Source organism: Neofelis nebulosa, chromosome 4 (genome assembly GCF_028018385.1).
Source record: "Neofelis nebulosa isolate mNeoNeb1 chromosome 4, mNeoNeb1.pri, whole genome shotgun sequence".
NCBI classification, from domain to species: domain Eukaryota; kingdom Metazoa; phylum Chordata; class Mammalia; order Carnivora; family Felidae; genus Neofelis; species Neofelis nebulosa.
The window spans coordinates 43,718,478-43,840,373 of NC_080785.1; the positions used below are offsets into that span (position 1 = coordinate 43,718,478).

At 39.6% G+C, this 121,896-nt stretch overlaps 1 protein-coding gene and 1 long non-coding RNA gene across 2 annotated transcripts; one reads left to right on the forward strand and one right to left on the reverse strand.

Annotated features, from left to right (window-relative positions):
• Positions 1 to 50,659: 50,659 nt before the first annotated feature.
• TBX20 (T-box transcription factor 20) lies at positions 50,660 to 112,257 on the forward strand. Its single transcript, XM_058724609.1, has 8 exons — positions 50,660 to 51,311; positions 54,661 to 54,916; positions 55,956 to 56,120; positions 59,837 to 59,945; positions 63,838 to 63,996; positions 74,281 to 74,357; positions 105,586 to 105,698; positions 107,388 to 112,257. The coding sequence occupies exons 1-8, from the start codon at positions 51,185 to 51,187 to the stop codon at positions 107,726 to 107,728; spliced, it is 1,347 nt and encodes a 448-aa protein (XP_058580592.1). The 5' UTR covers positions 50,660 to 51,184; the 3' UTR covers positions 107,729 to 112,257.
• On the reverse strand, positions 69,240 to 85,299 carry LOC131509146 (uncharacterized). The gene is made up of 2 exons (XR_009260316.1): positions 84,918 to 85,299; positions 69,240 to 69,646 (listed from the first exon to the last, which is right to left on the reverse strand). It is a non-coding gene; the product is annotated as an uncharacterized LOC131509146 (long non-coding RNA).
• Positions 112,258 to 121,896: the final 9,639 nt, after the last annotated feature.

A 121,896-nucleotide genomic window follows, 5' to 3' on the forward strand; every position in this document is an offset into this window, starting at 1 on the left:
TTTTCTGAAAACATCTTGCCTAGGGGCGCCTGGCTGGCTCAGTTGGTTGAGCATTGGACTTCGGTTTAGGTCATGATCTTGCAGTTTGTGAGTTTGAGCCCTGCGTTGGGCTCTGTGCTGACAGCTCAGAGCCTGGAGCCTGCTTCAGATTCTATGTCTCCCTCTCTCTGCCCCTTCCCCACTCATGCTCTGTCTCTCTCTCTCTCTCTCTCTCTCTGTCTCTCAAAAATGAATAAACGTTAAAAAAAATTAAGGAAAAAATCTTGCCTAGTTTTTATCTAGATGTCCTCAGTGAAAAGGTCATTCTAAATCTAGATTGTCATTATTACAAGCAGAGCACCTCCATATTATCTAATTTTTCAACCGTACACTTGCATTATTTTGATTTAAATCAACAACAAACAAAATGGGGAATAGATTTACAAAATCACAATCTCTGTGGACAAAGGCCTAGAAATTTACCTTTTTAAAACAAACATCCTAAGTGACCTTTGTATATAATAAAATTTGAGAAGCACTTTCTTAAACCGTCATTATCCACTGGTAGCTAAACACTGTTTGCTTCTCAGATAAATGAGCTGGGAGTAGAGCTGCAAAAGTGGCTTGGGTCACAAGAGACAGTTAGTTTGGGGGTGTGGTCAGGGGCCCAGACTCCTATCAGGAGAAACGGAGATGGGGTGGGGGTGAAGGGTCAAGATGAAAAGCTCTGGTCAGGAGGAAAGACTGAGTGTCTAGCAAGTGTATGGATGTGTGTACTTCTGTGTAGAGAGAAAAGGCTGCATTTGTGGGGAAACACCTCAAAAGACCCAAGTCTATGGAAAGGAATGAGGTCCTTTCCCTAGGGGAATGAAATCTGCTCCCTGCTGCACTTAGTACACAAGTGTGAAAGGCAGAGTTTGTATAGTAGTATACTCTGAAAAGACAGATTAGTCCCCTGCAGGTAGCCATAATTCCTTATGTGTATATTTATTCAGTGGTTCCAATAAAATTTCCACAACAAGTTAACACAGATTAGGTCCCAGTTAGTGACAGTAACTCAGACCTCACAGATGGGACACTGTAACAATGAGGTTTGGCAGGGAGTGGGAAGCACCCCAAAATAAGACAAAAATAAGCACATATTCATAATAAGTGTTGGATGCCTTAATGAACAGAACAGAGGGTGGCATTTTTTTGCTGACAGCCCCCAGAACAAAGCCCAAGACTGCTGAGGTGGAAATGGCTACTCATTCACTGCTTCTTGGGCTGTGCGCCATATCTGGAGCTAGCCCATCAGTTCTCCTGCCCTTTTTCTTGAAGAAATAAAAACCATAAACAAGGATTCCGGCTCTCTCCTGCATGTTTGTTTTTGATATGACTCTCTGGGAGACTGGCTGAGAAAGACAGGACATTGTTAGACAATCACTCAGAAGCATACCATTGCTCTGACTTGGCTTATTCCTACTGCTTGGGATGGGGGAGAAGAGGGACGAACTGGTTTTGATGTTGTGTCTAGCAGGAATTAGGTGAAATCACCCTTGGCTTTGTTTTTTTCTTTTCTTTTCCTTTTTCACCATTATATATAGGGAAGAGGTATGGAGATAGGATAAATATCTGTCGTAAAAATCCTATTGAAATTTTTACCTTATATTTTTCATGCGTTGACAAATGCATTCTCATGCCCAGAGACTGAGAGAGAAGGAAGTTCCTCAGCCTGTCACACAGCCTCTGGTCTGCCCCCGCAGCTTACTTGCAAACTTGCACAGCCCTCGTGGGACTGAATAAATATACACATAAGGAAGGTAGAAGGTAAGGGACACAAGACCGTACCTGATTTCACTAATACTCTATGGTGCAAAATTCTGGGCTGAGGGTTGGAACACCTGAACCGCTGTGTCTCTTTACCTCCCTTCTTTAATTAGCTAACACGCCTATTTTGTATAACTACAGAGAATTGTGGGGATATCCTAAAGCAGTGTCTTAACCTCTATCCAAAAGGTTGGCTAAGAGAAACATTTTTTTAAGAACGAATCCATGAAGAATCTGCACTGTATTTATTCTTTTGAATATTCTTGATCTTTGAATTAAGTCATCTCATTAAAGAAAGCATTTGAGCATTACTATGTAGCACTCTTGCCCCCCCCCCCCCCAATCCCTATAGAACCACTCTTACTGAAGTATCCTTTGGTGTGCAATGTCATAGGCTCAGCCTATAATGAGGAGAGGGTGTCAAAATCGGCATCAAGTGTGGTGTGGTCTCTCCTTCAAGGGTGGTGTTCATTAAGCAACACCGCATTCATTTCAGAGAAAAAAATTTTTTGGCCGGTCTTAGTTTCAGGAGTAGCATATGCTAAATTGTTTTATTGTCCTGTTACTAATGTTGAACTAACTAATCTAGTTTCCATTTTCATGTTGGTTACCAGAAAGCTGAGGTCTAAATTTGAGGTAGCGCAGCATAGAGGATAAAAGCAGAGACTTCTGGAACTAGACCGCTGAATGAGAACTGTGGCTCCACCAGCGGTGCTCTTCCTCAGCCATAAATGGAAATGATTAGGGGCGCCTGGGTGGCGCAGTCGGTTACGCGTCCGACTTCAGCCAGGTCACGATCTCGCGGTCCGTGAGTTCGAGCCCCGCGTCAGGCTCTGGGCTGATGGCTCGGAGCCTGGAGCCTGTTTCCGATTCTGTGTCTCCCTCTCTCTCTGCCCCTCCCCCGTTCATGCTCTGTCTCTCTCTGTCCCAAAAATAAATAAAAAACGTTGAAAAAAAAATTAAAAAAAATAAATAAATAAATGGAAATGATTATAAAACAAACCTCATAAGATTGTTACCAAGAACAGTGACTGGTATATATTATAGTTTGTTAACAAAATACATTCTTCAATATGCAGCTTTGTGTTAACCTCGTTAATAGTTCCATTGTATGCCCTTATCTTTGTTTTTATCCTTCTTCTTTGTCACCTAATTTCACCGTTCCAATAGCTAATATGCCATTATGAAATGCAGTGATTTTTAAAAAGAATTTCTTTATTTTTGGATCTTTAAGTTGTTAGTAATGTTTCTCTATAATATATTTTATTGCAGTTGGCATCTTCGTACATAATACCTTTATATTTCTGGTAATTTCCTTGGAGTAGAATGCTCAGAATTGGGATCACTGTGTCAAAGCGTATGAATGCATTTTTAAGGCTTTTGATTAGTATTGCCAAAGTGATTTCCAAAAAAGTTGTATTCATTTATTATTGTTCTATCTACAATAAATAAAAGTGTTGATTTCGTCTTATTGCCATCAAAATCAAGAATTATCTTTAAAAAATAATATGAAATCAGAGGCTATTTTAAAATGAGTCTTTCTCGGGGTGCCTGGGTGGCTCAGTCGGTTAAGTGTCCCACTTCGGCTCAGGACATGATCTTGAAGTTCCTTGGTTCTAGCCTCACGTCGGGCTCTGTGCTGACAGCTCAGAGCCTGGAGCCTGCTTCAGATCCTGTGTCTCCCTCTCTCTCTGCCAGCCCCCTCATGCCCTGTCTCTCTCTCTCTCAAAAATCAATGAACTTAAAAAAAAAAAAAGAGCCTTTCTTCTAGTGTGATCAATGTTAGTCCCCAACTTTGGAAATTCCAAAGATCCAAGGGATTCAGAACTTTCTTTTCCTCACCTAAGAAGATATGTATAATTCAAGAATACTAGCAAAGGGCTAAAAACTCAAAGGCAATGTTATCAATTGTTATTTATATGTTATAGTTTATATAACTTTCATGTGCTGCTATTTTCTGATAACATTAGTATATTAGCATTTTCCCAGATTACTACAAGGATTTGGAAAAAAAAATCATTGGTGTTAATGATATAGTATTTTACTAGGTGAATATATCACATTTCCCTTAGTCATTCCCACGTTGCTGGTCATTAAAACTTACCCAAGTTTTCACTTTTATATATAATGCTGCAGCAGATGTCTTTGTGCATAAAGCTCTTCCATAATCTAGATGCTTTTCCTCAGACCAGATTGCCAGAAGTAGAATTATTGGGATAAAACATGAATGCTTTCAGGCTCTTGAGTCATCATCAAATTGTGCAAAGATCGTTTGAAAAACATTCTTAGAAACATAAAATCTGTGGTTTGGGGAAAAGGAAGGCTGTGTTTTCATTTTTTTAAGAAGAAAGCATTCCTACAGAGGTAAATTTACAGTGAAGCTAATGAAACACGTCCCGCAGAGCTCCCCGCTTGCACAGTCTCCTTCCTACGCCTTAGACGATCACCAGTAATGTGCTCATATGGTCATATGTTACTTGATTGTTTTTGAAGTTGCCAAAGTAAGACATTTTAACCCAATTTGCAAGACTGCTGTCTCTTTCCACTCCATCTTCTACTTCATTACACCTCCCATCCGGTTGGTGGTTTTGAAATGTCATGGTCATTTTGGGGATATGCCCAAGAGGAAGTTGAGTACTTAATTTTGTTTTTGTAATATTATATAATTTTTTCCTAAAGACAGCCCTTAAAAATTGTACAAGCTTTCAAGCCTCACAAAACCTGCATTTGGCCTGTATTTCTACTTAAGATAGGCAAGTTGAAAAGTGCCAGTATCCATGTACTAAACCCAATGGAGTTCATATCAAGCAGAGCTGGTTTTGAGAAAAGCCAAGAGCTGTGCTCTGGGCCAACTCTTGGATGCAAGAGCAGGATAAAAGCTCTGAAAACTGTATTTGTTGAAAGCTGGCTTTCCTGGACAGATGGAAAAGAAGTCTGCCAGTGGCTGGGCCTTTGAGAGGAAGAAAAAGGCTCCATCAAGATCCTGGCTCTGGATTCCAGGGACAGATTCTGAATTCCTTTCATCTGGGTGGTTGTGTTTACAGTCCCTGGCACCATTCCAGTGATCAGCCTAAAGGCAGGGCTCGCCATGGCACCATTCTGGGGCTAGGGCTCAGTGGCACCGAGAGTGCCAAACAGAGATTAGAGAATTGCCCTAGAGGTGGCTGGGATGGTCAAGACCCAAGGTATGGTCCACTGACATGCACCAATTACATCCTTCAGGCCTTGATTAGGGAAAGGGAGTGAAGAAGAGACAGAAAACTTAACATTCTCATACATAACTCTATCCCCTATACAAAGTCATTTGTTTTCCCTTTGCTTTCATAGGACAGTAGATATGGGAATGAAGACAGATTGAGGAAGAAAACTGATGATGGGAGGGACATCTAAGGTATCTTAGAGGTGGAAGACAAGGAAGAGGTACGTAAAACAAACCAAAGGGCAAGCATATGCCCTTGACTGGGGGCGGGGGGGGGGCGTCTCAATTCTTAATGTTCCCTCATATTGTCTTGATTTGGGGTTTTGAACTGATGGAACAGACCTCTCTCCTTCTCAAAGCCCCATCTTTGCTATTAAAAGAAGGGCCATTGAAGAGAGAAGGCAGGAACTGAATTTGAGAGGGAAAGGGAGGAAGGGGACTCAGAAAACTGAGGGCCTGAGAAAGAGATCACAGGCTTAGAGAGTGCAAGTACAAAGCCACAACTTCTAGTTCTTGAATTTTGATTCATACATGAAAGCAAAAAGAGACTTCAAGTCTTTTAAGTCAGAACTTTGCATATATAATAATAATCAATCAACACACTAAAGCTTTCTGGAGACTGATTTCAAACCTCCACTGGAGAGCAGTTTCCCTTGTCCCCAGCAGCCTGCTCTGCCCGTGCCTCCAGAAGCTGGACTACAACATTCCACCGCCACGTGGAAGGGAGACTACAACCCAGACTTGAAGGATGCTACATCTTTCCTGGTCCATGGAATGTAATTACCATTAAGGTTGAAAAACGAGGGTGATGAACAGTAGTGGCAGGTTTTTTCAAGTTTACATAAACACTGGCTGCAGGGAGATGGCTGGAACATTGGAATCAAAGCATCCTTGTCACATCAGTGCTTTAAATCTCTAAGCAACTCCTTGAAGATCATCTGGCCTCTGTGAACATGGCAGCTGATAAAAGGCCCCTCTAAGCTCACTTCTTATCTGCTCCCACAAGCACAGACTGCCCTAAAGCAGCATCCTAGGGAACCCAGCCACCCAATGGTGCCTGCAAAGTGCCTTCAAACCACAAGACAGGGGCAGGCTTTGGTGCAGTTCTGGTAGGTGTACTGGGTTCAGGAAGGCTTTCAGTCTATGGAGTTGTCCCAGAGTAAATCACACTTCAGTCCCCTCCTAGGCCACATTTATTACATCTGGTCAAATGAACTCCTACCAAAAAAGCTACCAACAAGAAGCAAGAGGGCTACAGCCTGCTTGAGGAGAGTGAGGAGACAGACGAGGAATCTGTCTGTGTCTTTTATCTTAAAGATCAGGAGATCTTTGACTTGAACAAAAGCAAAAACTGCGCCCAAGAGGTTTTCCCTAGGTCTTGTCCACCAAGGAATTCTCTGAAGTCCTTTCATTTTTGAACGGTAAATATGGTTGTGATCCCAGCATCCTCTGTGGGCCTTGTTTGGCGGCTAAGCTCTCTGACACTACTTTTGAGTATGATGTTAAATCATGAAGATAAACATGAAAGAGGAGGAGGAGTTTCTTCGCCTCAAGTCAGCAAGCAACCAATGACCAGTAGCCATGTGGATAGTTCAAGTGAGTGATTTCAGCCAGCTAATCCAATTTTCCCTCAATTAAAGGCCATTTCAGAAAAAACAACCAATATAAATTGCATAGTATAGTGCCAAGCATGTCATAGTCCATCAATAAATGTTGGTTCCCATTTAACACCTGCCCTGCATTTCTTCACTGTGCACGGTTCATGAATCATCTATGCTGAAAGGAAGGTATGACATATCGAAAAGCTGGGTCAAGATGCAAGGTTTTACTCCAGCTATCAAGATCTCTATTATTAGATCAGTTACTCAAATTAACCTTGGGAAAATTTCTAAAAATGAGAAAAAGTAAAAATCAGATGTAATTTCTTCACCATGGTGTGGTGCCTATTATTCCTAATAAAGGAACCTGAAAAGTTTCTGATGACACTAGCAAGTAGAGTATAGATGGTATGATATTTGTCCTTGAATCTGAGATTACAGCCTGACAGATTCTATCTTTCTGCTCTGATATCCACCCTTGGCTTTGAGATATTATATCTACGATCACGTAAGAAGCCTCACTTTGGCCATGTTCTTATCTTCTTTAAGAACTACACCAAAGCCATACCAATTGTGAAGACTGCAAACACTCTTAAGCAAAACAACCATTCTAATTTAATCTACTAAGTTAATAAAAAAGCAATGATCATAAAAACAACTTTGAACTGTTTTGTCTAGTCAAAGTGGACAAGCATTGGGGTGCCTGGGTGGCTCAGTGGGTTGAGCAACCGACTTTGGCTCGGGTCATGATCTCATATTTGTGAGAAGTTCCAGATTGATTCCTGAGTTCCAGCCCCACATGGGGCTTGCTGCTGTCAGCACAGAGCCCACTTCTTCCCAGAGCCTGCTTTGGATCCTCTGCCCACCCGCCGCCCTGCCCCTGCTCACTCACACGTGAGTACATACTCTCTATCAAAACGAAATAAACATTAAAAAAGCAGACAAGCATTGATTCATTTTTCATTTACTGATTTATTGATTTAATATGTTCTAGGAATTATTTTAGCTCTTGGACACAGAGATAAATAAGACAAAATCTCTAACCCACTGTCTCCCACAAACACACACACATACGTACATAGGATTCTATAGTCAGAAGGGGATACGTTCCTATAGGGAATGACTCACAATACCAATCTGATAAATAGCTTAGCAGAGATCTGCCCAAAGTGCTCCAAGATCACAGGAAAAAGGGTTGTCAAGACATCCAATCAAGGAAGGCTTTACCAAAGAGGTGAGCTTTCTGCTGGTCCTTAAAGCAATCAATCTGGTTTGCATGTCTAAACACACACTCAAGTAGCCAACCAAGCTGACCCAGACCTGCCATCCAGAGGGAAGCTCACCTCTTAGTGTCATGAGAATGTGATGGCAAAATGAGAGAAAGAAAATGAGAGCAAAGGAAATCAAAGAAATGTATTGTCATTTTAAAGGTACCCTCTAAGGTGCACTGCTGACTGTACCTCTCTTGCAAATACATCGAAAAGAAAAGAAAAACTTATTGGTAAATAGAGGAAAGGATAGATATGAGATAAAGCAAACAGAGTTCAATATAACTGTCAAAATTAAGTGAGTAGATGGGTGTTTGCTGTACAATTCTCTCAACCTCTCTCTGTGTTAAAAATGGTCATATTTTAATATGCTAGGGAAAAATCAGCTGGTATAAATTTTCTTGAATGGTATGTGCAGTTTTAGATTTTATTTATATTTCATTAGTTGTCCACTGCCATGTTAAGTAGTCTATGAAAAAAAAAAATTAAGGGCTTTATTCTACCTCGTTCTCTTGGAATCTCGTCAAGAGTGGATTAGCGATTTCATTTAGAAACTAAGAGATAATTTAAATTAGAATCTACATACCAGTGACAGTTTCCATTTAATTAGCCTATAGAACTTTAACTGTGAATTAAAAGCAGGTGAAGACTTCTATTTCAATAGAGCAAGATAAGCGCACTCATTTGTCTCTTCCCTCTGCCAAAATCTGTTTTAAGTGACACAAAGTATATAATTTAAAAATAAGTTTATAACAACCTGGAAAACAAGAAAGGATACTACCAGTAGACTGTACGTTTTGGAAAATTTCTAGAAGTTAAAAAACTGCTCAGATCTGAAGCATCTGGGTGGTTCTGTCGGTTAAGCATCTGACTCTAGATTTTGGCTCAGGTCATGATCTCAAGAACCGTGACACGGAGCCCACATCAGTCTCTGCACTGACAGTGCGAAGGCTGCTTGACATTCCCTTTCTCCCCCTCTCTCTGCCCCTTCCTTGCTGATGCCCTCTCTAGATAAATAAACTTTTAAAAAATATTAAAAAAAAAAAAAACCTAATAAGAATCAAATGATAGTGAAGCCAGAGTAGAACAAACCATAACACAAAACGGGCGGGGGTGGGGGGTGGGGGAGGGGGAAGGCTGCTGCAGAAAAGAAAGCTGTTCTTCCCCAAATAGATCTTCAATCTTCAAACTCAGAGAATATAAATAACTAGAGGAGACCCCGGCCACAGTGCAATTCACAGGTCAATTAAGTAAGGAAGTGCTTGCTGAGCCCCTGGGTCTGTTGTCCCCATCCACCCCTGCAAATGAACACAGAGGCTCCTTATAGTGTTTGCCTCCAGGACAAGGCCTTGAGAACAATTCCTATGGTGGCAAATCCCTCTTTGGGGGCCAGGAGGACAGGGTGTCCTAACATTTTTGAGTTTGAAAAGAGAGAAAAGTGGAACAGAACTCTTAAGTTCTAGTCCTACATAATGACCATGCAGGGAAACATGAGTATGGAATAAAGGCAGCTCTTCTAGAAATGAAAACACTGAAGTATTCTAGTAGCGGGGTAAAGCCTTCCTCACCTTGGCAAGCTTATGGGGCTCCAATGTGCCTTCGTCCTCTACCCTCAAAGAGATACATGCCCATCACCAGGCCCGATCTACAGTTATCCCTTTTAGTTAGGGAGAAACCTATTATGGAAACAGATATGCACAAAAAAGGAAATCTCACCAACTTTAAATACTCATCATCCAACATTTCATTGATAAATATACATGACCAATTAAAGATCACCAAACATTTGAGAAAGGCAGGAGTGACAGAGAGCAAAGACAGACAAGCAGAATGACCGATTTTGAAGAAAATAAAAGATATGGAAAAATGGAAGAGAAATTTTAAAATTCTAACTAGCATCCTCTAAAACTTTCGGGAGGATTCATGAAACAAGAACTAGAACTAGGTGCTATTTTTAAGGTAGAAGTCAAACATATGAAGCAATTACTCAAAAGAAACGCTAAAAATTGAAGCAATTAAAATGGACTACCCAAAGGCCAAATTAGAGATGTGGAATATAAAGCAAAGAAATGTCCCATAAAACAGAACAATAAACAAAGAAATGAAAAATACGACACAAAAGACTTGGGGGATATTTTTAGAAGCTCCAGCATCCACTTAGTAGAAAAGAAAGAGAAAACATACTGGAGAAGAGAGAAACAAGAAAAGAAATAGCAGAGGATAATTTTATTTACATGAACAAAGATTTGGGACTTCACTATTGACCACTGAGCAAAAATAATTAATAAAGATGCTTATCTAGACATCTTAGACAATCTGTTAACTCATTTTAAAATGAAAGGAATGAATTACTTCCAAAGAAACTAGCATTTGAGCAATGTCCCACTTCCGTTTTACAACACAGAATGCTAGAAGACAACAGCATTATCACTAATGTGTAAGGTAAAACAAAATAAATGTACTTTCATTTTTCAAAAAAATTATGCAAGGAAATTTTTTCAGCAAGACAAAAAGTAAAATTACCAAAGAGGAAGCCTTGAAATAAAAAATTTGGTGATAAGTAAAAACAATACAAAATACAAGGCTAAAGGATTGTATTATGGTTATGATCTTGATGCCATTGTTGTAAAATATTGCAGCAAAATATGAAACAAAAGTGAGCAGTCTTGAACCAAAATGAGATATAATTTCAACTAAATAGAAATTTGTGGTGGCAGATAAGGAAAGTAAAATAAGCATATCTGTATAGAAAACCATATGTGTATTTATTTATGCATCAATAAATGTGAAAGTGTAATATTTATTAATAACTTTTCCAAGGGTAAGAATGGACATTCACCTTTACTGTTTAGACTTCCATGCTAATGGAATTTTTACAGCAATTTTGGGTTCCTTTTATAATTTAAGAAAATAATAAATACATTTCTAAAGATGTTCATTAAAAATTTAAGATCACTGGAGTCATAGAATAATGCTCACCAAAGAAGCTATGTAGATGACAAACATATGAAAAGATGTCATATCATATGTCATTAGGAAAATGCAAATTAAAACAAGAATGACCTATCACTACACACCTATTTAAATGGCCACAAGTCAAAATACTGACATAACCAAATGTTGACAAGGATGTGGAACATCAGGAACTCTGCAGGGAATGCAAAATGGTACAGTCACTTTGGAAAACAGTTTGGCAGTCTCTTAAAAACCTGAATATACTTCTATATGATCCAGTAGTCATGCTTCCTGGAATTTACCCAAATGAGGTTAAAACTGTGTTCGCACAAAAACGCACACAGATGTTTATAGCAGTTTTATTCATAATGGCCGAAACTTAGAAGAGACCAATATACCTTTCAGTAGGTGAAAGGATAAATAAACTGTGGTACATCCAGACAATGGAATATTATTCAGTGCTAGAAAGAAATGAGCTATTAAGTCATGAAAAGACATTGAGAAAGCTTAAATGTATATTACTAAGTAAAAGAAGTCAACCTGAAAAGGCTACATACTGTATGATTCCAATTACATAACATTTTGGAAAAAGTGAAATTATGGAGACAGAAAAAAATACCAGTGTTTGCCAGGGAAGAAGGAAGAAGAAAACAAAATTGAAACTATAAACTACTTAAATAAATGGTAATGAAATAAATGAATGGTAATGAAAACAGTACACTTTGATATCTTTAAAATGTGACCAAAGAGTATTCCGAGAAAAATTAACAGCCTGAAAATAAAGAAACCAAGCAGTCAATGAATGAGGCTAAAAAAAACTAAATAAGGAAGAGAGTAATTAAAATTAAGAACATAAATTAATAAATTATAAAACAAACTACCAGAGAGTAGATAATTATAAAATCAAAGGCTGTTATTTTAAAGGTCAATTAGAAAGTTAAAGTTCTCTGAGAAAGACAAGTACTAAATGATTTATCTTATCATTTGGAATCACTTATCTATGGAATCTAAAAAAACCTCAAACTTATAGATACTGAGAACAGATTCGTGGTTGCCAGAGGTGGAGGGTGGGGGCAGTATGTGAAATAGGCGAAAGTAGTTAAAAAGTACAAACTTTCAGTTATAAAATATATAAGTCCTGGGGATGCGATGTATAGCATGGTGATTATTATAATAATACTGTATTCTATATTTAAAAGTTGCTAAGAGAGTAAATCTTAAAAGTCCCCATCACAACAACAACACAAAATTGTGATTATATATGATGAAGGAGGTCAACTGAACTTGTGGTAATCATTTTGCAATAAATTCATATATCAAATCATTATGTTACACATCTAAAACTAACAAAATGTTATATGTCAATTATATCGGACTTTTAAATAATTAATTTACAAAGTTAAAATTCTGGTGTCTGATCGGTAAGGAGAAAGAAAGAGAATATAAATAGGAAGGTAGTTAAATTTATTAGTAAATACTATAAACAAATCTACGAAAATATAAATTACCAAAATTGTAATTTTTGGAGATTGGAGAGCACTAGATAATGCACAAATGTAAGAGCAACTAAAAAGTGTATTAATTTGGGACAGAGAAGAGACCAAAGAGTTTTTTTTAAACAGGAGTTACAATTGCCAACCTAGAATATACAAAGACCAATTAAAAAGTTATTAGAATTAAAACAAAATTTTAAGTAGCTGACTAGATATAAGAAAAAAGTGAAAAAATTAATAGCTTTCCTACACACCAATTCAAAACTGTAATATTAAAAAATGTTTCTTCGATACCAGAATCACACAAAGACATTAAGACCAATATCTCCCATAAACATGTTGCAAAAATTGTCAAGAAAACATTAACAAATCAAATCTAGTAATACAAAAACAGGATATATAGCACGACCAAGTGATGTTCTTCCTGTGAATAGCAAGTCTGGGAAAACCAACTTTTGAAACCAATCAGTGTGATTCATTATATTAACAGATTAAATAAGAAAAACCACATGATCATATCAACAGAGGCCAAAAAAAGCATTGGACAGAATTCAACATTCATTTATAATAAAAACTCTCAGTAAACTAGAAACAGAAAAGAATTTCCTCAACTTGGAAAAGAGAGTCTACAAAAATCCTGCAATTAACAGTATACTTAGTGATGAAAAACTGAATGCTTTCTCCCAAAACTATGAAACAAAGCAGAATATCAACTTTCACCATTCTTATTCAACATAATACTGGAAGGCTCAGCCAGCTTCATAAGGCAAGAAAAGGAAATAAAGACATACAGTTTGGAAAGGAAGAAAGAAAACTTTCCCTATCTCATAACATGATTGCTTATGTTGAAAATCCCAATGATTCTCTGAAAAAAAAAATACTAGAACTAATTGAGTTTATTAGCAAGGTTGCAGAATACAAGATCAACAAACAAAAACCAATCATATTTCTATAGCAGTGAATGTATGAAAACTAAAATTAAAAACACGATGTCATGTACAATCACTCCAAAAATGAAGTACTTACAAATAAATCTTTTAAAAACAATGTACAGGATATACATGCTGAAAATTATAAAAAGTTGATGAAAGAAATTGAAGATCTAAATAGATATACCATTTTCATGGATTAGAAGACTTAATACAGTGAAGATATTTCTCCCCAAATTGATTCATAGGTTTAATGCAATTCCTACCAAAAATCCCAGCAAAATTTCTGTAGTACAGACAAACTTATTCTAAATTTTATATGAAAATACAAAGGAACTAAAACAGCTAAAACAATTTTGGAAAAGAAGAAAAAAGTAGGAGAAATTCCACTTCATACACTTACTACATAGCTACAGTAACCAATAGTGTCCCCTTATTAAAGTTATTTTGAGAATTATAAAAGATTATATATGCTAAGAATTTAGATATCTTGCACATGGTAAGTGCTTAACATATGTGAGCTATTACTCAAACATTTTATGTATCAGGCAGTGCCATTTAAATAAAATAAAATGGCCACAGTCATACAGATAATAAGTATTGGAGCAAGAATCTGGACAGAATCCCACTGATTCTAAGACCCAGGTGACTTACCACTGTACTATAAACATCATCAGAAAGAAATTACCTTTCCACAAGCCACTCCAACCTTCCCACTTGAATCTTATTTGTCTATGGATGATAATGCTCTGAGGTCTCTTCAAATATCCCAATTTACAAATAGAATCGTCTGTGGCCCCAATTGGTCCTGCCTATTCGAGTCACTTTTTTATATTAGTTTTTTTCCCTGCTAGGAAGTCAATCCAATGGTAATCCTTGACTCCTTCAGTAATGGAACTCTGATAGATATTTAAGGATCCAAAAGTCCCATTCTGTAAAACATAAAATGCCTTGTCCCCTTCCTATAAATGATTCATCACAAGTATTATCCCAACAAGCCTATGATCGATAGGAACATCTTCATTTGTGTGTAAATGACACCCGTCTTCTCAGGCCAGTGCTTTCTCTCACTCCTACACCTGCAGAGACTAAAAGAGATTAAGTGGGTCTTCTCGATACATCCCATGAAATATTGATTAAAGGTCTAGTTGAAATAAGTGTATTAATGTAGACTTAAAGCACTCAAGTGAGTAAGAACACCCCAAGGGGAAACATTTCTACAGAGCAAGTGAGACAAAAATTGGATACTTTGGATATGGTGAGAATGTTCCTGGGTATACAGATCCTTTTTGCAATGTCACACAGCAAAGTAGGACTTTTATCAAATGATCCCAGTGATAAAAGCCTGGCCCTTGGAGAAGAGCTAAGATGGGAGAGGGGAGGTGGAGTTAAATATGAAACAAACAAGCAAGCAATGACATTATAAATTATTTCTCATCAAACTCACTTAAAATCATGAAACTTTTTTACTCTCTTTTTATTTAATCTCCTTCCCATTCCCCACCCCCATACAAATAGAAGCAAGCCATAAATGCCTCTAATTCACTGCCTATGTTTAGTTTCTTTGGGGAAAATCATCTCAGACTTAGCTTTTTCCTGTTTGGGGGTACACTTAATTTCTTTTTTAGAATCCAGGGAGACCATTCATATGTCTTTTACTTAGAAATTATAGATTCAGTGGATGTAAGAGCTGAAAGATGTCTTCTAGACCTTCCAATCCTTTACATTTTCAAATGGGGAAACCAAGATCTATACAGTTACAAAAGACTTATCTAGAGACTCACAGTTTGGTAGCACCAGAATCATGCCATCAGATTTTCCAATCTGGGACAGAGTGGGGGAAATGTCATCCTTCAGAAGGACAGTCTTCTGAGATAAACACCCAAAGTAGAAATACTCCGCACCCACATCACAGCTCCAACTCTGCCCAGAAGGTTGAGAATCTGCACATGGCCACTTTGCTTCCAGTCACCAGGGATCAGAGAAGGAACGGAACACCCCTCAGGGCATCCTGGATGTCAGTACAATCAGCCCTGGCATTTGTCGTGTGTAAGGAGCCAGGATGGATGGGGCTGAACTGGCTGGCCAGGCAGCTTGCCCCTGCCTCCCACCCCATGTGCTCCATCAGATAACAGGACTCTGAGAAACGAAAAAGGAAAGCTTCACAGGACCTTTTCTTATGACTTGTTTGGGTACCATCCAGAGACACAGAAAGGAGTTTCTCAGTCTGTAGTTACAAACAAGTCTTACTGTCTACAACTCCAATGCCAAGCTGCTAAATTGGGTCTAATTTTTTTTTAAACAAATTTAGCCATATTGCTCTATTCTAATACCTCTCACTACATAAATAGATGGAGTACTCCAATTAATAGATGAAGATTATCAGACTGGAGTTAAGGAAAAAAAAACTAGATATGGCTTACAAGATGAACACATAATATATAAGGAACAAAGAGGGTAGAAGGTAAAAACCAATTATATATACCATAAATAACATTTTTACATAGTCTATGAAAACAACAACAAAATGAAAGCTGGTATGACCATATTATGATTAAACTAGGTTGACTTCAGGTCAAAAAAGTTACTATAGGTTAAAAAAACCACTATATAATGATAAAGATTTGGTTCACCAACATCGTATTTGGCTTCAAAACATCTAAAGAGAAATTTTGACAGAGCTAAAAGGAGAAATAGACAAATCTACAAGCATCTTCTGTATCCTTAGTGACAGACAAAGATCGGGAAAAACATGGAAGAGAAGACATTAGCAACATGATTTTGTACTTCAACCAACTGACAAATGTAGAACATGGCCAAACCCACATCTTTCAAGCACAAATGGAACGTAACAAGAAGCGGAGGGCAATGTATACCAGGTCATAAAGAATATCACATCAAATTTCAAGTGATTGAAATCATGTGGAGAATTATCTCTAGTAACAATGAAATAAACCAAAAAATTAAAAAATACCCATATGTTTGGAAATGCGAAAATAAACTCCTCAATAATCTGTGGGTCAAAGAAGAAATCATACTGGAATGAGACATTAAGTTTGACTATACTGCTAACAACAACAACAACAGCAACAACAACAACAAAACTACATTTAAAAATGTGTGTGTTACAGGGGCGCCTGGGTGGCTTGGTCGGTTAGGCGTCCGACTCTGGCTCAGGTCATGATCTCACACTCCGTGAATTCGAGCCCTGCGTCGGGCTCTGTGCTGACAGCTCAGAGCCTGGAGCCTGTTTCAGAATCTGTGTCTCCCTCTCTCTCTGCCCCTCCCCTGTTCGTGCTCTGTCTCTCTCTGTCTCAAAAATAAATAAACGTTAAAACAAAATTTTTTTTAATAAAAATAAAAAAAATAAAAATGTGTATGTTACAGCCAAAAGAGTTTCTAAAGAGGAAAATCATAGCCTTAAAATGAATATATTAGAAAATAAGAGAGACTCTCTTGTTTTCTTGGTCAGTTCTGCCAATTGATTTCTTTTTTAAAAAAGTGTATTTATTTAAGTAATCTCTACACCCAATGTAGGGCTTGAAATCACAACCCTGAGATCAAGAGTCACATGTTCTATCGACTGAGCCAGCCAGGAGCCTCCTGATTTCTTGATCAATTTTAATAGTCTTTTTCAAAAAACCAAACTCTTGGTTTTGTTGATCTGCTATATTGTATCTTTGTTTTCTATTTTATTAATTTGTTCTCAACTTTCTTTCTTTCCTCCTACTTTATCTAAGTTTATTTTGCTGTTCTTTTTCTAACTTTTTCAAAGAGATGTTTGTTTAGGTCAAATTGCTTCCTAATCCCTCCTGAAAATTATGCTGTAGTCTTCAAAGGAAGCCAATCTGGGAACTAAACAACATGTCAGTTGGTCAACACAAGTTGAAGGTGTTCATTAAGAATGTTATTCTTTTCAAAAATTTCTATTTTTCTAAGAAAGTTAAAAATAAGTGATACAAAAAGACTAACAGTAAAGTATCCTTCCTCACAGTCTGAAAAAAAATTAAGTCCATCAGAAAGAAATAACATGGACCAAAAAAACCACACAAGAAATATCACTAAAAAGTTGAATATTCCCAAGTAGGAAACAGAATTCACCCTTTCTGGCACAGATGGGTATATCCATGAGTCTACTACAGTGGCTAGAAGTAGCTACCATATTCTGTCCACCTCCACAAAAACATGAAAATAAGATGATCTGGAGCTCATTTGTGGATTTATGGAGACAAGCCATCCATACAGCTTAATATGACTTCAATGTTCAATCAACAGGCCAGAGAATCAAGTGGAAAATTCCCCAACTATAGCCTTCTTAGTCATTTTCTAAGTTAATGATAAGAATAAAAGAAATCACTAAAAGCAGATGAGACCATTTTCCCCAAGCAGACTTAGTCATTTCCCTTGACTCCTGAGAAGTTTCCAGCACAGCTCATTGCACTTTGGACAATTCCTTAACCATCCATCAGCTGTATCTAAAATAATAAAAATGGTAGAGAAACTGAGAACTCTTAAGTGTGACCATACCCACGCCTGTCACTTCAGCTTTGCAAAAGTTAAACTTCTCTTCTCCTGGAAGGTATTCAATAAGAAAAACATTCCTTGTGGTCTGGAGGTGATTTCTGCCTAAACAATGATATATAACTGACAGTACAGACAGGATATTAGAAGTCCTGTTTTCAGCTTTGTCACCACCAAAGTACACCAGCAGCGTATTAGGATAATTTCACCAGCTTCTGTAACAACTTCCAAAATGTTAGTAGTCTGATGCTATCGTTCTCACCCATGTCATGGTCCAATCAGGTGTCCAGTCTTCAATGTAATATTTTAGGGATGCCAGTTCTTTTCATCCTGTTGTGCTTCCATTTTGGGGATTTCCTGAGTCGCTCACCAGACCCTTTGCATTCACCTAATGAGTGAGAGAAGGGGATTGTGCCCGGCTTAGAATGGTACACATCACTTGTGCCCACATCTCATGTGTAGCAACATAACTAATATAATCACAGGTATTGTAAATACAACCAGAGTAATGAGACAGATGAGCACCTAGGCAGTCTGCCCTAGTAAGGAAGCACATCATTCAAGCTCTCTGGCACTCACTTTATAAAGATACATAAAATGAGGTAGTGGAACAATAGAATCTCTAAGTTCACACTTGGTTCTGGCAGTCTGTAGTTCTCAAATAAGAGAATATCTCTAGCTTGGGTTCACAGACATGGTCTGCTCATAAGAGAAGAAGGTGTTTAACCACTCTGCTATTATCTGAGACTTTCCTTCCACTTCTTGATATGACATTTGTCTTTAGCACTTTCAGTAATGTCCAAAAAAGTAAGGGAATGCATGTGATAAAGCTGACTGAGCTATCAACAGCAAATCAGGGACCCTTCTAGCCCTAATGTTCTATAATCCATTGTGTCATGCTCCTTATTTAGCAAAAAAGTTGTCCAAGAATCCATGGGACTGGAAAAACTGTATGGTTTCAGTAGCAGTTCTTTCACACAGGCTGAGCTACATGGTTATTGCTACGGTCCTAAGATAGATTAAGAGGCTAATGATGTTAGTGGCTTTAATATGTGTGTGTTTTTCTCAAGCTCTCCGAAGTCTGATTTTCTCTCTGGTTGAGAAACATTGCTGACATGGGCCTAAATTAATAATCTGTCCTTGATGTGTATCTGACTATTGCTGTCAAGATTTGAATAAGCATTGAAGTCAATAATAAATTTGAAACAACTGGTTAACTACCAAATAAATCAGCCCAATATCATTTCCTTTGGTTTCTTATGTTCTTTATTTTGTTTTACATTATCAAGATTAGATAGAGCATATCAGTCCTGATGATGTTTTCCACTTTACTTTATCATAACAATTAGTCCAGCTCTGTTGTTTAAATATTCTAAAAGTCAATTTGAGAAAAGATTTAGATAAAATACTACATTTTTCAACTAGGATCTTATGACAAGAAACAGGTAAGTGTATTTGTTATTAGAGATCAAATGTGGTATCTTCACAGAGAGAACTATAACTGAGTATCAGAAAAAGAATCTACATGTCAATATTTTGTTAAGTGGGGTTGTTAAAGAATAATTTGCAAAAATAATTGCTAATACATCTTTTTTAAATACTATTTTCATTATCTTATTTTGCAGTTTGCCCTTAAATAAACAACTCTTTCTATAATATTTGTTTTTCCTATAACTAATGCATATAAACTGAGATTTACATGACTGAATTTTCTTTAGGATACCCTCCCTGCAGATTGACCATATTTCTGTCAAATTCTATGCATGCAATACTGAATTTCTAATAGATTAACAATTGCCTGATATTACCTTGAAACAGAGCTGGGCAATTTGATTATGTAAGGGAACTAAAGCATCCTGATATAATTTGGAAAAGTTTTCAATAGCACAAATCTATTTTAAATGTTTTTGTAATATATGCATCTAATTACAGTCAGCTATAAGTCAGTAATTATATTCAGCTGAAATTCTCAAATCAATCAATGCATCATACTATATATATCATGGCCAAGTTACCACCACCATAAGAATGTAAGAGTAATTTTATCAATGAACATAACTTATCAAATTAATAATTCAAAGACTAAAAGATCATGATTCTCTTCATAGAAGCCAAAAAGGATCTTAAGAGTCAATAGCACTTTCTATTAAATAATCTCTGAAAACTATAAATAAACAGAAGATATTTCCTTAACATAGTAAAAGACAACTTGCTTGGATCAATAGCCAACCTGAAATTAAGGGTTAAACATTATAGTGTTTGCATTATAGTCAAAAGCAAGCCAAGGATTCCCATTATCACTACTATTATTCAACATTGTACAGTGACTTTTTGCTAAAGAAATAGGACTAAGAAAAATAAAAGAACTAAGTTTAAATATTAGAAATGAAGAGAAGAATATCAAGCAGGAGAACATCAACCCAGTTAATGCCATCTCCTTTCCATTTCTCCTGGAGTTAGCACTGCCTCCCTGGATCGGTGGTTTGTTTAAGTCATACATCTAACCACTCATCTCTGAAGATTTTATACTTGGGATTTTAATGTTTGTTTGCTTGTTTCTTTTTTTAAGTCACTAGGTATTGGAGTTGGAAAGGAAAGAGATGAGGTAGTTGGGCCTGAGTTGCCCAAAGTGGATCCTTTGGACTACTGGCAGTAATGAGTATGATGTGGAAATGGAGTTTTGTAGCTAAATAAGGTGGGTGAATTCTATATAAAACAGGACTTATTTTTCCTGCAAGACTCCTCAGAATTTCCAAGTGCAGCTCTGTGTTATGAATATACAGAAAGGCATATAGCACATAGTGTTCCCCAAAGTACCTGACCATGGAGACCCTCCTTGCCCTTTTCCTGAGAAGTGTCTCAGGGGAATCAAGGGTCCATAAAACAGATTTTGACAAACAGTCTTCCAGGCTTATCCCCTCATTTCACAGATGAGAAATCTGATGCCCAGAAGAGGAAGTGACTTGTTGAAGGAGATGCAGGGACTCCCTAGCCAGGCAGGAACTAAAAGCCATGTTTCCTCCCTGCCCTCTCCTAATTCCTGCCTCTCTGTTTGAGATGCTCCTGTAACTGCTTTCTCTCCACCCCCTGACCAGTATGGTTAGATGCTACATTAGTTTGCTAGGGCTAATGTAACAAAATACCCCAGGAGGGTGGCTTCAACACCAGAGATGAGGTTCTGAGGCTAGACGTCTGAGATCAAGGCATCAGCAGGTTTGGTCTCTTCTGAGGCCTCTCTCCTTGGCTTGCCCACGGCCATCATCTCACTGTGCCTTTACATGGTTTTACCTCTCTGTGTGCACATGCCTGTGGCCACTCTGCTCTTCTTATAAGAACACCAGTCATATTGGATAAGGACCAAACTATTTGACCTTCTTGTACCTTAACTACCTCTTTAAAGGCTCTACCTGCAGATGCTGTCACATCTGAGTACTGAGTTAGGACCTCAACATATGAACTTGGGGAGGACACAAGCCATAACAGCCATAACAGATGCCATTCTCTATGCAGTGCCCTGTGGTTCTCAGTCATAGCTGCATCTCACTGGGTATGGGAGACAAATTTGGTATGTGTCTCCCCTCTCATCTGTGGACAATTTGAAACAGGAATTGTGTTTGTATTACTATCAAATAGTATAGCTCCTAGAACACTCTAGATGCTTAGTGAATATTGTTGAGTACATGAATTACGAGGTCAGAGGACCCAACTCTAAGCCTGTGCTCTAGGACTTACCAGAAGTACAATTGCTGAGACAAATTGAGATAATAAGCACCTCCCATGGTTTTGGTGAGAATTCAATAAAATATGTCCCTGGCAAAGTGCCTAGCATATGAAGAGAGCTCCGTAAATGTTAATTGAATCTGAGGTTGTATCTTCTTCCCAGATATCTATAAAAAAGTAATTAATGACAGTAATTGCAAATGTTTAGTGATTAAATTGCTTTATAAAAACAATAATAATGAGGCATGCTAATCTAGGCCACACAGATACATAAAGAATTTGCCATCAACAACAATATTCCACAAATTTTGTCTCACAGGTTGAAGCCAATTTCAAATCTAAGTAATTAAAGCCTTAGGCCAAGGACTCTGTTTCCTCCTGGCATGGCATGGAAGACATCATGTGACACCGTCTTGGGCAAATTAATGAACAAAAAAAATGGCTTCTGGGGATGGAACGATGGGTCTGTTGCATTTTTGTCTGGGCATTCTAGGTCTAGGTGGTACAGTTGGCCAAGAACATTTTAAAACTTTGATGTTCCTCAAGGAAAAGATTCTGCTCTAGTTATAGTCAAAGAGACATTTTTTAGATCAAAGTTAGGCCACAACAAAAATCTGCAGAGGCATAGAAATTTATTTCCCCCACGTATGAGTTAGTAATTGTCCCAGTAATGCCGCATAACAAACTGACCAATGCTGCTCAGACTTCCCGCTGTGGGGAGTAGAACCGATTAATGGCCCCAGTTGTTGCCCTTCTGGATCCACCCCCAAGTCAGTGAGGCCACATTTCCAATGAAGAGCACAGTGGGGGCACTAACGCAGATCCACTCCTTCCAGAGTGGACTCAAGGACTCCTCATCAGGCTAGCCAGAACTTCCTGAGCCCTCTGTTGCAGCTTGAGGCCCTACCCACTCACTCTTTCCTTCCTTCTTTGTTATACAGAGGTCAGTCCTGAGTCTCAGTCTGAAGGATCTCCCTGCCTTCTCTGTCTCTTTCCTCTTTATCCTTCAATAGCATTTCACCTAACAAATATCCTGTACGTCTATTTCCGTCTTGGCATCTGCTCCTCAGAGGATAAGAACTAACACACATCCCAAAGTTTAATCACTTAAAACAATGAGCATTTCTTTTTTGCTCAGAAGACCACAGGTTGGTTGGGTGGTATTGCTGGCCTGAGTCTTGCTAGGTTGACCTCGCTGGGCTTGCTCATGCATCACAGTCAGGGGGTGAGTCAGCTGGGCCCGAAACAATCTAAGATGGCTTCAACTGGGATGCTTTAGCCTTGTTTCACGTCATCTCTCACCCTCACTCTTGTGCACGTAGCGGTCTCTCAAGAGATACGGTGTAAGTGCTCAGGCCTCTTAAGATCTGGGGTTGGAACTAACATCAACTTCCTTCTGCTGCATTCAATTGGTCAACACAAGTCAAAAAGCCAGCCCAGATTTAAGATGGAAAAACAGACTCCACCTCTGTAGAAGGAACAGTCTAAAGGGCACGGCTATAGGGAGGGGTAAAGAATTGCAACCATTCTTGCAATCAATCTCTCACACCCCATTTACCAGCATTATCCCCACATTGCCATATATGGGCCAATCACTGTCTTGGCCTTTGGAGAACAATCCAAGCAGACTTGGCTAATAACTATCTGTGGTCCCTTCACCTGGGCTTAGTTTCCCATCACAGAGTCTGGCACTATCCTGGCACTATCCTGGACAAAATTTCCAGCTGGAGTGAGCCATGTTAATTGATAAATGCAGCTTTTGGAAGGAGTTCCTAGTGGTCCAGTCTTCCTAGTGGGGAACTTGAAAAGGTTTACTCTAAGTGAAACAAGGAGTCTCTTTCCCGTCTGTTCCCTGTCACCCCGCATCAGTTTCAGGTCAGGAATGCTAAAAGAAAACAGGGCATGTAAGCATTTGAACTCAACCTTACTTTCCTGAGGAGCAAACTGTCAATTAGGACCAGGACCTGCATCAAAAAAGAGCAACCCAGCATGAAGTCCGTCTAATTAGTCATATGAACAGAGAGCTTCCCCTCCGCTTCCTCTAGAACATACGCTTGTCAGATCTTATAAGGGAGGCTTTACTCCCTGACAGGCTATTGAAAGGGGATTGGGTACAGGTAGCTTCACATTAATACCATGAGTGCCCCTGTCCAGGCCACAAAACATTCTTCTGAAAATTACTTTTAGATTTCTTTTTGGCCTCGTGAGCTGCAAATTAATTTGTGAAGTGAGGCTTTTAATTATGCCTCGGAGATCGACCTATAAGGAAAACCGAACACACTGTCTCTGGTTCAAAACCCCGACCTTTTTTTAATACCTTGTCTCGTGTTAATGGGAAACTGAGCAAGATGAAGAATTCAGGGTGAAAGCTGGACATGGTCTGCTAATCCTGGGAACTGGGCTGTTTAGACTTCTGTACTTTATACTTTTTTTCCCCTTAAAAAGTTTGTGTGCCACCGAAGGTCACCGGGCCTGTCATCAGAAAAGATTAGAGAAGACATCCACACTGCACCTTGATCCAGCCATTGCAGAAACGAGTTTCCTACTTTTGAGGGTTTGGCCAGACCCAGACCTCGAGGAAGACAAGCCTGCCTGGGTATGATATCTTGTTACTGCCTGGATTCGCACAGTGGGTTGGCCTGACTTTCCACTGTGGGTCTGCGTTTTATTTCAAGTGTCAGCTTTTTGGGCAAGTCACATCTCTGCGCGTGGCTCCTGGCCCAATCTCATTGTGACCACATGACTATTAATGTGATTTGAATCACTTATTTTCTGTTTGGAGCTCATGCCCACATGTATAAAATAATTCTTTCTACTGTGGCCACTGGCATACAAGCATGCTTTTATTTTCTCTTCAAGCTGTTGGACACGGATGCACACGGCATGTCTCATAGTATGGAGCATGAGAGGTGGAACATAAGCTCTGCTTCTTCTGACCGTGCCCCCCCGCCCCCCCCCCCCCCCCCCCCGCTTCAGATTCCCAACTCTCTTTCCCCTGAGAAAAAAAGAAAGAAAAAACTCTTGTTTTATCAATTCTAGCTGGCTTTATTACTTAGCTGGGTTGTAAACTCCTACCCACCCTTCGAGACCTTCTCTAGGAAGCCTTCCCAGGCAACCTTCCCACAACACTGGTCCCATGCCTCTGGTAGGGCTTACCTCGCCGTGGCCATTCCCTTTCGTGCCTAACTCACCTCTGTGTCCTTGGAAACAGAGCCTCTGTTGAGCCGGCCGTTGAGCCCAGACACCCGGAGGCTCACTATACCTTTGCCCCAGCAAGGAAGAGAGGGAAACCACTACATACAGATGAGACTTAATCATTACCACGGCAGAACGGAAATCATATACTCTGAAGCTTTTCCACAGAACTGCCCGGCATTTGGTAAAAGGTAGGCCACGTGGGCCTGCCCAAAGAAGATGAGTTACCAAGTCTGAAAGGCTCTCATCAGAAGGTAGCCTGGCTGCTGATACCCCTCAGAGTAGCATTCAAATGGAGCTCCAGGGGTGCCTGGGAGACTCAGTCGGTTGAGTGTCTGACTCTTGATTTCAGCTCAGGTCGTGATCCCAGGGCTGTGGGCTCGAGCCCCACATTGGGCTCTGTGCTGACAGCAGGGAGACTGCTTGGGATTCTCTCTCCCTCCGTCTCTGCCCCTCCCTAGCTCATACTGTCTCTCTCTCTCTCTCTCTCTCTCTCAAAATAAATAAATAAATAAACTTAAAAAAAAGGAACTCCAGGGTACCAGCATGGCTTTCTACTTCCAACCCTGATGCTTCAGCTGCCCCAGAAGAACGATCCACCTTGGGGAGGGAACTTCTCAAGGATACAGTTCACACCTGCTGCTCCCATTTCTTGGACACTCAGCCTCACTCTCAGCCCTGTGATCTGGCCTCAGCCCCACCTACTTGCACAAACCAGTCTCAGAAGTCCACCAATTACCAACCTAAAATCCAGTGACCCTTTTCTTTGACGTAGTTACTGCTACCGGACCCCCTTTACTGTCTTGAAGTGTGTCCTTCCTCTGATAGCGACTCCCTCTGCGGGAGCAGCTCTGTCGTTTCAGTTTTCATCTCTTCAGGAATGCCTGCTGTGCCGCCATTTTCTATAAAATATTTCTGTGTAGGATGTGTATGTGCATGTGAGTTAAGCTTAGTCTACATCCTGGACGCTGGTTCACTAGCAGGTGAAGAGCCCTAATCAGGAATCCATACCACTGTGTGTGCATGTGTGACCAGCACTTTTAACATTGTTATTTAAATCTGCATTACAGGGAGTGTTATTCGGTACAAGGGCTGTTAAAAAACATGTTTAATCAGTGAAAAGAGTGGCAAACGTGATACAAGTCTGGCTAGAGAGATTTTATGGGCTCTGCCCTTACCGAAAGAGGTACAGTTAGCTCTCTGGCTAACCCTCAGCTTACCACTGTGCTCACCCTGTGCCCATCCCCCCACCACACACACCTAATGGGTGACTCTGTTGCCTCATATGACCAATAGATTGTTTTCTCCTGGCGTCAGAATATCATTGCACCTATCACATGAAGAACCTTTCAGGCAGGGCACTTGTCAGAGAGCCGAAGGACAGAGCAGGACTTTTCCAAGCTTGCAGGAACGTGTTGCATCGTTGTTGTTGGATATAAGTGTTCATGAATCTATAAGGTTTCACTTTCATATAGAAGGTTGTGGGGAGGGGAGAAGCGAGCCCTTTACATAACCATTAATGCCTAGAGGTTATTCCAAAACACTAACAACTGTTATCACTACTCCTGTTTACATCACTTTGCTTCATTCCCACTCCGGCTGTGGGTCATTTGCACACAGATGTTCTAATAATCACAAACTCACAAACTCTGAAACCAAACTCACCATCATCTATTCCCTGACTTTCATGTCTCTGTACATGTCATTCTTCAATCCAAGGAGATATAAACACTGTGAATCATCTGGGACTTCTACCTTGCCACCTTCCCTCTCCCTTCCAAACCTCACCCACTCTCCGCAAAGACATCTTTGTAACCAATGACTCTCAAGGCCCGTTGGCCCTTCTTTAGAAATTTCTTTCTCATCTATCCCTTGTGTGACCCCAAGACCTTACATCTAGACCACTAACAGCTACTGTGTGTCCCATCCACTATGCCTGCTCTGTCTCTCCCTCTTTTCACCACCACTGGGTTGTCTTAAAGCTTGCAAGGTCCCCAGCTCGCCTTCCCTATAGAATAAATCTCTATATGAGAGACTCCCCCTCCGCGATTTGTCCTCACCCTGACTCTTTAACCTTGTAGTAGTGATATGACTCTTTTTCTCTGGAATTTCTTTTCACTCATATAAATCCTACTCATCCATGATTTCCAACTGGATCCAAGTAGGACCTCCCAGCCTGCTCTGAACTCCTGCAATTTAATCACATTCCAATCTGATAGTGCTAGATGTTCAATCATACATCCTCCAAGGGCAGGAGCCAAGTCCTAGCCTTCTTTGCATCCTCAGGTGCCCAGCACATTCATAATTTATTGATTATTTACCCAGAAAACACGCTGGTACTTGAGATTTGATTTTATATAATTCATGTAATTCCATATTCATATAATTCATATTCATATAAGTATGATTCTTCAAAAACTGGCACTGTACAACTCTAAATTATCTGGAGGGCATGTCTTAAAGAGTAACAATTTCCATACTCTAAGGCTGCTATTGTTTTCCTCTCTTATTAATAAGTCACTGTGATTCACCTGACAGAAAGAGATGAGATGGAGTCATCTTATAGTGATAGGAGTCTTGTGGCCAACCTGTCACCATGAACTCAAGAGATAAGCATTTGCCAGAGAACTTCTTTAGCACTAATTGGCAGCATTCGTGGCATTGCACTGACTATGCTAAGAGGACATTTTCCCAGGGAATGTTGAATAAAGGGAAGGGAAAAATCATGATGTCAGCAACTCATTCGGAAGCACAGCTAGTGTGCTTCAGAATAAATACTATAGATAGTGTCTATAAAGCCAAATGGACAATAATAAACTATTTTAGATGGGGGAAAATATTACATGTGTAATAAACAAATAGTATAATCCAAAATTATCTGATTGAATGATATTATAATAATTATTGCCATTATTAATGGCTATCACTTATTGAGCATCTATGGGATGTCAAGGTACTTTATATATATTTTATAATTTTACTCATTACCACAGTTCTGTGAGATGTGTTTTATTATCCTCATTGTATAGGTAAGACAGCTGAAGTTCAGAGATGTTAAGTAACTTAGTCACAAAGATTCTACACCTAGCAAGAAATGGAACCCAGCTCAAACTCTATTGTATCTGATATCATATTCTTTTCAATATGTTGAATATGTTGTTCATTGCTAATTAATGCATTTTTTAAATTATAGTATGAAGATATATTGAATATGAGGGTGGTCTAGTGAGAGCATTCATTGCCCTATTGATTAATAAGGTTGATTCATACCAGCAAATTATATCATCACTCAACATGAGCTTGTTTCACAAAATACCTTTCTTGACCACAAGAGTTGATTTAATTACTTATTTGCCATAACCATGGGTATATCATTTATTTATCATGACAACAATATTAAACAAAACCTATCAGTCTGTCTTAGATCATACAAAAATCATAGTTTTTTTTCTTATTTAATTCACTATTTTTTAAATATAATTTATTGTCAAATTGGTTTCCATACAATACTCAGTGCTCATCCCAACAAGTGCCCTCCTCCAAGCCCATCACCTGCTTTCCCCTCTCCCCCAACCCCCATCAACCCTTAGTTTGTTTTCAGTCCTTAAGAGTCTCTTATGGTTTGCCTCCCTCCCTCTCTGTAACTTTTTTCCCCTTACTCTCCCCCATGGCCTTCTGTTAAGTTTCTCAAGATCTATATATGAGTGAAAACATATGGTATCTGTCTTTCTCTGCCTGACTTATTTCACTTAGCATAATACCCTCCAGTTCCATCCACGTTGCTGCAAATGGCCAGATTTCATTCTTTCTCATTGCCAAGTAGTATATATAAGCCACATCTTCTTTATCCATTCATCAGTTGATGGACATTTAGGCTCTTTCTATAATTTGGCTATTGTTGATAGTGCTGCTATAAATATTGGGGTACATGTGCCCCTAGCAATAGCAAGACTTGTCTTTGATATTTTTTAAATGCTTTTTTTGGAAATACAATACACATATGATATAGTACATATACCATATGTGTACAGCTCAGTTAATTTTACATGATTACACCCTCATGTAATTGTTACTCAAATCAACACATAGAACATTTCTAGTAATTCAGAAGCATTTCTCGTGTCCTTTCTCAACCCGTTGGTACAACCCCTCTCCCACCCCAGGAACTCCTAGGTAGACTACTATTGCCACAAGAGCAAGAGGAGACTTTTGCCTAACTTTTAATCAAAAACTACAGATGCCATAAGATAAGGGAATGACATCTTGAAAGTGATCAGTGAAAAAACTAGTGAAAATAACTTCCAAAAATAATGAAACTGTCAGAGCCACAGAGACACTAACGTGAACTGTGGCCACATTGAAAGTGGGATCCCAGATGGGGTACTAAATAGAAAAAGGACATTAGATAAAAAGGAAATCTGGATAAGACTTCAGTTTATAATAATGTATCATTAATAATGGTGATGATGTATCAATGTTTGTTAATTATTTATAACAAATGTACCGTACTAATATAAGATGTTGACAATACGTGAAACTTTGTGCGGTATATTTGGGAACTCTGTGCTATCTATGCAATATTTCTGTAAGTCTAAAAACTTTTCTGACGACTGGAGTTAGGAAAATTAAATAAAGATGAAATAAAGACATTTCAGACACAAACACAAGCTAAGAAAAGTTATTGTTGCCAGAACTGAGCTCCAAAAAAATGCCAAAGCAAGTTCTTTAGACCAAAGGAAAGTAATCTCAGATGAAAGCATAGAATTTCAGGGAAGAAGGAAAAGCACCAGAAAAGGTAAATGTATGGGTAAATTTTCAAAATATTAATTGTTTAAAACAACAATAATGATGTCTTACGGAGTCTATGAAATGTATAAAGTAAAATATATGATAACTGATCATGGTGCTTCTAGGAATGAAATAGTCCGCCTAGCAAAATATTACTTGGTTTATAGTTTCAGAAAAATTGTAGGCTTAGGAGCATAGTTCTGACTTGTGTTGCACAATAAGAGATAAAGAAAACCATTCACCCAGTTCACAAACCTAAGCCATCTGATAGACCCAGAGCCTTTGATCAGAGGGAAAAACAAGTCCCATTCCCATTGCCTTAAGTATATACCATAAATCTTCCTCCACACTTTTCCCAAAGGGACCTACAACCATTTAATTAAGTGACAATACACTAGGAAGAGGAAAAAAGTAACTTTTCAGAAGTTATTATGGCACTGGCTTTCAGTTTACATTTCACTGTGATCCACTAGGCATAATAGGAAGTTTATGTAAGTCTAAGGTGGTAAATAGAGCTTGGGACCTGGTCAGTCTTAGAATAGGCCTAGAAAACCTGCTTCCACATCCATGTGTTTATTTCCCAGTAATTGCATATTTGGAAAAGACATTAATACTAGAGAACTAGGAGAATATCTTCACTGGCTCCCTGACTGAAAGTGAGGGATTATATGGTAGGGAGGGCCATGTTGAAGACCCTGGAACTATTCCTTTCTACCAAAATAGTAAACCAAAAGTAATACCACATATCTGGAGGAACTGCAAAGATTAATGCTATCATATAAGACTTGAAAGAAGCAGGGGTGGTGATTCCTATCCTTCCCCATTTTAACCCAGATATAGAATGGCCAGATACAGAATGACTCCATTTACAGAATGACAGGAATTATTGATAAGTTAATAAAGTGGTATATAAATTGCAATTGACGTCTGGGAAAATGTAAGAGTCCCTAGAAACTAATGATTTGACAAATGTTTTTTCTTCTATATCAATTAGCAAATTCAACCAGAAGCAGTAACTGGTAGGAATAGCAGTGCACCTTCACTATCTTGCCTCAGGGTTATGTCAACTCTCTTGCTCTTTGTCACAGTATTGTCCAGTATATCTCTGATCATTTGGGCATTCCAGAGAACATCATGGTGGCCGACCACATTGAGAACATCATGTTGACTGCACCTGGTGAGTAGTAAGAGCAGGCATCCTGGATGCCTTAGTAAGACACACACATTCTAACAGATAGAAGATAAAACCCATAAAAATTCATGAGCCTGCTGCTTGGTGAAAGACAAGTAGACCACTTTGGTGACAATGAAAGGTAAGTTGATTCATGTTGCTTGCTGATAAAATGCTTAGTGGGCCTCTTTATCATTTTGAAAGCAAGAGCCTCCTCATTGGAATTTGCTACTTCAAGTTTTTTACTGAGTTACCTGGAAGACTACTAGTTTTTAGAGGCCCTTTAATTTCTCCAAGTTGTGATGCAAGCTCCTCTGCAACTCTCAGGACTTCTGACTTTGCAGATATAAAAGTGCCTGAAGTGTCTATTGCAAATCAGGATGCTATATGGGCCCTATGGCAAGACATATTAAAAAGATTCTACACAGCCTTCTAAATTTTGGAACATAGCCATATCTCATTCTGCTGATAATTTTCTCCCCTTTGAGAACAGCCTCCTTCTTATTACTGGGCCCTGAACACCTAACTGCAGGACACCAAGTGACTATGCTACAGAGCCACCCACATTAAAACTCAGGTGTCATTTGAGCCATCAAGTCATAAATTAGTGTGGTCACAAAAATTATCCATCATCATCAAGTGGGAATGGTATATATAAATTTGTGCCTTTGCAGGTCTGGAAAGCTCAAGAAAATGCTTGAATATGTAGTTGACTTAGGCTATCTGGGAATTTCTTCCATGTAATACCACCCTTCCCTCAGTCCGTTCTTATGGTCACATGAGGAGTTCCCTGTGACCAGTTGTTGAAGGAAGGAAATACTTGGAACTATTTCACATATAAATCTACACGATAAGTTGAAAATTACAGCTGCCACACTAAAGTTCCATTCTAAGGTGGCTTTATATTCAATAAAGAAGGGAAGTCTTAGAAGAGGAGTGAAAAAATCTTTAAGCAGTACATCTTGTTGTCCACTTTGCCTGAAAGGAGAGATGTCCTAAGGCATGGTGAACCTACTCTTACTCATAGGCAGTATCTAAGTTTCCCAGCTGATCAAAGGCTTGGGGAAAAAAATGAGGCTGACTGCAAGAAAGTATGTGGAATAGGTAGGTTAACTTCCTAGAATGACAACAGAGTGTGAAGATATTTGAGTCTCCTGTGAATGCTCTTCAAAGGGCCTCCATGACAAAGACTCAATATTCAGGTGAAAAAGGTGGCTTGTTCAGTGAATGAAAGTCGTCCTCTTTCCTCAGCTACCACAGTGCTTGCTTGCTCAGTGGGCCCATATGCAAAATTGTCACAGGCCCATGTACAAAATGGCCATGGTGGTACAGGAGAGACAACTCATGAGACTTACCTTCATCCAATCTGATCTGGATACTCCATGGATTCACCTTCCCTGCCCACATTGCTTCTGCCAAAACCACCACCTGTGGAATTACAAAATGCTTAATTCACCATTACAATTCTAACCAAGGAACTCACTTCATAGTGAGAAAAATCTAGGAATGGAATCACTCTCGTAGAAGTTATTGATCTTACATTATAATCAGCACTCAGAAGCATCTGGCCTGATAGAATGGCAGGATGGCTTACTGCAGATTCAGCTACAGCATTAATTGGGAGATAAACACCCTGCAAGACTAAAGTACTGTATTCATTTTTATTGCTGCTGCAGAAAAATCACCACAAACTTAATGGCTTCAACAATGCAAATTTATCATCTCATAGTTCTGTAAGTAAGAAGTCTGACATAGGTCTCACTGCTGTTATGTCTTTGGTAGGACAGCCTTTCTTTCTGTAGACTCTGGGTAAGATCAGTCCCCTTGCCTTTATCTAGCTTTTGGATGCTGTCTGCATTTCTTGGCTCATGGTTCCCCTCCTCTTTATTCAAAACTATTAAAAGAGTCCTTCTCACATATCATTACTCTGATCTTGCTTTTATCATTACATCTGCTCCTCTGATTCTCTTCCATGCTCTCTTCTACTTTTAAGGATTCTTGGGCCTATTGGGCCCACATGGATAATTCAGGATATTCTCCCTAATTTAAGATCAGCTTAGTAGCGACTTTAATTCCATCCATAATGTTAATTCTACTTTGCTATGTAGGCTAACATATTCATAGATTCCAGGGATTAAGAGATGGGCATCTTTGGGAGGAGGGGTGGCATTATTCTGTCTACCACAGATGTTATCCTGCAGGATGTAATACATACTCTGAAGCACAATCAACTATGGTGCTGTTTCTCCAATCCTCCATAATACAGAGGTCAAGATATGAAGAAATGGAAGTAGGAGTGGCCCCTTTACACTTAATAACCCTCTTGAAGAATATTCACTTCCCGATCCCAAGACCTTGGGCTATGATTATTTAGAAGCCTTGGTTCCCAAGGGATGAAGCTTCCACTAGGAGACACAATGTTTCTACTTAATCTGCTTCTGAATCTGTGCTGCTCAAGGCATTGAGCCAACAGAAAAAGAAGGAAGTAGGATGCTGGTTGAAGAGTCAGATGCTAATTACCAAGGAGAAGTTGGGTTGCTGCTACATAATAGGGGTATGGAGAACTCTTTAGAACTGAAATTCACTGGGACACTTCTTATTTGTTCTATATATGTTTAATGGAAGGCTACAGCAGTTCAATAAGGACAATAACACTAAGACCTCAGGAACTTTGAGTGAAACTTTGGATCTTCCCACCAGAAAGAAAGAAAGAAAGAAAGAAAGAAAGAAAGAAAGAAAGAAAGAAAAAGAAAAGAAAAGAAAAGAAAAGAAAAGAAAAGAGAGAAAAAACAACCCCTGACTAGCTGAGATGCCAGCTGAGGTCAAAGAGAACATGAAACGGTGATAGATGAAGAAAGTGATAAATACTAACATGGCTTCCAGTTACAGAATGAGGTCTGTAGTAACAATGCATGTTTTATTGCTCTATATATTCACAAAATTATAATGTAATTAATATAATACTATATAATATTATATAGCTGTACAGACACGCAGTGATTTCTTTTCCTTCTGCCTTCTGCTTCTATTATTTGAGTAGGGAATTTGGTGGCTCTTTATTTATAGATTACCAGACCGTAAGGAGCCATATCTGATCCTAAAGGGGATAATTGTATTACCTGACAATTCCAGATTTTGAAATGGGTAGATATGGACTTTGACATGACTGATGGAACTTTGTGTCTCCCCATAATAGGAGGGTGAGAGTCTTCATCTATGTGAATGATAGACACATGAAGTTGATATTGTTTGGGAAATAAACATGGGTAGGAATGTGATAACAGATACTGAATAGCAAAAAAAGGTGGACTGTGTTTTTAGACTGTTTGCTCTCAGATCCATTCCCCACCCTTCCCCTGCTCTGTTTCACAAGGGGATGACTCTAGCAAAGTATATTTCCAAGGGTTTCCAAGGTTAGCCAATGGTGGGACTGGCAGATAAGTAAGGCCAACAGAGGGGGCAGAGCTAAAGCATTTATCCCAGTTTCTCTCCACTGAGGGTAGCAACTCCAGAAATAGCTGCTTCTTCTCTAGCCATGTTGCTTTTATTGTTCTAATCCCTGGCACATGACCCTGGTTTCTCCAGTCACAGGGACGATAGCAGCTTCTCAGTGTTGCTCATCTGAGTTGCCTCCCCACTTTCTGTTTGCTTTTCAGCTCTCTCATTCTCTGTGACTGGGTTCCCATCTTAAATTCCCTCTACTGAGCCATCCAGCATGGGCTGTTTTCCTGAAAGAGCCCGACTAAACCATGTTGCTTCTCAGAGGCTCCTCTTCTCCTTATGCTACACAGTTGCCTCAACTGTGTGCTATGATTTGTCAAGGGCAACATCAACTCAGAAATACACTTCATTAGGTTAAATTACCATATAGGGACATTTTGCCTTTCAAATTCTTACCAAAGCTGAGCTAATGAGAAAGGGAATGTGTGCCCAACAGGCTTTCTTTTTCTTGGTCAAGTTCTCTGAAGTTAAAAAGAAGTCCTCCTGACATCTCTGCCTCTTTCTCTCCCTGTTAGAACCTGTATCAGTTATCTATTGCTGCATAACAAATTACCCCAAAACAGCATCTTAAAAAAAAACAAACACATTATTTCACAATGCATCCCTAGGTGGGGAATTTGATAGCAGCTTGTCTGGATGTTAAAGGCTGGCTACCATAGAATGACTTATGATCAGTCATTAAGGAAGATTAGCTTCCTTCTCTTTTGGATACTTTATATTTAATTTTTACTCAGAAAGCTGAGGCTAGCCAGGAAAAGAGGAAAATGGAACATGATTTAATGTTAAAATGCTCATGTAAATGTTGTTAGTTTCAATAAACCTAGCTCAACCTCTCAAAATACCTTTTGTTAGGATTTATAATTTTCAAAGGGGAATTTTATATCCTTTATTTCACTTGTGCCTCACAAAAGTACCGTGAACTTTACCACAATTAACTGAAAGAAAGAAAAATACTGTGAGGAATGTGAAGTAGATATCTTTCTTTACCTTTCATAGATGAAAAAGTCTGAGCCTTGCTGGCCTGCTGAGGTTACTCAAGAGTTGGGAGAATTCGGTTTTCGGACTTCTAGTCTGGCAGGCTCTTTATTACACATTGCTACTTTATCTTTGAAATGTAAACCAATTCCAAATTCATTTGGGTTTTGTTTTAAAGCAGCACTTTGGGTAGGACCCACAGTAGTAATTTTTACTGGTGGAAAATCACTAACGTCAAATAAGACTCGTAATTGGCCTTATGGATTCTCTTTCCAAAGCAATAGTTAAAGTGGTTATCTCCCTCTTAAGAGGGACAGTCTGTGTACTTAGCAAATCCACATAATTTATTCTAAGAGGTCTGAGGGGATTTTCATTTTCAGGTTTCTTTTACTCTGTAGCCTTTTAGGCAAGGAGACTAATCATTCTGCATCGAGGTGAGCATCAAGTCAAGAATGGAGGGTTCTCTGTACTCACAGGCTCCAACCCTGACAAGTTAGTTGTATGGGTTTGGGGGTTGTTATTATTATTAATTTTTTTTTTTTTTTTGGTGGGAGAATACTGCTTTTCTCCACCACCACGGCTTAGTTAAATAAGAGTTTAACTATTTAAGAGCATTTAAGATAGCCCTTCCAAAAACATCATTGTTCACTTTCATCCCCTTGATTTTCTCTTTTTCTAAGAAATTCTGCTAATTTTTTTAATGTTTAGTTATTTTTGAGAGAGAGTATGTGTAAGCAGGGGAAGGGCAGAGAGAGAGGGGGACAGAGGATCTGAAGTAGGCTCACAGCAGCAGGGCTCCATGTGGGGGCTCGAACTCATGAATGGTGAGATGGTGACCTGAGCCAAGGTCAGATGCTCAATGGACTGAGCCACCCAGACACCTCAGAAATTCTGCTAATTTAAATAAAAATAAAAACACCCCTCAGGATCCAATGTGAAGCAGCCCAGACTGAATAATGGATTAGTAGTTCCCCAAGATGCCCTAGGCTTCTCTGCAGCCTTTAAATGCAATGTTCTCCTCCACCCATGTCCTCATTTCCCATTGTCCTATCCCTCCCCTTTAAGAAGCAGACAGTACTGACAGGCCTGGCTTGTATGACCACATGCACAGATTGAATTATAAAGCTGGCTTTGAGTCATTAACAAGTATGAAACAGAAGAAAACAAGTAGTGCTTTTCCATCCATGTGACCCACACAGTGTCATAAACGCTGTTTGAACAGTGTGTTTGACACATCACATATCACAACGCTGATTCCCCACTAGGTTTGGGGCCAGAGTGTTCTATTTCCACAGCTGCTCGGTCTCATCCTTCAAGGCCCCTATGTTGGCTGCTCCTTGCTGTCTAGGACCAGAGTCTGATTCACATTCTGTAAACCTCAAATCCCATGTCTAGTAAAGTTCTCTATTCTCTTCTTTCTCCACTAATATAATAGCTGCATAGTTTGGGAAGTTTAATTCTTTAGAAGTTAGTAAAGTTGGAAATAAAATAAAAAATTCATGATGCATACACACCAAAGAAAGGAAAGAAGGGAGGGAAGAAGGAAAGAGGTCAATAAAGAAAGTGCTTAATGGGGTTTTATAGAAAGTTTGCCTTACTACTACATGAAAAATAGATAAAAACCCAATCCTTGCTCTTTAAACCTATCTGAACATTAATAGATCTCGCAGGTCATAAATGCATATCCTGAAATGGGAAAAATGGAAGGGCTTTGCTAACAATTAACATGCCTAAGTCACTGCCTTCATGTGAAATCAAGACATGGTAAGGAGTGTTAACGCCCTGGAGATTAACCAACAAATAAATAATCCTTATGCTATAATAATTAGATAATTAATGACACTTAAAAAATATAGTATTAATCCATCGTTGGACAAAAAGTCACCCACCTGTGCCCTGAAGCCCATTGTTTGGCTAATACCCAGCCCTCAATGAATTTGTCATTGAATCTCTGTTAAAGCATCTGATCAGTGGTTCTCAAAAAAAATCACAGATTAAGTATCTGCTTATTTAATATGCAGATTCCCGTCCCCCAGCAAAGAAGCTTCTCATTCAACAAGTGGGGGTAGGTCAGAGGGGACTTCCTCTCAGGTTTCTGATACAGGATATCCAAGAATGACTGAAAAATTCTCCAAATGTGGTCCACCTCTGAACTTATTGAAATGCAGAATGTCTGGACTCACCAGACTTACAGAATCAAAATCTGCATGTCCACAAGATCCCCAGGTGCTTTGTATGCAAAGTACAGCTTGAGAAGTACCATTCCAGACTAAGGGTCAGCAAACTTTTTCTGTAAAGGACCAACTAGTAAATATTTTAGGCTTTGTAGGCCATGTGGTCTCTGTCACAGCTACTCTGCTCTGTCGCTGTACTGCAAAAGCAGCCAATAAAACAGGGGTCTGCAAATTATTGCCAATGTGCCAAATCTAGCCAGTTACCTGTTTTTACACAGCCTGCTAGCCAAGCATGGTCTTTACATTTTTAAGTGGTTGAAAAAAAATATCAAAGGAAGAATAATATTTTGTGACATGTAAAAATTACGTGACGTTCAAATTTCAGTGTTCATAAATAAAATTTTAATCAGAACATAGCCACATTCATATGTTTACATATTGCCTATGGTCGTTATTATGTTACAATGACAGAGTTGAATAATTGTGATGGAGACCATATGGCCTCCAAGCCTAAATGTTTACTATCTGGCCCTTTACAGAAAAAGTTTGCCAACTCTAGCAATAAAACTTTATTTGTGGACACTGAAATTTGAATTCATATCATTTCCACATGTCACAAAATATTATTATTCTTTTGGGGTTTTTTTTTCCACAACCATTTGAAAATGTGAAAGCCATTCTTAGTTCTTGGGATGTACAAAAACAGGCAACATCTGAAGCAACCTGTGTTCTGCAAAGCTTCATTTGGGAAACAGAATCCAGGTTTCCTGAAAAGAACAAAAATCTTCTCAAGCAAAGATTCCCAAGCTCTACTGTGACGGATACTAATCCCACTTCTCCTTAATGAATTCACCTCTTTGCTGCTCTCAGTTACATGGTTTGAGAGGACTTCCACTATCCCCAGATTCCAGGGCTAGACCCCTGATTTGGTTAAGCCAATCAGGGTATCCCATCCTTTGATCATGATTCAAGGGACATGATCCTAAACCAGGTCCAACGAATGTAAAGACATTTCCTGGGTTCATTTCCCTATAGGTGCTACTGAAAGAGAGAGACCCTAATGGGTGCAAACAAATCAGAACATAGCCATGAGACCTGCTGATAGACATCTTGTGACCCCAGGAGAAAGCCTGCCTAAAAATAGCACTAACAGCAGGAAGCCAGAGATGAGAAATGGAGATTTTCTGTGAGCCTTGGATCATACTTCATCAGAAGCTGTATCTAAACTGTACACGTGGGGGGTAACAAGTTCCCTTTATTGTTAAACTAGATTGATAAGGATTTCCCATTGTTGGAAACATAGAATCTCTTTTTTAAATTTGTTTATTTAAATTCAAGTTAGTTAACATACAGTGTAGAATTGGTTTCAGGAGTAGAACCCAGTGATTCATCACTTATGTATAACACCCAGTGCTTATCCCAACATGTGCCCTCCTTAATGCCAATCACCCATTTAACCCATCTCCCCAACCACCTCCCCTCCAGTAACCCTAGTTTGTTCACTGTATTTAAGAGTCTCTTATGGTTTGCCTCCGTCTCTATTTTTATCTTATTTTTCCTTCCCTTCCCCTATGTTCATCTGTTTGGTTTCTTAAATTCCACATATGAAACGTAAGATCTTAATTGATACAGACAGGACTTCAACCCCCTTTACTTAAAATTTTGTTTCCAATACTTGAATTCTATCTGGTCATATGTATATCTGGACACCTCCCCCCCTTCCCCAACAAAGAGCAAACCAACCCTGAAGGTCAGTCAACCTTAAAATCCAGAGATGACTGTTGTGCAACCCAGACAGCAAGGAACTCTTTTGGAAGTCAAATCTTTGATGTCAAGGGCAAGACTCCAAATTATCTTCCCTTCTCATACTGTAACTGCAAAATTCAGGTGCAATATTTAGAGAAGTTGTGTGGTCTTTGTGATCACCACCGAAAAGCCCAATATGTGTGGGCCACGACTCAGAGAATGTAGTGGCATAAATTAGGAAACCAATGATAGATAATGAGAAGGCCTTCCTACTCCTAAGGAGGGCTCCTGTCAAAGGGGTCAGCATTAATGCAAAGTCAGGCAACCTGGGTCCAAAGATATGGCCAGCAGCATGACTTTGGACATGTCACTTCCTGACCCAGCTTCAATTTTCAATTTCCTCATCCATAAATAGGGAAAGAGGGGGGACTTTAGGGACTATGCTTGTCTTTTCAAACATTCTAAAATGTCTTGGTTCCTGCTGTGCTAATCTCAGCTAAAGACCTCACCTCTAGCTATGCCCTGTCTGTAATGTGGCTGTGTGGTGGGGTGGGACTTGCTGGTGGCTTTTCTTTTTTGCAAGTTGCACAGAGTCAGTCAGTCATGCTTTTCCAGTATTCACCTTTGAAAGAAAACAACAGATGTGTCAGAACCAGAAGCCACCCTTTCTGATTAAGAGTGGTGGGAAATTATAAAAGTTACAGGTTTCGATGTGGGACTTTTTGATTATTCACAGATGGCTTCTCAGAAGAGGTGAGAAGTCCTTGTTTCTCTTTTGCTCTGGTTGAATCTAAAGCTAGATATGGCCAATAGGAGGACTGGAGCGCTACAAAGAGGACTAGAAGTTCAGAAGCTTCTAGGAGTGCTTGGTTCAGAAGCATATTCATCCCCCCCCTCCCCCAGACAGGCACGAGGGGCCCTAAGTCCAGTCACTCTGGGTGGAGCCAAGAAATACACAAACATCTTAAGTGCTTTGGATGCAGGTAGACTTTGAACCACATACTGCAAAATATCACTGTCCAAAGAAATTTTTTTTTAATGCTTAAAATAAACAATTGTTGTCATAAATTCTTATTTTTTTAATACTTCCAAATAACTTGGCTCATTAGAGCATCACAAAAGTCTGAGAAGTAGACAGTATTTATTACAAAATAAAATTCATGAAATTTATTTTACAATGAAATGATGTGTCCCAAAGCACCTCCCACAGGCTTTGACATATATTAGTTCTCACTAAATGTTAGTTACACAATATAACTTGTTGTACAAGTTGTACAAGACAGTATAAGAAGCATGCAATCATTTTTAATAAAAGAGTAACTGTGGCTCAAAGGAGAAGTGACTGACAAGAAGTCATCCTGAGGAGTAGAGGCCCTCAGACTCCTACCAGGTATTGTAGCCTCTACCCCTGGGTGCCTCCTTAGAAGCAGCAAACACCGTGAGTTTGCTGTTTGTTTTCCTCCAGACTCATTGAGTTCCTATCCTCTTTGAAGTGTTTTTAGAATTGTAGAAGAGTAGAGACTAAAAGTACTGGGAGATGGTGACATAGGAGCCTTGGAGAAAAGCAGACAAGAATTCAAACCTATCACCACCTATGGGCAGTGTGATTTATATAGTAAGTTACATAACTTCTCTTAGTTTCCTCATCTGTAAAATGGGGAGGATCAAATGAGATAATACAGGTAAGGTGCTTAGGATATTGCCAGGCACATACAAGCACTTGAAATAACTTGACGGTTATTATGAGCCATGTGTTTACAAGCCAGACGGAAAAAGTCAATCCAAACGCAAGACTAGGCTTTGGGGGAAGCAGGAGAGCTGGGGCCAGCACTGGCTGAAGTGGAGCACAGTCCTTAAGGATTGGGCTGTGTGCCCAAACACATCCCACTTAAGAACCATTTATAAACATTCACTACTTAGAAGGTCACTTTAATAATTAGTCTCGCTTTGCTAATTACACTTTACTGATTAGAAACTACCCTTGACAATACTGGGTTTGCTCCCAAGTGCTAATTTTTTTAGCAGCCATCTGAAAATAATAGTGCCTGATTTTGCTGTCTGCCTTTTATCTTAAATGGACAGTGTCAATAGGGCATTGTGATGGGAATGCAAAGAAGAAACTCTGGATGCTAGAAGGCACTGTTGAGTGATTCACACTCCCTTTCCCTCGCATTTCCAGCCTGACATTCAGCTCTGAACGTGAGTCGAGTTGCCTGTTTGTAGAGAGATTTAGTTTAAGAAAGAGAGAGAAAGGAAAAGAGAGAAAGGAAGGGAGGGAATACGGAAGGAAAGAAGGAAGGACGACTGTGGTTTGCAAAATCATTTTGCTAATAACAAATAAATGACCTGTGGTTGAGGAGAGCCTACTCTGCTCAGCATTCTGTATGCACCCTTCGTTTATGTGCGGAACATTGCCGCAGTGCAAGTGCTAGTGTTTCTTCCATTTCATAGCTAAGGCAAAGGAGGCACAGAGACAGCAAGCGGAATGCCCAAAGTCACACAGGTTAGCCAGTGGCAGAGATGAACCTGGAACACCAGTTAGGCGTGAATAAAATCAGCAAATCGGTAAGCAATCTTGGACTTCTTTGAAACATTCAACCTCACTTCCTCTCTTCCTCTCCTTTTTAAAATTTTTGTTTATTTTGGGGCGCCGAGGTGGCTCAGTCGGTTAGGCGTCAGACTTCGGCTCAGGTCATGATCTCACAGTTTCGAGCCCCGCGTCGGGCTCTGTGCTGACAGCTCAGAGCCTGGAGCCTACTTCAGATTCTGTGTCCTCCCTCTCTGCCCCTCCCCCGCTCATGCTCGATCTCTCTCTCTCTCTCTCTCTGTCTCTCAAAAATAAATAAACACTAAAATTTTAAAAAAAATATTTATTTATTTATTTATTTATTTATTTATAGGGAGATAGCAGGGGGAGAAAGGCAGAGAGAGAGAAACAGAGAATCCCAAGTAGGCGCCACGCGCAGCGCGGAGACCCACGCGGGGCTCGATCCTACCAGGCTGGGATCATGACCCGAGCCAAAATCAAGAAAGTCTGACTCGATCGCTGGGCCACCCAGGCGCCCCGCTTCCGTTCCTTTTTAATGAAGAAAAAAAAAGGGGGGGTAGGCTTTTTAAAAAGGCAGACCTATTTCTAGTGTCATAACAGCAGTGACGATTTGTGCGTGCCACGTCGTCCACATAACACTTGAGATGCATCATCTTAGTTCATCTCCGGACAGCTAATTTTCGCGACTACCTTGGGCGAAGTAGCTTTCCGAACCTATTTCACAGAAGAGAAACCGAGGTTCAGGGGAGTGCAGCGATTTGCCCCAACGTCAGAACTGGTAAGGGTCGAGTTGGGAGCTGGGGAATAAACCCGTCAGCCTGAGAAGGGCTGGGGAGAGACCGCCCAAGCCGCTGCCAGACCCCGCGCCTCGGCCTCGCTCTAAGCGCCCCAGAACCCTTGCAGCGGCGGCCCGACCGGCGGCGATCTGGGGGCCCAGCCCCCACCCCGCCCTGCGCTAATGGGGGTAAAGCTCCGCCGGCGCCATCCTGCAAGCCGGGTCTGATAATAGCCCTGATTAAATGGCGGGGCAGCCAAGGGAAGGCCCCCGCCGCCGCCAGCGCCACCGTCACCGCCACCGCGCAGACTAAGCAGGGACCCGCAGTGGCGGGGGCTCTAACGGGGACGTGTGTGTCCCAGTCCCCGGAACCGCGGCGGTCCGAGCGGAGGGCGCAGTCCCTGGCCTCGGGTCCTGGCTGGGAAGCGCGTGTGTGGGACGACGGCCCGAGCGCCGCGAGAGCCGAAGTGGGTCTGGGTCAGCCGTTCGGAGGGACCCGACGGCGTCGCCCTGGGAGGATTCTTTAGGAGTTAGAGTCCGCTTCCAGAGTCCCCAAGTGGTGGAACTCACTAACACCGGGCGTACATTGTCCCCTTTACTCTGATGTGCCTTGGCCTCTCCTGGCGGAGGTCTGGGACTGACGACCGTCACAAAGGGTGGGGTGGGTTGAAGGAAGAAAACCGGGAGATCCCAGACTCGAGAAGCGGGAGTGCGCCTCGCTGGCCCCTTCGCCCCGCGCGCGTCCGCGCTGCTCGGCTGCAGAAAGTACCCGCTTCCTGCCATCACATCACCCTCAGTGGGGTCGCTGCTCCCAGTGAGCTCAGCCAACGCCTCGCTCTGTGCGAACCTCTCCCACTAAGGACAATCCAGACAGCCCAGCTCACACCGCCGGCAAATGACAAAGCTGGCTTCGAACCTCCAAAAGTTGGCAGTCTACCTCCAAAAGTTGGGGTATGAGGGCGGTAAGCCTGCACAGTCTCCAGCCAAGTGGTGCGTGATCTCCCAGCCGGCCACGCCTCCATCTCTACCCCGGCCACCCCGCCCACCGCCACCCAGCCGCCGACTCTGCAGTCTCCGCGGAACCTACAGATTACTCGGTAATTGCCCCCAGAAAAAGAAAATTACAAAGGCCGTCTGGTCCCGAGGTCTACGTGCGACGCCGAAAGACCTTTACTTGGCCTGCCTTCCGCTTTGCGCGCCTCGAGGGTGGACGGTGGTCACGCCAGTCACATCTGCCCTTGTTTGCAGGAACAAAGTTCCTCGTCGCGTCTAGCGGACAACAAAGACTTGCACGTGTTCCCGGGCCCCGGGGGTGCTATTTACAAATAGACCAAGAAAATTGAGCCCTCCCCTCGGAACTGCCTCTGCTTCCAGAACCGGAAACCAACCAAGTTAGTGATAGAATTCGATATGCGATGGAGGTTAAGATTGAGGAGCGATTGGGTCACACAGCCCAGGGTCGTCTACTGCTCCACCATGAAACTATCCGTGTGCCCTTGAACAAGTGAGTTAGCCTTCCTGGACTCATTTTCTGCAACTTTAAAACGCACACGATTATGCTACCCGATTGATGGTGTCAACATTATAGGTTTCTTGGGAAGCCTGGCACATATCAAATTCACGATAGAAGCTCTTTGTAATGCACTGAAAAACTAGCTTCCAGGATTTGAATGCAAAACGCTTTCAAACTAGGTGAGTTAACGGAAGACTGCAGCGGAGAGGCCAACGGTGGGCCTCCAGCCTTTCTAGTGAGGGTGTTCACAGAAGAGAGGCTGAGTGTCCGAGCATCTGAAGGGATGCTTTCCACCTGGCAGGCGGCATATGTGTTTCTCTTCCACCATAGGACTCCTGAGTGAGACGTAGAGCCTCTACAGACCCCAGCGAGAAAGCTGTTTCTTACATTCGTTGTGTGCAGGGTGGAAATTGGGGCTCTTGAACACTCTTCCTGATCAGAGTTGATTTACATCATCCCTAAATTGAAGAGGAGGCTTTTCCCAAGTTCCAGAGATGGCAAATAGTAATGCCTATGAAGTCCTTTGCCCTCACACAGACATTATACCATTTAATCCTTGCAAAAACTCTCCATGTAGATGTTCCCATCAGGAACTATATTTTTAAAATGTGGAAAAGGATTCAGCATGGCTTGCTCCAAAGCAGTGTTTCTAATGTCAGACCTCAACACTTTTCTTCTGCCAGGACTTTTATTAAAGTTATTTATTCTGCCTTATTTTATTAACATTAAGCCATATGCCCCTTTATTTTATGAGCTCAGTGTTGGCGAGAATGTAATGTATATTCTTCATGTTGGTGCTTTTTTAAAACACATCTCTAGCTGTACTTTGAAACCTGGAGGGACAGGGATGGTATGCAAACTGTCCAACACTAACCTCACCCCAACAAGCTGTGCCTGGTCCAGAATGAATGAATGCCTACAGATAGATTGGATTAGCTATCTCTGCTCCTTGCTTCCTCAAGTCTTCATCACAATTTCTATTTCTTCTGGTTTTTATATGCTTCTTATTGGTGTCTCCCACCAGACTGCATGAGGAAGGAATTAGGGTTCTAATCACTGGTCAATTCCTGGAACCTAGCACAGTACCCAGTCCAGAGTAAGTACCAGGTAATATTGGATGAATGAACAAATGCTCTGCATTCTTTATCTTGTGTTAGATGTATACATCTTTGCTCCCTTACATAATATATGCTTCACGTCTTCTGAAGCATGCTCACATGGGAATAGGAACGCAGATCTTACTGGGTGTATTTTGCCCTCCATAAGGAATAAGATGAGTTTAATCAATGGCTTCTGGGGTAACTTGTAGTGGGAGCTGGCAGCGGAGACATTGGAGGACTACTTCCTGTCTGTGTCTTCCCCACCTCGGTCTCCCAAACCTGAAAAAAGAGCAGATAGACTGTCACCAAACAGCTAGCTCTGGTTCCTGAAGAGGGAAGGCAGGACGTGCTCCAGCAATCACCAGAAGGGACAGGGAGCGGTTGGTTGCTGGAAGGCTGGATAGTCTGAAATGTAGCAATTGCTTTAAGTTTAATTAGGTGACATCTCCAAAACTGACGCTACTTTGCCAGAGGAAGGGCGCTGGCAAGCTGTAGTTGCTCTTCTGCGGAAATTGTCTCATTTAGGTTTGGGTATGTTTTTTAAACACCTAAGAAGCCTAAGCTCAGGAAGCGCGCCTTGGAGCCACCTGTCTGGCTGTCCCCGCAGAGCCCATGAGTCCGCCTGGGCAGACGTGGGCACTAGGCCAACAGGACCTTCATCCTGAAGCAGGGGACTGTCCTCTGTCCGCTTTTCTCCTGCTCCTGGGAGTTTCCGCTTAATCAGTTCGGAGTGTACCGTAATGGCAGGAGCGACGCTTTTCCAGCTAGAGATTTGCCTCGGAATCCCCGTTGTACCGCTTACATCAGTGTAACTTGGCTCAAATTCTTAACCTTCTTGACAAAGCTGGGACTAGGGTGAAAGCCCCAAATTTAAGTGTCGACAAAAGTCTCAGTAATCGAGAAACAATATTTTAATGCAGTAATTTAAGAAGTCAAAATTCATGCAAAAATTCACGATGCACGAAATATCTTAGTTTTAAATAGAGACTGGCTCGGTCTTCAGCCAGGCGGTTGGGAGCTGGAACACCGTGACCGCTCAGGAACAGCATTGGCGGAGGAAGGCGGGGGCGCGCGCGGAGGGAGAGAAAGGAGGGTGGACGGGCGGGCGGGGGGGGGGGGGGGGAGTGGGTCTGGATGCCTCGCCCCGCGGCGTCAGGAGAAATCTTTCTATGCTGTTCTTAGGGTCACCTTGCGAGTTTTGCACCCAACTGTGGCTCACGGGTTCTTCTCTGGTCAGGGGGAGGCCTGAGGGGCGCCAAGGGCCTTTCCCCTGCAGTCGCGAGCTCAGGAGGGAAGACCTGGGAAGCGAGTGGTCTCGGGAAGGAGCCGGAGGGCCGCGGCCCCAGGGGAGCATCCTGTGAGGAGTCTCTGAGGCCCCACGCCTGACCTCTGGCCCCCGGCGAGGGGAGCCGCTTAGTGGAAACCGGAGTGGGGGAGGCCTGAGGAGCGCAAGAGCGGGGGGCACCCACCGCTGCAGGCCTCCGCTAGCCTGGGCCTGGCTGGGTAACGTCGCAGTACGGCGGGCCCCGGCCCCAAAGGACCTTTCCCTTCACCACCTGAGGACACGGGCCCTGGAAATGGGTGCGGCCCTCCCTAGGCCCGCAAAATATCTCTTTCCTTAGTCTCACAGCCGGTCTCAAGTGTGCAGTCCCGGGCCAAAAGCGCACGCACGCACACCACCCGGGACCGTCAGATGACAACCTCCGGCCGCACCCCTCGAGGACCCTGGCCCGTAAAGCCTGAGCTGGGCGAATGCGCCTCGAGCACCAGGCCCAGGGGCCTCCGGGTGGACCCGAAAGCCTGGAGGCTGGCGGCCCGGGCTAGGGGGCGCTTCAGGGGGATCACTCGGGTTCAGGAAAACTTAACCCCACCGGGCTGTGCGTTTGTGCGGTGGCCCCGGGAAAGGCTCAGACTCGCACCCCTGCAGCCCGGCGGTCAAAATCCGAGGCCTCGCCGCGCGCTCCCTACCCGGCGCGGGGACGCGCGCTACTCTCTCCCCGGGGAGGTGCTTCAGGGGCCTCCGAGCGGCTGCGGCCGCCTCCCTACGCTGCTTTGGGACTTTTCTGTTCGGCAAACCGAATTTAGGAATCCAAAGGCACCATTACTGTCGCTTTTGAAGCATTTTAAAGCAGAGAGAGCGGAAAGGAACGGGGATTTGGGGCCAAGTCCGCGAGTAGCTCTGCCAGGGTGCCCAGAAGCACGTCTCCTTTCTCACCTTCTCTCCCGCTGTCACCCTCGGGTGCACGGCGGCGCTCTCGGTCTGGCACCCGGTCCCACAGCCCTCGCTCAGCTCTCGCTCCTGGTGTTGGCGGCGGGTGACCAAGACCAGCCGGGAACCGGTCCCTGCTGCGGTCCGCGGAGGGTTCTGCGCTAGCATTCGTTACGCGAGGGACCGTTGGCCAAAAAGCGGGAATCTGATGACTTCCTAGGCTGTTTTCTGGGACCACTAACTTTTGAGTTCCGGAGACGACAAATGAGAATTTGAAAGGGTGGCGTGCACGAAGAGACATCTTCCAGTTCTCCAAACTCCGTAGAACCCAACTCAGACGTATAATCAAAATGTTTCATTCTCAGGCTCCAAAGTTTAACGGGATGTAAGGAATGGTCCATTATCACCATGTGACTCCTCTCCCCTGTGCACATTCCAACTGTCTATACAGTTGACTCGGCGAGACTATGAGATAGATACATCTCTAAGATCGCGAAGTTGCAGTTCAAAATTTAGACATAACAAAATTCTGTACTGATGTTTTACGTGCTTTGGTGTTACTGTTAAGGTTACCTGTGGTTTAGGAGCTTTACACACATTATCTCATTAATCCACGGGGCCATCTTCCAGGTAGGAATACATTATTGGCCCTGTTTTAATGAAGACGGTGAAACTGAGGCTTCGAGAGGCTTAAACAACACCTCCACAAAGTCTCAGGGCTAGCAAAGGCTAAAGTCAAGATTCAAAGCCTTCTCCAGGTCCGATTGCACGTTCCAGTATCCCAAAGCAGCTCCCGCCCGCCTGTCGTCGGCCTGAGCAGGGCCTGCAGAGAAGCATTCCGAATTAACATATTGCTTTGTTCCACCCCCTTCGGCGGCTTTACCTGTTAACCCGCTCTAACACTGAGGTTTTGAAGGGACCTCAGAACTTCAGCGCTCTCCGCCTCGGGATGGCTTTAAATCACCCTTTGACCGCGTCTCTCTGCCAAGCACCGGTTCTCCGTTTTTATAGCACCATATTGATTTGCAAAGGCAATAAATCTAAGAGAAGGGACAGCATCCCCCCCATCCCCGATAATTACGTTGTAGTATACATTTTACTGCCACGGTTTCAACACCATCAAGATGCATCGCTTGTTAGGGATCCCCAAACGGCCCACCTCTCGCGCCCGGGTTTGTTTAAAGTGGCCTTTTCAGCTCCTCAGGTTTGCCCGCTGTCTCCCGCGCGCTCACTTGGCCTTCTTGGCTTTTTGTTTTACGTTTAATACGAGGACTAGTCGGAGTTCCCTGCCCACGAGAGACCCAGAACTGGGCTTCGGCGTGGCCGTGGCAATTGAGACAAAAAAAAAAAAAAAAGCGGAAGCTGATTGGAGGCAAGTCAGCTTTCCCCTCGCTGGGCCAGTTAAAAAAAAAAAAAAAAAGGCCCTGTCATGAAATTTATTAAATTTATTAAAATTCCATTCTAAACCATTAGGATAATTAAGAAAAGAAACGGGGTTTCCTCTGTGTAGAAAAGTAATGGCAACTTTTAAAAATTGAGGTATAATTCCACAATAAGTGTTTGAAAACCAAACGTAGCCAACAAGATCTTTGCCACCCATTTGAAGCATATAATAAGTTCTAGACTGACCATGACATCACCCCCTGCGCCAAAAAAAAGTTAAAAACAAAGAAAATCCCTCTCGTCAGAAATCTTCCCTTCTGAGATAGGGAAGGAACCCCTGTGCTCCTTACGTTCAAGAGGGAAATGTCACCGGTGCAATGAGATGGGGTATATGCTGGGGGGCGAAGTGGCCTTCAACAGCAACCACGAAAGGTCTGGGTTGTTCAAAAACAGTCAAAGACTAAAGGCTTAAAAGTGAAAACTGATCCTTAGGCACACCCGGTGGCTTAGCCTCTATTCTTACTGAGGTTTCATCCGAGAGCCTTTTGCTCTCAGCTGGCGTTAGCTCTAGGATCGATCTCCCCTGAACAGCCCGGACACAGCTGCAGGGCCAGGGTGTGACCAAACCGGTGGCCCGGAGTGCGGGTCCTGCGCATAGGTCTGCCCCTAGCCGGCTGGGCAGACTGGAAACGAGATGGTCCCCTCCATGCCAGATCTGGTGTTTCCCTCTCAAAAGCAAGTGGAGATACGCTACTCACGGCGCAAACCCCTTCCAGCAATAAAACCTATGATTTTACGAATTTCCCCAAATATCTGCACAAATACACTTTGTACATGAAGACGGATATCAGAATGCGTTTCTTACCACCTGCATGCAGCACCATGTTAGAAACTATTGATACACGTTGGCAAGAGTGGCTTAAATCACGACTCCCCAGATGTCATCATTTCATAAAAGTTCTCAACCTTTGACTTTTTTTTCCACTGTAAGTTTATTTCAGGACGGCAGCGGGTGCAGTGAAGGGAGAAAAAGGTTGGTGGGAAATGGAAGATGTTTTCTTTTTCTTTAAAATTTTAAGACCCACCAAGAGGCTCCTAATCGCCAGACCGGCTGGCTGGAAAGGAGCGCAAATATTTACATGTACAGCTTGAGTGTGTGTGTCAGCCTGAGTTTACACGGCTCCTAGTGAAGCGGATTACCCTGCGAATTCGGAGAATTTGAGTTATTCAAGCTGAACAAGGCCAACAGGACGACCCCCATAAGGCCGTGGGAAGTCCTGGTCGCAACCCAGTTTGCGAAGGCAGATTCCCTGTCTACCAAGTTCAAGCATTGTAGATCTCCCACTCTCCCACTGCGTGTCTCCCGGTCCCCGCAGGGTGCACGCCCGGGCCCCCGCGCCGGCCCCGCACCTTCCCTAGGGTGGAGGTTCCACTCCCCAGAGTCCCTTACGGGAACAGGAACAGCGCGTAAGTGGCGCACTGGTGTGCAGCGGGAGCCGTGGTTCTGAGAACAGCAGCCTTTGCTAAATGTCCCCATCCCTCCCTCAGCATATCTTTTGCAGGGCTGTGAATCTCCAGTCCCACTGTCAAGCAGACAGATTTTGGAGCCCAACGAGTGAGGGCACCCAGCCCTGGGAACTGCCCAGAGAGAATAGGACCTGGCCCGTACGTGGTGGCTCTGTGGCGCGGGTTTCCGCTCTACTTAAAGCTTCCCAACTTTCTTTTGGAACTTTGAGCACGCTCAAGAAAAAGAACGGAAGAAGCAGGAACTCCCCCAGGCTACTTCTGGTCTAGGTTCCCCCACTGGGCCACTCTCGGGATCCCGCGTCCTAGCCGCTTCAAAAATACCCCCTCCCAACCGCGCGCAAGTCCCTTCCGCCCTGGGCTAGGCGAGTCCGCGGCAGCTCGGTGGTGGCACTTTTTCCGAACGGGTGCCAGGTTCGCGGCTGGCTGCTGCGCGAGGCCGAGCGGGCACCGCGCCCGGGGCGCGCCCTCCCTACCCAGCCCGCTGCCCCGCCCCCGGCGGCGGAATCAGGAAGCGGTGACGTGGGGAGGCGCTGACTGGCTGCGGGCCGCTGGGATAGCTGCCGCCAGCAAATTAAGGCGCAGGGCTGCGAGCGCCCGGGCGCAGTGTCCTCCGCACCGCGCTGTGCTCCGCACGCCGGCGCCGGTACTGTCCGGCGTCCGCCCCCTCGCTGCGGAGTTCCACCCGTAGCCTCCTTCCTGCAGCTTGGGCCGCTCCGGCTGTCCCCAGCGCGTGGACGGAGGAAGGACGCACAGGGGTGCCGCGAGACCCCCGGGTTTTGCGCGCCCGATGCTCATCTCCAGCTTCCGGCGGCGCAGCCTGTGGTCCTGCGGAGCGCCCCAGGGTTCGCGCGCCCGGTGTAGCCCGAGGCTGGTCCTCTCCTGTCCTCTCCGGCTAGTGGGAAGTCTCTGCGGCTGGAGGGCTTTGCAGTGAGGGACAGAGGCCAGTGGGCAGCTCTTGTCCGGTTGGGGCTGACTCATCTGGAGTTCCCGACTCCGCTGAGATTGCAATTGGAAACTTTGCGCTCTGTGTTGGTTTTTGTCTCCCTTGGGGAAGCTGGACGGCAGTTCGGCAGGCCCCGTGCGTGGCCAGGACCGCACACTGGGGGCCATGGAGTTCACGGCGTCGCCCAAGCCACAGCTCTCCTCCCGGGCCAACGCCTTCTCCATCGCCGCGCTCATGTCGAGCGGCGGCTCTAAGGAGAAGGAAGCGGCCGAGAACACCATCAAACCACTTGGTAAGTCGGGCTGCCCGACTGTCCGCCTAGGACAGGAGCGGGCCGCCGCGCATCTGTCTGTCCCTCCGTCCCCTGCCTGCGGGAGGCTTGAGAGGGTGGCCGCCTTTCCCTGCTCTAGGCAGCTTCTGATCTTCAGGCCACGGGCCCCACGCCGGGGTCGGGAGATTCTTTTCTTTGGGGGCTTCACAGACAACCGGTTTCGCATCTCGGATGTGCGCTAGCCACTGTCTCTACCTATTCATCTAGAATCCCCAGGTCAAGTCGTACTTGTGCAGGAGAGTGTGTAACTTGGTTGGGACCAAAACAATCAGAGATAGATAATTAACCCCTTTTAAGACTCAACAGAATTTACCATGCGTGTAACACCTGCGTGTGCATTTGATCCCGAGGAGACTCTTAGCGACTTAACAAGAAACTAGTTGGATTTTGTTTTTCCTTTGACTTGAATAAACAGAATTAACTCCTTAAAGCCACTGCCATATGCTGTAGAATAAGCCAGTTGTCCCCCCCATGAACCGTTTTCTTCACAGAAGCCCCAAACTTATCAGTGAGACATCATTTTGTAACCGCCATCACTTTCAGTGGAGGTTGGCAAAAACATTAGCCAGTAACCATTTTCCAAATTCCTCAACTTTTAGCTATACTGTTTATTTAACAACCTTTACCATTTATAGAAGACACTAGGCTTGGAGTAAAGGGAAAATAGGGATTATGTTTCCCCTCAGCACAAGTGAACTGTGTGGGAAAGAGACTGCTGGACTTGAGTATTTCAAAGTCCCTTTACAATTAACAGAGAAAGAAGTGTTCTCATCACCTCTTGGGTCCCCAGGAAAAAATTATTTTACATCCTGATCATCTGATAGCCCGAAAATGGTGAGAAACATCAAATAGCAAACTTAGGGTAATATATTTTTTGACTCTCCCCTGTGTTTTTTCTTTCTTTCTCCCTGTCCTTTCCAACACTTTAACATCCCACATCTGAAACCGCAATCCTAGTATGAAAGACAAAGGGTTAAAGATGAAAAATAAGAGGGCTGGGCAAAAAGAAAAGAGAGCTAAAACCCCAGAGCAACTTAGAACCAAGGAAAAGGAAACAGGAAGATCTCCAGAAAATATAATGTCAAAAAGTCTCCCCTGCAAGGTTTCACTCACTTTCCCTGGTTCTTCTCACCCGCCTGAAATCTGCCAAAAAAAAAGAGGAAACAACCAGTGAAACAAACCCAAACTGTTTGCAGACATATTAACCACCAATTTCAAAGTGATTTTGGTGGGACAGCCCAACATTATCCACTCCTATTTCGAAGGCCTCTGAATTCTTTATGAACTCCCCCATCACAGTTCAGTAGCTAGCAGGGAAAGAGCCCTTCGGGCTAATATTCCTGTCAGAATTACAGACAGCAGACTGGGAAACGTGCCATTTTCAGTTCCACTGTCATTTCAGTATTGCTTTCTTTTCTATTTCTTTTCCCGAGAAAACTTGCTTTCTATCTCAATTCTAAACTATATAGCCACCACCTTCTTCCCCACCGCAAATACACAGTCTGTAAAATGAACCTCTTTCCCCTGGGCTTATGAGACGGGCTCTGAAAGACCCAGAAGGCATTCTTGTCCTTTCCAGGGGCTAGTAGTTCAACAGTGCAATTAGTGACTTTAAGCTGAGGACTCCCGCAAGAGAAACACCTAGAGGTTCTGTTACAGAGAATATGGTACTTTGGATGGAGAGGTGTGAGGTGTGGAAGCAATTGTGGGGTAGGGACTCAAAAGTGTATCAGGATTGCACATTTCAACACGTAAAATCTATTTAGAAGAGCTGCCTTCCTTAAACCACTAGAGCATTTCTTTCAGATCTTTTTTATTGAGGTACCCTTGACACATAACATTGTGTTGCAGAAATTCGGTATCATTTTCTTCTTCCTCCACTTTCCCACCCTGGCTGTCCTTAGTCTGGGGCTTAGGGAGTCTACCTTTTCCAATTGTCAGAAAAATAAGAAAATTTCTGAAGCTACGTGTTAATTCTCTATAAAGACATCATGTGAATATGTTTCTGAAAATATTTATTGAAAATAAGATTTTGCCCTGGCGTACTTTTTGTTCTTTGAACTTGAAAATTTAAGGCCAAGATACTTAATTTGATTATTCTTAATTTAAAATGTTACAGTGAGTTGGATTATTATTGTAAGAGAAGAAAAGGTAAAAATTCCCTGCTTCCTGCTTGCCTGCCCTAAGCCAAGGAGAAATATGGGAAATAAAATGCTTTATGTGATACATAACATATACATGTCTATATCTACATTTAGAACTTGTTTCAATTCCTTGGCACTTAGAACAGAGTTGTTTAGAGATCAGTTTCACATTACAGATTCAAGTAGTTTCTTTTTTAAGGGATACAAGATAATTGGGACAATTACAAAAGTCCCCCTGTATTCCATCAAAGTGACTGGTGTAGTCCTAGGCCCTTATCAGCTGTGGAGTAGAATGTTTGGTTCATAGGCAGCGGTATTCCAGCCTGATGGTGGATGGTGTTCTTCCTACTTTAAATACTCTGCTAGCCTGGGTTGAGGGTTGTTTCCCTCACTTCCAGGACCTTTTTGAGAGAAAGGGAGAAAAATACACACACTGTCCTTAAGACATTTTTTCACACCTGTTCCCAAAACGGCCTAGCGAGCCCACTTTTGTGATTTAATAAGCTATATGTTAGAGTCTTTCATAAGATCTCAGGCTGGGAGGGATATTGTAAAATTGCCCTGATATTAAAGCCTAGCACACTGAGAGCCAGGCAGAGAAGTGAAGCGACTTGAGTTTTTCGTTTTAACCGCATCCCCACTTTTCTTCCCTTCCCTTCCACCTTTCCTTTTTTCTTGTGGAGAGAGGGCTCAGGATGGAAGGGAGAGCTTCTCTCAAAGTAAGGAAGATGCTGACCTCTTCGTTCCCTTTGGTCTCCCTGGATAAAAGTCTCTCCTGGTTGTCAAAGAGGCAGGACTGGCAGGAGATCCCACAAGCTACAACGTCTAGAACTTGACAGGGATAACAGTAGGAATACTTGCTTTTCATCTTTCATGATCACCTCCTTTCCCTTTATGCACTCCTTACATTTGTAGTCCCCAAAGTGGCTTTCATAATGTTAGTAACAAGCCACAGTTCTCACAGAACTCATTTGGTTCGGTAAGCAAGGGCTGGGTATGTCATTCCACGAGAATTTATGTAGTGATGGGTTATCACGGCCTTCTTGGAGTTTCTGAACTTCACTTTTCCAAAGTCGAGTCCAGTACCTGTTTGGGTTGCGCTGTTCTCCTTCCTGTGTCTTTGCTTGACAGCGTTAGCTGTCATTCTCCATTCTCTTTGCCTGCAGAACAATTTGTTGAGAAGTCCTCCTGTGCCCAGCCCCTGGGTGAACTGACCAGCCTGGATGCTCACGGGGAGTTTGCCGGTGGTGGCAGCAGTGGCAGCCCCTCCTCCTCCTCTCTGTGTACTGAGCCGCTGATCCCCACCACCCCCATCATCCCCAGTGAGGAAATGGCCAAAATTGCCTGCAGCCTGGAGACGAAGGAGCTCTGGGACAAATTCCACGAGCTGGGAACAGAGATGATCATCACCAAGTCGGGCAGGTAGCGATCCGTGGTGGCGGTGGGGCGCTTGGTGTGTAAGGGGTACAGGGATGACAGTGGCCTCGGGTGTTCGCTGGAGCTGGGTGAAACCCCACTGGTCCAGAGCACCGAGAGGAAGCTTCCCTTAAGGAGGGCTTCTTTCTATCAGCTTGCTTTTGGAAAGAGCTGCAAGACAGACTTCTGAGCATTTATTTGCTTTCTCAGGATCTGGCCATGGAAAACCCCATGGTGGCTGTGGCCTTGATGAGAGGGATATGGGGACCAGTGATCTGCCCTCTGGGAGGGCTTTGGGGTGGGGAGTTGGCATCTGGAGGGAAGCAGGAATCTTGCTGGGGGTGTAGGGCAGGCTGCTGGGTGCTTCCAGGGAGGCAAGTAGCTTCCCTTTTATTGGCCTCAATTTGCAAAAGCTGCCAGTTCCCATTAAAAACTAAAATTAAAACCTGCACAGAGGAATGAAATTTGAAACTCACACTGTGTAGGATGGAGTGCTGGTGCGGCGGGCCCCCTTGGTGCCTTAGTGGGGCAGGCACGGGGTAGTGCATGGGGGTGCAGGTGGCTCCCCAGGCCTGGGACAAAGACTCTAAAGGTCAGTGGCCTACAGCCCTGGTCACTCCAGCTCTGTAGACTCTGGGAAATACCCTCAGGGTCTCCCGAACCCAACCTGCCCTAGATTTCTGTGGCTGAACCTAGTTTTCTCCCTGCAACCCTAGAGGGTTGGGAGACTGGGTCTGCTCCAGAGACTTTGGTCTGGGGGAGTCTGACACGTTTGGTAATACAGCATACAATTTTCCCTACTCGAAGACCTTCCAGTGTTAAAAAGCAAAACAAAACTTTTCACGTAGCAAAGGGGACTCCTATGATGGTGACACCTAAAATTATGTAGGTGTGGGAGAAGGAGGGTCTCACTACTCAAGTCTCTGTGGAAACAAAAAGGGTGTGGGGGTCAGTGGGGAGGGAGTAGGACCTCGCCCTTTTATTCAGTGACTCATTAGCCTCCAGGAAGGAGCTCCAGCGGATTCTCTTTGTCTCCTTGTGTCAGGAGGATGTTTCCCACCATTCGAGTATCCTTTTCTGGCGTGGATCCTGAGGCCAAGTACATAGTCCTGATGGACATCGTCCCCGTGGACAACAAGAGGTACCGCTACGCCTACCACCGGTCTTCCTGGCTGGTGGCTGGCAAGGCAGACCCACCACTGCCAGCCAGGTTTGTGCCTCCAGATTTTCGGGCAGAGCAAATGCAGTGCGTATGAACCCTGAGAGCAGAATGTGTCTGGCTGGTTGAATTCTAAGCAGCTCTGTTTTTACAGTGGTGAGCTCTGGTAGAGAGCATTCCCAGCCCAGAGGACTGACGACAAAATATCTGAGAAAGGCAGAGTTTGTGCACAGACGGAAAGTCGTCTTTAATTGTTTCTTTTTTTGTAATTCATTTTCAAGCTTTCCTAATTTCAGTTAGAATATTCATTAGAGATCCAGACCTATTTCATATGGCACCCATCATTTCTAGTTGGCTGCTTAACACCAGACTGAATAAACCTGCTGCTGAAGTGGTTGCCCTAACATCCTTTTGAGAAGAGTGCATTTGAGTAAAGTGGTTGTTCGTCGTAAGTACTTCTTAGTAATATGGTAACATCTGCACACAATAAACATCATTTTGGTGAAATGCATTTGTTTTTGACCAGTAAGGGACTCAGAAATTTTATGTAAGAAAAGCAAACTCTTTTTCACCCCTTCTCCATAATAAGTTCAGTGGGTGGATGTAATCAACAACAGGTTAATATTATTTTATACAAAATGTTACTCAATATGTTAGGGATCATATATGTTTATTTTTGTGCTGTTCATTGGTAATGTTTTTGAAGGAGAACTCTGTTTAAAAAATCACATGCTGCTTTTTATTGTTGCTGCTTTGCCCAAATTAGCCTTCTAAGGGGGGAAAAAAAAGCATATATTAGCTTATGCAAATAGTAATAGCTGAAGTTATAGGAATCTAACTGAATACTTTAATACAAGCAAAGGATATTAGCGGACTTTACAGTTAGGGTTCTAAAGCCAAGCCTCGCTGATTTTAAGTTGTTTTATGATTACCTAATTTTTGTAGTTTGTTGGAAGTTCCTATCAGAATGAATAATTTATTTACATGTACAGACTTAGGAACTCTGAAGTTTGGTTGATTCTTTGTAAGTATCTAGTCTGGAGTTTTAATCAAGGCACAGAATCAACACAATTTACACACACTAGTTCAGATGGAATATTAAGCTTACTTAGTCACTGATCACATTATTGAGCTTACGGTATGCTAAATACACTGGAGAAAAGATTAAAAGAAGCCTCTCAGACTTTTCCATTCCCACAGGAGACTAGGAAGGACATCTTCCCAACCCTTCCAAATCAGTATATTAAATAACATACTAAATAGCAGGCCTAAGACATTTTACAAAAATGTTACACCCATTTTTTTTTTAAATAGAGCAAGATTCACCGTCTTATAGTTGGTACTAAAATGATTATATTAATATTCTTTACTATTTATCATTAAAGAGCTGATTCTTACTACTCTCAAGCTTACTTCCACACTTTACAAAATCTTTTTAAATGAGAGAGAGAGAGAGAGAGAGAGAGAGAGAGAGTTTTAGCAGTATTCTAACCATTTTTACAATCAAATCTTTTTTTCTCTCCCCAAAGTCTTTCCTCTAAGAAGTTAATCCCTCTTATTTAGCATCTGTTTTCTTCCTATCTGAAGGTATGAGGAGCTGGTGCAGGCCAGCAGGACTTTGGAAATATGACATGCCTTGTTTATGTTACTAATCTGTTCTGGTTGGAGAAGGAAAGCACGTACCAATACACTATCTTAACTGAAGCATGTTTAAGCTATTGCTGGAATTTTAAGTCCTGGGGGACTTGAGAGAGAAGGGGCTTCCTGTATGCTTTTTTTCATTCATCTTCAGTATATTTATAGTGATATTAAATAAAAGTGTTTGGTGTGTTATAGGATAGAAATATTCTACCAATTTTAAGCAAATATTCTTTATTATTATTAAAACAAATAGTGCTGTGTTGCATAACTCCGTAAGGGAAAGGTGAGGAACATGGGAGTTGATAATTTTTCTATTAATGGTAGAAGTTCCTTGTGGTTCTTATTCCTTGAAACATATTGTTTCAGACCAAAGTTTACCAGTCAGTTGTTCCTAACCAGAAGAAATAATACTGGACAGTATCATTTGATCTCCACAATGGCAAGATATATACATTATCTAAAGTAACGTTATCTTTTCTTTTTTTAAAAAATAATGTCATATTTTCATATAGGACCTTTTGTTGTCTTTAAAGCAATTGATATTTAAATAAGTTAGTCTTTATTATTATGAAGACCCATGTTGAATTGATAAAGAAGGAACATTTCATGAACTTCTAGGACTTTAAATATTTTTGAACCTTTTTTGGTGGAGTAGGTAGGATGTAGTGCTGGCCAGTAAAGCAACTTCATATAGTGATAGCCTTGGAGGGGTATACTTGAAACGTTATGATGGTTGTATCATTAAGGGATATACTTCAATTGAAAGGCATTTTTAAACACTCCTCCAAAACCAACAGACAGACAAACATACACTGAAAGCCTTTAAAGTTCTTATATGGGTCTAGTAAGAATTTCTAGTGCTGTTAGTCTTTTTTGTGCTTTGCTTCTGGCGGGCTTTCACATTTCAGTACGGCTACCTAATTCTTCTCTTCTTAGTCCTGTTTGTGACAAAGCATGGCATAGACTTCTGGTTTCGTTTCTTTTCTTTCTTTCTTTCTTTCTTTCTTTCTTTCTTTCTTTCTTTCTTTCTTTCTTTCTTTTTCTTTCTTTTAAAGAAACACTGCAAGGAAATGTTTTGTGATTTTTTTTCCCCACTGATGTTGCCCCAACCATAATATTTATGTTTGATTAAAGATATAAAGAACCTATATAAAATTGAGATATAAATAGCCTGTTAAATGGATAAAGGGATTTGTCCTATTAAATCAGGGATACTTCCTTTTCTTTCTTGAGTTCTGTATCTCCCCTGACTTCAGACAAGCTTATATCCAGTGGATACCAGAATTTGAATTTACTAAGAGTTATACTTTGTGTAATACTTTGCAGATAGAACAAATGGCCTACATCTAAATGTGAGTTTTCTTGCACGTAGCAGCTAATAAATGATAAATACGTGGTAAATACATTTTTTCCCATCAAAGCTTCCCCCCCCCTTTAAGTTGTATATGAATAAATACATTGAATAATATGAGGTTTACCCAGCTTTTTTGCACTCTCATCTAGTGGGCACTTAACTAGATAAAAGTCATAGTATTTAAGGTACTAGAAGAAATAACAGACTGTGATCTGTGAACTATTAAAAGTTAGGCAGTCCGCTGTAGTAAAATTACTTTGTCTTATATTTATAAACTTCTGCATCATCTTCAAGTTTAAATGAATGGGTTCTCTAGAATTGTTTTGTCTTTTATGTTCTTTATCCCTTCATTGTTCTTTTTACTTTTAACAGTATTTACACTAGGAACTTGTTACACAATTAGTATAAGCTTGTCTCTCTTTTGAGAATACCCACAACAGTAATAAGATTTTATATTTTACAGAAACAGACCAGTAGTTGATTAGATAGATGGAAAAATATTTGCCTTTTAAAAATGGCTTGCTGAACAGACAATAGAAAATTTATTAGGTAAAACCCCTTTTTAGATCACTGGTACATAAAGAAACATGTTTAGATGTTTTAGATTTATTTTGATGTTGTTGTATTATTAAATTTGAGATTATGTGGGGCAAATAAAATTCACCAACATGAGGTTTTTGCATTCCTTTAGAATCAGAGTATTTTATGACCCACAGAGAACAGATTTTAAAAATATATTAAAGATTAACAAAATCTTTCATAATTTTCTTAGGCTGTATGTACACCCAGATTCTCCTTTTACTGGTGAGCAGCTACTCAAGCAGATGGTGTCTTTTGAAAAGGTGAAACTCACCAACAATGAACTAGATCAGCATGGCCATGTAAGTACAGTGCCTTGGATTATGTGGATTCCCTGGGATGGAATGGAGGAGTCCCTCAAAACTTCCTCCCTCTAAATCTCTTCCTCCCCTCCCTCTCCCCATCCCATCCTCCATCTATGAGTCATTCATTGAAAACATCCATTTGTTCTTCAGGGAATTTTGTTTCCTCTTCTTAAGACATCACTTTACAGGGATGCCGTGTGCCATTTCTATGCAAGAGAGTCAGGGACCTATGGCATTATGAATGTCCTAAGACTGCACCAACCAAACAAAGGGAATGTGCATTCTGGATGCTACTGTAGCCCATTCTTGGGTTAAACGTCTAGTTTCTGTCAGTGGTATGTTAGACGACACAGCATAGGGGGAATAGGATGGACATCTCCCTTGGGGGTTTCCCAAAGTGTGTTTATAGACCATGTCATGGGAGATGCAATAGGACAAAAGGGTTTTATGCCCAAATAAATTTGACGAAGGGCTCTTTACTCATTATATACCCCTGCTGTAGAGAGTCTTAGGAATATTAAGGCACAGAGAAGTCTTGAAATGAAAAACAAAACATTTGATTTTATGTCATAAGGAGTTCATCAAAATATGGAAAAAGAAAAATTTGAATTCTGGGCTCATATCAGTAATTAATAGCACAAATAGCCATTGACGCAGGGCTTTACACATTTGGTAAGACTACTTTGTAAGGAATTGTGATGTTAGTCCATGCTCTTAAATAAAGATTGACATAAAAATTGTTTTAGATTTTATGCTAAGAAAACTTTAGACTTGCATACTTCTTTTTGATAAGAATACTGGGTTTTTTGGTTTTGCCTCAATTGCCAGAAAGCACATTGGTATTTCATTGGTTGCTTCCCTGGGCTTAGATATTCTATCATTATTCTCTCTCTTACCCCTTTATTAAGGCTCTTGTTACTTCAGGTTTTAGTTTTTATTGGATCTATGCACTTTAGAAGTTTCAGAACTTTTCTCAGAAAGGATGGTTATAAATAGATATAAGAGAGTTTTAGACATGGTTTCAAATTGGAAAATCAATTTCCAATGAAATTGGAAGCAAACAAATCACTTCAGACGTTGCCACCTTCCATTCGCCCACAAGAGACCTTGTTTATCGTGACCAAATCAGAGTAACCAGGTACTCATGACTCTGCTGTTGGGATGTTGCAAGTAGGTTAATAGGTTTCTGTTATTTTATGTATTGGAAAACATAATTGACTTTTATCTTTAAGACTGTTGGGATAACTGTCCTTTTCTGTTTTTTTAAAAAAGATGTTTTCATTGATGGATTTTTTTTTCAGGCTAAAAATGATGAGTATCTGAGAGACATTTTCGGTAGGCCAGATCATTCTTAATGTCATTCATATTAAAATTTCTTGGACTCCACTGAAATCTTTGCAGGGAGAAATGAAATTTTTAATGGTTCTGATATTTTCCATATGTGAAGCTTTGAGAAGCACTGTTTGAGTCTTTCCAGAAAGACTTGAGAATTCATTTTGAAATCACCTGTCCAGAATTAATATGTTCTCCTTTTAATATCAACTTCATGGGTGGGAATAGCACCAAGCTGGATTTCAGGAGCTCTGGGTTCTAGTCTGATTATGCCAAGATTAGACCTTGACAAATTGTTTAGTCTTAGATGATTGTTAATATCCATTTTAGCTTTAAAGTTTTATTATTTAATGTAACCCTTTATCACCATAAATAGTGTGTTCTGAAAACTACAAGGCAAGATTTTTAGATCCTGTGTAGTTTAGCCAAGTGCTTTGAATTAGTCCGGAAGAAGCCCTTCTTACAGATGCATTTTTAGTTTTATAACAGGAAAAATTTTTACTTCAGGGAATTTAGTTCTTCAGTGAAGCAAAGTTCACATTTCTTTTAGTGTTCCTTAACCCAATGAGATCTTGAGCGGATAGTCAAGGAGCCCTGGCTCTGAGATTCAGTCTGAGGTTGGACCCTCTCCAGCACCTTTTCCCGAAGGAAATTGACCTAGGGATGGTGTAAGTATGGGAGAAGGGACATTATTTAAAGCTTAGGGCTTTGTCCTTTGTGTATGTGTGTGTGTGTGGGGGGGGTGTGTGGGTGTGTGGGTGTGTGTGTGTGTGTGTGTGTGTGAGAGAGAGAGAGAGAGAGAGAGAAAGAATGTGTGTGAAAATTATTTGTAACTTCTTATTACAACACATAATGAATGCCCAGCATTTTTCTTATATCAGTTTTAAGAGTTTACTTTTGTCACTTTGAATTTATTCCAGTTTTTGTTTTGTTTTGTTTTGAGTTTATTCCAGTTTTATGAGTGAGCGTAATTATCTTAAACTCCTTGGAATAAATGTCTTATATAAAGAAATGACTTTTTTAAAGTCTATTTCAATTCATTTGGAGCTCTCATTTGTTTTGGTTATTCCTCTTCAGGTTTGGGATCATAAAAGGATGGCATGTTCAAAATTCAATGCCAGTTAATGCCCTGTAACTTTAAGTTGGCTTATATCTCAGCACAGAGAGAGATTGATTCTATATTAGTTATCCCACAGTGACTAGTATTTAACTCTGCTAAAGTAAACCAGCAAAAATACTCCTCTACCACACCCATGTTAATCTAGAAGATGCATCAACACTGCCATTGACCACAGTCCTGCCACACTATTTATCACATGCCACCCAGGAAAGTCAGGCTCTCTGCTAGGCCCTTGGGGTGAAGGGCATACAGTGTGAGCACTGTTATCCTAGGAAGGACATGCCCAATTTTACAGATTTAGGTAGCTGTCTGAGCGGCAGTGGGGAAGATGTAGAAAATCCTTTATATATGAAAGTGAATTTTGTTGCTCAGATTTCATAACGGCGAATCATTATGTTTTGTTTAAAACATTCATGAGAAATACTGCTTTGTTAATCAAGGTAGACTTATGATTTCTAAATATTGGGCAACTTTTACTAGCTGTAAAACAGAAGATGGTCATCATTGTCATTCATGTTTGGTTCATAACAGTGAGTCAGGAATCAACAAAATTGTCAGAAATACTACTACGACTACTAAGGTTTACTGAGCACTTCCTATTTGCTGTGCAACTTATGAGAGTTAACATCATCTTATCCTCACCACAACCTTGTGAGATTAAGTTTTTGTATTTGAGAAAACAAAGTTGGAGAGGCGAGATCATTTGGCCCAAGATGAAGGAGCTAGAAAGTAACAGTTTCTGCACTCTAAGATCTAATGTCACCTAACCTTTCTTAATTCTTTTTATTCCCCTCTACTACCATAAATAACAATCTGTCCTCCTGGAATATATAAGTTCTTACTTTAGAAAATTTAGACATACATCCTCAGTCTAACCAGACTAACAAAATATATTTTAAAGACTTGATTAAAAAAAAAAAACAAATAAACTTATCCTTCAGATGTTTCCCCCCCCACCATCAGTTTAGAAAGGACCCTTGAAGCAACTTGTATTTTTTACACTTGTTTTGGTAAAATGTGATTTCACAACTATGTTTCTGCAGCATCCTGTGAAAATGATTTGCCTTAAGAATGGAAACGGTGGGGTTGTCTGGGTGCCTCAGTCAGTTAAGCATCTGACTTTGACTCAGGTTGTGATCTCAGGGTTCGTGGGTCCAAGCCCCATGTCAGGCTCTGTGCTGACAGCTCAGAGCCTGGAGCCTGCTTCCAATTCTGTGTCTCCCTCTCTCTCTGCCCCTCCCCTGCTCATGCTCTGTCTCTGTCTCTCAAAAATAAATCAACATTAAAAAAAAAAAAAGAGTGGAAAGGGTGGCTTCTACTCTTAAAACTTAAATTTGAAACTGTAGATTTTATGGTTCTTTCTTTGCCTCATTGCAATTTGGCCTGTTTTGCAATATAAATACTTAATATTCAGTACTTCCCATCTCTTTGTTGTAGATAATTTTGAACTCCATGCACAAGTACCAGCCACGGGTGCACATCATTAAGAAGAAAGACCACACAGCCTCGTTGCTCAATCTGAAGTCTGAAGAATTCAGAACATTCATCTTTCCAGAGACCGTTTTCACAGCAGTCACTGCCTACCAGAATCAACTGGTGAGTTTGGCATTCACCATTTATTTCCTAAATAAGGTAAAGATTTAGGAGCTGCTTTCATTTTCATGGAGAGAAATGAAATCCCAGAACTCAATATCGAAGTTGACTTTGGTGAATGCTATGGAGTATCAGCCCCAGGACCTCTAAGCGTGTTGAGTGACCATGGCTCAAAGTTATGATGGTCTGTATTATACCATCTTGTCTAGAAGCTTTATACTCTTGGTCAGGTTGTTCACTGCCCACTCTCCCCCGCTAAACCTGCCCTATCTGCCTTCTCAAATTTTGTTCTTGAGAAAATCACCTGCTTCCTTTTTCTCCTTCTGGTAAAGCCTCATGATATATATATATATATATATATATATATATATATATATATATATATATACACACACATATATACATACATACATATATATATATGTATACACACACATATATATATACATACATATATAGCTATTTCTTCATAAAATTTAGAGGTTCGTTTTTTTTGCTAAACTAACACACATATTCCAGCCAACTATCCAAACTACTGATATTTTAGATATTTTGTGAAGCTTATTTAGTGTAATTTAAGGTAATTCTAGTAGAATGATCTCTTTAGATAATAAACTGGAGCATGTAAGCAGTATATAATTAACATCAAGACCTCTAATTTATAATATTGAGTTTTATACTTTTTACTCTTTGGTATATGTCACATTTCAAGCTTATGTATTTCTTCATCTATAAGGTTTAGTCCAAGTCAATAAGTAATTATCAAAGTCTTAACTAAGGGCTAGGTACTGTTAGATACATTCCCATATATTTTCTTCTTTTTTGGTCAACATAACTTTGAAGGCTGGGGGTAATAGGAACATTCTGTAGTGAGGAAGCTGAAGCTAAGAGAGGACAAGAAACTTTTCCACAGTCACAAAGGACCAAAAGTAGAATTCCTTTTGTTCTAAAAGGAACTCATTAAGTTTACTTGACAAATTTGGTTGTTTGTGGCCTCTCTGAGGTCTTTGTATCTTGCTTTTATTTGATTAGTTTCAAGATAACCAGGACTATTGCTTTCCTCTTGTTTTGATGTTGTTATATTTTGGGTGCTGAGTGAATGAGTATTTGTAAGGTGTACCTGGTAGATGGCTCAGAGTCCAGAGTGGGATGGTCAGCCAGAGGAGGTATGGTATTGAGTCTCTCAGGAAAGAGCTGGGAGCCCGGGGAGCCCTACACAAATGAGGAAATGGGAGCCCAGAGAAGGGATGTGAGCAAAAGGCAGGAGTGGATGTGTGTCTGTAAGACATAAGCACCTATAATTTCTCTGTGACTTGGAGTAGACATCACTTCACCACTGTGACCGCCATTTTCCTTACCTGTAAACTGGGGCTAAGAACTACCCAGAACATCTTGACCATTGCTGTGAGGATCACATGAGGTACTGTGTATAAACATGCCTTGGAAATGGTAAGGCACTCTATAAATAAGGCATGTGGCTACTATTGGACTGTCTCTGGAGTGTGCAAAGAGGATCTGTCACCTTCGGGATTTTGACACATTAGTGGCATGACCTGAGCCGAAGTCAGACGCTTTAACCAACCGAGCTACCCAGACGTCCCTTTTTAAAATTTTTTTTAATGTTTTTATTTGTTTTTGAAGCAGAGAGAGAACATAAGCAGGGGAGAAGCAGAGAGAGAGGGAGACATAGAATTTGAAGCAGGCTCCATGCTCTAAGCTGTCAGCACAGAGCCCGATGTGGGGCTTGAACTCATGAACTGTGAGATCATGACCTGAGCCGAAGTCAGATGCTTAACCAACTGAGCCACCCAGGCGCCCCTTTTTTCTAATTTTTTTTAATCTTTTTATTTATTTTTGAAGGAGAGAGAGACAGAGCATGAGCGGGGGAGAAGCAGAGAGAGAGGGAGACATAGAATTTGAAGCAGAATCGGTTATCTCTTAAGGTAACAACACGAGAGTAGATACTTTCAGAGAATGCCCAAGCTAAAGAGTTGGGTATAGAATGACGCCTACGGAGGTCTACAACTTTAGTACTGTTTCTCTGAGAATCTGAAACACTGACACCAATGATACTAGGTTTTATTTGAGGACACGTGTAATACGGATATCATAGATTTGGAAAGCATTCCTGAAACATTCACTTTACACACATTGAATTTGTAGCATTTGTACTATAAAACATTAGATTTGTACTACTACAAGAAACCCATTGATGTTTGAGACTCAAATAGAGACTTGTCATGTGAAAACTTCATTGCTTTTATCAGAATTCTCTGTAAAGAAAACCAAAGCAAGAATAGGTAAATTGTGGGCTTTTAGTGAAACTTACAAACTGAAGAAAATTGAAGGGAAGTTTCTAAGAATAACACCATAGATTCAGTTTAGTAGGTGAAGGAGCAATCCTGCATAAATACTGGTAGCACCTCTCAGATCATGGTACAATGGGATAGGAGGTTTTACCTACATAATTATAGTAATAACTAGTATTTGGGTACTTACTATGTGCAGGGCACCACTTAAAGTGCATTGTCCTAGTTAATCTTCACAAGGATATTATGAAATAGGAACAAACTATTTTTATGTTACATTTACAGCTGGGAAAATTGAGGCGTGGGATTAAATAATTCATCCAAGGTGACCTTACTGCTCCCACCACAGATTTAAATCCAAGGGGTTAGACTCAAAGGTCAGTGTTCTTAACCTCTAAGCTTTAGGTGCCCGGTGTCCCCAAGCAAGCAGAACTTTATCTCCTCTCAGCTTGTGACCCTCATGGACTCGGAGACATCCTTTTGAGAGGATTTCAACTCTTTATGTTAATTTTTTAAATTTCTTTTCAGGAAGTTCTCACTACTTACCTGCTGCGTGCAGGGCACTGTTCACTCTGTAGAGCAGCTAGTGTAATGACACAGTAATCATCCTAAACTAGCAGCTAATAGGGGCCAGACACTTTAATGACACTCTCTCATTTAATTGTTTTCCACTGAACTTCCTATTTAGAAAAATTTTCAAATACTCAACAGTGATGTTTACCCAAAGAATACAAACATACTAATTCAAAGGGATACATGCACCCCGATGTTTATAGCAGCATTGTCTACAATAGCCAAATTAATGGAAACAGCCCAAGTGTCCATTGACTAATGAGTGGATAAAGAAGATGTTATATGTGTGTATATCTATATATACACATATACATTCTTTACCCATTCATCAGTCGATGAATATACATATATATACATATATATACATATATATACATATATATGTATAAAATGGAATAAAAAGAATGAAAAGAATGAAACTTTGCCATTTGTAATGACATGGATGGAACTAGAGAGTACTATGCTAAGTGAAAGAAGTCAGTCAGAGAAAGACAAATACCATACTATTCCACTCATGTATGGAATTTAAGAAACAACAAAAACCAAGAGAGACCAACCAAGAAACAGATTCTTTTTTTTTTATTAAAAAAAATTTGTAAATGCTTTTATTGATTTTTGAGACAGAGAGAGAGCATGAGCAGGGGAAAGGGCAGAGAGAGAGGGACACACAGAATCTGAAGCAGGCTCCAGGCTCTGAGCTGTCAGCATAGAGCCCAACGCGGGACTCAAACTCATGGAGTGTGAGATCATGACCTGAGCTGAAGTCAGACGCCCAACCAACTGAGCCACTCAGGAGCCCCAAAACATTGATTCTTAATTATAGAGAACAAACTGGGTGGTTACCTGAGGGGAGGTGGGTCAGGATCTGAGTTAAATAGGTGATGGGGCTTAAGGAGTGCACTTGCTGTGATGAGCCCCGGCTATTGTATGGAAATGTTGAAATACTATATCATACACTTGAAACTAATATTATACTGTATGTTAATTTAAAAAAAGACTAAAAAAACCCCCAAATATCCAAAAGTTAAATAAATGGTAAAATGAACCTCATGTATTCTGCACCCAGATTCAGCACTTAACATTTTGCTAAATTTGCTGGACCTCACCTGCCCTGTTTCTCTGTATGTACTTTCCTCCTCCCTTCAATCATTTGAAACTAAGTTGAATACGTCATGATACTTTCCCTGTAAATACTTCTACAAGTATATACTGACAATAAAAATATTATTTTTGTAAGCACAGTATCTTTATCACAGCTGAGAAAATTAATAAGAATTATTCCTTAATATCTTCTAAAATTCAGTTCATACTAAAATTTCCAGGATGGAACAACAAATTTATAATTTTTCATTTACCCCCTCTTAACTAGGATCCAACTACAGTTCATGGTTTGGGTTTATTAGTTTTAATTTAAATTAAAAAAATCTCTTTTTTTCTCAGTATCTCATTTAATTCTGACACTCGTCTCCTGGAGAAGACCCCATGAGACCCATTTCATGAGATGAAAAAAACTGAGCTTCTCCTTTTTGTTGGCATTGCAAGCCCAAGGAAATGACCATTGACAGTGTTAAGGTTTGGACAATGAATTTGTAAAATACATTAAAATAGACTAAGATACTAATAAACACACATCCTGACGCTAGTTTTTCATCTTGCAAATGTTTATTTCTAATTGAGATTATAAGTGGGCTTAAAATCCATTCACTAGTTCCTAGCTATCATTCACTGCATCATAAAGTATAAATATTAATGTGATTAGTATATCACTTCATTGCTAAATAACCTTTAATAGGAGTGATTAAATTCAGAACGAATTTTTTCAATAGATCCTGCTGTGTCTGAGTTTATTTCTTTACATGTACTGCTAAACCATAATTCCCATGCCATGTATATATTTGAAATTCAGGTAATAGTGGAAGATTTTAATTTGGTATACTAATAAGCCAGTTTTGTAAATGGTTCATAAACCTCACAAGACCAATCAAAATTCATGTGTTCAATAAACACATGTGGGATGAATAAATCAGCCTGGGGGTTAATGTTTTCCTTAGTCTTAAGCAATTTTCTAAAGTTATCCTTGATTCTTTCTCAAGCCTTCCCACATCTACTGCATTTTCACAGCTATCCCATGCTTGTGTACTATTTCCCTACAGCAGATATACAATAAAGTAAATATATAGGAAATAAACATGTACTTAGGATAAGTATTAGAATTTTTTGTGCACAAAGGATAGAAAGAAGAGAGAGATTTAGAAGTTCACACTGAGGCTCACCTTTGTATCTCTTTAGATAGCACTGTTACTTTTATATCTATTAAAAGTGAAATCAGTTTTCAACAGAATTTGTGAAAAAGCTTCTCCTGTATTGTGGCTGGTAGTTTTATTTGTAAGTAATGAAAATGGGACATTTTTTGTTGTTTTTTTTTCCTCTAGTTTTCGTGAGGAAATGATTGCATTTCCTTACGTTATTAGATAAAACCTAAATACATTACACTTTCAACAAACTATTTTATAATTTAAGATTTAAAGGTCATACGTTGTTTTTGAGCAGGCAGACCATTGCCGTAGAGTTGAAGTGTAGGTCAGGTTTCATTTTTAAAATGCCTTTGGACAGATATTTTCCTGATAGTTGGAGAAATGGTCTCTGAGGGCCAGCTGGATTCAGAGTCCAGTGATATCACATGGAGTAGTAACCACTGGGAAAGGTCCCCTTCTCCTTGGTGCAGCTGGCTGTGTCAAAATCTGCTCTTCAGTTCTGCATACATTTATTATCTATAGATAAAGGAGATGTTAAAAGAGTGAATTTTTCTTGGTTAAGATATGCATTATGTTTGGGGTGTCTGAGGGACTCATTCGGGTCAGCGTTCGACCCTTGATCTCAGCTCAGGTTTTGATCTCAGGGTCATGAGTTCAAGCCACGTAATGGGCTCTGCACTGGGCAAGAATCCTACTTACAAAAAAAGAAATGTATTCTATTAAGATAACAGGTGAAGAAACAGCAGTATATTCTGGCCTGAAGTAGTCAGCGATTTGCATAAATGCAGGCACCCACCAGACTGCAGGAAGCCTGCCCTTTAATGCTTTTCCTCACAAAATGAAAAACGTTGCTGCTTTTAAAATTTGTTTTTGAACTATAAACTATACCTGTAGTTTCATTTTATTTCTAATGTATTATGTTTGATCACTATTTTGGGACCCTTTTGTAGTATTACCCTCGACATGGATGATACTGTTCAACAGTGTTGCATGTCATGGCAGGGATTCTGTGTTAGAGAACAAATGAAATGATGTCCAGCTTAGATCACCGTCTGTAACTCAAGTCCTTTCTCTAATCAGTTCTTGGATGGTATAACTTTTTCAGTTATCACAAATTTCACAAAGGGGTATACAACTCTATCTTCAGAAATAAATGTCTTTCGATGTAACTACTCGTTTTTATTGGAATATCCATGGAATAAAATCTATGCGTGACCTTTTAAAAATGCATGATTACCTAGAATGTTAAAATCTTGCTATTTAAAAATTATTTTATTTTAAAATTAGAAAACGAAATGCTATTTGTGTCAATCCAAGAAGAGTTTTGCTAGCCCATCACTGGCAAAAAGATGAAATCGTATTTCTGATTGCTTGTTCTTGAAGCAAACTTCAACAGACATTTCTGGGGTCTTATTGTTAACACCCCAGCAAACTCAGAGACCAGTGATACCCGCTGTGGACACGGTGGATGCATTAGGAAATTTAACTCCTAGTCCTTGTGCTGCCAATCAGGTCTTAATAAAACCTGTTCAGGATTGTAGTGGTAATCCAGGGCCCCCATACAATTTTAGTAATTAGACATCGATTCAGCTTTTTTCCTTCTGACTTCCAAAAGCGATTATTTTCCCTGAAATTCGATAAAATGGTCTATAGAGAAAAGTAAATAGCTGGTTATTGTCTTGAGCCCCTTTTCTAATTAGCACACTAAAGTCAAATCGTTGCTATAACCAATTGGTAAATCTAGGTGTATGAGAGTGCCTTGTACTATTCTTGAATCTTTCCTGTACTTTTGAAATCCTATCAAAATGTGAAGAAAAAAAGCTACCATTGATCTGCCTGGGGATTATGAAAGAGGGAGTGAAAAGATGTCGGAACTAGAAAATTCTGGGGTGCCTGGGTGGCTCAGTTGGTTAAGCTTATGACTTCAGCTCAGGTCATGATCTCACGGTTCTTGAGTTTGAGCCCCGCATCAGGCTATCCGCACAGAACCTGCTTTGGATCCTCTGTCCCCTTCTCTCTCTGCCCCTCCCCTCCTCGTGCTCTCTCTCTCTCAAAAATAAATAAACATTAAAAAATAAAATAAAATAAAATAAAATAAAATAAAATAAAATAAAATAAAATAAAATAAAATTCTAATACTGAAAGAAAATCCCAAAGAAATCTGAACACCTGTTGAATGTGATTCACTTCTTCAGAGTTATGGCAGTAATATGAAATATGGTGACGTATCACTCGAACAACACACACATGCTGAGAGTATTTATTCTCTATGACAGTCATCACATTCTGAGCCACTAGTCTTTACCTTTTGAAAATAATGAAGAAGAGCGAATATAATTTTTAAAATCCTTTACAGGGACAAAGCAGATCAACAGCCTTTTTTACTCATTATGCCAGATAGATCATACTTTCTATTAGTTTGTGAAGACTCAAACAAAGCTTGGTAGTCACATTTGGGATGGTTGTAAAAGAACTTCTTTCAAAATTAGCTTTTCCATCAGATATCTGCCATTGTCTCCATAAAACTTTATTCACTTTAAAAATTTATTCAACTGAGGGTTGATGGGGGGGTGGGAGGGAGGGGAGAGTGGGTGATGGGTATTGAGGAGGGCACCTTTTGGGATGAGCACTGGGTGTTGTATGGAAACCAATTTGACAGTAAATTTCATATATTAAAAAAATAAATAAACATTAAAAAAAAATTTATTCATTAGGTTATAGGACTTGAGCCTGAAGGAAGCCTTTACTGTCCTACCTCACAGTTTTGGTTTGAAATTTTCATCTGGGTTTGGTTCACCCTTAACATCACTAGCACTTCAGTGACTATGGTGCCACCATCTTTAGTGGCCTGTAAGTCACCGTCTGTTCTGGGAAGCTATGTATCCCTCTGCTTTGTGCCTTGGAATTTTAAGCTCCGTTAGGGCAGGGACCATGTGTTCTTCAGTTTTGCATGATCCAACATTTAGCATAGTACAGGATAGGTAATCGGTCCTCATTAAAGATGTGTTGATGAATGATTGTGAAAGCATTTTCGTGAACTATAAGGCACTTTGGAAATAGAAAGCGTTTTAACTTACAATTATTCAGTAGAAAGAGACATAGCTCCTATCTGAGGATTTAAAACTCTTGTTGGTGTTTTTAGAACATTGGAGTTGCTTGTGCTTTAGAGGATATTTACAGTTTATTTCAAACAAATAAAAAATTTCTCCTTCATCCTGAAAATTGACCTTCAAAATTAAATCCTGGGGCGTCTGGGTCGTTCAGTCGGTTAAGCATCCGACTTCAGCTCAGGTCACGATCTCACGGTTTGTGCGTTCCAGCCCTGCATTGGGTGAGCTCGAGCCCCACTTCAGGGTGAGCCCCACTTCTCCCTCTCTCTCTTTCTCTCTCCCTGCCCCTTGTGAGATTCTCTCTCTCCTCTCTTTCTCTCTCTGCCCTTTGCTCACTTGCCCCCCCCCCCAAACAAAAATAAAACAAACAAACAAAAGCCCAAACCTAAATCCTACTCTGAAAGAAGGACTGACACAGACTTGACCCTTGAGAAATCCATGGCTATGGAAGTGGTGGTGGAGAGGTAGAGAAGGTTTTGTATGAACCCTGGGTGGCCATCAACCAGGCAACCTCAGAGGTCCTGGCTATTTCTTTATATGCAAACTTAAATTAGCTGTTGTTATTCACTAAGAACAGTTTTTCTTATTTCCTTCCTTATTTACCAATGTCCATTAACTAAGCTGAAAAGGAAATTAGTAATTTTTTTTTTGGCTGCACGAGTGTGAAAAGGCTAAAAATGAACATTTGTGAGATATTGTCGAGTACTCTTAAGACTTAATAGTATCCAATGATCAATCTTATATCCTGCCAGTGTTCACGGCAGAGCAGTGCAGTCTCTGAATAGGATAGTGCAGGAAGTTCTAGTTTACGTGAGACAAACAGCTTCTTTGCAGCTTGTACATTGGTTAGTTCATATTTAGAAAACTCAAAATGGAAACAAATGCCTTTCTTTTGTAATGAACAAAAGCAATCCTTTAGGTGTTATTTAAAATGAACAGCGGATACACTCTGATCAGAGGAATAGTTGCATTTTGGCATAAGAGTATTTCAGGTTATTTTGATTGTTGTTTAGTGCTTACGAGGAGGATGTGCCTCAATTGTAACTTTTTCTTCAGGTTAAGACTGTTTTGTGCATTTCTCTCTAAAGATTTACATGGGTTCTTGTTTTGATACCAATGGCCTATGACTCTGTTTAAAGGTGTCTGTGGTTCTAATTCAGATATCTATTAGCCGTGTCCTGGTCCTCCTGGGTTCTTTTCGGCTCTAATCATGAATTTTACAAGTCAGGTATCTTTTAATCGGTGTTTCTTTTATTTTTTTGCTTCTTAACCTGATGTCTATTTCTTTGGATGGACAGTACATACGATTTAATGGATCTTTTTACATTAATATTAATACTGTGGGAATTATGACTAGGACATTGTAGGTACTCAGGACTTCAGACTATGATTCTTATTAGGGAATTTTTTTTTTTCCTGTGTAAGCACGGAGTCTATAAATAGCATTGTACGGGAGGATAACAAAAGACTGATTCTAATTTGGTCAGATGGAAAGGGGAGCAGGGGTAAATTATACTCTGAAAGCTTTATATCATGTATTTATGTCATGGATTTCAATCTAGTATTGAACATGAAGCTATTATTGGCCATTTTATCTTTGCATCCATTGTGGTATATGTATGTGCCTATAGGATTCACAAATGATGCTGCCAACTCAGCATGAGGCAACATTCTTGTTTCTATTCCCCATCACCCACCAGTGCTGGCCTAGACAGCTCCCTCACTCACTGCCCTCTTCAATACTTCACAGTGCAGCCACAGTGTTCACAAAGCTCCACCCCCACCATTTGTCTCTATACGTTGACCTTCAGCCTGTTCTCCAGGACCAGCCGGTCTCCAAGTCCCTCCTCTCTGAGGCCTTCCCTGATCAGCTGTCCCACTCGGCTGTGATCCATCCCTCCTGCGAACTTCTCTGTCACTTTCCACCCTTTCCACGGTCCTGAGAGACGTTAAGTTTTCTTGGGGTGGCATGGAAAATGAACAAAACAAACTCAAACCTCGGAAATGATACTGTCTTGTTGCCCATTCATTCCTTTCCAGATAACCAAGCTGAAAATAGATAGCAACCCTTTTGCCAAAGGATTCCGGGACTCCTCCAGGCTCACTGACATTGAGAGGTAATGAGAATTTTCTGTTTACTTTTTTGTCCAGATAAGATAAAAAAAAAAAAAGAGCGAGTTTGTAGGAACACACTCCTTTCAACGCCAAAGAACCATAACCTTGCTGTAGATAGTCTCCGATTCGCCACCCCACTTCCCCTTCCACCTATAAACCCTTAGATATGCAGCTGCTTAAGCTTTGACAGCTGCTATGTCTGCGTCTGCTCTGTGCTATTTCCAAGGAAGTGTTTTTTTTGGTTGGGACATTTACTCAACTGTAAAAAATAGGGTTTCTTCATTATCAACGACTCAATCCTTTTGATGATACTAAGCTTCATGTCTCGAGTGGCAATCTGTAGAGAAATGGAATTTTGATAGCCTTTGCCTTCTGAAGTGGACATATTTGCTAGCATGAAGAATATGAGTAGTTTGGAATGTCGAAGCAAGGAGATCTAATTTAACTCAAGGCACATATTTTACCTATGGTGTAGACTGAGTCTGTGTTGTAGGAGAGACATCAGATCTCAGGACCTTTAAGAAGACAAGTGACAACCGTGTGCCTGGAACTTCACTTTTTACTTAATTGAAATGGTTCACACATTGCGAGGCCATCTATGTGATGAGTAACGACTATAATGAGATCCATAGCTTGCCCATAGGAATGTCAAAAAAATGTGTGTTTTTTATAGGGAGAAGATTTTTCAACCTGATTATTTGTAACTCTTACACCTACTATGTAACTTTCTGTACTTCTTTTTTTTTGTATGAGAACATTTAAGTTCTCCTCTCTTTGCAGATTTCAATTATACAAAAAGTGTTATCAACTCTAGTCACCATGTTACACATTAGATCTTTAGACCTTTTTTATCTTCTGAACTTATTCTTTCATGTGGCCTGAAGTCTTTGACAGGTGGTGTACCCTCACCACCAGCCTTTAGGTTTAATTTACCTCCAAATCTTTGTGCGATTTCCCTACTAACTGCTACACGTTTCTGTCACACCCTGTGTTACCTACCACATGGTCACGTCTCCTGACCTCCGCACTTCTTTCCAACCTGTCCTGGCAATTGCAGATGAAGAACTAATTACACATTTTAACAACATCTTTCTGATCCTTCCCTCAGCCTTCCCGAGTGGCAGAGCATGGGGGGTGGGTGGTTTTGAGTTGGAGAAACAGATATAGAGACTCAGTGGGGAGGTGGAGAAGCCAGCAGGATAGGCTGAAAGTGGGGCAGGTGCTATGGGATTTGAGTAAAAGAGAGACATTAAGTGGTTGGGGAGCTTGACAAGTGGCTGTGGGTGCTGAGATCAGGGAAAGAAAATTGAGCTTGTGGTTGAAAATCCATTGCATGGGCGCCTGGGTGGCTCAGTCAGTTAAGCGTCCGACTTCGTCTCAGGTCATGATCTCGCGGTCCGTGAGTTCGAGCCCCGCGTTGGGCTCTGCACTGACAGCTCAGAGCCTGGAGCCTGCTTCGTATTCTGTGTCTCCCTCTCTCTCTGCCCCTCCCCCACTCATGCTCGCTCTCTCTCTCTCTCTCTCTCTCCCTGTCAAAAATAAATAAACAATGGGGCGCCTGGGTGGCGCAGTTGGTTAAGCGTCCGACTTCAGCCAGGTCACGATCTCGCGGTCCGTGAGTTCGAGCCCCGCGTCAGGCTCTGAGCTGATGGCTCGGAGCCTGGAGCCTGTTTCTGATTCTGTGTCTCCCTCTCTCTCTGCCCCTCCCCTGTTCATGCTCTGTCTCTCTCTGTCCCAAAAAATAAATTAAAAACGTTGAAAAAAAAATTAAAAAAAATAAAAATAAAAATAAATAAACATTAAAAAATTTTTTTGAAAAGAAAAGAAAAGAAAATCCATTGCAAACTGCAGAGAGACTCCAAGTGGGTAGCTCTCTAATTAGGTGGGACAAAGGCAAGCAGATAGGCCTTGAGACTGAAGTCAGTGAGAATGTAGCATCAGCAGTGTGGGTGACAAATGAATCCATTTGCAAAGGCTGCTCTCATTCAAGTGTGACCTTTTTCATTTGTTTCTGGAACGCCAGAGGCACTGATGCAAAGGAGATGTGTACAGGTGGAATCATAAGTGAACTTGTCTGTTTAAGTCAGGTAGCAGGTTAGAATGAAGACAGTGGCTCAGTGGGGCCGTAGTGGTGTGTTTTTGTAGTGTGTGCCCTATCTTCTGTCTCAAATCAAGGGATGGGTATAATATACTGGGTGACAAACTCATCAGTTAGACTCCCAGCTCTGCCTTTTACTGGCACAGTGATCCTGGAGAAGTCTCCTAGCCTCTGAGTCTGTTTCCTATGGGAACAATAACCCTGCTCACTTCAGAGGTTTGTTATGAGAATCAAGTAAGATAACATTTATGAAATACCTTATAAATATAAAAATATGAAATAATTATATTATTTTTTTGCCCCATCTAAGTGTACTTTAGTAGTCTTAATAAACTACTCCTAGAGTAAAAATAGCCTCTTAGTTGCACGTGCACTCACGAGATGTGAGTCCCCAGACTGACTGCCCTTTAGAACAGCAGATTTAATAATACATGCAGGCACATTTTCCACTTATTGAATAAGCATCCTGATGTGGGGAGCAGTCACATGAACGTGAAGCTGAGTAGCTTTCAATGGTCTGAGAGCAAAAAGAGCATCTTCTGTGACCAGCTGAAAGTTTGCAAGATGACCTAACTAGTGTGAAATTGGCCAAGGTTTTGGATTTCATTTCCAGGTATTTAAGTCTGAATTTTCCCTAAACAGCCTTTGGGGATGGGTCAAATCAGATCAATTGATCTTTAGAGACCTAAAGAAATTAAATTAGTCTGGAGTCAGTTACTGCACTAAACCATCTAGTAATTGAATTGCTCCTTGTAACTGATTGAAAACAGCCCTATCTGTAACAATAGAGGAGACTTTTCTTTATAAGAGATCTGAGAGAAAAACACATCTTTTTATGACATGATGACAGAAATTGCACTTTTCTAACCTAATCGAATATGATGTTATAAATATGTGATCTTAATTATTTAAGTTTCCTGTTCTAGATTTACAACTACTATATGGGACACCCAAACAAAAACGCCTTTGGGACTGGATCTGTTTGCTATATACCTCTATTATAATATTATTTCTTCTACAGTTGCATATGCTTTTGGGATACTGTATAAGGCATTACGGTTTTCTTGCTCTCAATTTTACTAGGTTCCGGTCAGATACTTGAATGTCTAACATGCTTCACATGTAGCATTACTCCTCAGTGACAGCATCTCCCTCATTTCTAAAAGGAAACCCACCTCTTTAGCAAAAGTAGAAAGTATTTTCATTGGATACTTTGCACAGCTTAGAAGCAAACCAAAGCCCAAAGGGATTTCTTATTTTTTTATTTTTTTAAATGTGTATTTATTTTTGAGAGAGAGAGAGACTGAGCGTGAGCAGGGGAGGAGCAGAGAGAGAGGGAGACACAGAATCCAAAGCCTGGAGCCTCTGAGCTGTCAGCATAGAGCTTGACGTGGGGCTCGAACTCATAAGCCGTGAGATCATGACCTGAGTAGAAGTTGGATGCTTAACCAGCTGAGCCACCCAGGTGCCCTAGGGATTTCTTCATATAACCACATTCATAGTTATTTAGTTCAGGGAAAGAAATACCTGCTGGTCTGTCAGATAATAATAAACAATCTGTCAAGCTGATGTTTTCTTTGGGGGGGGGCACTTTGTATAGTAAGTGAAAGCACAGTGTTACCTCTGAGAAAGGAGAAATAACTGGGAGGGTTACTAAATGATTTCTTCAAAATTAAGTTTCTTTTATTAGTTTTTTTTTTCAAAGAGAGTTCATGCTCATTACAGAAAAATACTAACAAGAAAAAAAAGCATAAATATGTAACAAATCCCATTCACTCAGTGGTAATACTGCTAACAAAAATTTATATATTCTTCCAGGTACTTTCCTATGCATTTACTTCCTTTAAAGTTTACATACATACTGTTTTTAATCATTTCCCCTTAATATCAGTAGATGTTTGTCTGTAGTATACTTTTCAATAGCTGCCTAATTTTCCACTGCGTATGATCATTTATTTGACCAATCCTATATATTAGTTATTTACATTTCCCACTTTCTATTATTATAAACAGGGCCAGGAGGAAAATACATATCTTTACCCATATCCTTCATTATTATCATAGGATAAATCCTAACAAATGAAAATACTGGGTCTAAGTTTTAATCATATTTTTTAATTGTTAAAAATTTGGGAAAAACCTAAATATTCAAAAATAGAAACATGGTTTAATGAATGTTTATAGTCATGCAATGGAAAACCTTTTAAAAATTGTGGTAACATTGCAACCTAAAGTTTGCCATTTTAATCATTTTTGAGTATAGAATTCAGCGGCATTACGTATATTCACAGTGTTGTGCAACCATCACCATTATACATTTCTAGAATGTTTCCATCATCCCAATCAGAAAGTCTGTACTCATTCACTAGTAGCTCCCCATTGGTCCTCCCTCAGCCCCTGGTAATATCTGTTCTACTTTCTGTCTCTGTGAATTTGCTTAGTTTAGGTACCTCAGAAAAAGGGAAAGATACACATGTTTTTAACGCTTTTCATACATACTGCCAAATTTCCCTCAAGAATGATTGTCCATGTCATGGTCAAGAGTGCCCATTTCTTGTACCTTTGTCAAACATAATCACTGTCTTTTCATCTTTGCCAATTGATAGGTGAAAATTTGTCCTTTCTTTTGTAAGTTGGCCTGTTTGTCATTAACCCTTTCTTTTTTCTTTTGTATTGTTCATTTTTTCTCTTACTGATCTTTGCAAGCTACTTATGAAATAGTATTTTTAGTATTTTATATATAATATTTAGTATGTATTAGTATTTTTATTGTTTATGTATACTGGACCCATTTTACCAGTTTGAAATTAGCTTTTTATTTTAAAAAAAATTTTTTTTAATGTTTATTTATTTTTGAGACAGAGAGAGACAGAGCATGAATGGGGGAGGGTCAGAGAGAGAGGGAGACACAGAATCTGAAACAGGCTCCAGGCTCCGAGCTGTCAGCATGGAGCCCGACGTGGGGCTCGAACTCACGGAGTGCAAGATCATGACCTGAGCCGAAGTCGGCTGCTTAACCGACTGAGCCACCCAGGCGCCCCTGAAATTAGCTTTTTAAATGTTTTTGATAGAGTATTTTATCACCAATCTGTTTTTCTTTTACTTTATGATTTCTATTAAGAGGCCCCCTACTTCAGAATTATATAAATATGTAAATGTTCAACTACAGACTTCTGTCACCTTACGGCTTTCTATTTTTTCACTTAAAAAGTCATGCAGTATTTATTTTGGTGTAAGATATAAAATAGACATGTGTACTGTACATTTTTTATAAGTGGTTCCAATACATGTATTTACTAACATATTCCTTTCCCACTTATTTATAATTCCTCCTATCATATATTAAATTCTTACCTGTAGTAGTTTTTATAGTCTCTTTATCAAACTTCCAGTATTGCATTGTTTTAATGTTTATAAATTGATAAAATATATAGAAACTGATACTTAGAGGGGCGCCTGGGTGGCTTAGTCGGTTGGGCGGCCGACTTCACTAAGGTCACTATCTCGCAGTCCGTGAGTTCGAGCCCCGCGTCGGGCTCCGTGCTGACGGCTCAGAGCCTGTAGCCTGCTTCCAATTATGTGGCTCCCTCTCTCTCTGCCCCTCCCCCGTTCATGCTCTGTCTCTCTCTATCTCAAAAATAAATAAACGTTAAAAAAAAAATTTATAAAAAAAAAAAAAAAAGAAACTGATACTTAGATATCTGATATGGCAAACTCCAAACGTTTTTACTTGTTATTTTCAAATTGTCTTGCTATTCTTTGGCATTTATGCTTCCAGTCTTTGGAATCATTTTGTCAGATCTTCCCCCAAAAAAGTCATTGGAAATTTGACCGGGCTTATGTTCCATTTATATAATAAGTTGGAGGAGAAAATTGGTATCTTTACAGTATTGGGACTTCCTTCTGGGCATATGTCATGTTTGTCCTTTTACTAAAATGTCTTTTTATGTTCCTTAGAAGTTTTGAGATTTTCAAGTTTGTAAGTCCCAACCATATTTTCTTAGGCCCCAAATTTTCTTAGGCACATAGCTAAGTCTACTAGAGCTACACTGTCCTATTTCATCAATGGCCCTTGACCATAGATGGCTTGACCATTTATGGTCACCATAGATGACGTCAAGTGAGGACTTGAAATGTGGCTATTCCCGTTGAGATGTGCCGTCAGAACAAACAAACAAACCCTATGATGTTGAAGGCTCCTTGAAAAAAGAATGAAAATATCTCAAAAGTTGTTTTAAAATATTGTTATATGTTAAAATAATATTTTGGGGGTGCCTGGGTGGCTCAGTCATTTAAGCATCTGACTCTTGATTTTGGCTCAGGTCATGATCTCACAGCTTGTGAGTTCAAGCCCCATGACGGGCTCCATGCTGATAGCTTGGAGACTGCTTGGGATTTTTTCTCTCTCTCTCTTTCTCTCTCTCTCTCTCTCTCTCTCTCTCTCTTTCTCTCTCTCTCTTTCTCTCTTCTTCCACTTGTGCTTGTTCACACACTCTCTCCCCCCCTCTCTCTCTCTTTCAAAATAAACTTTAAAAAATGATACTTTGGACATATTAAACATATTAAAATTAATTTCACCTATTTTTAATGTGACAACTAGACTATTTAAAATTACATATATGGCTCACACTACCTTTGTACTGGATGGCACTGCACCAGAGAGATTTTTGGGAAGAGAGAGCTTGCTTTTGAAAGTAGAATTTTTAATTAGAATCTACCTAGTATAGTCTGTAAAAAGCTATCGATTCCTGTCCGTGTTGGGCATACTGCCATTTTGATGAAACTTAAAAAAGAGTTTTAATAATTTTTCCTTTTAGTCTCTTGAGTTTTCTACTCAGATTGCTGTATAATTTGCAAAACAATGATAATTTTATCTTTTTTCTTTCTTATAGCTATGCTTTTAAAAATGTCTTTTCCTTGTTTTACTACACTGACTAAAATTTCCAAGACCCTATTGAAAAGTAATGGTTGTAGTTGGCATTATTCTCTTGTTCTTGACTTGTTTAGCAATGCCTCAAATGTTTGATCATCATATATGGTTTTCATTGGCAGTGGGTTTCAGATGGATATTCTTTATCATGTTGAGGCAATACCTTTCTATGCCTAAATAATTTTTTGTTGTCCTGAATATTAAATGAATTTATATTTAATAATCTTTTAACATCTGAGACAATTTTAATTATTTTTCTACTTAAAAATTTTTTTTAATGTTCTTATTTATTTTTGAGACAGAGAGAGACAGAGCATGAGCAGGGGAGGGGCAGAGAGAGAGGGAGACACAGAATCTGAAGCAGGCTCCAGGCTCTGCGCTGTCAGCACAGAGCTCAACGTGGGGCTTGAACTCATGGACTGTGAGATCATGACCTGAGCTGAAGTCAGACGCTTAACCGACTGAGCCACCCAGGCGCCCCTATTTTTCTACTTTTAAATAATAATATAAATAATTATAGTCCTGTTGTCTATGTGGAGCTATCAGTTTATCTCTGGAATAAATCCTGTCTGGATTTTACCTGGTTTTCTTGTAATCCGTTGCTGGATTTAATTTACTCCTATTTTCTTTAAGACATTTTATCAATTTTTGTAACAGAGATTTAACTTTGTTTCTTCTTCCCTTTTCTGTCAGTTTTTGGTATCAGGTTTCTGCTAGTTTGTTCAAATGAATTGAAATATGTTCCTTTTGAGTCTGGATCAGTTTAAAAATGCAAGGAAGTTTTACAGTCTTCCCCATAAATTCATCTGGGTGAAGTACTCTTATGGGGAAGACTTGTTTAGTTAAGTTCCATAGTTTACCAGAAATATATATTAATTTCTATCCCATTTAATGCTTTTTGTCTTGGATTCTACTTTGCCTATTCTTACATTGCTGTACTTTTTAAGTTTTTGCTTTCTTTTATTTGCCTTTTAGTTTTTAAAAATCTTTGTCACCATAGCAATATACTCCCTCTCTCTTGCATCATCAAGTATCCTGACATTTGACAATCATCTCTAGATCCCATTTGTCTCTTGAATTACTGATGTTTTCAATTTCCTGCTCCTTATAATAAAGCTCCTTACGAGTTGTGTCTATTCTCTTCCCTTTGTCTTTCCTACCCTGCCTTTCAGGCTTTCCCCCTCTTCTCCACCAGTCCGCCCTTGTCCAGGTCACCGGTGACCTCTCCATCGCTAAATCCAATGGACAGTCTCAGTCATCGTCTTCCTTGTCCTGTCAGTCAGGTTTGACACTTGTTCATTCTCTCCTACTTTCCTCTTGGCTTCTAAGACCTCTCACTCTTCTGGTTTTTATTTTACTCCATTGGCCATTCTTTCTCCACCCCCCGGTTGGTTCTTCCTCTTGTCCTCCATCTTTAGACAGTGATGTGTTCCAGGCCTTCATCCTGGGACCTCTCTTTCTCAATCTGCACTTCTTTCCTGGGTAAATTGACCTGGTTTCACGATATTATATGCTGATCACTATTAAATGTACATCTCTGGTTCTGTCCTCTCAGATTCAAAGATCTGACTGGCTATTTCTTTTACTCTTCCCTCTCCCCATAAAGGGCTTCTCAGATTTCACACATCTGAGACAGGATGCCCAGTCATTGTCTCCCACACCTGCTCTTCCCTTACCCTTCCCATCTCAGCTGTGGGCAACCACATCCTTCCACGGCTCTGGCCAAAAGGCTGGCAGTCATCCTTGGCTCCTCTTTTTCTTTCTCTTCCTACATCCAAACAGTCAGCTAATCTTTCAAACTATGTCCGGAGGAGTCCAACTGCTTCCTTACCATCTCCATTGCTACCACCCTTATCTGAGACACTATCATCTCTTTACTAGATTATTACACTAATTTTCTCATTGATCTTTCTACCTCTACTCTTACTGCCCTCAGGTCAGTTTCTAGTACACCAGTCAGAATGGTGTACTTTCACTGTCGAGGAAAGGGAATTGGACCATATCACTCTTGCTCAGAGCTCTCCAGTGACTCACTTCTCATTGATAGTAAAATCCCAGTCCAGACATGGCTTGAGAAGTCTTACGGAATCTGGCCCGACCTTCTCAGTTCTGTCTCTGAATTCATGTACCTTCCTCTTGGTCACTTTTCTCTAAGCATGCCCAGGCCTCCGCCTGGAATGTGCTGCCCCCAAATCTGAATGGGTCTGAGGCTTTGTCTTTTGTTTCCTACTATATCCCTAGGTCCTAGAACAGTGGCCGGTACATAGTATATACTCACATATTATGTTGAGTAAATAATGATGTTGTCTTTTTAAAAATAACAAGAGTATCTGTATTTTAAAAAAAATTTTGTCTGAAGGTCTTTGTGTTTTAATAGAAAAATGTAATCCCTCTTCAGTATCGTAATAATTGATATGTTTGATTAATTTGATATGTTTGATATTTCTGCTCACTGTTTAATTCGGCTATTTGCTTTACATTTTATTTTCTCTTCTTTTGTTATATTTATCACCTTACTCCCACCCACCCCTTTTATTATAGCTGAACTTCCACAGTCAGGCAGTGGGCTATATACTTTACACACTTGATTTTAGTCACTCGTCAAAATAAGCCTATAATAAAGAACCATTATCATCCCTATTTGGTAGATGAGATACCAGAAGTTTGGAGAGATCGGTACTTTCTTCACACAATTTGTGAGTTGAGCTTCGCACCCACCATAGTTTCTATGAAACCAAAGTCTTTGCTCTAGTGTTAACTGTATTTCTTTTTAATAATTATGCTTTCAAATTCTAAAAGACATAATTGTAAAATTGACATTTCTGTTATTGTCAGAAGCTATATACTTTCTTTTCTTGTAAAATAGGAGATATTTAGTATATGATTTTTCTTTGTGCTACCCCTCCCCCTCCATCCATAATTGTGGTTTACATGATCTGGGATATTTTTTTAATGTTTTATTTATTTTTGAGAGAGAGAGTGTGTGTGCACAAGTGGGGGAGGGACAGAGAGATGAGGACAGAAGATCTGAAGCAAGCTATGCTCTGAGAGCAGCAAGCCTCATGCAGGGCTCAAATTCACAAACTACAAGATCATTACCTAAGCCAAAGTCGGATGCTCAAACAACTGAACTACCCAGGCGCCCCTGATCTGGGGTTTTAAATCCAGATTTTTATTCATGTATCTTCTTTATCTTTTTCAAAAGATTTTTTGTTAAAGATGACAGTACATCAACTATAGTCATTTAAATTGAATTCTAGTCATTTCACTGTTTATTGCTCATTTCTGTAGTCTTTCCAATTATTAGAATCATGTTCTGACTTTATTCCCGGTTGTTGGTAAATGTTGAGTAATTGGCTGGGAAAGGATGTGTGCATCCTTTGCTTTATGAGTTCTTGTTTATCCCAGAGGATCTGCCAGCATTATGGTAGCAGTCTTTCCCCCCAGACCCTTTCAACTGTCCTTTGCCATCTGGCTTTTAAATACTGTGGAATAAAGGCTGGTGCCACTGCCTCCCCTTTGTTGGAAACTTACCTTTTTTTCTCTCTGTCTGGATAAAATGCTTTTAGAATATTTTCTTTGAAACTCCGAAATTGGCCAGTATTTGTCTGATTGTAGATTTGTAAAAATTAGTGTTTCCTCTATAAATAAACCCTTTAAATTGAAAACTCAGGTCGTTTTTCAGCCCAGGCAGACTGTCTTCTCATTCTTCTTTATCTCCTCTTTTTGCTTCTAAGTGGCCTGCTCTATTCAGACCCTCCAAGACTCCTATTATATGTACATTAGTTACATCTCCCAAATCTGTTCCCTGTTTCTCTTATTAATTAAAATTTTCGTCTCCTTAACTTTTTTACTCTGATGTTGGGAGAATTTCTTATATAAGGTTTCTCATTTGTTTGATTTTGTTTCCTGCAGCATCCAGTGTTCTGTGTTCTGAGTTCTTTTAGGATGTGGTTATTGTTACTTTGACATTCTGAGTATACTTACGCATCCCGATGGTTTCCTTTTTATGCCCATTAGTGCCTGTTTTGTTAATATGGGGTCTTAAATCTTGCTGAAAATTTGAAAATATATGTTAGACACTAAAACATTTCTTCCTGTTTCTTGAAACAAGTCTGTTTCAGAAGAGAGCACTTGTTCTGCTTTTATCTTTTATCTATTTTTTTAAGTTTATTTATTTATTTTGAGAGAGAGAGAACACGAGCATGAGCAGGGGAGGTCAGAGAGAGAGGGTGACAGAGAGAGACAATCCCAAGCAGGCTCTGCAACATCAGCACAGAGCCCGACGCACGGCTCTATCCCATACACCCTGAGATCGTGACCTGTGCTGAAATCAAGAGTCAGATGCTTAACTGACTGAGCCATCCAGGTACCCCTTGTCCTGTTTTTAAAATTAGTTTTCTTCTTTTGAAATGCTGAATGTTTTGTTAATGTCCAATTACTTTTCCCCAGCTCATCTACAGAATGGGATATCTGATTGCTTAGTGTTAGGGAGTTGAGATTAATTTTGAATAAAAGCATGTGGATCTTTGTTAAATCTTTCAGGTACAGACCCAAGAATAGGGTGATAATTTAAATTTTTTATAATTTTTCCACTGTGGAAGTATAATTATTCTGTTTGGGGTATGGAGTTGTGGCAGGTGGATTGGGGGGGGGAGGGAATGTAGGAAAGGGAGTTTTCACCGTGCAGTGACTGAGCTCCCCTCTCAGTCTGCCTCAGCGGCTAGAAGTTAGCACCTCCTCCAACCAGCCCCGCAGAGCAGCCTTGCAGCCCTTCCCCAGAGTCAGAGTGAGCAGAGCCAGCCACGGCCATGGGCCCACGGCGTTCAATGTATCATAACCACCCCGGGTTAGCTGAGAGCCTCGCTCTGGGATTCCTTAGTCCTAGCCTCCAGAGTGCGAGAATCCACTCCTTGTCAGCTGTTCACAGACCTGGCTTTATCATTCATCTCTGCTGCTCCAAGGTGGGGTTTAGGTGAAGCTCTGACGGAGGACTTCCCTTTATTCCCTCCCTAGCTAGCTTGCCAGTGATGACTGACACGCTGCTTGGTGCTTCCCTCACTCCTTTCCTGTTTGTGGCTAAACCGTGCATTTGGCATTCGACCTGATTTCCTGTTTTCTCAGTCATGTCAGTGGGGCAGAGAATTAAATACATAGGCTTATCTCACCTTATTCATTCAGGATGCATACTGAAAGTCTCTATAAAATAAGTTTAAAATCCCCTGGCACTGAATACAACTTGCAAACACATGAAATTTGGACAGAAGCCCAGAAGGAATCAGGCCTTTTCGCTCAGAGCTCAAAGCCACTGTATTAATTTAGACGAGGAAGGAAACTTCAGGAAAGTTGCAAATCTGATATTCTGGGAATTGATGGAAGTTTCATCTGCATCAAGCCACAGAGCAGCCAATGTTTTGGCAGCTTTGCTAAAGAGGCTCATATTTTGTGGACAATTTCTGTGTCTTTTGTAATGACTTACAGTTTCAAAAAGAAAGTGATGTTTGGTCCTAACACAGCTCTCAGCTTGCTTGTAGAGTGTCTGAGGCAGTAAGGTGTTCATTAGAAGTGGTGCAGGGTCAGTGGGGCCTATCTCTCATCAGGTAAGCGGCTTAGAGCAGGGGTTGGCAAACAGCTATCTGCCACCTGTTTGGTACAGGCCGCAAGGTAAGAATGGTTTACCTTTTTCAGTGGTTGAAAAAATTAGAAAAATAATACTTCGTGACATGCAAAAGAATATGAAATTAAGTCTTGTTGTCTATAAATCAAGTTTTACTGGAGGACAATCACATTTTTCTGTTCATGTATTGCATGTGGCTGCTTTCATGCTACAGTGACCGAGCTGGGTATATCTGACAGAGACCATAAAGCATGTGAAGCTTTAAACATTTACTGTTTGGCTTTTTTAGAAAAAGTTTGAGGATTCCCGGCTTAGAGCTTTAAGGGACAGTGGAAATATTAGCAGCGGGGAAAACTCCTACCCAGCAATTTTATGTCCATAGGATGATGTTTCCTCTCTGTGGGCTGAAATGAAGCAACTCAGAATTTCGCTTTGAGCCTGTTGACAAAACTGGCGAGATCTGATCTCTGCCAACACCTTATCCTTCCTGTCTTTGCGGTGGTGGTTGAGACGTGCTCGCAGGGGCATTTTAGCAGGTGTAGTTCAAGCCAGAAGAAAGATGACAGAGTAGGGTAACCAAGTAACAGCCTGGATATGCATACTTTCTAAGAATTCCTGCAGATTTCAATCACCTATGGTATTGTTACCCATTTTCTAATTTTGTACCTCAGCTATGATGAAGAACTGGAAAATAGGCTGTGATTTTTTTTTTTTTTTTTTTTTTCCTCTCCAAGCACCAGAAACTTTCAGGGCCTTTAGAAAACAGTATAAAAGGCTTTTGGGAAAGCAGGTGTTGTCCACAATTTCCTAACACATCCTCATCCAGTTTATTGTTAGGGAATTAGAAAATATTTTTTTGAATATTTTTCAGACTCACATTTTAAAATGGCAAAATGATGTATTTGAAATGTGTAAGAATCAGGTACTCAAACTTCAAATAAGTAAAATGTGAGCCTCCACCTTTCCACTTATGCTTTCAGTTTGAAGGGTGTGTGCACACACATGTGGGCATTAAAGATAAAATCATAGAGCGCCTGGATGGCTGTCGGTTAAGCACCCGACTTCGGCTCAGGTCATGATCTCATAGTTTGTGGGCTTGAGCCCCACCTCAGGCTCTGTGCTGACAGTGGGGAGCCTGGAGCCTGCTTCAGATTCTGTGTCTTCCCTCTCTCTCTGCCCCTCCTTCACTCACACTCGGTCTCTCGAAAATGAATGAATGTTAAAAAAAAAAAAAGATAAAATCCACCATGAGTTCAAACAAATACTTTCCATTTAAATTCAGGGTGATAAGGCTTTAGTTAACTTCTTTGACCTTACACCTGTATCTTTTCTCTCATGCTGAGAATCCAGTTCTCACTAACGAGGGAAACGATAGACTGTTCTGTCATTACTCATGTGCTTTATCTCACAGTGTGTAGATACACAGCGATCTCACAATACACATATCACATACCTCCAACAACATGGCACCTAAAAATAGCTAAAATTCTTGTTGTGGTTCTTTGTGTCCTTAGTGTAGATTCTACTCGGGTGTTTGTTTTTAGCTTGTTTGCTTAGTTTCTTTTCCGTATTTTACTACTAGAGTATTTTGAAGTCACTTGGAATCATTCCTCTATGTAGTTATGCTTACTACCCAATGATACACATTTAGGTTTGTTTGTTTTATTGTATTTTCTGGGGTTTTTTTAATTAAAAATGTAATTTTCTTACACGATTACTTAGTAAATGATTTACGTAGTTTCAAGACAGATCTACAGAATGTGGCTTATTCAGATGTGTCAAGATTCTATCCCATCCTTTCCACCCTATTTCCTTCTACTATAAGTAACCATTAAAAAAAAAAGCACTGTTTTTTGTGTTTTTTACTATAAGAAGATACATATTTATATTTTTTCCTCTTTTTCTTTTTTGTTTAAAGTTTATATATTTATTTTGAGAGAGAGAGAGAGAAAGGGAAGGGCAGAGAGAGAGGGAGAGACAGAATCCCAAGCAGGCTCTGCCCTGTCAGTGCAGAACCTGACCCAGGGCTTGACCTCAGGAACTGTGAGATCATGACCTGAGCCGAAATTAAGAGTCAGACACTTAACTGACTAAGCCACCCAGGTGCCCTGACTTCCTTCTTTTCTTAAATATTAACATACTCTACACATTTTCTACCTCTATACTATGTGAGTATAAAATATATATGTGATATACATATTAATACATTGGAGTTCAGTTCAGTTGTATTGCTTTGTTATATTTAAATAGATAAATGAGGCTTTTATGTGAATAATCTTTTACTATGTGGTCTATTTTATTAGCAACCTTTCTTTTTTATAATTTTTTGATAACTATGAAGGTTTGTACTCTTATTTTGTCTTCCTGTACACTAATATTTTAAAAAAATTCCTAGTCTCCCCTTTCTAATTTTCTCTAGGTCCCCTACTGTAAGCAGTATTGAAATTAACTAGTAACTTATTTTTTCCCCTCATTTTCTCTATTTTTAAGCATTGGAAGTAATATTCCTTTAATCTCAGTTAATAAATAATTAAAACTTATTCTACTTAGCATCTCCCCTCCCCATTCTCCTCCCATTCTTGAGAATTATACTTGATTTACCTTGTCAGAGTATATATTCATTACACAATGTATTCTTTTTTATTTACTTATTAAAGATTTTTAAAATTTATTTTTACTTTAAAAATTTTTTGAAGTTTATTTATTTTTGAGAGAGAGAGAGAACGAGCAGGGGAGGAGCAGAAAGCGAAGGAGACACAGAATCTGAAGTAGGCTCTAGGCCCTGAGCTGTCAGCACAGAGCCCAGTGCAGGGCTTGCACTCACGAACCATGAGATCATGACCTGGGCTGAAGTCAGATGCTTAACCGACTGAGCCACCCAGTCACCCCCGTATTCTTTTTTATGGCTTAACCTTAGTTCTTCAAGTAAATATAGATTTAATGCCCACTGATACATTTTATATCAGTGTTTCCCAGTCATTTTGATTGTCTGAAGCTCTTTTTTCCCACTAGATTCCTCTAGAAAGGCTCGTGGGGCCAATATTCCTTGTCTTTTGCATGCACATTACAGTGTGTGGCCTTTATTTGTGAAAGTCGGTTTGATTTGGTAGGTAATCCTTGCCTCACATTTCTTTCCTGTCATATCTTAATTATGCTGTTATTGTCTCCTGATATAAAATGTCACTTTCACAGTCTCATGGCCATCTAATATTCCTGTCCATTTAAATGACTTAGTCTTTTTTTCTGGAATGACCAAAAGATTTCCTTCTTTTTCCTTTGTTGTTAATTGTCCTTGATCAAAAGACAGAGGGGCATCCCTACTTCCCAGAAGAGGGTTATCTGGACTTGTGTCCCTGTTTCCTTCACTCATAGATGTTGTTAAGGAACAGAAAGAAGGTGGTATCAGTCCTTTGAAACTTTACTCATTTGTTCCTCTTGTACTTCATGCTTCCTTATCGGGAGTAGTCGTTGGTGTATAATCCAAGACTCTCCCTACACTGAATTCTTGTAAGCTTCCCGGTGGAATCATTTTTGAATTAAAAGCAGTGCTGATAACTGTAGAGTCGGAGAGGTGGCAATCCGCGGGTGAAGTGAAATGTGAGGACTGTGTCTACATCCTGGGTCCCCTCCAGACAGCTGGCACTCACACCGTTTTGACGGACTCAGTGGTAGAGCGGAATGGATGTCATGCTCCGTACTCTTTCCAGATGTCCGATAGTAGAAGTATTTCTTTAAAAATCCTCCGCTACCTTTGAATTTTGGATGTAATAGTTATCTTTTTCTTGAGGATTGGTCTAGAGCAAGACTAATGCAGTATACTTTTGTGCAATTAGTTCATGTTTCCTCTCTGTCTTCACTTTCCCCTACTTAGGATATCTGCTGGTATGTGGGCTTTCTTCTAAGCATTTGGGCTAGCTTTGGAAAAAAGAAAACTGTGACAGTCAGGGCTCCTGCAGTCAGGCATTTTGGAAGTGGTTACTTCAGCCTAATAGCTGTTACCCAGATAGCCAACAACGTAAGTTCTCGTATCACTCTCATATCCTGTCTTTAGAGAACACCAACAGAATAGATTTAGGCAAAGGAGAGAAATATGTATATTGGGAGGACGGGACTATACTAGCTAAGAAAATAAATAGATTAAACTTCAGCTGAGTTGAATAGAGAATTGGTTATGGCTCATAAAGTTTGCTAATTCCCTTAATCTTTCACGAGTACAACTATCCCTGAGTCTTATGGACACTCCTAAAGGGCACACTCCAGAGTGTCTGTAATGAAGTAAAACTGAAACAGAATTTTAATGAAGCCTGCTAAAACAAAACAAATCCAAAAAACCCTCCTTGGATATTGACGGCAACGGCATATCAAGATACTTGCAAATAAACATGCTAAAAATAGTAAATGGCAAAAGCTAATAACAATAGTCTCTGCCCTTTGGATATGCCCCTGCTCCCAGTGACCTTCACTATTCCCCTGGGGCCCACTTTCGGTCACAGGAGCCACAGAGCAGGCCAGGGCTTCTGCAGTAGGGGAGGACAGAGGACCTCTGTATCACCTCTGCATAGAGGGACAGGCCCCAGGAATATGACGTTGCTCAGAATGAAGAGACAGAAATCAAAGAGTTAAAAATTGAATTTTATCTCTGAGACTGTTGAACAACATATGATACTCCAATCTTCTATAAATGAAAATGACTTTATTTTTAATTATTGGTATATAGTTCATTCTTTCTTAAACACAGAATAAAACATGAGAAAAATATTTTAAATTGTATTCATACCTGTGTGCATGACATTTTGCAGTTGAACTTCCAAAAAAAACCACCTTAAACCTAGCTTTCTAGGAAGTATGTATTTTGGGGCTGGAATGATTTGGGGAGCCATCCAATTAATCTGTCATTACACCAACGAAGCGACGAGGGCCCAGAGCCTGCAAGTGATTTGCTCAGGTCACACAGTTAGTTAGTAGAAGATCTGGGGTTAGAACCCAGGGTTCTTTACAACTAATGGACTTTTTCAAAATGGCTGTTTTTAATTTTTCCTTTTTACATATTTAAGGATTCATAAATTGTTAGAGCCATATGAATCTTAGAGATCATCTAATCCAGCCTCCTCGTTCCCTACGATCCCCTCATTTTGTAGAAGGAATCAAAGCCCAGATACAGATGAGGAATCTGATCACACTGTTTCTTTCCTATGAAGCTTTCCTATGGAAATCATATTCCATATGATTTCACTCATATGTGGAATTTAAGAAACACAACAGATGACCTTAGGGGAAGGGAAGGAAAAAGAAGATAAAAACCGGGAGGCAAACTATAAGAGACTCTTAAATACGGAAAACAAACTGAGGGTTGCTGGGAAGTGGGTGGGGGGATGGGCTAAATTTGTGATGGGCATTAAGGAGAGCTCTTGTTGGGATGAGCACTGGGTGTTATACATAAGTGATGAATCACTGGGTTCTATTCCTGAAGCCAAGACTACACTTGTATGTTAACTAACTTGAATTTAAGACAAACAAAAAAGTCATCTCCAATGAGGAGACTTAGTATAAGAGCCTGAATGCATAAAAGGAAAGCGATTTTCTTTGGTGACTGGATTAAAGTCTGCTTTCAAATAAAATCTCTTAGTTGAATAAAGTAAAATAATCTGTTGACAACAACCTCAAAAAGGAAGGGATGGGGGTGCCTGGCTGGCTCAGTCGGTTGAGCGTCCGACTTCGGCTCAGGTCATGATCTCACAGCTTGTGAGTTCGAGCTCCGCATCAGGCTCTGTGCTGACAGCTCAGAGCCTGGAGCCTGCTTCGGGTTCTGTGTCTCCCTCTCTGCCCCTAACCCAGTCGCATTCTGTCTCTGTCTCTCTCAAAAATAAATAAACATTAAAAAATTAAAAAAAAAAAAAAGGGATGGCTTTTAACAGAATTAATTTTTTTCAATTTATAGTTACCACAGAATTCCTTTAACTATCAAGCGGTGCTTCTGTCCTTAAAATGTTAACTCATTTATCCACAGTTTCTGAGAGAAAGCATTTCTTTTATAAAGCAGTGTTAAACCGGTGACTCAGGTAGTTAGAGTCGCAGAGTTATTCACAATTGGCATTTAGCTGTGAATTGTCCTCGTTTTTTACCTGCTTGTGATTTTGTATCTGTGTATGAAGGATATTTGTTCCCTGCCTCACAATTTACTAATGTTTATTTAGAGGCTGAGTGATCTGTACTTTGCTTGAGACCTTTCTTCTAGTTGTCACAGCCATAAGACTTAGAAACTAAGCATAATAGTTTTGGGGTTTTTTTCATTGGTCCAGTTTACTTACTTAAGTTGCTAATAATGATATAAAAACAGAAATGCATATTACCACTGAAAAGAAAAACCAGTAGGATTAAGTGAAATAAATAATCATAAACTGGAGTCTAAAAGCTTTTTAAAAAATTAAACTTATTTTGTTTTTCCAAAATGGATTGTATTATACATTTCAGTTCTCAAATTAAAATTAACGATTTATAATACATCTTAAATTATATTATGTAAAGTTCTCATTTATTAAGTACTTTGTGGAAGCTACAGATATTGATGATAGATTGTCTTCCAGTAATTTATAACATTATCTGCATAAATCTTTGGGAAAATCTTTGTGACAAGGACTTATTTACAAAGGCTCAGGAAGACGATATAAGCTTGAACAAATTGAGGAGCAAGAACAACTTTAAATATTTTATTTCTTGGGGCGCCTGGGTGGCGCAGTCGGTTAAGCGTCCGACTTCAGCCAGGTCACGATCTCGCGGTCCGTGAGTTCGAGCCCCGCGTCAGGCTCTGGGCTGATGGCTCGGAGCCTGGAGCCTGTTTCCGATTCTGTGTCTCCCTCTCTCTGCCCCTCCCCCGTTCATGCTCTGTCTCTCTCTGTCCCAAAAATAAATAAAAAACGTTGAAAAAAAAAATTTAAAAAAAAAATTAAAAAAAAAAAATAAATAAATATTTTATTTCTTAGAGATTGGAATTGATTTTAGTGGACTTAACATTTTCTCCCTAAACATAGTTTTTTTCCAGGTGTGTATTTAGGAGAGAAAGTTAGAATATAAATTGAAATAATATTTAATTTTCTCCCTGACATGTATAGTGTAGGATGGCTTCAATGAAGCATGGCAGGTTACAGCTACTGGAAGTCCTAACTTCATCTAAAATGATTATGACTCTGTAACCAGCTTTAGGAGCACACAATCTTGATACCCAATAATAACAACAAGAATTTATTTTTATCTGTAAACATTTATTGAATGCTTATTATATCCCAGGTACCAATATAAGTTCTCTATGTGTATTAAATCATTGGATCTTAATAATAACCTTAAGAGCTAGACCATATTAATATTCTCATTTTACAGATGAGGAAACTGAGGTGTGGAGAAGTGAAGTAATTTGCCCACAAGCACACAACTAGCAAGTGGCAGAGCTAGGATTCAAGCTAAGCAGGTTCCCACCAAGCATATTTGTAACCACCACATTAGGGGAGTGGCTCTCTAGGTATGGTCTCTGGGTCAGCAGCCATAGCCATCTTCTCAGTGTGTCCTCACATGACTGAAAAGCAGAAAGCCACAGAAAGCCCCACCTCCTAATTCCATCAAATTGGGAGTTAAGATGTCAACAGGTGAATTTTCGGGGGGACACAGACATTCAGTTCATAATACACACTAAAATTTGAGAACCACTGCCTAGATTAAGTATTATTCTCTCTTTGTTCAAGGGCCAACGGTGCAGTAGTAGAGATAGTCATGCACGCACATGATTGTGATCAATCTAGAAAGTACAGTAAAAGAAGAATATATTAAGTATAGTGGTGGTGCAAAGGAGAATGTGAGGGAAAAAGGAAGGTTTTGCTTTTTGGACCTTGAGAAATTTGCACTCTAGTTTCAGAGGTAGATGATGGGCAGTCAGTTCCAATACTCATAGAGTGTTTTGGTTTTGCTTGTTTGGGGTTTGAACAAACAGTGACTTCAAACAGGTCCAAACATTTTGGCAGGATATCAACATCATCATTGTAGCTACCCTTTATCTTGCCCACCTTCTGGCTATGATAGTGCCTCTCACATGTATATTATTCTTGGGATTGATGGTTACATTATAGTCAAAAGGGATCTTTTAGAGATACCTAAAGTGATAATGTATTTCTCTTACCTAGAAAAATAATTTAATGTTAGATTTTTAGAAAGCCCGGTAATGATACTTCAGTAAAGGTACCCATTTTATTTATCTACTAGATCCAAAGGAAGCCTACTAAAGTTACAGTCTCTTTCTTTAGGCTATAAGAGAACTGAGCATTACAAGACACTCATAGCTTGTGATATCTAAATCACTTAACCCATTAGGTGAGTCATCCCTTATTTTTCAGGGTACAGTATTTTAGAAGTCCTTGCAATAGGGCTTCTAGGCCTACACAGGTTCTTTGCACTTTTCATTCTGCTAGAAACAGGGATTAGACATAAAGAATGGGGGCTGTCTACTCTTTGTAACATCTTCGAAGAGATGGCCCTGATATTGCACCACTGTTTTCAATCACTTAAAAGGCAATAATTCAATTATGGCACCCTTTATATAAGACCTGCCATTGCTTTCATTCACTTCCAGGCCTGACACAAGTAAATCACTTCGATAAAATCCTTTTTTCTTCTCCGTCCTAGAGATGAAAATAAGTAATGATACTAGTGATCTACCAAGGACAAAGTGAATATAATGTTCTTCTTATAGAAAAGCAAGGTATTTTATAAGGCAGTGACTCATTATGTTATTTGGGAAATGATTTATCAGGTTGTGTATGTGAAAGATGTTTAAGTGATTTTATGCAAGGATATTTTTAGAAAAACAAATACTGCATTTTGTTTTTGAATTTAAATGCTTGGATAGAACAGCTTATATGCATAGGATGGGGAGAGGAATATACCTCAGAGATATACCATCCATAATGGGCCTATTGATGGCCATTCCTTTTAACTACACAAAGAGAAAATGTTTTCTAGGGTATCTGAAGCAAGTTTCTTGGTGAAAATAACCACCTATGTTCATTTTAAATATTAACTGTATGACACATGGCTCAGACTAAAAGGACATCAGCTTGAATGTATGTTATAGTTTTAATTTTAAGGATTGCTAAGCTTACTTGACTATTTTCTTAATGACCCAGGTTACCCCAAAAGACAGTAACTTTCTAATATTGTAGTAAAATAAGTCCTTGAGTAAGTGACATCTGCTGTTAAGGTTGTGGGGGTCCAACGTTACCAGAGTGTGGACATATAAAAGTTAAAATATGTGACAGTTGGGAAATTGCTTAATGAGGGTCCCTGTCCCGCCAAATTATCCTTTTCTATTAACTTCTGCATTTAATATATTTACTGGTGCCTCTTAGTACATGATAAACTATTTTCATTTCAACAAGTCTAACTCAGAGGATTAAACAGGTCTGTACAAGAGATTTTTAAAAATAGGTTACACTTTTAAACAAGCGATATGGACTCACTTAAGCTTAACATTTTACCTTCTATGATAGGTTTAATTTTATAGAAGAACTTCAGATAGGGGCGCCGGGGTGGCTCAGTGGGTTAAGCATCCGACATCGGCTCAGGTCATGATCTCACGGTTTGTGGGTTTGAGCTCCACGTCGGGCTGTGTGCTGACAGCTCAGAGCCTGAAACCTGTTTCAGATTCTGTGTCTTCCTCTCTCTCTGTTCCTCCCCTGGTTGCACTCTGTCTCTCAAAAATAAATAAAACATTAATTTTTTTTTTAAATACTGCAAATAACACTCTAGTCAAGTTCTCTGCTGACTTTAATATTCTGTCAACAAGAAGAATCCTCTAATTTGGATCTCATTGCTCTGAATTAAGATGATTCAGATGGGTAGATAAATTGGAGAAAAATATAATCTAAGAAAATAAAATATTTTACCTGCTTTAGGTATACTTTTATAGGTTACTACGTACCTCCTATGTGCCAGACACCGTTTTGGCCAGTGCAAACACCTTATCATATTTAATCCCCATAGTTACCATTCTTAGCACTAGTCCCTGCTTTATTTTTCCATAGCACTATTATCATTATCTAATGTGCTTCATATTTTTCTTAATGTCTCTCTCTCTCTCTCCTCTTGAGCCTCCTTCCCTGTTAGGGATTTTTATGTTTGCTTACTGCTATAGAATAGTGCCTTGTTCATAATAGGTACTCGATAAATATTTTTTGGCTGGATTAGTGGCCCTGTAAGGCTAGTATTCTTCTCAATTTACAGATGAAGAGAGGTTAAGGAAGTAACAAAACTAGAATGTAAAAATAGTTCTAGGTGGTCCACCTACTCATCTCTCTATTCATCCATTTGATAAATGATTTTAAAGACCATGACATTTCCAATATACTACTCTCTACCTTCAGTGCATTTACTATATTAAAAAATCAGCATGTTAATGACAATTTTTATCAATTCATTATAGTAAATCTACCAAGTATTGATGTTAGTTCAGCAGTTCTTTTTGTTCATTGGTAGGGTAGTATTTTCATGATATTTTTATAATTTCTATTAATTTTGAGTAAAATTATGCCCAAATTATGCTCATTGAGTAAACATATGCCCAAAGTTCAAATGGTACAGAGGAGTATATGGCAAAAAGCATCCATCACATACCACCCCTCTGTTCCTGAACTTGTGTGCCCATTGGAGTCACTTGGGGAGCTTTGACAATTACTGTAGTCTTGGTCCCACCCCAAGAGATTGTGGTTTACTTAGTCTGTGTGTGTGGCCTGGGATTTGGAATTTTCAGAAGATCCCCTGGGGGGACTTTGCTTCAGGTAAAGTAGCAAGTATACTCTCTTGCCTTAAATAACTAAGAAACACATGAAATATATGAAACATTTTTTATGACATTGGACATTAGGCAACAAAAGACAGTAATCCCCAAGGGATGGGAATTAAATGAGGTAAGCCCTATGATGGCACCAGCTTTATAGTCTAAGAGAGTATCTAGGTCATGGCACAAGGATGGAGAATACAGGCAGAGCTTGGCAGATTTCCTGAGGTTAGCAGTAGGAGCTTAGAGTCTGATAAGACTAAAACATTGAGAATCCACAGGATAGATTATAGGATAGGAGAACTGCAGAGATCTTCAGGAGATCCCTTGGGATCCCTCTTGAGTGTTCAGCTGAGATCTGATTAGCATATGCATCTGAGGAAACTACCAGAGGCTGGGAGTAGAAAATCTGAAAAGGCACTGTTGGTGGGAATGCAAACTAGTGCAGCCACTCTGGAAAACAGTGTAGGGGTTCGTCAAAAAAAATTAAAAAATAGAACTACCCTACAACTCAGCAATAGCACTACTAGGAATTTACCCAAGGGATACAGGAGTGCTGATTCATAGGGGCACATGTACCCCAATGTTTATAGCAGCACTATCAACAATAAATAGCCAGCACTATAAATAGCCAATTTATAAAAGAGCCTAAGTGACCATCAACTGATGAATGGATAAAGAAGATGTGGTTTATATATACAATAGAATACTACCTGGAAATGAGAAAGAATGAAATCATGCCATTTGTGACAACATGGATGGAACTGGAGTAGTATTATGCTGAGTGAAATAAGTCAGTCAGAGAGGACAGATATCATATGTTTTCATTCATATGTCAATCTTGAGAAACTTAACAGAAGACCATGAGAGAAGGGAAGGGGAAAAAAATAGTTACAGAGAGGGAGGGAGGGAGGCAAACCACAGGAGATTCTTAAATACAGAGAGAGAACAAACTGAGGGTGAAGGGGAGGGGGGTGGGGTGGGATAGGGAAAATGGGTGATGGGCATTGAGGAGGGCACTTGTTGGGATGAGCACTGGGTATTGTATGTAAGCCAATTTGACAATACATTATATTAAAAAGAAAAAAGAAAATACTTGAAAAGATTAGAGGAAACACTGCCTAGTATTTATAAAAGGGTGGGAATAGCATCTAACGGGTGGACTAGAAAACCTTGTGATTTGCAGGGCATTTGATAGAATTCTCAGAAAGGTTTTGCGTCAGTAGTGAGGAAAATTTAATCCTAGACTAAACAGTGTTCCAGTCTTCTCTCAGATATCTTGAAAGCAAGACCCAAAAGGATCAAATTATTTCCGAGTAACTTAATTATATTCCAGAACAAAACTCAGTAATATTTATAGAAATACAAAAACACCCAGCACCCAACAAGATAAAATTCATAGTCTGGCATCCAATAAAAATTTATCAGAAATGCAAAGAAATATGCAAGGAAAATATGACCAATAATGTGGTTATAAATTTATCAGTTGAAAATAAAACTGACACAAATATTATAATTACTAGACAAAGACATTAAAACAATTATTATAACTATTTTATATATTCAGAAAACTAAATACAGACATGGAAGGTGTCCAAGAGATTCAAATCAAAATTCTAAAGATGAAAACTACAATGTATCTAATGTATAAAATGTATTAATCCCACTGGATGGGATTAAAGACAGAGTAGACATTGCAGATGAAAAGACTGGTAAATTTGAAGACACGGCAATAGAAACAATCCAAAATTAAACGTAGAGAACAAAGAGAAACTTTTAAAAATGAAGTGCATTTTCTAACATATGCATAATTGGAGTCCCTGAAAGGTAGATGGGAGTTGAGGGATAGGAGAAGAATTATGTCTAAGAAATAATAACCAGAATGTTTCCAAGTTTAATGAGAATTTAATGACAACTGGAAATACCATCCAAAGAAGCCCAACAAACTCAATCTCAAAAACTTGAAGAAATAACATGAGGGAGGGCACATCATAATCACATTGCTCAGAAGTGTGATGAAGAGATAAAAATTGAAAGCAAGCCAGGGAATTAAAGACATATTACATTAAAGACATATTACATTAAACATAAGGTGAGAGTAGATTTCTTGTCAGACAACAAAGTAAATGAGACAGTAGAGCACCATTTTTGACGTATGTGTCAACCTAGAATTTTGCACTCTGCAAAAATAACTTAAAAAAAAAAAAGAATAAAATGAAGACATTTTTCAGGTATACAAAACCTGAAAGAATTCACCATCATCAAACTGTACTACAGATATGTTAAAAGAAGTTCTTCAGGTAAAAGGAAGATTAGGTGTCAATCTGGATCAATACAGAGAAATGAAGAGCAGTGGGAATGGTAGCTATAAGGATAAGTAGATCAATTTTTCCCATATTATTTACATCTCTTAAAAAATAACTGTTTAAATTAACCATAATAATATAATGTAGGATTTATGTAAAAGGTTTGACAAGAATGGCACAAAAGATGGAGAAATGGGAATATATTATTGTAAGTCTTACAGTGTACTTCAAGTTGCCTAGAAGATTGTAGTAAAAAATATTTACTATAAGTACTAAATCAATCACTAAAATAACAAAAGTAAGTTATAGCTAATAAACCAACAAAGGAGATGAAATAATAAGAAACAACCTAAAAGAAGGCAAAAAAAAAAAAGGGAAAGGTAAATAGCATATGAGAAGGTAGGATGCAAATAGGTGATAAAGATGATAGACTTCAACCTAAACATATTTATAATCACATTAAATATAAATGCACTAAATACCTCAATTAAAAGGGAGAGATTGTCAGTTTGGATTAAAAAGCAAAATCCAAATATATGCTGCCATATAAAAAACGTGCTTTATATATAAAGACACAAGTTGAAAGTAAAGCAATGGAAAGAATATACCTATATTAACACCAATCAAAAGAAAACTGGAGTGATTACATCAGTATCACAGATTTCAGAGCAAAGAATTTACCGTGGATAAATTAGATCATTTCATACTAATGTAGGCATACCACATTTTATTGCATGTCACTTTATTGTGATTTGTGAATACTGCATTTTTTGCAAGTTGAAGATTCAAGACTTCAGTGGAGGAAGTAATTGCTAATGTGGTGGAAATAGCAAGAGGACTAGATTTAGAAGTGGAGCCTGAGGATATGACTGAATTGCTGCAATCTCATGATAAAACTTTAACAGATGAGAGGTGCTTCTTATGAATGATCAGAGAAAGTGGTTTCTTGAAATGGAATTTGCTTCTGCTGAAGATGCTGTGAAGATTGTTAAAATGACAAAGGATTCAGAATATTATAAACTTAGTTGATAAAGCATCAGTAAGGGTTTGAGAGTATTGATTCCAATTTTGAAATAAATTCCACCATGGGTAAAATGCTATCAAATAGCATCACATGCTACAGAGAAATCATTTGTGAAAGGAGGAGTCAATCTATGTGGCAAACTTCACTGTTGCCTTATTTTAAGAAATTGTCATAATCATGCCAACCTTTAACAACCACCACCCTGAAAAGCAAAAAGATTGGCTTGCTGAAAGCTCAGACGATGGTTAGCATTTTTAAAAAATGAAATATTTTTTAGTTAAGGTATATATATTATTTTCTTTAGACATAATGCTATTGCACACTTGATAGACTACAGTGTAGTGTAAACATAACTTTTATATGCACTAGGAAACCAAAAAATTCATTTGACTTTATTGCAGTATTTGCCTTATTGTGGGTGTTCTGGAACTGAGTCTACAGTATCTCTGAGGTACGCCTGTAAAGGTTTTAATTCATGGGAAAAACATGCAATCCTACATATTTATGTGCCTAGGAGATCTTCAAAGTGTTGTACATGAAGTAAAACTGATAGAATTGTAAGGAGAAATAGAATAATACACAATTATAGTTGTAGATTTCACTGTCCCTCTTTCAAAAACTGGTAGAATGAGTAGACAGAAAATGAGTAAAGATACAGAAGATTTGAGCAATTTTGTTAACCACCTTCACCCAAGTGACATTTATAAAATGCTCCATTCTCTATCAGCAGAATATACTTTCTTTTCAAGTGCACACAGAGCATTTACTAAGATAGGCCATACTCTGTGCCACAAAAAGAGGGTCCCGATAAATTTAAAGGCATTCAAGTCACCATACAAAGTATGTTCTCTGACCACAATGGAATTTTATTAGAAAGCAATGGCAGAAAGATAACTAGAAGATTCCCAAACATTTAGAAACTAAATAACATATGTCTAAATAACCCAAGGATCATGGGAGATACCAAAAAGGAAATTAGAAAATATCTTGAGCTGGGCCTCCTGGGTGGCTCAGTTGGTTAAGTGTTTGAGTTGGGCTCAGGTCATGATCTCGCACCTTGGGAGTTTGAGCTGCACGTTGTGCATGCTCTGTGCTGACAGCTTAGAGCCTAGAGCCTGCTTCAAATTCTGACTCTCTCTCTCTCTCTCTCTCTCTCTCTCTCTCTCTCTCTCTGCCTGCCCTCCCCACATCCCTACTCAGGCTTTCTCTCTCACTCTCTAAAATAAATAAACATATTTTAAAAATTAAAAAAAAAAAGAAAATGTCTTGAAATGAATGAAAATGAAAATACAGCCCACAAAACCTTGTAGGATGCTGCTAAAACAGGAAATTTATAGGCTACATTCCCACTTTAGAAGTGAACAGAGGTCTCAAATCAATGACTTCAGCTTCCATCTCAAGGAACTAGGGAAAGAAGAGCAAATTGAACCCAAAGTAAGTGGAAGACAGGAAATAATAAATATCAGAGTAGAAATAAGTGAAATAGAAAACAGGAAAACAATAGAGAAAATCAGTGAGACCAAAAGCAAAGAAGATTAATAAAACTGATGATCCTGGAGCCAAACTGATTAGGAAACAAAGGGGAAAACACAAATTACCATTGTCAGGAATAAGAGGAGTAACATCACTACAGATTCTACAGATACCAGAAGGAGGGATAAAAAAGCAATATTATGAACACTTATAAGTTCAATAATTTAGATGAGATGGACAAATTCTTTGAAGACAAAAACTACCAAAACTCATTCAAGAAGAAACAGATAATCTGATGGTTTTGAATTTGTAACTAAAAATATTTCTGCAAAGAAAAAAAGAGATGTGAAAGCATATGTCCTTTTTAAAAAAAAGTACACATGAATATGGGTAGCAGCTTCATGTGTAACGGTCAGTGATTGGAAACAAGGCAAATATAGATCAAAAGGTGAATAGGTAAACTATAGTATACACTATGGCTTGGAAAACAGAATGCTACTCAGAATAAGAATGAACCATTGATATATGCTCCAAAATGACGAATCTCAAAGTAATTATGTTGAGTGGAAAGAAGCCAGATAAAAAAAGAAACATGAGATATGATTTCATTTTATATGATTTTAGAAAATGCAAACTAATCTGTAGGGACAGAAGTCATATTAGTGGTTTCCTTGGCAAAACTTGTTGGGATGGGGACCAGGGAGCATGAGGGGCATGAGGAAACTTTTGTAGGTGTTAGGTAGTTTATCTTACTTGTAGTAGTGGTATCATGGTCACATCAGCCTGAAGTGGTCAAATTGTACACTTTAAATATGTGCTACTTGTTGTATATTAGTTATACCTCAATGTAATTTTTCTTTTTTAAGAGCTCCACGTGTCTCAAATGGATCTGTGACAAGTTTGAAAATCAAGACAAAGTTGGGAATCATTGCTCTAGTCCCTCAGGTCCCTGGTTCCACCCTACAGAGACAACCTATTCTAGGCAGTTTCCTGTTCTGAAACTGGATCATTCTGGAAATATTATTTCCATATATTATGTATATATAGGCATATGCAAACATATATATTCCCTGTTTTAAATTCACAAATGGTGGGGCGCCTGGGTGGCTCAGTCAATGAAGCATCCAACTCTTAATTTAGGCTCAGGTCATGATCTCATGGTTCATGGGTTTGAGCCCCACATTGGGGTCCATGCTGGCAGTGTGGAGCCTGCTTGGGATTCTCTCTCACTCTCTTTGTCCCTCCCCTGCTCATGCATGCTCTCTCTCACTGATTCTCTCTCAAAATAAATAAATAAACTTAAAAAAAATTAAATTCACAAATGGTAGCATACTTTATACATTTTTTCTGTAGTTAACTTTTTCACTTACTATATCTTGGAGTTCATTCCATTGCAATAAATATGGAATGGTTTCACTTTTTAAAATATCTGTATGTGAATCTATTGGGTATAGATCCCAGTCATGGTGACTGCCTGAGGTTGGTACTATATGCTTATTTTAAAACTTTTTGGAAACAAAGATGTAACTGGATAGTTGCTAGAATTAACTTTTCTTTTAGGCTTGCTTTTAAATCCTCATTTGCAAGCTACATAATCTGACAAAACGCTTTCATGAAACTCTGAGTATAGAAGTTTTTTAGAAGGCCAAATTCACTATAAGTCAATATTTTTTTTAGCAGTCAAGTCTGTATATCTATGTGAAATGTTGACAAGTACTACATTTTGAAAGTTATTATGACATTCTATTTGCTTTCCTTGTCCCCTCAATGTGAAATTTGGTGTTTGATTTGTTCTTAATTCAACACAATTTCTTCAATTTTCTAATTCTTCTTTTGTCCTTTGATGGTTAATGCAGTGTTGGTCTTTAGGCTACAGCTATTCTGGAGTTGTATACTGTGTAAGCTACCTGTTATGAACTTCCATTTCCGGCGAAAAATTCTTTGGCTAAATTCTTTTTTTATTTAAAAATTTTTTTAATGTTTATTTATTTTTGAGAGAGAGAGAGAGAGACAGAGCATGAGCAGGGGAGGGGCAAAGAGAGAGGGAGACCTAGAGTCTGAAGCAGGCTCCAGGCTCTGAGCTGTTAGCACAGAGCCCAACATGACACTCGAACTCATGAACTGCTAGATCATGACCTGAGCTGAAGTCAATGCTCAACCGACTGAGCCACCCAGGAGCCCCTCTTTGGCTAAATTCTTGCTGACTTTTTTTTTTTTTTAACAGCAGCAAGTGCAGCAAGTCAAATGGGTCAATACCAAAATAATTCTTGCTTTTAAAATTAATTGCATTCTTTAGTTGATAGACTATGTTTCAACAGGAAGACTACTTTCAAAGTCAATGGATCAATTTACTTGGGGGCCTCAATTTCCTAATGGCCATTTTATGTGTCCTTCACAGGTTTTCTATAATTTTCCATCTTAAAGAAACAGGAATCTCAAATAGTCCATTATCCAAACTACCCATATTGTCATATAATCTGTGTATTTACTGGATTTATTAGTGAGTATTGAGTCATTTTGTGACTAGTGATATTCTGAACTTCTGGCCAGCATTTCATCAGATGTTGAATAAGTGCAGTTCATATCAGTTGAGTATTTGCTTTATATTCATTAGCCGATGAAGTCAGAGATTCATTGCAACTCCTCATTTTTCATTCATTAAACTCTACATTCCTATAGTCTGGTGTCATAGGTTCTTGTTCACCTCTTTGTCCTTCATCTTATAGAATTTCAGGGGATTGTTCCTATCCTATGCAGTTATGGTTGCTTGTATTTATATGCCTGATGTCATGTTTCCAAGCAGTCTACAGTGGCACAAACACACATGTTTTGAATGTCGTCTTTCTTGAAGCGGGGGGTCTTTTGGCTGAGAAGATTGTTTTACTGACTAGTAAATTATCTTTAAGACCCGTCTCCATCTCTGAATACTTTTTAGTTAATTTAGGATCTGTTATTCTCTAACCTAGGGAAAGTGTGGAGAGCCTGATCCAAAAGCATTCCTATGCCCGCTCACCCATCCGTACCTATGGAGGAGAAGATGATGTGCTGGGGGATGAGGTTCAGACAACACAGAATCGAGGTAAGACAGCTTCTGGGCTACGTAAGAGCAAGAGCACCCAGAATGAGGAAGAGGCAGGTAGGTGATGAGACTCCTAGTCCTCAGCGTGCAGTCTGCCCCAAAAGTATTTCAGAAGTCTCTTGAGGAAAGGGCAGCCCTGGAGCCTGATTTTCATACAGGTCATTATTTTGCCTCTGAGTCTTTTTGTTCGTTTGTTTAATTTTTTTAATGTTTATTTATTTTTGAGAGAGACAGAGTGTGAGCGGGGGAGGGGCAGACAGCGAGGGAGACACAGCATCTGAAGCAGGCTCCAGGCTCTGAGCTGTCAACACAGAGCCGGACGCGGGGCTCGAACTCAAGAACTGCGAGATCAGGACCTGAGCCAAAGTCAGACGCTTAACCGTCTGAGCCACCCAGGGGCCCCTGCCTCTGAGGCTTAAGTGATTGTTCTGCCTGATGGTTTCCTGTGGTTTGTTTTCTAGTGAAAGGACACCCAGCCTCTGAGTCAGGGCTCAGGAGTTATTTGTCTGTGATCTACCACCAAAGAGCTATTAGACTTTGGGGGCAATCCTTTAGTCTTACTGAACCTCAATTTTATCATCCGAAAATCAGGGACTATATCTGTTCCACCTATAAGAGGTTCCAGGAATATCTTATTAGGACCAATGACTAAAATGGAAAACCCTTTTAAAAAGAAAATGTTCCTAGCGAAGGGCATTATGTAGAGGCAGTGGCCCCAGCGGTGACAGTAGGGGAGTACTGAAAAGTTCCTCTGTCCCAAAGACTCACAGAGGAGCCGTCTGCATCTGGGAGTCCAGAGAAGAGTAACCAGACGGTGCTTCACGCTGAGCATAGGGATGTTTGTGTGAGGAGAGAGCCCTTTGTCATATTTTTATGTCCTTTCTATGGAATAGCGTAAGCTGTCAAAACATAGGACATCTCTTATAACTAAATCCAAATGAACTACTGGTAATTATACAGCTGGCAAATCCAGCGTCAACTTTTGTTTAAATTTGTGGATGCTGTGATGTAGGAAAAATTATTCTTGCAACTAGAAAAAGAAGCTAGAAAAAGAAAAACATTCTTGTGGGTTTTCACAAGGCCTTTAGAAACCAAGTAGCTTTGTTGAGTCTCATATGTCCAGCCTTCTTTATAGGGATGCTATAGAGTTTAGGACAGGTACCAGCTATTTGTAGCTCCTTTTGTTTTTTAAAAATTTTTTTAGTTTATTTTGAGAGAGAGAGAGTCAAAGAGAAAAGGAGAGAGAGAATCCCAAGCAGGTTCCACGCTGTCAGTGCAGAGCCCAATGTGGGGCTTGATGTCACAAACTGTGAGATCATGACCTGAGCCCAAATCAAGAGTTAGACACTTAACCAATTGAGCCACCCAGGTACCCTCTGAGCTCCTTTAAAGGGAATCCAGTTATTCCTTTCAGGCAGAATACTTGTATTTTGACCATTCTCCAGGAGCATACAGGCCATCTAATGAGTTAAGTCTTTTTCTATTTAGTAAATTCTCTCTTCCTTATAGTATAAATGGTATCTTCTTATCTGGAAAGGTAGTTCTGACTCATGGTTGACGTGTTTATCTTTTTAAATTGCAGATCTATTATATATTCTAAAAAAATAAATAAATCTGCACAGATAATGTAATTCTTGATTTGCACACTGAAATAGAGTTTCTAGTCTGATGAGTGGTTTTTTGTTTCAGGGTCAGCCTTTACGACATCTGATAATTTGTCCCTCAGCTCCTGGGTCTCTTCTTCTTCCACTTTTCCTGGATTTCAGCATCCCCAGTCCCTCGCTGCTCTCGGCACCAGCACAGCATCCATAGCGACACCCATTCCTCACCCTATACAGGGCTCTTTGCCACCGTACAGCCGACTTGGGGTGCCTCTGACCCCGTCGGCCATTGCCGGCTCCATGCAGGGGAGCGGCCCGACATTCCCCTCCTTCCACATGCCCCGGTATCATCACTACTTTCAGCAGGGGCCTTATGCTGCTATCCAAGGACTGCGCCATTCCTCTGCGGTGATGACACCATTTGTATGACTCTTCTAAACCTAGGAGAATCCAGATCCAGAATGTGCAAATGGGTATGAAATGTGGGAGAGGGTGGGGTGGGTGGGATGTGGGGTGTGGAGCAGGGGCTCTCCAGGAGACATGGGACCTATTAAAGAGGAGAGCTGGACTCACAATAAAGCCTACTGCTGAGGGAATGCACCACAGACCAGGACTCATGTGTAGCTCCGAGAAAGCTCGTGGCTTCAAGAGAGAGTCAGTGTCAAGTTCTTAGCCAGCCTAAGTCCTACAACCAATAGGATACTAACTTACCCAGAAAATTGAATAACACAAGGCAGAGGAATCTGAAGGTGCATTATACCTAGCAGTTAAAAATGCTGTGTCAGCGCAGTAATGTATAAAATCAATGTGTAGAGGTTATCTTTCTGCTTTCCACAGGTTTAAAGAATTTTCAAAGAGGCAATATGTATAACATACCGACCATAATGCATAATGACTAACTTAAGTCCATTTCTCTCTGAGGAAAATGAGAGCCAACAGAGAAATATTTGTAGTGCTGAAGCTTAAGCATGTTTAGTTTTCCTTTGTATTAGTCTGCTGGGTATAGGGCTGAGATAATGCTAACACATCCTATTTTGTGGATGAATAGATGGTAATGACCTTACAAAGCTCTTTTTGTAACACTGAAGGGCCAGTATCTGACAAACTCTTTCTCAGTCTTGTCTTTTTCTTCCTAATTCTCTTTCTTGCAATGACTTGCCATTTACATAGAAAAAACCTATATACGATTTTGAAGCAAGAGGCTCTATGTGTTACATTACACAACTGAGGTTATATTTTTCTGGGCTGCATTCTAAGTGCACTGCTGACTCATTCACTGGGGAACACTTCTAAAGCCTCTACATGATGACACGGGAGGCTTTCTCTCAATCTGCAGTACCAAGATGGTTGCCCTGTCCTGAAAGGAATTTCTCTGCCATGGGTACCAAAGGCCCCTTTAGTTTTACTTCAGCTTTGGGAGACCTTATGGATGGTAAAACGCACCGGGCCAAATTCTCATTTTTGGTAAATCTGCTTTGTTATTAGATTAGCTGTTACCACCGATTGACAAAGATTTATGAATGACCATTCTGAATGCCCATATAACCACCACTTAACCTATGTTCATGAAGCATTATGAGTCATACAAATGATTTGTCCTTCTTTCTTACTGTTCTGTTCAGTGACTCCGTTATCATTTTCCTAGTCCATTATATGAAATTGTATGTCAACTCAATGACTCTCTGACTGAAACACTGGCAGTGTTTATAAGTCAATCCAAAGTATTTATTCACTTTGAGTTCTTATTGTTTTCTTAAACCTTCCTTTAATGTTTAATAATTAACTATATTTTAATTATATATAATCTCTATATTTAGGGGGCAATATGTATCTAAGCATTTGAAGTCAGGGTAGTATTTGGCATTTTGCAACTTTAATAAAGTTTATAGTCCTTCAACTTTATAATGCTTTCTAGCTGTAAGATATAACCTGTCTTCTTTAGAAAACTCTCCACAACTCTATTTTATCCTAATTAAATTTTGTATCTACTTTGTTCTGACTGCAAAAGTATTAAATCTGTTAAAAGAGATGGGAAATATCACTGCTGAGAGTAGAGAGAGGGGTAAATGCAATATACTTATCAGAGTGCATGGGGTTTTATTTAGTTATTTTGTTAGGCTTTTCCATATCAAATGCCTTTCTTGGGCATTTCTAGTCTATGAAACAAGGCATAATGGCATAGCCTGTCTATGTGATGCCATTGTTGTTGGACTTTGCAATTGTTTTTCTCCACTGTGTCCCGTAGTTTGCTTATGGAGAAGCATGGACTGTGCTCCCCAAGCATCTCAAAGTCCTATGGCAGACACTGTAGGCTAATTTCTAACTTCTTGCATGTTATGCTATAGTATCCACAGGTAGTTTGTTTTCAAACACAGCACAGATGTGCGTTTATTTAAAAAAAAAAAAAACAGCTATAAGTAATGTTTAAGTATCCATAGAGCTTAGGATAGGGATTTGATACTTAATAGTTGGCCTGCTGCCAGTGCTCCATTTAATACACAGTACTGCTGCTTAAAGCAGGAATAACAAAACTAGATGCTATTTAACATGATGCTACTCGATATTCTGGTAAATTACTGGTCTACTACAGTGAATCTGTATCTGAGTTTTCTTTTCAATGAGAATGAAAGCATCATTTTAATACTATTTAGACATTTTTCCCAACTGACATATCTTAAAGTAGGTTTGTTTTTGTAATATGGCTTTACTTCAGTATTTCCTGACTTCATAACTTTATTTTGTAATTATGCAATATAAGACTAAAAATAAGTAGTGTGCTTAGAGAAAAGCAAAGACTGAGATACCAAAGCATGCTTTTGGGAAATAACACCTGAAATTCTAAATTGGAATTTTTTTAAAAGTATTTGGCATTATTTGAAAGAGGAAGAAAAAGCACAAGTGACATGGAACTTAACCTGTGATCAAAGTCACTCTAACCGTGAGAACCAAGGGTAGAAATTTACCCCAACCCCAGGGTCTTTCTAAACTATTCTGGTTGCTGATTCTTACTGAACTCCTCAGGTATTTAAGATTTTAAAGTCTAATTCTACCAAAAGTAATTGCAAGAACTAGATAGTGGGAAAGCCAATGGAATAATTAAGAGCATGAGTTGCAGACTATTTGGAATAAATGTAGGGTCCCCCCTGCCCCCACCAGGTATATCACAGTATCAAAAAGCATGACTAATGTGCAGTGCTGCTACAAAGAGGTCCTTCCGGAACTGCTTTGTCTAACCTGAAGGAATTAATTTATAACTCCGTAGGTTCTGCGTATGTGATTTGTTTTTAGAACACTTATCAATAATGCTGAGTAAGTTCAATTATTTCTTTTACTTAACAAGTCTTCCCCCTCCTTTGCCGACCCTTAGCGGTATGTAAGTAAAATCTCTCCATCTTGTATCTAACATATCACAAATTATTAGGTTATAAGGTCTGCATTAATGAATTTAGGTTGTACCGCTGGTTTGAGTTTATGACGAAGGTTTGTTGTTATTCCTAGCAGGTGGGCACAGAATGGGAGATATTAAGAAGATATTGAGAAAAACCCTGTGTCGGGCTATACTATAGAAGTTACATTAACTTCTGGGGTATTCCAAGGTCTCCCCCCTCCCTCACTCTCATCCACATCTCTGTCACTGTGCTTCTCTAGCCACAACATCTCCTGCCCCCCCCCGTACAAAAAAAATAAAAAGGACACCCTCCAAAAGGCCAAGAAAAAGTATTTTTAGAAGAAAAGATCACCATTCCCATACCTATGAATTTTTCAGAGAGATGTTGGGATATTTAATCCATTTCTGAATTTCATGTTAGCTTTTCAGGCGTCTTGCTTATATTTAAGCTGAACCGTATTGAGAAAAATGAGCTTCAAGAAGGACTTTACCACTCCATTAAATATGCAGTCAAGCTTAGCCATGACTCAGCAACTAAAGTTCAAAAAATTCAGTTATGTAATGTGCCAGGGTCACATACTGCAAGGAAAACAATATTTTTACTCAATCTTCCATTGACTAAGTAAGGAAACTGTTTTTGTTATTAAACATGTATGGAATTGATAATTATTAGAAACAAAACAATATTATACTGTAAATCTAGACTGGAAAGAAATAAAGCACTGGACAGAAAGATTTTCAGCTGGCTCCTTTAGGCAGCTTGGGTGGAGGATGGATTTTACATGTTTTTATATTATTTCAGAATGCAAGGATTTTATTTTAAACAGGCAAAGAGAAGGTTACAAATTCTTAAATGTTTAGAAAACCATAAAATAATTTCTTCACTGCTATTCCATGCCAGTTATAAAATATTCTAATACTTATCTTTCTTTGGCATGCTTAAATATGCAAAGTTTCATTTATAAATATTGATAGGCAAATAATCCATAAGTATTTTCTCACTCTTCTTTCTCTATCCCTTCCTCAATTCCAATCCCCTTCCCTGATAATAAGAAAATAAAAACATTGGTAAAATAATACATCTGGACAAAAAATACAGTTTGGTATTTTACTTCTGATACATTAAAATATGTGTTTAGTTGTGGTTTTTTTTCCTTATTTTCAGAAACCTAAAAAAACCCTTTTATTTCCTAGAGGATAAAATTGGATATAGCCTCTTTAGTAGACTCTATCACAGTTATATCGTTTGCTGTGTCCGTTTGCTTTAATGAATTGCGTGAGAACAGTCACTGTAATGAAGTGTGTGTGTTGGGGGTGGGGGGAAGGGCATGGGAAATGTTTTATGAAAAAAGAAGTTATAAGCCTAATACTATGAAGTAACACCTAACGAAGTTCTTTTTAAGTGCAATATATTTATTTCTGCTAGAAATGTATTATCAACATTATGTAATATTTGAAGCATTACATGTTATTTGTAAACAGCTTAAAATTATATATTACCCAAAATTGTACAGAAGTACAAATGTGTGGATATTAATTTCTTTCATTAAAAATGGTGTGTTTTGATATATATGCACACATTTACACCTTTAATTATCTTACACACTTTGCTTTGTGACTTTTGGTACCTGTTTCCTCACCTTGAAAAACAACCAAAAAAAAGGAGGATTAGGTAAGAGTAGGGGTCATAGCTGGCCACTCCCAGTCCAGACACAGCCAACTGGATTACTGTACAGGGTTTGGGTTTTGTCTTTAATTGTATTTGGAAGCCTTTAGAGAAAACAGTGCCCTTAATTCCCCACCGGTTCCTATTCTCCTACACCTAGTCCCCTCACTCATTTACTCCACCTGATGAAATCTTAAAATTACAGGACTTTGCACCTCTCTGTATGGGATGATACTGAAGACTCCATAAAGCTTAAAGATCTACCTCTCATTCTAGCCATAAACTCTTGGAAGTGCTGTAATGATATTACAGAAGGAAGGTTGATACAAAATAAGATTAGCCAAATTCAAAGTCTTAATCCTTCCACATGACATTTGACATTATCATACCTTGTGCTTCAGGGTATTTGACATTATCATACCTTGTGCTTTCAGAAGTCTGCTCTATTATACTTAATTTTTTGTGCATGCCAAATGCCAACCTTTTAAGAATCTTTCATTTGGAATAATTCCAGGTTTACCAAAAAGTTGCAAGGATAATATAAAGAAATGCTGTATATTCTTTACCCAGATTCACCCATTGTTAATGTTTTGCCCCATTTGATTTACAATTAGCATTTACATTGAGTAGTATATGCCCCCCCCCACCCAAGCACATGCAATATATACAATTTATTTTCTTCCATTTGAGAGTAGGTTTCACATATCATGCCCCACTATCCCTATGTAATTCAAAGTGCACATCCTAAAACCAAGAAGATTCCATTAAATATCTACAGAAGAGTTAGCAATTTCAGGAAATTTCATGGTGATATAATACTGTGACCTACCATCTGTATTCCAGCTTTGTTAAATGACCAACCCAGTGATGTCCTTTGTAGCATATTTCTTCCTTCAGTACAGATCCAGTTCAGGATTACATATTGCATGGAGTTATCCTGTTCCTTCAGTCTCCTTTAAGCTGGTACAGCTCTGCAGCCTTTCTGTGTCTTTCATGGCAAGGAATTCTTATTTTTCAATGTTTTATAATTTATTACTATTCTTAGTTATCTTGATGCTCAAATCACCCCGGATTTGGTCATCAGGAGCCCCTTAAGCTGGTTCCTATGTCCTTTTGACATGCCCTACTTGATTTTTTTTTTTTTTTTAGCACTTCAGTTTCTGGCATAACACGTTGTCCGGGGCTCATCTCATACCTTTTCTGGAACCAGCCATTTCTCCAAGGAGCCCAGATTCCTTTTAGTTGGGGAATATATTAGAAACCAAGATCTGGGTACCAGATATGTACCATATGGGATATGTTTGTTTTTAGCTTCTCTCAGCCAGCAGAGTTGGGAATGCATATATGTGTATAAGCACACACATTAGTGTGTGTGTGTGTGTACAGCACGTATTAGAAATCATGAGTCTGTGCTGCTATCTCCAATTCCAGTACACTCCCACAGGGGCCTTTTCTTTTGCTTAGCCCCCATTCCCTATCTGCATGTACCTTCTCCCTAGTTCCCAACATCAACATACTTTTTACTCAATTCAACCATAAACCCCAAATAACTTCATCTTGCTTCATCCATAAAACTGCAATAAACAAACCTTTAAAAAAAGAGTTCAGAGGTTGTTTGCAGTTGGTCCCCTTCTACCCATTCCTTGACCAAAGGAACACAGTCAAATCACATGTTTAGCCATTAGATTAGTTCCTTCTTCATCTTCCTATATGGTTATGTTATTCATTCACAATACAACTGGGTTCACTTGTTCAGTTGCTTACAGTTTTGTTTTTGTGGGTTTTTAAAAATAATAAATGTGTTTATTTAATTTATTTTTTGAAGTAAGCTCTACACCTAACATGGGGCTTGAACTCATAAGCCTGAGATAAAGAGTTGCATGCTCTACCTACTAAGCCAGCCAGCTGCTTTTAATTTTAAAGAAGGATTTTCTTTCCTTCTCATTCTTACTAATTTTTTTAAAAAAAACATACATTAACATGCTTCGAACAAAAACCTCATAGAACTAATAAAAAAATCATATCTAGGTTGTGGGATGCAAGGTTAATAAATGAATTGCTTTTCCATATATCAGCAATGAACAATCTAAATTTGAAATTAAAAATACAACTCCATTTATATCAGCACCCAAAAAGGGGAAAAAAAACTTAGGTGTAAATACAATATATACAAGCTCTATATGAGGAAAACTATAAAACTCTGATGAAAGAAATCAAAGAAGATATCAATAAATGGAGAGGGATTCCATGTCTGAGGGTAGGTAGACTCAATATTGCCAAGATGTTAGTTCTTTTCCACTTCTATAAAGTCGATACAGTCCCAATCAAAATCCCAGCAAGTTTTATGGCTGTCGACAAACTGATTCTAAAGTTTATATGCAAAGGCAAGAGTCCCAGAATAGTCAACGAAATACTGAAGAAGAACAAAGTTGGAGGCTGACTTCAAAACTTACTATCAAGCTAAAGTAATCAAGTCAGTATGGTGAAATAGTAGGCAAGTAGATTAACAAAACAATAGTCCAGAAAATAAACCTTGCACTTTGGTGTTGGGAAAATGGTGCACTGGTTTGGAAAATAGTCTGGCAGTTCATCAACAGGTTAAACACAGAGTTAGCATATGGCCTAGGAATTCCACTCCTAGGCATACACCTAGAAGAAATGAAAACATATGTCCACACAAAAACTTGTACATGAATATTCATAGCATCATTTTTAATAGCCAAGAAGTGGAAACCATCCAAATGTTTATCAACTAGTGAATGGATAAAATTTGGCATATCTAGACAATGGAATATGTAGCTATAGACAGAAATTAAGTACTGATAAATGCTACAACATGGACGAATCTTGAAAACATGGTAAAAGAACCAGACACAAAGAACCATGTATTGTATGATTCCATTTATATAAAATATCCAGCATAGGGAGATTCATAGAGATATAAGACAGAGTGGTGGTTGCCAGGGCTGGAAGGTAGGAGGAATGAGAATTACTGCCAATGGATATGGAGGTCTCTTTTGAGGGTAGTGAAAACATGGAATTAGTGGTCATGGTTGCACATCCTAGTGAATATACTACAGTCACTGAATTCTACCCTTTAAAAGAATGTCTTCTATGGTGTTTGAATTATAGCTCACTGTTATTTTAAAACATGAAAGAAAAAGCTATGCAGTGAATCTTTTTTTTTTTTTTTTAATTTTTTTTTTTTCAACGTTTATTTATTTTTGGGACAGAGAGAGACAGAGCATGAACGGGGGAGGGACAGAGAGAGAGGGAGACACAGAATCTGAAACAGGCTCCAGGCTCCGAGCCATCAGCCCAGAGCCTGACGCGGGGCTCGAACTCACGGACCGTGAGATCGTGACCTGGCTGAAGTCGGACGCTTAACCGACTGCGCCACCCAGGCGCCCCTGCAGTGAATCTTTTTATTTCCAGTCTTTAGTGCCCAACTTGTCAACTTTGAGGACTTCTAGGGGAATAAATCTTATGTACTTGTGAGTTGAGTGTGCCATCTAGAATCTTCTCCCTGCCTCATTTTTTTTTAATCTGTAAAAGGAAGATGATACTGCCTATTTTTTAGCCTTGTACAGCCTTATTAGGCTCTCCATTCTTATTTATTTTTACCCCCTCCTTTTTTTTTTTAATTTTCCTAGGAAGAATCATAGCTATTTCTTTGGACTCCCTGGGGAGTGGGGGGAGGGAGGGATGATGATATAAATAATTCCCTCTCCACTCTGAGCCTTGATATGGTAATAATTGGTACCTTTTATAGAACATTTGCTATATCTATGCACTTCATATACATTATCTGACTTAATATTTGCAACAGCTCTCTGGAGTAGGAGCTAGTATTATTTCCATTTGAGGTACGAAAAACCTGAGGCAGAGAGAAATTAAGTTCTCAGAACCTACCTCAGTGAGATAGGCAGGATTCATATCCTGTCTGTACTCATAACTGAGACACTGTGCTAACCCCACAAATACTTCTAAATTTTAAGAAAAAAACTTAAAGCGTGCACATTGCCTTTACTGAACCCATATACACACAACCTTAATCAAGAAACATAAAAGCTGCATGATCCAACAAATTTTCTCATAGTGGATTATATAATTGTCACTGATAAGTGTCTCAAGAAGAGTTTCAGATTATGGCAAAGAACAGGAGGGAATTTTAGAGTTCCACATTCATCTTTTGGGGATGGGTCAATGTCTACATGAAAGCAGGACTCTGCTGCCCAAAGCAAGAGACTGGTGGTCTTGATGTAAACACTTAGTACTCACTTAGGGACACTTTTCCTTCTCCCTTAAACTCTGGTTCCAAGTTAGTTCTTCTAGAGCACAGAAATAATTAGAAAATAGAAACAATGAAGCCCACCGTACTGAAAGACTAGAGGGCAAGTGGAGTCAGGGAGGAACCAGAAGAAAAGACCAGGGATGGAGCAGAGGCCAGGTTGGGGCTGGGCTGAACAGGTTAGAGAGAGATAGACTTAGCTCTATTTGGGTTGGCAGTGAAGTGTAGCATCTGGAGTACAGGATGGGGATAAACTGTGGAGTAGATAGACCGCAGAGATGAAGACCCTCAGGGCAGAATCCAAACATAGCTGGACACAAAGGAGAGAAGGGAAGTGTTGGTACAAGGCACTATATGACTCAACAGATACATTTTTCCAGCTACTTAAGTATATGTGCAAATACTAACCAGAATCAAATAAAAGAATGTAATAAGGCCATGTAGTCCAAAGTCTTTATTCCATAGTTGGGGAAATAAAAGCTAGAGAAGTAAATGGTCCAAAACATACTGGGCTCAGTGCAGAGATATTTCTAGACCACTATGTCATAATCAAAGTTAAATCTTAAATCAATCTAAAATATTATGTGAAATAAAACATAGCACACAGATGCCTTATGCAGCATTGCTGTTTTGCTATGTTTTGCATTTAATCTGCCCACACATATTCTACAATTCACACTTTAATATATTCTAAGACTTTTGGTTATTAATATTGAATGTAGTAATTCTTATAATAGTTACTTTGGTGGTAAATAAAAATAATCTCAGTATATTGGAGTTTTCACATGGAACTACCATCATTAGTTTCATGGAAAAATAGGTTTTGGGGGTGGTGGTGTATGTATGTATATATGTATGTATGTATGTGGTATACATATATTGGTTAAGTCATTTAACAGTGATTACTGAGTACTTTTTTGTTCAAATCAGTGTGTATATACTATGCAATTAGGCAGTGTCTTCATGTGGCCTGGGGGTGAGTGAAGGAATTCATGGATTTCCCCCCCCTTCCTTTGAATGAAATACGCCTATATAAGGCTATTCAAGGTCGAAGAGATCTCATTTCATCTACTATAAACCCGGGCAACAACTGACCAGAGTATGGGTGGCAGAAGGAGCTCCAGTTTTGTTTTTGTATTTTGTTTTATTTTTTATTTGAGAGAGAGAGCGTGAAGCTAGGAAAGGGGCAGAGGGAGAGAAAGAGAGAGAATCTTCAGCATGGAGCCTGACATGGGGTTCGATCCCACGACTCTGGGATCATGACCTGAGCTGAAATCAATTGAGCCACCCAGATGCCCCTAGGAGCTCCAGTTTTAAAAGGAGAATACGCCCCTCGTGGACAAAGAAAATAGACCAGAACTCCGAGAAATTCCAACTTATCACAGGTACCTTTCTCATTTGGATGAAAAGGCAGCATTATGCAAAGCATTACATACAGATGTATTTACATTCAAGCTGTATGCTTCACTGACACCTGGTGACTTTCCATTTTCTCCTATGAAGAAGCACTTGTATCCAACTAGAATTTAAGCAGGCTCTATAAAGTAATTCAGTAGCAGTAAATATACTATCTAAAAATGAATCAATCTAAGATATGTAGATTTTAGACTGAAGTAGTTGTTTTATAAAATACACATGTACAAAAGCATTTCTTTTAGTGGAGGCAACTTGCTGAAATTTGAAAAGATCTTTTAACGTATAAAAACAGACCAATTAGAAAATACACAGCCACCAAGAAGCACATACCTATGGTTATCCTGTATTTTGGAGACAAAAATAGAGATACATGATTAAACAAAAATATTTTTTTCATCTTTATAAATTTATAAGTCCTGCGAAAATATAAAAAATGAATCCCATTTGGTTCAGCTTTTTAAAACTTGTTAATTGAAATGAATAAAATTACTACATCAAATGGTTCTAAAAGAATATTGGATATGTGGTTCAATTACAGGTGATGTCATTATGAGATCCTAAAAACTTTGTTACCATCTTTGGGGCTAACTCATGGTAATAAACTAGAGATACACACTTTGATACCAATTCCAACTCCTTGTACCATCAGAGGGGAAAAAAAGTACTTTAATGTGCAAGAAACTGAAACAACACTGATACAAACCCATCTTTTTTGCAGAAGAGCATCAATTACAGTGGAATTAGTATGTTAAATTATCAAATTATAGTGGAAATTTTAACCTTTTCAAAATGATGTTCTCAGAACTACCTCTACCTCTGTCTTTCCTGGTCGATATAACCAAGCTAAATACAGAAGTCCACTTAGCTATGCACTTCAATTTACATCTGTGTATTTGTGCAAAGTTAAAGCATTTAAGTTTGTGGGGTGCCTGGGTGGCTCTGTTGATCATCTGACTCTTGCTTTTGGCTCAGGTCATGAGACCAAAGTCGTGAGATGGTGCCCCTGTCTGGCTCTGCTCGGGACTGTGGAGCCTGCTTAGGATTCTCTCTCTCGCCCCTCTACCCCACTCGTGAGTGCGCGCTCTCTCCCTCTCTCTCTCTCTAAAATAAAAAAACAAAAACAAAAATAAAACACTTAAATTTGATTAAAAAGTTACTTGAATCAATATAAGTGAAGTCATTATTATCTGGAAAACCAAATGTTGGCCATGATGAATATCTTAATTATTTGAAATATGAAATATGCAACATAATTATTTTTATATGAAATTATATTTGTAATTTCCCTACATTTCATATTTAGTAGATGGATTTATTATAAAACTGATTTTTTAAAATAAATTTTAAAAATACCTAAATTTTAAAAATTCTGATTTACAAGTCATTATTGCCATCTGCTGGTTATTTTGATTCATTGCATTTGGGGGGTAAAAATTACCAATTGCTTTACTAAGATACTAAGAGAGAACAGATGAGTTTTATATATAGATTAATTAGAAACCTTTACGTAAAACAAATAATTTGCTAAATTATGAGGCTTCATATTAAATAGGATAAATAATTCAAGAATATATTGTATTATATCAAATTATAATGTGCTATTTTAATTGTCAGTTCATCATAGAATAAATATCAAACATGCTGGTTTAAGTTATTATAATAATAAGTATGTAGTTAAAATACAACTCAAATAACTGTTGAAAACAAGTAGGTAAAACAAGTGACTGCTGTGGGAAGTTATAGAAAGGTGAAAATGTGCCATGATTCTATTCAACTGAATAAAACTAAGTGCCATGGTTTCCCTCACATACAAAAATCTATTCCTCTTCTTAGTAAGAGAATGCATAATTATTTAGGCAACTGTCTCTCGGTTTTTTGAATTAACTAATGAACCTAAAACTCATATTACTGTTCAATAATATGACTACACAGAAATATAATTTAATGAAAAAGAATCCAGGTTAGCAAATATCAATGGTAAGTAACACTTACCAGTATAATTTTAATATGATCAATCTAGAGCAAGATCTAGGAACATTTATTTATTTATTTTTAATGTTTATTTATTTTTGAGAGAGAGAAAGAGACAGCCTGAGTGGGGGAGGGGCAGAGAGAGAGGGAGACACAGAATCTGAAGCAGGCTCCAGGCTTGAGCTGTCAGCACAGAGCCCCCACGCGGGGCTCAAACTCACAAACTGCAAGATCATGACCTGAGCTGAAGTCGGACACTTGACTGACTGAGCCACCCAGGAGCCCCCAGGAATATTTTTTTAAATTAAGAATGTACTATGTTCTACATGCTTTAACATTTGTCAGATGAGAACACAAATATTAGAGTGGCTAAGCTTCTAGCTCAGGGTCATACCACAGTAATCTTCCATATATGAGCCCACTATGTAAAAGATTTAAAATGGAGCCTGGCATATAGTTAATTGTATGCATTTACTGTATGCCTAAATCATATATATCCTGCTTCTTATACCTTTTTTTAATAAATTTTTAAAAATGTTTTATTTATTTTTGAGACAGAGAGAGACAGAGTGTGAGCAGGGGAGGGGAAGAGAGAGAGCGAGACACAGAATCCAAAGCAGGATCCAGGCTCTGAGCTGTCCACCACAGCCCTCGAACTCACAAACCACGAGATCATGACCTGAGCTGAAGTCAGACGCTTAACTGGCTGAGCCACCCAGGTGCCCCTGCTTCTTATACCTTAAACACTATATCTTGAGTATTTTTCTATATTGTTAAATATTCATTCCAATGACTTTAGTCAATTTAGGAATGTTTCACTGCATGAGTATTCTATCATTTGCTATTTGATGTTTAGGTTATTTCTAATTTTCACTGATAGAAGAAATAATACAATGATCATTCTTATAAAAATTATGTTTTAAATGGTAAAAGTGACCAGATATACACTTTCAAGAGCTAAACCAAGGGTAAGAATATGCTTTATTCTGTTAGTACACTGAGTGATCCAAAAGGCAACTGGAAACTCCAGGAAACAAATTAACAAATTGGCCAAAAAGTGTCACATAGGAAATAGGAAATAGGCGAAAGAAACTGAAGGGTAGGAAACAAAAATCAGAAAGTGCAGAATTGTACAAGAGAATGACACTGAAAATGACATCTGGTCAACAATCCAGTAGCATCCACTCCTTCCTTCCCACAAAAATGCCCACCCTCATGAAAAACAGAAACATAAATCATATAAAGTCACTTAAATGAATAACCTATTAACAAGGACCCTCAAATTATCTTAAAAATATTCAACTACATATAGCTCAAAAGCAATACATCTATTAAAATAACAGACAGTTGAAGGATAGATAGATCCATTGAGCAATCACGATTTTTTTTTAAAAGCACACATAGTCATATTAATTTCAGGTAAAGTAGGTATAAAGTTAATCCAACTTGAAACGTCTATGGGAAAAAATAAATTTCCCAAATTGACTACAGAAGAAGTAGACAATGTAAACAGACCAATAATCATGAAGGAAATTGAAAGATTAAAGGAAGAAAAAAGGCTTCCAACCAGATGTTGTAATATAGACAAAAAGGTATGAATCCACCCAGTTCATTTTATAAATCTAATATAACTCTAATAAAAAATAATCATAGAATTTCACTTACTATTCTCAAAAAATATTAAAATGCATAAAAATAAGGTATTTTGAGTTTGCATATTTATTCCATAACATATTTTTATCAACCACCTATAAATACTTTTCATTTTAAACTCAATATTGGACAATTTACTAGGTATCACAACTTGGGCAAATTACTATATCCTTGATCCTCAGTTTTCTAATTTGTACAAAGTTATTGTATGA

Excerpts from the sequence above, each read along its gene's own strand:
- TBX20 (XM_058724609.1), top strand. The coding sequence starts at position 51,185 with ATGGAGTTCACGGCGTCGCCCAAGCCACAGCTCTCCTCCCGGGCCAAC. Across the intron at positions 51,312-54,660 it reads GAACACCATCAAACCACTTG|AACAATTTGTTGAGAAGTCC; the intron begins GTAAGTCGGGCT and ends CTTTGCCTGCAG. Across the intron at positions 54,917-55,955 it reads ATCATCACCAAGTCGGGCAG|GAGGATGTTTCCCACCATTC; the intron begins GTAGCGATCCGT and ends TCCTTGTGTCAG.